The sequence below is a fragment of the Petaurus breviceps genome, unplaced genomic scaffold (assembly GCF_028583685.1).
Source record: "Petaurus breviceps papuanus isolate PSGF00001 unplaced genomic scaffold, PetGlider_PUasm1.0 558, whole genome shotgun sequence".
NCBI classification, from domain to species: domain Eukaryota; kingdom Metazoa; phylum Chordata; class Mammalia; order Diprotodontia; family Petauridae; genus Petaurus; species Petaurus breviceps.
Window position 1 is genome coordinate 863,448 of NW_027186376.1, and position 133,564 is coordinate 997,011.

The 133,564-nt window shown below is 43.9% G+C and overlaps 1 protein-coding gene across 1 annotated transcript; it reads right to left on the bottom strand.

Moving 5' to 3' along the window:
* Nucleotides 1-6,468: 6,468 nt before the first annotated feature.
* Nucleotides 6,469-108,647, bottom strand: ENTHD1 (ENTH domain containing 1). Its single transcript, XM_069102822.1, has 6 exons — nt 108,299-108,647; nt 83,926-84,165; nt 71,086-71,204; nt 49,852-49,972; nt 19,912-20,403; nt 6,469-7,094 (listed from the first exon to the last, which is right to left on the bottom strand). Exons 1-6 carry the CDS (start codon nt 108,645-108,647, stop codon nt 6,469-6,471), a joined length of 1,947 nt encoding a protein of 648 aa, XP_068958923.1.
* Between the last annotated feature and the right edge of the window lie 24,917 nt (nt 108,648-133,564).

The following is a 133,564-nucleotide window of genomic DNA, read 5'->3' on the forward strand; positions in this document are numbered from 1 at the left end:
CTCTTCTCTCCATCTCTGTCTCTGTCTCTCCCTCTGTCTCTCTCTCTCTCCTCCCTCTCTGCCCCCCTTTCCTTCCCTCTCCTCTCCATCTTGGTCTCTCCTCTCTATCTCCTATGTGTCTCCTTCCCCCCAGGAGTGCCTGGAATGCACTCCCTCCTCATGCCTCGAGGGCAGCATCCTTTGTTTGCTATGTCCCTCTGGTAGTTCCCTTGAAGGCAGGTATCTCCAGTGCCAGCACAGTGCCTCATACATATTAGGTGTTAATAAAATGCTTGATGACTCTGTTGATTTGAATATAGTGCCATCTGGAGAATTTTGATATAAAAAAGATGCTGACGGGGTTTGCGGCAATTAGCAGCTTGAGATTCCGAGAACAGTGCAGTTTCCCATGCAGAGGATTTCATGTGATTTTTTTTTGGCAGAAGTGTGGATATTAGCTATGCAATTTGGAAGGGAACGCAATTCGATATAATTGCATTCAAACCTGAATTCCTTCTTTACTTTCCCACTGTATGCTGCATGCTTTTTTCTCTATATATATCCCCAATTCTTATCTTTGGCTGGGGGGGAAAAGGTACAGCACATTCTGGAGGTGAGGGGACTTCAGGAGTAAATGGGTGTTGCCTAAATAAAAATGACCCACTCACAAACTGTTCCATGCCGAATACCACGGTGTGACGGCAATAGCACAGGGCCTGACATGGGAATGGGTAACAGGAACTGGAATGGTCACCCTCACCACAGAATCCACCCTTAGACAGAGGCATCATCATTCCGTGAGAATGGGTGCTCCCTGAAGGCAGCACTGCTTGGGCCCTGAACACAGTGCCCAGCACTGTGAATTATGAATTATGAATTCTGCAAAGCAGGGGTCAGGCCCCTTGATGTCTAATCACTCTCAGTGACCTTGGGCAAGTCCCTTCCTCTGTGAAAAACCAAGGGAGGGGGAGATCCCCAAGGTTCCTTCCACCTCTGATATTTTATGATTCTGGGCTCAAAGAAGGAAAAGTAATATGAAGAAAGGACAGCTCCCCCTTACTCCCCACTTCAGAGTCCTTCCAGGGCAGTCTGTGTCTACAGCTTCTCTAACGGCTCTCTAACCACTGGACAACCCTGCTTGGGGAGGTAATGATAAATAAATGTCACAGCCCCTTCCCTCAAGGAGCTTAGAGGTGGACACAACAGCTATGGAAGGGAATGGGGGGGTGCAGACAAAATGTTATGAGGAAATAAAGATTTTCTGTTTGGGGGATCAGAAAAGGCTTCAGGGAGAAGTTGGTCTCTGAGCTAGGCCTTGAAGAAAAAGGCCCTTGATAGGCAAAGGTGATTAGGATGCGGGAACACTGGACACAAGGAACCCTGCATTGTAATCCCAGGTTTGCCTCACACCTGCTGTGTGAACTTAAACAAGTCACTTGTTTAAGGTCTGGGGCCTTCTCTATGCCATCAGCTCTCTAATGGGAATTATTCATTCTGCAAGCATTATTAGGTTCCTATTATCTGCCAGGGACTCTGCGTGGGGCTGACCCCTTGTAGGCTCAGACTGGGAAAGGAGGTATCCAAAGATGCTGAGATAGAGGCCGTGACCTCAAGGAGCTTACCCTCTAATAGGGAGAGTACCGTGAAACAATTGTGTCCAACTCTTTGTGACCCCATTTGGGGTTTTCTTGAAAAAGATCCTGGAGTGGTTTGCCATTTCCTTCTCCAGCTCATTTGTCATACGAGGAAACTGAGGCAAACAGGGTGAAGTGACTTGGCCAGGGTCACCCAGCTAATAAGTGTCTGAGGCTAGATTTGAATTCAGGAAGGTGAATCTTCCTGGCTTCGAGCCCCTGCGTTCCATCTGCCGCACTACCTAGCTGCTCCGAGATGTCGTTGGGTGATATAAAAAGATTTAAGGTTATAACTGAACCCCAAGCTTAAGGCGAGTTGGTCCAAGGAAGGCCAACAGTTTAAAAAGTGAGTGTGACGTCAGGGTTCATTGATAGAAGCACAGTGTCCAATGGTAATGCCTTCCCCACTCCTCCTCCCCCAAGATGCTAGAGAGGAGACTTTCCCCGGATTTCTGGTCCCAACAGCGGGATTAGTATGGCGGCAGTTTGTCTTTTTCTTTTAAATTTATTAGCAAACCTTTCTCTAATCATTAAGTAAATTTGGGTTGTAGGAGGAGGGTGTGTGTCTTTCTTTTTTTTAAGGAAAAGATTTTCTGTCTGACCCACGTTTTCAGGTTCTAGGTACAAGCTCCAGCCTATTCAGATCACATCTAGAGGAAGTACCCGAGTCCGTTCTGGGTGCCGTATTTCAGGGAGGAGGTTGACAGACGAATGTATTCCAAGATGATGTGGACAGGATGGGCAGAAATGCAGCTATGCCATACAATGATTCATGGAAGTGACTGTAAGTGTTTACATATGCTAATGGATGTAAAAAGCTTTGCCGATCCCGAATCCCTCTATTCATGTCACTTATTACAATAATACATATTCATACGGCACTTGAAGGCTTCCATATCACTCCTTCAGAGAGAAGGGAGGAGGCCTCAGGGAACGTTCATTCTTAGCAAATTCCGTCATATGCTGCAGGAAGGTCAGGAAGGATGAGGACCGAGAAAAAAATCACTGGCTTTGGCCATTCGGAGCTCCCTGGAGACCTCGAAGAGAGCATTCCTCAGACACTTGCACATAGTAGGTGTTTAACAAATGGAGAACAAACGGCGGCTGTTTTGACTCTTCCTCTTTGCCTCCCCCAAGGTCACCCAGTTGGAATGTGATCTGTGGAAATTTAGGTCTAGTAAAGTCCCATTTGTATCTGCTTACACAAATACGCTCTCCCTATACACAGATGTAGTTACAGGTATCAGCAGAGGCACAGGTAGACATATACCCCTGCTAAAACCAATGTCCATGAAGATTCTGCAAATCAGAAAACTCACTACATTCCCACCTCCTGTTTGGAGTATTTAACTGATCAGTGATATCTTTAGAGACTGTGAGCATCTCAAAACGTTACTTGTTTAGCCTGCCAGGCTGATGAATTGTTACAGTCCCCTTCTGCTAGTGATGTTCTCACACTCTTGGGTGTGCTAAGATCTCTTAATAAGTGCAAAGCTTGTTAAGTCTCAGAAGCTGGACCCTGTGGCAGTAGAAAAGGCCCCTCCATGCCTGGAGCAGACAAGCGAATCCCTGCCATTCCCCGGGGCCTGGGCTCTCCATCAGCGACAATACAATACATTAGAGAGATACAATAGGGCTTCAGGGAACCAGAGCTGACCTGCAGTATAACCAGCTCCACACCCCATATTGCCGTGCTTCAGATGGGGGCTTTTTTCCTCTATTCGAATAGCTATGACTGCCTGCAGCCACCATTCTACAATAATTACCATATCACTGAAAACTTTTGGCACCCTGAGTGAGAAAACAGAATTCAAAATAACCAAACAAAATCATCTTGAAAATGCAGAGCCTCCTGAGCCAATTTGCTCTTTTCCTAAGTCTGCCTGCTGATAAAAGATGGGGAATATTTTCTGGTATAGCAATGATGTGTTCGGCCTCCTCAGATCACTTAGAGCCTGGAAGAAAGTAAAGCTTCCCTTCCCGTACTGAAAGTCTTTCGTCACATTTCAGAATGCTGCTATTAAAAATTAGGTAAGACCTGGCAGAAAAGTTACAGTCAAACCAAGCCACAGTTTATTTTATTAATCCAGCAGTCTGTTCTCAATATTCTTTTGATAAAATGAAGACACACAGAAGTATTACAGCTAAAAGAAAAAGCCCAGCCAGGGGCAGCCCAGTCAAATTGAAAGCAGTTGGGGGGAAGCTAAGTCACCAAAGCCTCCAGCGGTCTGTTTTTTCAAATCTATTTGACCAATTTCTTAGCTGAGTGGATTGTGGGAAACCTGGAATCCTACTAATCTACCCTGCTTCGTTTTCAAAACAATCACTTTATCTGGTGCAAGGCCTCTTTTTTGGCCAGCTATTGATACCTCAGAATTCTGAGGTCTTCTACCATCGCCTGAAGGCTGAAAACGAAACTGCACATTTCTGATCTATCTGTTTCCTGGAATCTTTGGTGATGACATGCTCTGTAAGAGCAAGGAAACCAGGTGAGAGAAAACTCATTTCCAAAAACAGGCCTATCGAGAAGCAGGCAGCCCTTCGTGCCAATGAGAAATACAACTATTCTCCTGAAGAAATACCGTCTAATGAAGTTTTTTTCTTTCACAAAAAGACCTCAGATTGAATCAGGATACAGTCCCCTGTTCAGCTCATCAAGCCAGGCTTTCTTTCTCCTTTTTTATAGAGGTGGCTAAATGGAAACCCAAAGAAAGAGTATTTGTTAATTATGTTAATTAACCAATCGAAGTATACGGGCTATGGAAAACCTACTTGGAACTGGAAGTAATATGTCGGGGGCAATTTCCCAGAGGGCCTGATTTTTGCCTACTTGGTCACAAGCTCGTGGCTACCTGGTATTTTGTTTCCAGGAATTGGAAGATGATGTTTGGGACGGGTGGAGGGTGGGAGGAGGGACCAGGAAAGTGAATGACTTAAAAGGACATCCTTCCCTCTCCCCATTCTTTCCAAGAAGTATCCACAGTTTTTTAAAAAGAGGCTTTTAATGGTACCATGCTAGGACAGTCTCCTGTCCCCTAAATTATCTGTGTGTTTGAAGGTCCCTTCCCCAGGCTCATTAAGAAATTCTGCAGAATCCCACCCCATTCAAAACCCCTCTTCTTTGTTCCTGTGGAAACAAAGGGGGTGGGGAGTGGAGCAGTGTGTCCTCAGTGGTCTTGGTTTAAATAACCTAGAATTCATTGTATTACACTGGCTATTTTACAATCAGAACCACAGATATGGATGCTTACTTCCCTCCCTCCCTCATTCACTCATTTATTCATTCATTCAACAGCTATTCTTTTGAGAGCCTGCTATGTGCTTAGCACTGTACCTGAGGGATTAAAAAAAGGAGAATTAATTATAAGGAGCCACCAAAGGCAATCTATCTGTGCCTATTCCACAGTGGATGGGCAACATGGGCAAGGCAGAGAGAAGGCTGGCCTCGGAGTTAGGAGGGCCTGTGTTTGAGGCCTCTGACACATGTGTGACTGTGGCCAAATGAGCTCATCTCATACCATTTGAGTTATTGAGACAATAAGTTATGGAAGACTTGTCAATCTGCAACAGAACAGGGAGTTTCCACACTGGGATGAAATCACAGGTCCCTACTGATAATAATTGTTAATCTGATTCATCCTGCAATGAGAGACTTGCCTAAAAATCAAAAATGTTCAAGTCTAATGAACTTAAATAAGGAGACTTGAAATAATTTGAAATAGCCACCAATGTAAGGCTAGTAAATCAGATTAATAATAGAGAATGGGGATTTCATTTATTGCACCTTCCTGGACTGGTTCATTAAATAAATTGTGACAAGCTGTTGGAAAGTTATTTTTTTTTATTTATAGGCATCTCTTGACTATTAGAACTAAATGTGACAAAGATAACGCAGATACATGAAATTTAAATGCTATTGAAAAACCTGATTCAGTCCTCAGTTTAAACTTCTTAACTATCCAAGCTCTTAGGGAGCTTCCATTCCCAGATCTTTACTCTTAAACCTAGTGGCCAGGCTTAGAAAGTAGCAAAAGCCCAGAAGACTAGCAGGGGGCCAGGATAATCACCAAACTGTCATTTTGCCTTCGAATCTCGAACCTCCAGTCTTGTCTGTGTTTGAAAGGCCAGCCCAGACTACCAAGAAAAGACAAAAAAAGATCAAGACAACCCATTTATTTCCCCTAACAAAAGAAGAAAAGAGCCAGCAAATCTTTGCAGTTATATTTTAATTTAAATGAACAATAAAAAGCTGTAATTGACAGCTACTTGGGGACCTATAGGGGCATATTGGGGCCTCATTTCTATTTCATTCCTAGCTGACCACGACACCACAGAGAGGGAGCGGTAAGCCCTGGTTTGTAGTTTGCAGACTCAAAGACAGAAATGGATTTTACAGTCCAGGTAGACCGAACTCCTCCTACTTCAAGGCTAAGGTATATTAACAAGGGGGCTTTATAGAACTGAATACAAATGGGCTCGTGCTGCCCTTGCATATGAACTGGAGAATCGAGATTCCATTTGGGAGAGGGCTTTTACTACAGCTTCATTCGTTCTAATAGCACATCAAAGATAAAATTCCCTTGGGTTTACAATGTGCTTGTACCTAGAACCTGAAAACGTGGGTCAGACAGAAAATCTTTTCTTTTCCTTAAAAAAAAAGAAAGACACGCACCCTCCTCCTGCAACCCAAATTTACTTAATGATTAGAGAAATATTTGCTAATAAATTTAAAAGAAAAAGACAAACTGCCACCATGCTAATCCTGCTGTTGGGACCAGAAATCCGGGGAAAGTCACCTCTCTAGCATCTTGGGGGAGGAGGAGTGGGGAAGGCACTACCATGGTCTTCTGGGAGGTCAGAACTGACTCGGGCCGTCTGTGGGAGCGGGAGTGGGAGCTCGGGGCAGGAGAGGCTTGCTGACCCGCTCGGTGACTTGCTCACTGTTCCCAGCCTCCATGCTCACCAGGTGACTGTTGACAACGCGGAGCTCTTGGACCACGGCAGTCAGATCTCCATGCAATCTCCTAATAGCGTTTTTGATCTCTACTAATTCTCCCATGAGGGATGTGTTGGTAGCAGTCACCTCTGGAAGCTGTTTGCTTGCTAGGGAAGTGGGGTCCGACACCGAGGTCAGACACTGCATATCCTGAAGGGGGCGAGTGATCCAGTTGCCCCTCATAGCATTAAGAGTTCTATCATCTGCAGAGTTGGAATTATTGGGGAGGATGTCTAACAGGTTGATGGTGTCATTTTCATCTTCTTCTGAAGAGGTTGGGCAAGGTGCAAAGGGGTGCTTAACCCTGACCTGCACCTCTTTGAAGAGTACAGAGGAGGAGGAAGGTCCATGGGATGAAGGCCTAAGGGAAGGTCCCCGGGAAGGCAGACCTAATGGACAAAGATTGTTTTCTGGAATGGCTAAGTCAACAGATGAGATAGAAAGGGCAGAAAAAGATGAGGATGTTCCTTCAGAGATGGTGGAATCTAAAATGGAAAGAGAAAGGTCATGTAATGTCCAAATGAGATTAACAGGTCAAATCATTTTCACAAGGATCTTAACAAGTGAACCATATTAAACTTAAGGTTTTAAACGTGCACAATTAGCCTAAATCCACCTAAAGCAGGACCAGAGAACACCTGGAGCTGCATGAAACATCTATAAAAACCAGAGAATGACACTGGGATGTCAGGACAGAACCTCAGTGCTGCGGCGGCCTTCCTCCGCCATCTTGAGCTGACCTGGAGCTCCATCCAAGGGCCGGGAGGCTGCCCCTCCACTCTGGGACAGTCCAGATGGTACAGACGTCTTTCCTTTCAGCAAGCCACAACCGCCCACTGACTTTAGCTCTCCCCTCAAGGGTCAAGCAGAAAAATCCAAATTCCTCTTCCACAGAACAGCCCTTAAAATACTTGAATCCACCCTACATACTGTCACGTCCCCCTAAATTTCTCTTCCCCAGGCCGAAGAGCCTCAGTCCTTTCAAAAGGTCCTCTCATGGCCTGGCCTCCATCCTGGTCGAACAGAATGTTTTGTTTTGCTCTCTGAAGCCTAGCCTACAGCACAAAATATTCCTTTTTGCCTTGTGTACTCCTTTACTGTACTCATATAGCTGTTCATTCAAAAAATGCATGGGCAGCAATTAGGTGCAGAGGAAGACTGGCATAGCAGCCAGAGTGGGCCTCCTACCTGTCCTGGCCATCACAACCTCTCCAGAGTCCCCAGGGAGCTCCCTAAGGTGGTAAGTTGCAGAGAAAGGGACGTCCCATAACGTGGAGGGAGCTCCTTCGAACAAAGAAATCTGAGGTGCAGTCCCTTCAATGTGCTGATGCACTTCCACTGTCATGACTTGTCGTGCCCTGCCTTTGTATGACTGGAGGGGGGTTCCCTGCCTTTGTATGACTGGGGGGTGGGGGGCAGGGAGGAGTTTGGCCAGGGGAGGGGGGGATCTGATGCATCTAGAGATGGGATAAGGGAAGGCCACAGTGGCCTTGGAGCTGGGCATAAGGGTTTTCAGGATGAAGAAGGTAATGGAGGGAGTGGGCCATTCTAAGTAGAGGCAAAGTATGAGAAAAAAGGCAAACAAAGGCTGGAAAGTGTAGGCTTTACACTGGAGGAAGGGAATGGTACAGGCTAAGGCTGGAAAGGTAGGGCGGTGGCAGAATTACAGGACTAGAAGGAACCTTCGAGGTGGTACAAGTCACTCCCCTCATTTTACAGATAAGGAAGCCAAGGTGAAGAGAGGCGAGTGGCTTGTCCAGAGTGTCACAGCTAAGGACAGACTGGGATGGGATGTAGTCAGGTCTTCCTGACTCCGAGTCCAGCCCTCTCTCTGTGCTTGGTCACATTGCCCCTTTAGTCCCCAAAGTCACACAGCTCATTAGTGTGTGGGAAGACCATGAGTGGTCCAGGTTGGTTTCGGTAAAAAGTACGTGGATGGAAATGGTCCATGTGCAGGGCTGTCACATGAAGCAGGCTAAGAAGTCTGGACTCACTCAGCAATGTGAAAAACAGAAAAGTGAATGAATGAGGAACTCGAGGTTTATCCACTCTGAAAGCCGTAACTATTGTAAGCTAGTATTTAATGTAAGAAAACTCACGAATATAAAACAGAGAACCCAGCTTTGTCCAAAGACCACCATGTGAAAAATTAGCCACTCACTAATAATGAGAAATGTACATTTTTCCCCAAGGAGCAAATGCAGTGTGGCTCCTAGCACACTAAGACTGCCGGCCAACATGTTTGATCCCATATGTGCACTTATTTCTGGGAGACGCCAGGAACAGTACAAGAAAAACTGACACCACCAAAATAACATGTAATTAAGTCTATGGAAGGGCCCCAAAGGCCCCACTCCAATACCTCATCTTGGCTCAGAGGTGTCCCCAGGGCCCCCAGGAACCCTGCCCAGGGAGCCCAAGCTCCAGGAGGGGCTTTCAGCTGAAAAGATTTTGAGCCTGGTCCCATCACAGACGGTGCCTGGTGCCCAAAGATTAGCCTGGATCCAGAAAAGGATGCTCATTGCCAGGGGCCTGGTCACCAGGAGATAATGAATTCTTTGGCTATGATGAGCCATGAAGCTCTCAGACCCATGTAGCCCTATTCTGCCTCTGCACTCATGACATCAGAATGGTGAAAAGGAAGCTAAAGAGCCCGGGTTTTCAGGCTGACGCCACATTAGCTGCGGGTGGCACTCTAAATGTGAGATCCCGGCCCAATGGCCAAGGGGCTGGCATCCCACAGGAGTAACAGAGACATATTAGTATTGACCTTCTTGCCATAAACAAGGAAGATGTAGTTACATGGAAGGATAGCTGTCAGATTCTCTTTGGAGAAGCAAATGATGAAGCTAGCAAAGCTGGTTTTCTCCAGTGCTTTAACTAGCATTACAGTTACTTACCCACATCCTCTGACTGCAAACCCCTTGAGGGCAGGCTGTGCTATTTTTCATCCTTGTATCCTTAGTGCTTCATGCAATACCTCCCATGTAGCAGATGATTTATACATTTTTTTTTTTGGTTTGTGTTGAATTTCAAGCATTGAGGGAGAAAAATCCAAAGTGGGAATAATAAAAGAAGGAGAGGGAAGATGTGAGGTTTTAGTAATAAAAACGTCTAATGAGGACATTGGTTCCAAATCAATTTAATAAAGAACAGATGGGTGGACGGCCTTGAAGGTTAATGTTTGAGTTAAATACGGATAATAATCAGTGGGTATTTTTAGAAGCGAGATGGTCACAACAGTGGGCTAACATGCTTCAAGGAGAAGTTCTGGTATTTACTAGAGATGAGATTCACTAGAAAGAGAAAAGTTAGTAGAGAATAGGTTGCAACGTTCCAAACACTGAAGTGATAAAAACATGGATCAGAACTGGGGGAGGATATCGGTGTTAGAGAATCACACATTTAGAACTGGAAGAAGCCAGAAGAATCTCTAGTCCAACCCCCTTCATTGTACAGGAAACTGAGACCCAAAGAGGTTGGGGTGACGTTCCCAAGGTCACACAGGCAGTGAGTGGCAAAGTCAGGATTTGAACTCAGACTCCAGGTCCAGCATTGTTCCCTCTATACTGTCAGAGACACAAGTCCTGGCAATATGATAGACACAGAGAGGCTATCAGGCAAAGGTAACTTTGGTACCTGCTTCCATCTGTCTTCTCTGTGCCCTCCCAGAGGGCAGGGCCTGTCTTCCTCTCATTTGGATCTCCAGAGCTCAGCACAGAGCCTGGCACATAAACACTTACAGGCTGGCTAAGTGGCCTGGCAGCCAAGGAGACGTTCCAGTCTCACCCCTGACACACGCTGACTGTGACGTGGGCAACTTCCCAGACTCCTCAGTATTCTGAGCCACTCTCTATGGCTGCAAGTCCCCGAGAAGGGGCTGACCCAAATTGATAAAGGGAGTTTCCTGAACCAGTGGAATCATGGGTCCAGTCTCTATCCCTACTGCAGAAGCCATAGAATGTGTTTCTTTTTGGCCAGATTGATATCATGCCAGTTAGGCTGAAAGAAGACTACCAGAGTCAACTCCATAAATACATATCATTGGCTGCTGCAGTTGTTTTATCCATGGATGTTCACTGTATGACCTAAAGACCAGCATTTATTTGTCTTTCAATACCTCAAACTTCCAACAACCATACCCACTGGCTTGTGGCAGAACTGGGCTTGGAAAGTGGTCCTTGTTCACTTTCTGCATCTTTACCCTCCCTCCATTGGCTGCTGGAGCCAAACGTTGCACAACTGTGCCGGTTACTTCATGCTGCCCTTCAGTGGGTCCTTCCCCATCCAACTTCTTCCCCTTGTCAGCTCCGACATCTGCTGCCGTCCAATATCCCTCCAGCGCTCTGCCTAGCCCGGCTCTTGTGAGGCCTGCATCACAATATCCGGACTGTGGGGATGGCTGTATTTTCATATTTCAGCAGGGGGATGGACCTCTGACCATTTGGAGTTAGGAAACATTTGTAAGGATGCTGATAAAACTGTCCTGGAGGGCCAATGTGTCATCTCTGACATGTCCAAGTCTCACTGTCAGAAAGGTTGGGTAAGTTAAGCATCATGCTACAATTGTTCATTTAAAATCCCAGTACTGTGCTGCAAAAATGTAACTGTGACTGACTTTCCAGAAATGGGAATTGACTCCAAATTTATGTTTGAAACTCCCACTAGTTCTAAATTCAATTCATGATTTATCTGAAGGCAGAAGGTCTCTTCATCAGCTGAACACCTTCAGAATTCTTCACTGTACAAAGCAGGGACAGCTCTCCATTCTTCAATCCATCTATCTATTCAGTCTTTCCGCTGACACACAATAACTGATGTGTCAGGAAGTTATACACATAGGATTTAAATCTCCCGATCTTTGCTACGGATGGAAAATCTCCCATCTGGAAACCTAAATTTGTCTGCCCACTTGTCATTCTAGTGTTGAGCACACGGTATCGGAAAGAAATAAGATACACACTACCCCTTCACTCATTTGTTTTTGGTCAGTACTGAGGAAATCTGATAATTGATGCTAGGAGATGTATCAAAATCATTTCCAGGCAGGGAGGTAGAATGGGAGGAACCCTGGATTCAGCATCAAAGCGTTGGGAGTTCAAATCCTGGTTTTGCTTCTATGTGACTTTGGGCAAATGACTTCCTCTCTCCGGGCCTCGGTTTCCTACTCTAAGGTCACTTCCAGATCCAAATTCTACGATCCTACAAACCTGCCTATAAAATGTGATTTAGGGCTTGCTGGATTTGAAAATTCCCACTAGCTTGTGCTTGAAGAGACCAGGCAGGAACTCTGCAATCAAACAGCTGCTGGCAACATCTCTGGGGTGAGCCCAACCTGTGGGGCTTCCCTGGGGAACACAATGGATGGCTCCCCACAGGTCTTCTAAACCAGACTGACCGGGAGGCACTCAGTAAGCTGGATTATTGTTGGCTCAACTATTTTCTGTCATTTCTTCACATTCCCTTTAGGGGAATTGTTCATTGTTCCAACTCTGGTGACTTTTGTATAAAAAAGGAGCAATGGCATGATTAATAGCTCCTTTCTGTGTCTCCTTCAGTTCCTTTCACAAGCCAAAGGTGAGGGGAAGAATGGATTTAAAGAACGGCCATCGCTGGCAGCTAAAACATCCCCAGCACAAAATGAGGCCGAGGAGACAGGAACAAAGGGAAGGGTCAAGGAGAATTTTTGCCAGGATCCATCAAGAACAGCATAAATACTAATGGATTTTTTTCCCTCAGAGCTGATTAGAGAACAAATTCCCAGGACAGTTTAATCGACTTTAAATGTAACTTTATCTTGCAAGAACATTACTCAAGTCCTCAAGGCAGCTTCTAAGAGTCCACTAACTCTTTTGTCTTCTTCCTTTTCAATATGAGGTTGAGTTATCATAGGCCTGAAAGCAGTATGCGGCACCAATAAAGAACTGGAAATCAAAACTTCAGAGAAGGAGGGGACTACTTCCTGAATAGAGTTATTAAATACCTACAGGTCAAACAGGATTACTGCAACCAAGCTGAGGTCCTCTCATTCAGGAAAAATACCAAGAAATTTAATGAGATACACAAAGGAGCTATTAATCATGCCATTTCCCCTCTTTTATACAAAAGACACCAGAGATTGAGCAATGAACAATTCCCCTAGAGGAGCTGCCCTGGATGACCACTTTCTAATTGGAGACCCGCCAAATAGGGGTGAAACTCTGCATTGGCAGAGTTCACAGTGCCACACACAGAACTTCTGTACAGCGAACGCTGAATGCAGCTGAAAACAGGAATTGGAATCAAATAATGGAGGCAGAAAACGGAGAGCTGGAGAGATGGGGAAAACAGGACAGGTAGAAGAAGGGAAAGTAAGCAAAGCCCAATGTGCTAAACAGGGCAAAAAGTCTGTCTTTCCTATTCCAAGTCAAATGAGAATTCAGAAGAAGGGAGGGGAGAGATAATGACCAAATATTTTTAGAATGTCTCATGGTAATCAATCCAGGGATGTTTTGAATCTCAATTTCCTTCTCTCTCTGTTCTCCTTGTGGGGGCAAAAGGGTACAGATATTTTAAAATTTGTTATGATTTCTCACCAGCTGGAGTCTCTAGGCTTTTACATGTGCTTTTGAAGAAGTGGTCAAAAAGACATTATCAAGGATATGCATGAGTGAGAAAGGAGATGAGCTGGGCTAGTCACAGTGTGAAAAGGAGAGAACAGATGCTTGGCCAGCAGCATGTGGGTATCCCCCAAACATGAAAAGAACCATTGGGAGGTCCTCTATGGAGAGGTAATAGGCGAGAATGGCATGGGATCAGAGAGCTCCCTAGGGTGGCAATCTGCACTGGCAGAGGGAGTGGTTCCCATACTGATGAACTCACCAACTTGTCCGAGCTCTTTCTTTATAGTTATGTAACTGGAGGGGAGATGAGGTTGGTGTGTGTACAGATATCATCAGCTCTCTAAGATGGGACCTCCATGTAGAGGGTGAAAGGGAGATGCTTCAGAGAGAGTCATGATGTCCTGGAAGAGACTGGCGCAGGCTAGCTAGAGTAGATCACAGTGTAGCTACTTCTGTTGGCTAACCGGACCCTGAAGGTGACAAAGCTTTGGTGTCACAGCCCATTTGTGCAGTCCGGAGAAGTCTACAGATAGCTTCTCAGAAGACTATTTTTAAATACATAAAATACTTAGGATTACAATGGAAACCAAAGGACATGAAAGTAAGGATGTCGTTTTCCCTCATCCAAGTTCATGGACCCTCTCAAACTCCCTGCTCTAGAAGTCTAAATTCCAATCAAGAGCTAAAAGACCAAGCTCATGAGTCCAACCCTCTAACTTTATAGGTGAGGAAACAAAGGCCCAGGGAGGTGAAATGACTAAGCCAAGGCCACTCAAGTAAGCATCAGATTTGAAGCCAAGGCCTCTGACTCCAGAAGCAAAGCTCTTTGTCCCATTGCTCCCCTAGTCAAACCCCCCTATGGCATAGCATCTTCTAAAGCAAGCTTCCATGGTTAATGCTGTCATTGCAGCAGAGAAGAAGAAGGCAGAGGAGGAAGGGGGCAGCACATTTGAGATGCATTTTCCAGGGAAGGTCCCATCCTAGCAGGGTTTCCCTAAAACAGTGACTGTACAACACCTGACAGTTCTGGTCTGGCACTTCCCCCAGTGTTGCAAAGGATGCAGATGGGGGAAAGGCTACCACAGCTCTCAAATCTAACCAGCCGATACTCGATGATGGGAATCAGTGTGTGAGTGCAAGCTAGAAACTATTTGGAGCAAACCAGAAACACAGAGTCCAGCAAGCTCAGTATGGCTGTTCTCTGGGACATGATGACCCTGACTTTGTTAGTCTAAGGCTCCCTGACTTCAAAAGTATTCCGCCAAATGGTCCTGATTTGGAGTCTCTTGACAAGTCCAGGATAGATGACCAACAAGCATTTATTAGACGTTTACTCTGTGTTAGGTACTGTGCTAGACACTGAGGATATAAATAAAAACAAAAACCAGTCCCTGCCCTCAGGAAGTTTACATTCTAATAGACACAATATTTTCATCAGCCCTTAAGGAACTGTAATCTCCTTTGGCCTCTGCAAAGCGGCGGATCATTGGCAAAGTTGTTTGCCTAGAGTTCGTCGGTGCTGATGGCATGCTTACGTGGGTTCTGGATAATGGATGATGCTCTCACACTTTCCCAGGCACCAGAGGAGAGAGGCAGGGCCATCTGCTTGCTCTCATGCTTTTTAGTGTGATGTTTTCAGCCCTACTGTCAGACATCTTCAACAATGAAGAACACAGCATCAAGGCCAGCTACCTCACTGGTGGTAAATTATTTAACTGGAAAAGGCTACAAGCCAAGACTAAAGTGGAGGGATGGTGGGTGTGTGATTTTTTGTTTGCAGATGATTGTGTACTCAATGTGACTTCTGAGGCTGAGATGCAACAGAGTATGGATCAATTCTATGCTGCTTGTGCTAATATTGGCCTGACAATGAACACTAAGAAAACAAAGGTTCTGGGGCGGCTAGGTGGCACAGCGAATAGAGCACCAGCCCTGGAGTCAGGAGGACCTGAGTTCAAATCTGGCCTCACACACTTAACACTTACTAACTGTGTGACCTTGGGCAAGTCACTTAACCCCAACTGCCCTGCCTTCCCCCCTCCAAAAAGCAAAAAACCCCAAAACAAAAAGAAAACAGAGGTTCTCTACCAACCAGCACTACCCCATCCATCCATAGAGCCTTCAATTAATAGCAAACGGAGTTTTAAATCCTGTGGGTAAGTTCACTTCCTTTGGCAGTACACTTTCCAGAGATGTATGCATAGATCATGAAGCTGATATACACATTGCCAGAGCTTGCTCAGCACCTGGGAGGCTCTGAAGGAAAGTGTGGGAGATAGGAGGTATTAGGCTGCCTACCAAACTGGAAGTCTACAGAGCCGTTGTGCTGACCTCAGTGTTTTATGGCTGTGAAACCTGGACAGTCTGCTGGCGCTGTGCCCAGAAGCCAAACTGTTTTGATCTGAATTGTCTTAGAAAGATTCTGAAGATCACCTGGCAAGATATAGTACCAATTATGAGGTTCTTTCTCAAGCTGAGCTGCCAGGCATTCAAACTCTCCTGCAGAGAGGGGCTGGCCACGTTGTCTGAATGCCAAACACACATTTGCCTAAAAGACTACTTTACAGAGAATTCCCACAAGGCAAGTGCTCACACAGAGCTCAGAAGGAGTGATACAAGGACACTCTCAAGGTCTCTCTGAAGAACTCTGGAACTGAGGGTGAAGCATGGGGGACCCTGGGGCAGGACGGCCCAGAATGGAGTACGTGCATCAAAACAGGTGCTGTGCTCAAGGGGCAGCAGACATGCCATAGCTTAAAAGAAACGTGAGGCGTGCAAACTCAGAGGCAGTTCCACTCCGAACATTCATAATGACTGCATACGGCCAACCTGAGATTGTACTGGTCTGATCGGCCACAGCTGGACACATCGTACCTTCACCCCAATGCAGTGACGTCACTCTGGTCTTCTTTGAGCATGAAGGACAACAGCCAACCATTTTTTTTTTCCTTTTTGGAGGGCAATTGGGGTTAAGTGACTTGCCCAAGGTCATACAGCTAGTAAGTGTGTCAAGTCTGAGGTCGGATTTGAACTCAGGTCCTCCTGACTCCAGGGCCAGTGCACCACCTAGCCGCCCCAACCAACCATTTTTCTGACCCTAAATGTATCCCTTCCTCTCTGTCCCCTGAGCAGAACAAGCACTTCCATCACAACTTTCAGGCAATCTAGAAAAGGTAGCTGTGGAACTCTAACTTAACTGCTTCCTTCAATCTTTCTCCCAGGCCCCTCTCCTCTGGTCCCCAAGGGCCCCAGCTGCTGAAGCCCATGAACACACTCTAGCCATGGCCCAGCACCCTACAGCGATCTTTATTATATACTTCAAAAGAAAAGCAAGCCATACATAATAGAGACTAACAGTTTCAGGGGCACAACCTCTTTTCCTGTTCTACTATCTATAGGCAAATACCCATTCTCGTTGGTATTAAGCTCAGAATAGAAATGAAAATTAATATTGATAAAAAGGAAACTCCATCTTCCCAAATTCTACAGGGCTGCTTACATGTGGTCTGGGACTCTGTCCCCTAGAAAAGCTACTTCTCCCTTCCATCCCTGATTCCCCCAGCTGCAGGCACCTTCCCCTCCCAGGGGCTCCTTATCTCTTTGTCTATTTTGATACACAGACCTGCTTCCCCTGGGAGAATGGCAGGGCCTGGAGAGCCTAGCTCCTAAAGGCAGGGAAAGGAATGGTTGTTGATTAACTGCTTGATTGACATAACACTGACTGATAATGAGGTTCCAGAGAAGAGTCAGCTTTCTGCCCGCCCAGCCCAGAGGGTTCTACAGATCAGGCAGTGGGCTGACCACAAAGGGCTGGCAGAGGAGTAAAGAGGCCCACAGAAAGCCAAGGAGAGTGGATAAATCAGAAGCAGCTTCCTGCACAGAGAGAGGCGGGAAACAGGTAATGAGTGTGCCAGGAAGCCCATGGCCAGAGAGGCTGCGGGTTAGAGTGACAATGGGAGCAGGACCAGAGGCCTCAGCTCAACCATCACTTCCCACATTTAAGAGCTGGATAACCTTGGGCAATGCCCTTAATGACTCTAGTCCTCAGTCTCTCCAGTGGTAAATGGGCATGAGAGTACATGGCATGACCTCATGGGATTATGAGGATCTCGTGATAGAATCTACATGTGCAAACTTTAAAGCGCTGAACTAATGAGCTACTGTTATTGTCCTTATGATCCCAGCAGAAAACAAATGGGACAATTCAGCGAAAGGAGCTGTTTGAACAGAAACGAGAAGCCACGGTCATTAATCATGGCGTACTAGGGGATGAGTTCTCACGTCAAGAAGCAGTAGATGTGGCTGGCTGGCTGGATGTCACCCGGGGACATCTGGAATCTGAAAAACCCACAGGAAATGTCAGATGTTCAAAATCCATGCCAGGGCAGGGTTTTCTATCTAATCTAACCCTAATAAGCATAAGAATATCGGGATGGTTTTTAGAACTTAGAAATAATCAAGGAAAAAAATCAAACTAAAGCTACCAGCTCCTAATCACCCAGAGCAGAATTCTTCCTTTCACCAACTTCCAGACCATCTTTTCCCCAGCACTAAGTCCTACAGTGCTAGCATGAGTGGGCCATCGCAGTCTGTGCCATCCAAGTGATCCCCTGTCTGATTAAAGGACATTCTTAATTCCCTAAAATACCTCTAGCAACAACAGTCTCTCCTTCAAAGTTTTGTTATATAGGACGCCATATAGAAAGTTTTCTAAAAAGATAAGAATTGGAAAAGAAACACAACAGCTACATATTTTTAGCTCCTGGCTGTTCGATTCTCCATTTCTCTGACCCCAGAACAGCCCATGACGCCCCAAGCGCCTCTTCACCCCCACCCACCAAGGGACTGTCTTTTCCCACTGGAAAGGCCTCTTCAGCTTCTTCAGACCGGTGAGTCCTTCTGAAACCTCAGGCCTGCCATGTTCTCTTCAAACCTAGACCCTCCTCCCCTGACCCTTTCTGCTCCCTGTGATGTCCTGTCTTCTACTAGAATGAAATCTTCCTAAGGATAGGGCCCCCTTCTATTTGCTTGATAGCACAGTGCCTGAAATAGAGTAAACGCTTAATAAATCCTTTCCCTCTCCCTCTCTTCCACCCTCTGTCACCCCCAACTAGAGTTTCTTAACATGGGCTCCTAACTCTAATCCCACAGGGATTTATGGATAGATTTTAGAGGGACCATGAACTAGGATGGGAAAAAATTTGCATCTTTATTGCAATATAATTGGTTTCCTCTAGAATCCTGTGCATTTTACTGTGTGCTTTTCAAAACCGATTCTGAGCGGAGTCCCTAGGCTCCCCCAGACTGCCAAAGGGGTGTATGACACAAGATAGGTTAAGAAACCCTACCTTACCCACAGTAAGCACAAGGGCTTCCCTACACAGCATTCCACCTCCTACCGACATGCCTTTGCTCAAGCTGTGCCCCATGCCCAGTATGCCCTTCCTCCTCCCTCCATAGCACTTCCTGAAGTCTTTCTCTGTGCCATTCATTGCTAACACTCTCGCCATGAACATTACTTTGCATGTGCTTTATATTTAATATTCTGTGTTCTTGTGAACAAATTCCTTAAGCAGAGGGACGTTTAGGATTTTAGCTTCATTTCCTCAGGACTAGCACAGTATTCGCCACATTCAGTCATAGGCCCTTAAAAATCCTTGTTGAATGAATCCAGTAACAGAAATATTGATTCAAATTTGTTTTAAAGAGCCCTTTCCTCCTATATTTCTAGAGTCAAATATACACCAAGCTCACAGCCACCCCCAAATTTATCTTCCTTTGCTTTTAAATGATCTCTATGAAACAAATCCAGGCCCGCTGCCAGAATCCCCAGGCCAAGCCTGCCTGGGAGCTCCACAGGCAGCCCTCGCATCTCCACAGCAGCAGAAAAGCTAAACTGTCCACAAAACTCACCCCCATTTCACCATTATTCTGGCTCAATGCCAGTCATCCCAGAAAGGGTGATGGGGTCCAGGCTTTCCTATTGACTGGCCTTGCCATGTCTGGTCTGTGGATTTCTTCATCCTCATGTAGCAACGTTCAGTACTTTGATTTACTTTATGTTCGTGTTCAAGCCACTTACAAGCTTTATATTAATATCATTTGGTAAACATTATTACACCTGACTTATACCTAAAAATCAACAAGACTGCTACTGAGACAGCCACAGGAGTAAACAAACTGTACTGATGCTAATTAAATTATAGGAATAAAATATAATGAAAAGTGCAAACAGTGTCGGCTGAGGGCCTGGGATCTGGCTCTGGCCTGCTCTCATCTAGTCTGCCCCTGCTGCTGCCACCTTCTAGGCTTTTTAGAAAGGAGAGAGGTTCTCATGCTATCTGTACATAGCAATTCTTTTAAAAAAATACACAAAGATACCAAGTCTTTCTTCCATAGCCAGCAGCATCTAAGCAAAATGTCCCGCAGAAAGTTCTTGATACTGATTTCTCCCTAATTTGTTCCACACTGCTCTGCCTCACTCCCTGTGGTGAGGCCCACAGCCCACAATAAACGTGTCTTAGTACCTGAGAGCAAAGGGCCAATTTCTTAGATGAAAATAACTCCACAGCAGGAATATACTAAGAGAAAAGGAGGAAGAAGGAAGAAAGAAAGCTGATGTGGGCTACAGAGAAAGACGAAAGTAAAGGACAAAGACTAAGCAGAGGGATGCGTTTGTGTCTGCGCTCATTAGACTTACCATGTCTTGCGAAAGGGTTGAGGCCCATACTATCCATCTCAACGCTGCTGGAGCTAAGATTTGGCATCGGTGTTACATTAGGCTCAGAAGATTGTTTGGAGTGGCTCTGCGTTGGTTCTGGGTACTCCTTGCTAATTAGACTCTCCTTCAAAGGTTCAAAGGTTTTGAAGGAGGGAGACACATAGAGGGTCTCTACCGAAGCCTGAGATCTATGGAAAAAAGCCTGAGACCTACGGAAGAAGGGATCGGACTTTGACACCCCCACGTTGGTGCTGACAGCCTCTTCTCTCCCTGACGGCCAGAGGTCCTGCTCAGTTCCCAAGGTTTCACAGTTCTTCTGAGGGGAATGACACTGTAGAGGCTGTTGTGTGGTGTTTTCCGGTAAGAGGTTGGATAAGTCGAGTCGGTCGATGCCGAAGCTGTCTAGCCTTTTGTCCAAGCTCAGGCTCGTATGCAGAGATGGACTTTTTTCCAGAGGAGCAGGCACAGCATCTGAAAAACACCAGAGAGGAATTATGATTTGCAGATGAGAGCCGCTCTGCTCTATTTCCTATCATAACAAGGATAATTCTATTGCCCTAAATGAAGCATTCTGTCCCCTTTAGTGACAGATCGTTATAGAAATGGTTATTACTGCCTTTCGCTTCTGCCTCCTGTCACTTCATTTCTCAAGTTATTCTTGAACACACAGAGCCCTGCAACGTCACAAGAAGGAATACTGAAACCCCGAAAAAGGAACCCAGAGGGGCCAGCCTGGGGTCCAAACCAGCGGAAGGCAGGAGGTTCTGAAGAGGAAGACAGTCAGAGCAGGATCTGGAGGGGAGAGGAGAAAATGAGATCTTTATTCTAACCAGATACACACCTGGGAGAGGACTGAAATTCAAGGTGAACCTGGCCTAGCAATGTCTATTTGTACACGAATCACTTGCCTTTGTCATCACTTCTCAAGCCAATCCTTCCATGTTCTATCTAAATGCCAGGGCGTCCAAATAATTCCATATAACTGTGATGAGAAAAGAGATGGGTTTCTGAGAGGTGGAGTTAGAGAAACTAGGAACCATAACTAGGGGACCCCGAAAGATGAGAATGGTGGACGCTCTGAAGGGTGAGACTCAAGAGTCAAGTGGGCAGGCTTACCCACTGAAAGCCAGGTCATCCCACCATTGTGTGTGCGCTGTCCATCATTCCATGCTGATCCCACGAGAATTCCCTTATTGTAAACGTCTGGCACTCTGTGAATGCTGCACAAGGGATTTCTGTTGATGGTGGTCACTTCCTCATTCTGAATTATGGGGGGAAAGTGAGGCTTCTCCAGATATGGCCAAGCCCCCAAATGGAAGAAGAAGAAGAACGTGGGCAGGGTCGTTTGGGGGGGACCTTCCACAACCTTACATTTGTGCCCACTGACAAGTCGGTCAATACCAACACTCTCCCGGCAATGCTGCTGGATGTGGCGGCCTAGCATAGATAATCGCTATCAATGATAGCCAACGTCAATACAGCGCTTACTATGTTCCCGGCACTGTGCCAAGCACTTTACAATTCTTATCTCATTTGTTCCTCACAATAGCCCTGGGAAATAAGTGCTACCATCACCCCCATTTTACAGATGAGGAAACTAAGGCAAAGAGAGATCAATTTGCTCAGGGTCACAGATTTGAACTCAGGTCATTGGGACTCCAGGCCCAGCACTCTATCTACTGTGGCCAAAATCTCAACAAAAAGATGCTCGGTAACTATGCACCGTCTGTAGAACACTGTGTGACAGGAGTGGACTGGACGCTGTTGCTAAGGGGCCAGCCAGGCCAGGGCTGGGCAAAGACAGCAGGTGCATAGGCTGAGTGTTTCATCAGTATCCCCAAAAGACTGAAAGACCTTGAGAAAATCCTCCGATGAATATTTGAGGTCAGACAGTCTCTGTCCAGGCTCCTCCTCAGAGCCTTCCTGGCTTAAGGACCTGCTGGAGTGTGGGCTCCATTCACAGCCTTCTGGAATGAGAAAGAATGATGGATTTGGAGCTAGAAACCATGGGTTCAAATCCCAGCTTCACTAATCAGAGCCCTGAAAGCTGTTCACAGCAGCAGTCCTCTGGAAAGCTGCTCATGCTTGGCTTTACCCTGCATCACTTTGGGCCTCAGCTCCTGCATCTGTAAAAGAAAGAGGCTGGCTGGCTGGACGGGTGGCCCCTGAGGCTGTGATGCTATGGGCCATCCTCAGGCTGAGAACTCAGGGGCAATTTCTCAGCACAACCAGACACCAGAAGAGGATTGTAAAGGATGCAGGTGCTAACCTTGAGAAACTTAGAGTTCAGCCTTGGAGATCGGAATAACATGATTCCACGATCGAGGACAAATCAGATACACAAGCACTATGGAAATAAGGATCATTATAGGGTGGAATTTATTAGAGAAGACTTTCTGAAGGAACTGAGTTATTGAAAACTTATTAGTGGATGAACATGACTTGGAAATCAAGGAGACAGCCTGCCAAGAAGGGCATTTCAGGTGAGGAAGGAGAATGAGTGAAGGCAGAGACTGGCTGGGCTGGGCAGAAGCTGAGTGAAGAGGGAGATCAGATCAGTTTGGAGAGGAACATGGATCCAGCTGGCAGAGGCTCTTGGCTAGAAGCTGAGGAGTTTGGATTTATGAGGAGAGGCAAGAAAGAGCCATCGGAGAGCAGGGAGGGGGGCTTAAGCAGAGGAGTGACATGATAATGCAGTTTGTGAGGAAGACTATTCCTGTAGTCTTTTTTAAAAGGAAGAACTGAAGCAGGAAGATCTGAGAATTGAGGAAACCCAAAGGCTATTGCTATAACTGAGGTTTAATATTTCCTCTCCTATTGCCTTACTGAATAGTGTCCAGACTCCTCTTTCCTGACATTCAGGGCTCTCTACAATCTGACATCATCTCACCTTTCCACCCTAGCCCCACAGTGCAGACATGTCTGGCAATTTCCTAACGTCATGCCTTTACACAGGCTAGAGTCCATGCCTCGAATTTCCTCCTCCATGGACTCCCCCTTCTCAGCAGCTGCCTTCCCTCTGGGAGCTCACACAGCATTAGGATGTACAACTTGCTAAAGTACTTACTGGTAGAATGGAAGCCCCTTGAGGGCAGGGACTGTTTCATTTCTGTCTTTCTATTCCCTGTGCTTAGCGCAGTGCCTGGCACAGAACCATACCACTTAATGAATATTTGTTGTATATTATAGTTGTATGAGTTTCTTATCTACACCCACAGGCACTAAGTCCTATGAGTAGAGAGGGTTGATGTCTTTGTCACAACTTCGTCCCTCACCCAGTGCCTGACACAGGGCTCAGCACACAGTAGGTTTGTTAAATGGTGGATAATGAATGGATTTAAGTAAAAGGGGTACAGCACCGCTAGGAAAGTATTGTTTGGAATCATGTGCCTGGGCCTTCTTTTTTATCTCCCTCCTCTCCTCAGCTCCCACAGGTTCAGTCACCATCTTTAAGCCAATGACTTTCTTCTGAGCGCCCCTCTTGCATCATCAGCTGCTGACTGGACATTTCAAATCAGGCTTCTCATCATCTCAGACTCCCCACGTCTCCCTTTCCAGTCCCTGCCTGGCTCCATCTCCCACCTCCCAGCCACTGTCCATTCACAGACACTCTCCCTCTTCACCTCCACATCCTGCATGCAGTCCTTGTTTTCTTTCCAGACTAAGTCCAAGAACCGCTATCTGTGCGATGGTCTTCTTGGTCTCCTCACTGGCTAATGTTGGCCCCCCTAGGATAACCTTGGATCTGCTTTGTATTTAATCTTGTCTATACCTTTAGCAATCACTGAACAAACAAGCATTAAATGCTTAGTGTGAGCCAGGCACTGTATGAAGGGTTAAGATTCAAAGAAAGTCAAAACAATCCCTGCCCTCAAGAAGTGCACATTCTTATGAGGAAAACAACATTTAAATGAAAGGATTTGCACAAGAGACATTAGAACCAACTTCCCTGAGAGCAGAGACTTTTTGTTTTTGTCTTTTTTAGCCTCAATACCTACCACAATGTATAGCAGTGTACATAGTAGGTGCTGAATAAATGCTGGTTGGTTGGATTTTAAAATGGAAGGCACCTTAGGGAATATGTAATCCTATCTCCTGATTTTACAGATGCTCGATTAAGGAACATGATGAAGGTAGTTGGGAAAGCAGCTCGGTTTTGAATTTGATTAAAGAAACGTGCTTACAAGGTATGAAAATAATATGGTGGTGCCTTTTTCATTTCTGTAATGTTTCCACTGCCTTGTTCCAGGTACTATAATCAGGGTGTGCTATTTTACCTGCCATCATATTGTGAATCTAATAATAGGTGTTACATTCCCTCAGAGCTCTTGCTGTGACCAATTCTTCTATGAGTAAGACAAATAGTATCCTATTACAGATTACAAAGCACAGAGCTGGCAAGCAGGACAAGAGATAAAAGCTGAAATGTATCGTTCATTGCCTTAAAGACGCCTCTGAGAGACAGCCTGCCTACCTCGTGACTATGGCAGTCAAAGACACCAGTGCCTGCTCTCTGGTCACACTTTCTCAGCCTCCTCCTTCCTTTCAAGAATCTGTCTTCATTCCCCCATGGTTTCAATTCTTTCCCCATTGAGGTCACTCTCAATCCTATGGATCTCCAGACCCGAATTCTTTCCAGAGTTCTGGTATCAGCAGACCGGACGTCCAGGCAGCTTGACCCATTCTCTAACATGGGACTGATGGCATAACTTTCCTACCTAACAATCTCTGGTGGCTGCCTCTTGACTCCAGAACAAAATACAAACTCATTTGGCTTCTATGTTCTATTCTTTAATAACTAATATTACTCCGGGCATCCTTTTGCTCATTGTGCCAGAGCCCACTTCCGAAGGGCAGGTCATCCCTAAAGGGCTGGATCAGTGCTGTGATCACCCCCAGCCCACAGGTTATCTCCTCTTGGCCCAGCCCAGCTGGGCCCTAGTTTCTGTCTGGGTCTCACAGAGCAATCGGCATTCCTGAAGTGTCAGCGCAGGCAAAATCAGCCACATCTGAAGGCCATCACACTTTCCCCAGCTGCAGACCAATCCTGTCCTCATTAGTCCTGCCCACCCCCAATGATGAAGTGATAGGAAGGAGGTGAGAACTCTTAAACCCACGTCCTCAAGAAAATGCCTCCCGATTGGGATTGCCAGGAGAGGTCTCTATAATGTCCAGTCAGGCCGATCAGAAGGAAGACACACCTAGGCTTAAAAGGCCCTGTCGGCCCTCACTCCCTGTCTTTGGTCATCAAGAGAAGCCATTGACCAGATTTATTGGCTACTGCTAACCTAACGAATAAATTGATTGTGCTCGGAACTCTGTCTTTCAGTTTCTGTGGGGACAAGGACCTGCACCATCTGGCACCAGCCGCTCCACTTCCCTCTTCTCCTTCACAGCTCAGCTCCAGGGGCCCCTCCTGCAAGGGCCCCTATCCCATCCCGCGCCTCCTCCATCCCTCTTGCCTCCAGAAATTCCTCTGGCTGGGGTTTGGGCTTCCTTGTCGAGCCTGTCTTATTTCTCCTTGAGGGCAGAGGCTGCTCGGACCTTCGGTTCTCTATTCCCAGCACTATGAGGCACTTTTATGTTTTCTGAATGAACGAAGGACTGTCCACAACTGAATAAAGAACCTTCTTCCTCAAACGTTCTTCTCCCTATTGCTGTGTCCCACTCACCCAGCCTCGAACCCGTACAGGAATCTCTGACTCACCCTTCTTGTTCTATCAAGTTCCATCAAAACTTAGCACTGGAATCCACTCCTTCCTCTCTCCTCTCTCTTCCTACTGCCCTCAGGTCCCAATAGCTTAATCGCTCTTTACGTTCCTGTCTGCCAGATTGAAAGGTCGGACTTTAAAATATCTTTTCCATTTGAATCAAATATGCTTGTCAGTCCACGATTGTAAACTAGTAACATAATTAATTGCATGGTTCGATGCTGGCGGGCTCAGAAGCCTCAGGCCTATAGACCAGGAACTTCTAATTTTAGAAAGTAAGAAGGCCCTGGGCAAGCACCAAATAGCATGACAAAAAAAAAAAGTGGAGCTGTAAATTCTGACAGGTAATGGCTAGTAGCTGATGTGGTAGGAATTTCCAAATCATCTGTCTGTGTACAAGCAGACAATCAAGCTGTTCGAGCAAAATCAATATCAATTAGGAAAAAGGACAAAAATAAAAAGCTGTGTCAGGCAGCTGAAACAACTCCAATCTGGCCAGTATAAACAAGCTACTGATGCCTCCCCTTCCTCCAAAAGGGGGAGGAGAATGAATAAAAGAACAGTTTAAACAATTTAAAACAATTGCTAGTGAGGAGACCGAGAGAACCCAGAAACCACCTCAGCCAGCAAATGCTTGATCTTGCCAAGTGGGGAGATACAGCAGCCAAGGGCAATGCTAATTTGGAATGTAAACTCATTTGTAAAATTTTACAGTGTAGGAAAGGGAAAGATTATGCATGGCATCGCCTCACAAAACAGAAAGAAACAGTAGAAGGAAAAAGTGGAGAAAAAGCTTGTCAACAGACCCAGTTAAGCCCAAGAGTGTTTAAGGATGGAAACAGGACAACAAGCAAGTAAAAAATGGAAAAGATCTGTCATGGTTTCCATTAAGAACTCCCCTTCTTCCTCAGTGACACTATTCACCAAATTTGGCCTCTTACATCACATACTCTGTAATGCAGAAAGAAGGAGAAATAGCCCCCAACACAGCAAAGACGGAAGATCGAGGGCACACAGAACAGGTTCTTGCTGGAGGTAGAGAAAGACAGGGAAGAGATGGAAGGCGTTCGTTACAGTTAGTATAAATAACAAACCGGAGGAAATTGTCTCGTTATTCAAATTTTCATTGCATATTTCCATAGGATGAGGACCAATGACCATCTTTACATACAACTTGGAAGAGAGCAAGTTCAAATAATGCAACCAATCCCTGGGGATTCATTACTTAAAATAATCAAGACCTGGCTGTAACGTATATATTTCATGCATTAATTTAAAACAGACGTTAACCATTTCTGCTAAATGATACCAGCCAATCAGCAAGCATTTATTAAGTATTTATTATGGGCTAGACACCATGCGAAGGCCTAGGGATATGAAGAAATGGCTTTTCTGTAAAGAAATCCCCAATATAAAGAAAAAGCGAAAATAGACTGTGTCCTGTTGGAGCTTTATTGTGACAGGTAGCCAACACATACATAAATTAGTACAGATAAGCCAGAGTAGATGGAAGGGAAAGAATATACTTACAACAAACCTTTTAAGTTATTTTTTGGTTACAAGTATAACAGAAAAGAAAAAACACTATAATAAGGGAGACCAATTTTTGGGATAGATTTCCTGTGCATATTTTGGGAAGACAGGGAGGGTGGCTTAGTGGCTAGTGAGCTGGTCTTGGAATTTACTCTCTGAGCCCAGGTGCTGAACTACATTGGTGGGAAACCTTGCTCACAGGAGCCCTCTGTTCTGATGAAATCCCGGCTCCACTGGAATTTGAGAAACTTTCATTTGGACGTACAATTCAATGTTAATTATAGCACATAGTTTCCCCTCCCCTCTGATGCTTTATCGTGACCTTGGAGGGCCCCTGGGTTCTGCAACATCTAGCAAAGTGCCTGGTACACCGTGGGTGCTTAATAAATGCTCACTGATTGCCTGACTCAGCAGAGTGCAAGCTCCAACAGGTTGTACCAACCTGGAAAGGCTGTGGGCCTGCCATCCGTGGACCAACCTGGGTAAAGATTGCTGAAAACTATGTAACTCATTTCCATACCAATAATTCTTTCTTTCTGCTAGAATTTAAACCCAATCTGATAGACACCAGACTGTCTAGGCATATGGCCAATCACTGCACCCTGGGAAAGCAGTGAGATGATCAGGTGCCCAATGGCCAAAGTAGTTGTGACAATTGGGGCCATCACTGGAACTTGAAGTGATGATGGAGGCGTCTGAGCGACCCCAGAAATACACTGGCCTGTGGTTGAAACAACCTGGAGAACAGAGATAGAAGATAATTTCCCTTATCAAACTAAGCTAGAGGCAAGGGCAGGATTCAGCGGCCACCTGTCATGGCAGGAGTCCATGGACTTTGCAGTCTCCAAGGCCATCCAAGGGATGCCCCAAGAAGGTAGAGGCAGCCCTGAGGTCCCAGGATGGAGGCTGGCCTTCGGCCAGGCCAGGGCACCAAAGGGCTTCTTCTTGGCTTACGGGGGCAGTGCTGTTTCTAGCCTTGGCATGCTTCTCCATGAAAGGAGCCCAAATGCTTGAGCTTTCTGTTGAGAGGACTGCATGATATCAAGTAAAAAACTGGGTTCCTGAAAAGCTAGGATTCCCTGGATCCCCAAATCTGCTGCTCTATGAATGGCGGCACCATCTGTCTGGGATCCCAAGCTGTACTTAGAATCAGTCTTGGCCTCTCCACTGTCTCCAGGCCTAGTCAGGTGCCAAGTCCTGCCATTCTTTCTTCCAAAATCTCTCTCCCCTGGGCCCCCTCCTTTCCCTCTTCCTCTGGCAATCTCTCCCATACACTTGTCATCATCTCCAGATCTTCCTGCCTCCCTTGTGTAAGCACTCCATCCTACACATCGCGGCCCACGTAATCTTCCTGCTATGCCACGATGACCACTTCAATTTCATTCAACTCTGTTCAGTCAGCATTCATTAAGTGCCCGTGCAATAGAGGGCATGGGGATGGTTGTCAAGGATAGAAATATATGTAGGAAATAGGCCGCGTCCTAAGGCGCTGACTTTTCACTGGAGGGAGGGTACAAGTGCACAGAGAAATAAATCCAAAGGCTAGACAAAGTAATTTCAGGAGAAGGTGCTCTTTTAGATCTGGAAGCAACCTCAGAGGCCGGTGAGTTCGATTCCCTCGTTTTAGAGATAACGAAACCGAGTCACAGGGAAGTTAAATGACTTGCCCAGGCTCACACAGCTAGAAGGTGACTGAGAGAATCTGAACTCAGGTCTTCAGTCAGGCACAAGCTGGTAAATGTTTAATCGCTAGGTCTATGAAAAAAACCTGCATACCACACATTTAAGTTTCTCCTGCTCTGTTAAGATTTTGCCTTTAGCTTTCCCAAATCTAGACAATCAGCAAATAACTCAAGCCCCAGTTTAGAGCACGGGCCAATTTCTGAGGTGAAAATTAAGCTATCAGTTACCACCATGGCGCTGGTTCCAGCATACCCTGGCAGTGCCCATCAGGCTTCCTCCTTTCCTTCTTCACCTTGTGGGGGAGAAAGGCAGGAGGCTAAGAGAGAGAAATCAAGATGGGCCCCTCCCATAGTGCCAGCTGAATCCTGAAGGATGATGGGGAGAGGTGAGGGGGAGCACATTCCAAGACGGGGATTGTAGGGAGAGAAGAAATCAGGACTCTCCTTTATCTTGCCGAAGCCCAAGTCTACTTCCCCAGCAATCTCCTCCACTGACTTTTAGTTTTTATTCTGAACTTACATACCAAATAGAATGGACATTGGGACTGCATACAATCTGTATGTCTCTCTTGTGGACAGATTGCTTTTCTTTGAAAATATCTAATAAAAATCCACCAGAAGCTTATTAAGCTGCCTTCCTTCTGTCTCCCCAGCCTCTATCTCTGAGCCCTGCTATGCACATAGCTCCCTCATTATCTCTTAGAATGTAAGCTCCTTGAGGGCAAGGACTGTTTTGGGCTTAGCAGTGCGTGGCACATAGTCAGTCCACAACAAATGCTTTTCAGTCATTCATTCATTCATGTGTGGAGATCAGCAAGTAGACCAGTCCTCTATTCACAACCTTCAGTGACTCCCCACTGCCTACGAATAAAGCTGAAATTCCAGATTCTGGCATGTGAGGCCCCCTCCGATGTGGCTCCTAAGACACCTGCTGCAAACAAACTGGACCTCTCTCCAGCTTCCTTTCTCCCACTCCGTTCTCCTTCCTCTGTGGCTTTGCCTACACAGTTCCCCATCCTTGGAACAGTTCTCCCTCCCTCTCCATCTGTTGAAAGCTCTCTCCTTTCCTTCAAGGCCCTACTTAAGATGCCTCCTCTCCCAGGAAGCCTTCCCTAGCCCATCCCTACCCTAGATGAAAGTGGGCTCACCCTGCCCACATTTCTCCTAGTGCTTGGTCTCCTTTGCCCACATCACAAACACATTGAATGCCATATTGTCTTTGTATACAGGCTATAATTCAGTCAGTCGCCTCCACCATGAGACTCCAAGTGCCTCTTGGGCAGGATCTATATCTTTTTCCCCCTTCTCTCTCCAAGCACACTGCCTTGCACAGAAGAGATGTTTAATAGATGTTTCCTGGATTGCATTATTAATTGTTGTTCAAGACCATCACCAGGACAGGATGAAGTGAAAGTATCTGGCATCTATCTATCCATGAGGCCCTGTTCTAAACTGATACAGGGCATTTTTTAATTTAATCTTTATTTGCTCCAAACATTCAAGCATGGTGGTGAGCCGGGACAGAGCTGTTAAAGTAAGAGGCCTGTAGTTCCCGTGACCCTTGGCATCCTTCCTCTTAAGGCCCATGTTCCATGTTGATCCAACAGCTGCCAAACAGACACTCCCACAGGGTAACTGAGAGCTGGGACTGGTTTTGTAAAAAGAAAAAAGAAAGCTGCAAAATCACTAGCCAGGAGGAAAGTGAATGTTATGGGAAGAAGCAACTTGCCCCAAAGCAGGTCAAATGTCACCCTGTCTGTCTTGGCCCATTTTCTCTGTCCACAATCTGCTGGGTGGAAGGTGACAATCTGCAGAGCTAGTCAAGCGGCCCCATGAGCATTTTGTTAGCAGTCTGCCTCCAGAAACATCTCCGGCTCTAATGGGCAGCAAAGGAATGAAAGGAGATGCGGCTCTCTCCCCAGAACGGCTGCCCCTGGAGGGGGCAAGTTGGGGGATGCCCCATAGTCAAGGTTTGGTAGCTTGGGCTTTGGCTGTTTCCCCTTCTGATCATGGGGCCGCTCAAGCCTCTGCAACAGTCCCCACAGACAAGCACTAACCAGGACAGGCAGCTCAGAGAAAGCAATTCGGTTTCTTTTTGTAAAAAATTACAGAAATGGGAGGACCGTATCCCAGTCATTTAAAGAACACTTTGTTTGTAGTGATCACTTCCTTCCCTTCATGAGTAAGCCACAGACTTCCCCATCCAGTCTTGGTCCTCCTCCTTCCCCATTCCACCCCCAGCCTTACTTTTTGGGCCCTTCAGCTGTGGTTTCGCTGGTGTTTCTGCATCTGAGATCTCACACACTATTTGGAGTCGTTTTCTGCTTATAAAAGAGAGCTGTGCTCACCTCATCCTTCTCACACTTAGAAAGGAAGCCTGGTTCCTGGAGCAGCGTGTTGATGTCAGCATTCCTTTTTTTCCCTTAAAAAGTTTTCGTGAAGGGGTGGCCAGGTGGTGCAGTGAGTAAGAGCGCCAGCCCCAGACTCGGGAGACCTACGATTGGTTCCAGCCTCAGATACTCGGCACCCACACAAAAATAACTGCACAGGGGCTCATTCCCTGAAGTCCGGTTTATTATCTGGGAGCAGGGGTGAAGGACAGGCAAGGGTCCCAGGGGGAGGCACTGATTCCAAGGGTTTTGTCCTATGCTTCCAGCCTTCTGGATCCCTGTGAACACTGTCCAGGGATGGATCCTTCACATAAAATGTTGGCACACAAATCAGACGTTCAGGGACAGGTAAAATGCCTAGGATTCTCTCTTCTACTGCCTCCCCACCAGCTCCTATTCTTTCTGTGAAGATCTTCCCATTTCTCTTACTTCCCCCATCACTTTAACCCTTTGGTAGATCATTTTGGCTTCTTCTCTTCATCTCAAGACCACATACAGCAGGACCCACTGAATTTACCACCAAGGTATTGCTTTTGTACCCTTGGGGCACTCCAACCTATAGAACCTCACTTGTAATAAGTAATCCTTGATCCCTTGGCCCCTAGGCCAACACCAAATCTCTACAGGAAGGTCAGGTTGGCAGGAATGGATTTCTGACGTCTAGAACCACACAGAGGAGTCAGGATACCTCATGAGCTATGTGCCGCTCAATGACCATTTAGGGGGAGGTAAACCTTTGAGACTAGTGATTGTAGCCACCTTTGGAGGATATGACCTGTGCCCATGGGTGCCTCCTAAAGGATAGGCTTCAAGAAAGAGGGGAAAGAGAAGGAAGAATTGCAATAGGCCTGGCCTCTGCCTGCCACCCTTAGTTGCCAGAAGATATTTGGACTGTGCAGGTCTGATGGGAAGAAAGGTTGTGCGTCTCATCTCCTGCAGCCCTGGCCAAGGTTGTTTTCTTCTGGATAGAGGCTAAGCCTCTCAGTATTGCATCATAAAGCTGGATCCCTGTGTGGCTTCTGGCCTCTGAAATGGGTTCTCAGCACAATATAGAAGGGGATGGTCTGGTGGACTGTCTGGTAACCTCAAAGTGTTTTCCTCCAGGGGTGTCCAAAGCACAGGGTAACTAGAAGGCTGCATGACTGTATGGCTCTGTGGAGTAAGAAAAGCACTCCCTGGAATATTTCTTATTGGGTGGTTGCCTCCTTACCAGCCTCATTTGTTGACTTTCTGAGGCAGGGGGGGAGGTGTTGCTGTGAGTATGTAGGATTTTAGGACCTTGGAGGAAAAGGCTTCTATTCACCAGAGAGAAAAATTGTATTCATTGTTTCTGGGCTAGTGTGAGGCCCTTACATGTTTCTGTGCGGTGGAATAAATGCTGTCTGTGCCCCACACACGCATTGTTACTTTGAGTGTTTTATGGGCGCTAGGGGCCCTTTCACCCACATCTGTGGATCACACTGGGACTGTTATGTTCTGAGGTTTCTCAGACACAGCTCAGGGTGGAGGGGTTCTGGCCAAAAAGTGGTTTTGGGGGGGCATGGCTGGCAGGCCCCAGACTGATGCCTGGCATGGAAAAACCAGCAGTGGAGGGGGCGGGGAGGGGCTGCTGAGTCTCAGGACCCACCCAGAGAAAACCAGAGCAGAAGTTATTTTTTCCCTCCTTTACCTATTCCAAAAGAAATATGTTGGATTCAGACATCTTGAATCAAAATGAAGGAAGAAGCTTTTCCTGAACACCCTCTCTCCGTGTGACTTTGGACATCTGAGGGAATTCACCTCAGTGTCATTCTGCTGGCTTTGCCCCTACTGCCAGCCCAGGCTACCCCCTAGTAAAGGAGGCCTGAGCTGCTAACAAACTGTACCCCTAACAGGGGGAGGTGGAACCTCACAGCTCCTGCCGATCTCCCTCAAAAGCCACGAGGAAACCTCCTCTGAAACCTGATTTTCAAAGACTTTGCAGGCCATCGCTAGGCAGCTCAGGTTTTTCCAAGAGCACATAATGAACTCTTATGTAATAGAAACCAATGGAGAAAAATATAATTAAACAAGTACATTATGAAAAATAATTACATCTAATCCAGTCACTCCTACTTTTAAATAGTGCTTGGTTTGGGGTTTTGTTTTTACAAGTGAGCACCCTACAGCTTAAATCCCTGTTTGTCTTTTAACTCCCACTTGAAATTAGATATGCAGACACATATTTAAAGGTCACAGATAAAGTCAGCTTGGACCCTGGCACAGGAGGATGCAGCCAGTGTTACAAAGCACATTATTATGGTTTGGACGGAACTGGAGTTTCCTCACTTGAAAAATCAGCATGATTATGTGATGTGGTTTTATGGCAAAAACACTCATCAGTAATATGGAAAGGGCTTGGGCTTGGTTCCTTGACCTGAAATTCATAAATAATTCAGAAGTCAATATACCTCTAGATTTCTTTGGGGCATGATAGTAATATAAACAACTTAGGCTTGAGGAACAAATACAAATGGGCAGCATCTTAAAAACATAGCTGCGGCTGTTAATAAATGCCTTTTGAACTGACCTGTACACTATCTTTTATTCTTTCATTGGTTTTTACTGCAGCTGTCTGAGGCTTTGGACAATTATATTCACAATTATAGAAAAGGGGAGACTCTAAAAAATGTCCCCAGTGGGTTTATAAGTCACATTTATGGCTTAGGTTTTGTAGACAAGTAATATTTTCAAAGAAAAAAGGGAAGGTAAATGAGCCTGGAGAAGCAGGTCTGGAGCCCAGTGGTCTGACGCCTTCTAAGGGCAGTTTGCCAAAGGTCATGGGTTTGCTTTTATGAATCAGCTCTTTGGGGGTAGGAAATCTGGTATGCAGATAGTGTTTTCTGTTTCTCCTGCCACTCTAGCATTTAAAGTAGGCTATTTAATGTTCCGTCAAATGATGTGAAGACTCTCTAAAAGCATCTGCTCTCAAACATGGGAGTTAGCATCACTAATGCTCTCAGCCAGCTGCACAACATGTGGAATGGGGTCCAATTATTTGGAGAATATCGTGTGTGCCTGGCGGCTGCCAAGGCATTCTAAATTTTTGAAAACAGGAAGTACAATATGCACATAAAGCATTATGATGTAATTTCCCATTTACTAAATCATGTTCTGCTATCCCCCTCTCCCCAGACTTTTAGGAGAAAAGGTGCCCTCTTTTCCTTTCCCACATTATTTCCAAATTATGTCTTTATTTGATGAGCCACGTCAGCAGGAAGTAGCATGAAGCATTCTGAGGACTGGGCAGGAGTACTTTAAGAAAGTAAATAGAATGGGATTTAAAGAGGATTCCCTCTTTAAACTTCCCAGGATGTCCTCTTCACTCCCCATCCCTCCCCCCATGGACATACACACTAGCCCTCTATGTTAGCAGGAAAGGATCTGCTGCCAAGGAGGACCTAGTGGAGGAAAGAGCTTATATAATCATGCCAAGTGAGTGCCTGTCCCCACTGCATTCAAGATAGAAAATGTCAAGCAGGAAAAAGCGAATCCACTTTGTTTATACCTAGAAAATAGAAATCCAAACTACTGGGTGACCAGAGCTACAAGCTTAGGAAGGTGGCCCCTGCCCTCAAGGTACTTCTAGTTCCTAAGGTTAGAAAAATGTGTCTGAAAAGCAGGGAGTTGTTATCTTGAGAATCAGCCTCCATCAAAGACTTCTTACAACTAGACTTGCCCAACCATAGATGCCGCCATTTCTGGAACTGCTCAGACAGAGCCTGGATGACCCCCCACACACACACACACACAAGGATGCTACAGAAAGAAGGCTGGCCTGGAATTTAGATTCTACATGACCCCCAACATCAAATGGTTGCATTCACTTTGCCCAGCAAGGGTCATTGTCAGCAGCTCAATGCAACAGAAGTGCACATTCAAGGATAACTATTTGCAAAGTCACAAAGCGATCTTTCCAACGAATGCCAGTGAGGGTTTCCTGGAACTGGATTCATATAAATAAACAATGAATGAAGAAAACAAGGGAAAGCAATCTGGAATTGCTCACAATATCTTTACAAGCTTCCCACCAGTCAGACTGTAAAACAGATGTTGAGTTATGAACCACATCTTCCAAAAATGAAAAATGGACAAAAATTGGTTTAAATCAGACAGCAACACTTCCCCTGAAGTCCTATTTTCACATGGTTCACATGGTCTTTAGAATGTGAAAATGTCATAAGCCAGGGTGATTACCGTGTGTAGAATTGGGTGTAGCTGAAATACCAGTGGTTCTAGGTTTTTTGATTTGTGGTTGCCAATGAGCTGTAGAATCTGTTACTGCCCATGGCCTCCCCTCTTCTACTTCAACCTAAGGTCAAAATTAGGCCCCTCCTGGCATCAGGCTGGCCTTTACTTAGGCTCTCTCATCTGAAATTGTGCTTCAATGCCCATGTAAAGTCTTCATATCAGCATCCACTGGGAGCCCATTGTGTGCCAGGGACCCTGCTAAGCCTTAGGGAGTTTGTATCCTCCAAGAACACAAAATGTGACTCAATTTGGAGGGTGGAGGATGAAGGGCAGAGAGCTCTTCCCACACCCTCCGCTTAAGGAGGGCACCAGGCTGCAATCCTCTGGATGTCATCTCCCACCCTCATTCTACCCCTTCTGCTCGGCTTCCTTTTGTGTGTTAGACTGTGAGTTCCTTGAGGGTTTGTATCCCCAGTGCTTAGCACAGCCTGGCACACATTAGAGGCTTAATAAATGTTTACTGACTGACTGACTAAATAAGTAAACACAAGATAACTTAAGGAAGAGAAGAGCACCAAGACCCAGGGACTCAGGAGGAATCTCTCTTCTGGCCTTGATTCTTAGATATATCTCTGTTCTTAGATAATATCTCTCATGATGCCCTGGACAAAAGCCCCGCTGCAGGCAGGTTACACTAATTGAGTGTCCAGCCTGGGAAATGTCGATTAATGGATCACTGATAAGTCTCCCCTCCGGGGGGGAGGGGTCTCCAGGAGCAGAGCAGGCTGTTCTTACAAATTCTTATAAGCTGGGGGCAGAGTCCAGCTGGCAGAGTAAAAACAGGAACTTGGCTGAGCTCCCGCTCCAACCATCTCCAATACCTGTAAAAAATGGCTCTAAACAAACTTCAGAGCTACAGAACCCACAAAGTGACAGAGAGAAACAAATCTCCCACTGAAGGCAGCCTGGAAGGCAGACAGGAAGGGGCCATCACAGCAGGCTGGGAGACCAGTGCAGACTCACGTGAGCCACAGTCCCAGACCTGGGGCGGCCTCAGTGGCACAGAGCCACCAGAGCAGACTTCAGGAGAGTGAATCACTAGCAGTCCTGGCAGTTTCCAGACTTCTCAACTCATAAACGCCAAAGAGAAAATAAAAGGTCAGCGGGGAACTCTGCTGGAACCAGATGATGGAAGAGTGTGGTCTAGCACCCGCCCCCAGGGCAAGAGGTGGGGAAGGCACAGCATACAATGCCGATGGCTGCTTCCAGAGCTCCTGGTCTGCACATTGTAGGGGGACCAAGCAACCATTCAGAGGATCATCACTCTTGCTTTGACCTGCTTGGACCTGGGTCGCAGTCTTGAGTGGTGGTCCTGGGGTGTGTGGCCAGTGTGCCAGAGCTTGGGGTGGCTGTAGAGAAGGCGCCCTCCTAAGACCTCTGGCAACATTTGTGAAAACCCCAGTGATTTGGGACGCAGCTCTCTCCATTCTGGAAGCAGAGTTCTCCCGTGGCAAAGAGCTCAAAAGTCAGGTCATTGGCTGGCAAGATGAGCAAGCTGAGGAAGCACGATCAAATTCTTATAAGTCACTTGGGTGAAAACATAAATGAACGATATGGTTACCAACAGTGCAGATGATGTCAAGTTGAACAGGATAGCTAATTTTTTGGATGGCAGAATTAGGATCCAAAACATTTTCTACAAGCTGGGCCAAAGCTAATGAGATGAAACTTAAAACATATGAATGTAAAGTTCTCTACTGAGCTCTCAAAAATAAAAAGCACCGGCAATACAGCAGGAGGGAGACAGGGTAGGTTATGACTGTCCTGTAGACATCTCAGCCTTGAACTGGAAGGCCAGCTCGAACTCAGCACAGCCAAAACCGAACTCATTTCCTTGCCCCCCAAACTCAATCCTTGTCTGAACATCCCTGTTTGTGGTGAGGACACCATCATCCCTCTAACCACCCAAGGAAGTAAGGGCTGGGCTGGGGCAGGAATAGAGGTTAAGTCCGGAGAAAGAGGGGTGGCTGCTCAGGCCCAAAATGATTTTCCTAAAGCACAGCTCTGACCATGTCACTTTCCTATGTAATAAATTCCCATGGCTCCTTAATGCCTCCAGGATAAAGTGAAAGTCTTTTTTTTTTTTTTGCTTTTTGAAGGGGGAAAGTTATTTGGGGTTAAGTGACTTGCCCAAGGTCACACGGCTGGTTTTCTCTGTGTGTGTGTGTGTGTGTGTGTGTGTAATATACCCACTCAGCCTATGTTGGTCAGACCCCCCTGAACTAATGTGTTCAGCACAATCACTGCCTTTGAGAGCGATAACAACAAGCCAGGGCACCTCCAAAGGAGGGCAATCAGGTCAGGGAAGGGCGAGTCTTCAAAATCAAACATGGAAGGGGCGGTCAAAGGAGTCGGGGGACATTAGCTGGAGAAGAGACAGCCTGGGAGGAACTTGATGACCCCAGCCTCCACTCTTCTCCTCCCCTCCATTCGTCCCAGCACCAGTGGGGCCTCTTCCTTCTCCACAGACTGCGGGTTGCAACAAAAGTCTCACTCCCCCCTGGGTGGCCGAGTCCCTGGGCTTGTGAAGGAGGTGCTCAGGTAGGGGCCTGGAAAGGAAAGGCTTCAAGCACTTCCAGCATATACTGACCAAGCAGGAGCCTGAACAGTGAAAGCCATTTCCCCACAAGCTAGACAACAGATGAGGAATTCTTTGGCCATGGCAACCCAGAAAAAAAATCACAAGCAACAAAATGGTCTTGGGCCCCACACAGAGCCCTGGTGGCACAGGGGCGGCAGAGGAGACAAACGGTACTAAAAAGGACACCACTGTTAATACATTGATTTAACTGCTGGCATTTTGAATGTCAAGTCAACATTACTGGAGGAATTGGCTCATATCAATATTGACTTTCTCACTATAAAGGAGGCCAGAAGAATCTGAGGAGAGTGCAGCTAAATGGAAGGAGAGCTCACAGATCCTCCTGGGGAGACAGCTAAAGACACAGCAGAGCTGGCAAAGGCAACAGGAATCACCATCCCCCGGGGCAAGCACTCATCAGGCTACCTATCGGTGCTCACAACAAATACCGGCAGAGACGCCCCCAACGAAGATTAAAAAGTGCAGCTTCTGTATCAGCCTCTATTGCAGAAGAGAAAGGAGCAAAGGAAGTCCGTGAAAGCCTTGAGACCTGCACATCCTCAAAAGACCTGCTTCTGGGCCCTGGGGGGGAGGACGGCCCCCTCACACTCTCCGTCTCCCTCACGCCCGGACCCCATCAGTTTCCAAGTCTTGTTGTTCAGCCTCCTCTACGTCTCGGTCTCTGTCCCCTGCTCTCCACCTTCTCTAGCTCCCAGGGCCTCCCACAGCCACCACCCTTGCTCAGGCGTTCAGTGCCTCCTGCCAGGACTGTTGCAGCAGCTTCCTCATTGGCCGCAATGTCTCCTGTCTCTACTATTACCAAAGGGATATTCCTAAAGCATAGATGTGACTGTTCAGAAGTTCTGGTGGCTCCCAATTGCCCTCAGAATGCCCTTCACAATCTGGCTCCAAACCTTCCCCAGTTCCCACCCTCGTCCTAACTCTTCATTCTGGCCAAGCAGGCCTAATCCATGACACTCCACCTCTCATCTCCATGCCTTTGCAATGCCCGCCTTCCCCCCATGCCTGGAATGGACCCCCTTCTCACCTCTGCCTCTTGGAAGCCCTAGCTTCCCCCATCAGCTCCAGTCGATCTTTTCCAGTGTGGGGTCCATCTAACTTGCCCCAGGACAAAAACCTCAGAGCTGGGCTTGCCCCTAGGGTCGTCTCCCTGTGGCCCATTCTACACAAGACCCATCCAATCAGCCCTCAGCTTCAGGCTTCACCATTCTCCCTACCCCAGGGCCTTCTCTAGCTCTAAGTCCACCTTGTCATCTCCTGTCTCCAGAACAGGCTCCCAGGCTCCCCAAGGCCATCCCTCCACCTGCATCTCAGGGTCTCCTAGGACACAACAGCACCACCTGCTACACTGTGGGGTGCTGTCTCCCTTAGTGGATCTCTCTCCACCTACTGATGTTCTGTCTGCACTCACCCCTCAGGGATCAGCATACGTACAGCCACTTAAGCAGTTCTGACCTCCTGGCAGCCTTCTTCCCCTTTCCCAGATGTCTGCTCCTTTACTGTCCCACTATAAATCTGTCTGCTCTTTCCCTGGTGCCTTGCAGAATGCCTGTTCCATTACTAACAAGCTTCCTTTCATCTTACACCTCACCTTTCTCCCTCTCTTTCATCTGCTGGTGCTCACTGAGACCTGACTCCCTCCAATAAGACGACTTCTCTCCCCACTCTTCTATCATTAGCTAAGGTTTCTTTCATATTCTGACTCCCTGGTTATGATGATCTAAGTGGAATGCTTATGGCTCCCATGGTTACTTCCAGATTCTCTCAGACCTCTATCAGTCAGCAACCTCTCCTCCTCTGCTATCCTCTTTATTAATTTATTTTTAGCATTTTTTTAAACTTTTGTGTCCCAAATTCTCTCTCTCCCTCTGGCCCCTCGAGGCAAGCAATATGATATTAATTATACATGTGAAATCATGCAAAAACATTTCCATATTAGCCAAGTCCTTAAAAAGGCAAGAAAAACAAGGAAAGTGAAAAAAATTATACTTCAATTTGCACTTAGAGTCCAGAAGTTCTCTCTTTTGGGAGATGGAGAGCACTTCTCATCAGGAGTCCTTCCAAATCATCTTAGAGTGTTGTATTGATCAGAAAAGCAAAATCTTTCGCAGGTGATCATCATTATAATGTTGCTGTTACTGTGTATAGTAATCTCCTGGTTCTGTTCACTTTACGTTGCATTAGATTCATATAAGTCTTCCCAGGTGTTTTCTGAGGGCATCCTGCCCAGCATTTCTTATAGCACTTAACTTGTTCAGCCATTCTTCATTTGATGGATATCCACTCAACTTCCAATCTTTTGCCACCAAAAAAACAAGCTATCGATACTTTTGTACATGTAGGTCCTTTTCCTTTTTCTCTGATCTCTTTGGGATACAGACCAAGTAGGGGTATTGCTGGATCAGTTTTATAACCCATTGGGCATAGCTCCAGATTGTTTTCCAAAATGGTTGGACCAGTTCACAACTCTACCAATAGTGTATGCCCTTCACCATTTATCATTTTCCCTTTTCTGTCATGTTTCTAATAGGTATGAGGTAGTGAGTCAGAGTTCTTTTAATTTGCATTTCTCTAATCTATCTTTTCATGTGACTATACATAGCTTTGATTTCTTCTGAAAAGTACCTGTTCATATCCTTTGACAATTTATTTATTAATTGGGAAATGGGTTTGATTTTTATAAATTTGGCTCACTTACATATATATTTGAAAAGTGAGGCCTTTATCAGAGAAACTTACTATAAAATTCCACCCCTCCCCAGTTTCTTGCTTTCCTTCTAATTTTGCTTGCATTGGTTTTGCTTGTACAACCCCTTTTTATTTCATGTAATCAAAATTATCCATTAAACTTCCTGTGATCCTCTCTGTCTCTTGTTTGGTCATAAACTTCTCCCTTACCCATAGATCTGACAGGTAAACTTTTCTATGTTTCACTACTTTGCTTATGATATCATCCTTTCTGTCTAAATCATGGACCCATTTTGACTTTATCTTGGTATTCCATGTGAGATGTAGGTTTATACCTAGTTTCTGCCAAATTGCTTTCCAGTTTTTCCAGCTATTTTTGTCAGCTGCTGAGCTCTTGCCCCAGAAGCTAGTTTTTGGGTTTATAAAAGACTAGATTACTGTGATCATGCAATATTGTGCATTGTATATCAAGTCTAGTCCACTGATCAACCACTCTCTTTCTTAGCAAGTGCTATTGTTTTGGTGATTTTGATGATTGAGTTGATGTTTGATGATTATCACTTTGTAATATAATTTGAAATCTGGCACTACTGGGCTGCCTTCCTTCATATTTTTTTTCATTGATTTTCTTTATATTCTTGACCTTTTTTTGTTCTTCCAGGTGAATTTTGTTATTATTTTTTCTACCCCCATAAAATAATACTTTAGTACATTGATTGGTATGACCCTGAATAAGTAAACTAATTCAGGTAGAGTTGTTATTTTATTATACTGACTCAGCCTACCAATGAGCAATGCATATTTCTCTAGTTGTTTAGATCTGTCTTTACGTGAAAAGAATTTTGTAATTGTGTTCATATAGCTCCTGGGTTTGTCTTGGCAGGTAGACTCCCAAGTATTTTATATTCTCTGCAATTCTTTTAAATGGAATTTCTCTTTCTGTCTCCTCCTGCTTTGTTATGTTGGTAATATACAGAAATGCTGATGATTTTGGTAGGTTTATTTTATATACTGCAACTTTGCTAAAGCTTTTAGTCGTTTAGTTGATTTTCTAGGGCTCTCTAAGCATATCTCATATCATCCACAAAGAGTTTTAATCTTCAGCAGGTTAGGGCTTGCTATGCAAGCTACACCAGCCTACTATCGGCATCCCCCACAAAGGAGATCTTGGCCTTTGTGGACCAGCTCCAGAGAGAGGCCAGACCTCCTCCTGGTGACACTTAATGAGCAGCAGTGTCTGGACACTCTCTCCAGAACTTAAGATCAGACAACCAGAGATTCGGAGATGGAAGGGACCTCAGAGGCCATCTAAATTGACAAAATGGAAAAAGTCTCCCAGATACATGGAATTAGACTCCAACTCCACATTCTGAATTTTGTTACAAGATTTCATAGAAACGACTGATGAATGCTTTACTTAATATACAAAAGTACTGGCATTCCATTGCATTCTAATAGCAGTCAGAGAAAACACCACCCACTTTGATGTGAGCAATATTTTTATCGATTATGTTTTGATTTATTTTAACTTATCAAGTCATAACTGTCTTTCTTGACCACAAATGCCATGACTCACTGAAGAGATCCCAGCAAAAGGTTATGGGATCCCTTCCTAGGGGATATGAAAAGGCTTTTCTATTAAAGGCCAGCGATTCATCCCTAGGATGCTGAAGTTAACTGTATATTTCCTTGCCTTAGTGTATAAAGTTACAGGGAATACTCACTAACATTTGTGGGAGAAGAAAACAGTGCCACTTAAAAAAATAAACCCATAGAAATAACTGAATAAAAGATTTTTATATTACTGGAAAGGATTAGATACAATCCTGTCTTGAGGTAGTATAATGGATTGCACTACACATCTCTGCAAGTTACTTCAGTCTCCTCAAAGTGATCCCTCTCCCCCAACACACACAGACACATGCACACACACATGCACGTGTACACGCACATGCACACACATACATGCACACACGCACACATATACGTGCATGCACACACAGACACGCACACACATGCAGTGTACACGCACATGCACACACATATACGTTCATGCATGCACAGACATGCACAGACACACGCACACATACATGCACGTGTACACGCACATGCACACACATATACGTGCATGCACGCACAGACATGCACACACACAGACACACGCGCACACACACATGCCATGAAACGTCAGGGTCATTTATTCTGCATCCTTCCCATAGACAAATTCCCACAGTCTCCTTTCACTGTTGCAGTCTGCAGGTACCCATATACTCAGAGGCAGGTTACATACTCTTTCTATATTCAAACTATTATAAGCCTCTTTTCTGACTCTTAAGTTTCAACCCATTGTGGCTCGGGAGTCTGTAATCTTTTGTACTGGTTTCTGGGCATCATTCCATTTTGATTGGGGTGCAACACAAGCTGCGTACATTTCCAACAGAGAAAGTCCCTGACCACACAAAAACTCTGAATGCAGAGCGTGACCAGGGACAAGCGGATAAACTTCCAGGCCTGCTGGATGATCCATCAAAAAAAGGTTATCGGCCATATTGAAAGAAAAAAATATTTATTGGAATGGAAACCAGAGATAAGAAGTTATTAAAGGATAATGGAAGTGAAGCAGGGAAGAAAAAAGTGTAATTATTCTATCCTGAAGTTAAACTTTCGATGCTTATCCCAATCAAACTAAGCCTTCTGAGAAATCCTCTTCTGCAGCAACCTCTTCTGTCAATATTACCATGGCTACAGCTAACATTGCCATAATTCTTTAGGAAAACATTTCCTCACAACAAATGAAGGAAAAATAAAGGATATTGTTAGAAACCATTTTACCCAACTATATGACAACAAAACTAATAACTTAAATGAGATAGATGACTATTTTTTTAAAAATACAAAATATCTACATTAAAAGAACAAGAAATGGAGAACTTAAGAATCCAATTGCACAGTTTTAAAAATTGAATAGTTATATATTAACTTGCAATGGGAAAAAAAACAGAATCAGATGGGTTTATAAGCAAATTGTACCAAGCATTCAAAGAAAAATGAACTCTAATCTTATAGACACTATTTCCAAAAATAGAAAAAGAAGGGATCCTGCTGAATATATATATATAAGCAATCGAGGTTAAGTAAGTTGCTCGAGGTTACACGGCCAGGTGTTTCTGGGTGGGTGCTAAGTGTCGGAGCCCAGATTCAATCCCCAGATCATCCCGACACTGGAGCCAGTGCTCTTACTTGCTGTGCTACCTGGCCTCCCCTACTGAATATTTTCTATGATTCAAATATTATCTTGATATCTAAATCAGGGGGAGTCAAAACAGAGAAAGAAAACTAAAGACCAATGATCCTGATGAATATGCATGCAAAATTTTAAATAAAACACAAAAAGGCTACATCAACATAACACAAAGATCATATACTATGACCAAGATAGATTTATACCAAAAATACAGGTTTGGTTCAATATTAGAAAAACTACAAACATAATTAAGTGTTATGCAAATTATATGAACAACAAAAATCATATCATTATATTCATTAATAAAGAAAAGGCTTTTGAGGAAATGCAATAAACATTTCTGTTTTTAAAAAGTAGAAAACATATGAGTGAAATGGACTTTTCTCTACCATGGTAAGTAGTAAATAAATACATGTGTATGTATGTACACATACACACACACACACACACACACACACCAAGAGTCATCATCATATAAAATGAGAATGAATTAAGAGTCTTTTCCAGTAAGATTAAGGGCAAAGCAAGGATGTCCACAGTCACTATTACTATTTGAGATAGTGCTGGAAATGTGAACTAAGAAAAAGAAATTGAAAGAATAAGCACAGGCAAAGAAGAAATAAATGATCATTTTTGCAGATGATATGATGGTTTACTTAGAGAATCCTACAGAGTTGGATAAAAATTAAGAAATAATAAATTCAGGAAAACTGCGCAATATAAAATTAATCCACATAAGTCATCAGCATTTATGTATATTACTAACAAAATCTAGGAGAAAGAGATACAGTAATTCCACTTAAAATAACTACAGAATATATAAAATACTTTGGAGTCTACCTACCTTCATAAACATAGGAATTATCCAACTACAACTACAAAACACTACAGAAATAAAGACAGATCTAAATAAATGAAGTAACATTAATTGCTCATGGGTAGACTGAAGCATATAATAAAAATTACAATACTACTTAAAATAATTTACTTAGTGACACAACAATCAAACTACCAAAGTATTATTTTATAGAACTAGAGAAAATAATAATAAAATTCATCTAGAAAAACAGAAGATAAAAATCTAAAGGAAAATAATTTTAAAAGTGGAAATTGAGCCTATCAGACTTAACGGCAGACCTGAAACTATGGTACAAAGTAGTAGCCATCAAAACAATTTGATACTGTTTAAAAAAGAGAGGTCTACCAGAGGGACAGATCAGGTATACAAAATACAGAAGCAAATTAATCTAATGGTCTAATGTTCAATAAACCCAAAGATCCCACCGATTGAGGTAGGGATTCACTGCTTGATAAAAACTGCTGGTAAAACTGGTCAGTATTCTGTCAGAAATTAGGTTTGGACAGCACTTTATACCACATACCAGATAAGGCCCAAATGGATACATAATCTAGTTATAAAAAGTGACCTCATAAGCAAATTAGAGGAATAAGGAAGAAATTATCTTAAGACATATGGATAAGGAAAGAGTTCACAACTTTAAAAAAAAAAGATAAAAGGGATGAAAGAAAATAAAACAGACAATTTTGGTGACATGAAATTAAAGTCTTTGCACAAATTCAAAGCCACTAAGATTAGAAAGGAAATAGTTAACTAGGAAAAAATCTTTGCAGCAAGTTTCTCTGATAAAAGTCTCATTTCTAAGATACATGAGAATTTTATATATAAGAATTTTATGAGAATAAGATCCATTCCCCAAATGATAAATGCTCAGAGGATATGACCAGATTTATTAAGGGAAGAAATCCAAGCTATATACAGCCATACCAAAAAAAAAAATGCGCCAAGTCACTAATAATTAGAGAAATACAAATTAAACCAACTCTCAAACCCATCAGAGGGGCAAATTTGATTTTTTTTTTAAAAGGAAAATCATGAGGGTTATAAGGACTTCTTTAAAAACAGGCATATTGAAACACAGTTTGAAGAGATATTAATTGTCCAGTCACTTTGGAAAGCAATTTAGAACTCTACACAAAAAGTAACCAAATTGTGCATCTTCCTTGAACCATTGATAATACTACTATACCTCTATCCCAAAGAAATAAAAAATATGCAATATATAAAGAATATATATAAGAATATTAATAGCATCTCTTTTTCTGGTGACAAAGAACTAGAAATTAAAAGGGTACCCATTAATTGGGGAATGGATGGACAAATTGTGGTATATGAAAGTGACAGTACAATGTAAGAAAGGGAGAAAGAGAAGGTTCAGAGGAACCTGGCCAGACTTGTATGATCCAAAGCAGAGTGAAGTGAAGAGAACTAGGAAGACAATTTATATCAGAATGCCAAGAGGATAAGAAATATGACCATCTAAATGGTCAACTGTGATTGCAGAGATGATAAACGACAACGAAGATCACTTCCTGAGACAGACGTGATCAATTCAATATGCAGGATGAAACGCATATTTTTGGCATTGCCAATAGGAGAATTTGTTTTGCTTGGCTATGCATACTTATTACAAGATTTTTTTTTTCTTTTTGGGGAGAGGTAGGAGTAAGAGGCTGGGTAAATGAAAAAAAAATTAACTTAAAAAAATAAGAAAGACAGATATTTTCCAAACGGTTTTGTTGACTGGGCACTTAAGGGATTGAAAGGTCGCTACAAAATCCATAATCCCAGGATACAGAATTGTCCCCAAGATAAAGGGGGCAAGGTGAGTGAGTGGTTACGTGTTTAATACAGACATAATTTCACATTTAATCTTTTAGAGAGTGCAAGCACTGAAATGCTCTCGCGCAACCCTTATAAACACACACACAGTGGAAAACACTGCTCTAAATTGCAGAGTTCTTTTTGGATTTTTGAATTCTTACAATTCTAACATTCCAGAGGAGTGATTCAAAGTGATATCAGGAAAACCTGACCAACTCAGTCATATATCTTTAAACACATCCATAGTTAAGCCACTTTTATCTTTGTTCTCTAAACACATGAGGCTCATCCCTGTGCCAAAGGGGGTGTTTTTAGACTGTGTCCATGTCCGAAATACATGCCTCCCCCCTTCCACCTATGGTACAAAAGAAAAAATGCCCCAGATTTGGAGTCCAACGTCCTGGATTCAATTCTAAGCTTTTTTATTTAGCAGCACAGTGTTGGTGCCTATCTGGTCCTCGTTTCCTGATCTGTAAAATAAAGTGGACTAAGCAATCTTTACTATTCTTTCCAGTGCTAAAAAAATCACTGGTGTCTAGTCTATAATCTGAAAAATAAGCTACCAAAGTAGGTGATATCCCTCCCCTGGGAGCACTGAACAGTCCAGGGAGGGCAGTAGTAGCCTCAGGTGCAATTGGGGGCCACTGACTAAAAATAAGGGGTTAATGAAAGCATAAGGAAAGAAGAGAAGAGAAGAAAAATTTGAAAAAAACATTCATACACGTTTCATCTGTTGTGTAACAGAGTTAAAGTTATAGTGATTACAAAAATGCAAGTTATAACTGATCAATGCTCAAGTCCACTGACAGGTCTTAACAAGCAAGTATTGTCAGGTGAGTGTGTCATGCTTTGTTGGAAAGGTCAGTATACACTGACAAGAATATATGTGTGTGTGATGACTTGTTTACAGTATGATACTATATGGTTACATGATGCAATATTGCATCATCAAAATTTCAATGCAGGAAAAACCCACAAATTTACAATAAATTACTTAATTTAAGATTTGTCATTAAAAATTTTTTTAATGATGCAATTTTTTTTAAAAAACCAAACATTAAAAGGTTAAAGAAAGTAGATTTCCATGGGGGTGCAGAGTAATTTTTTTAAAGGGTGTGGTAGGCCAAGTAAGTTTGGGAACCTCTCAAAATGTACTCATCCTCCAAGGCCCCACCTAACTCCTGCTCCAGATTTCTTAAGCCTAGAATGATTTATTCCTTCCCTGAGTTCTTATACTTAGAGCCAATTGCACACAGTTAAGCACTTAATTGTTCTCTAATGTTTTCAAGGGTATTAGTGCTTTGCAAATCTGAAAGTAGTATATAAATGTCAGTTATTCCTATTACTGTTATTTGCATAACACCATAGAATGCAAAAAAGCAGAAACGATGATCCTTGCCCAATGAGATGAACACTCATTACCAAGTTAAAGAACAGCACAGGGAAGACATTACTGTGGTTCAGCACACTGTGTAGGATCTTCGTGAAAGCTTTCCATCACTGTCTAGAAGGCCTGCCTCTGGGTATCTGTCAGACTCCTAGGGCCCAATGTTGCCTCGGCTTCCATGTAAACAAATGAGAGCTCACCAGTATGTTGCTTTCTCTAAAGTTAGGCCAAAGATCCACAATCAGAGAACGCTTCCTTGCAAATGAACACAATTCCACAGAAAATGAGAACATCCGCTGTCACACAGGGCTCTTATGTGACTTCCTAGATAGTCACTTATCTTTTTTGTATCAAGTCTGTTAAGGTTGCATAGACTCTACCCAAAAAAGGTCCTTCTCTTTCTGTAAATGTTCTACCAAAGAAAATCCTGTCTGCTAACTGAGGGAAAGAAAAGTTTTAACTGGACCCAAAATGCTAGAAACTCCACAGTCTAGGCCTATTGCAATGTATTGAACCAAATGAAATAAAACAAGTCTTGATTAAATATAATCTTTCCCATGGAAGAGTTTATTTTCTAAGAAAATGTTTCCCTTATTACAACTATAGACATTCTTTGATTCACCAGCATCCAGTTGAAAAGGGGTTAAGTGAGTGTATTCAAAGCAGTGGGGACAGGGTGGACAAAGGTATGGAGGTAGAAATGTCCAAGGTATTTTCTGGGTTTGTGTAGGAAAGAACTGAGAGATGAGGTTGGATAGGTAGACCTGAACCAGACTGTAAGGCATGCAGAATGCCAGACTAAGGAATTTGGACCTCTAGGTAATCAGATTTTTGAGCAAAAGAGTCTTAGAAAGGTTGGTGAAGCGATAGATGGGAGGAAAGACTATTGTAATAATCAAGGTGTGAAGTGCCAGCAGCCTGGACTAGGGAGAGGCTATGGAATAAGAAAGAAGAGGTTATTGAGAGATGTCAAAGAAATACTCAATAGGATTTGTTGACTGACTTTGGAGAGTAAATGAGAATAGATCAAAGAAGTTAGAGCAGGAAACTCAAGATCAGAGCCATCAGTAGAATTGAGGGAACAAAAGGGGTGGCTTCCTGGAGGACCAAGCCTACTCCAGAAAGAATTCTAGGTGGGCCAGTGGCAGGAAGATGATGATGCCAGCTTCTGGGAGCAGGGGGATTTGGGGTAAGAAGCTAGAGGGGTAAGTGATATAAAGGTTTGAAAAGGGTACTGGGGAATTAACAAAATCAAAATCAAAGAATTGCTGAGCAGGGTCTCACCGAGATGACCATGAACTTGCCAGGAGCCATCTCTGTGATTTCATACTATGACTTTAACTATAGATTGAATATTGATTATTCATGGATTGAAAACTAGTTGAAGAGGAGTTCCTCAATGTTTTCTCAAAACCTTGCCTTTGGGCCACTTCACTATTTTGTCTGGAGCTCCATGAAAAGGTGGTGAAATAAAGAAAGAGAAGGAGGAAGTAGAAGCAGTCTTCGGGTTTCTTTCCTAGTACTAGCAAAAGTCTTTTTCAATAGCGAGAATTTTGAAGCCAGTGGCTTCCGCGTGGTCTTCATTCATCCACACTATCCCTGTTTCTTGTTATTACAGATAATTAGGAGTCACCTATAACTCCCTTTCACAAAGTAAATATTCAAAATGCAAGGAGCTCAGGCTGATGCTTCTGTTTGGGGTTGGGCCTCCTACTGATAGGTCACATTACCTGAATCCCAAAGGCTATATCCTTCTTCACACTCCTCTGTCACCAACGAAGTCTGAGGGATGATGCGAGGTTCTGGTAGCAAACGCTGTTTGGGTTCTTCATCATAAAATACCATCAGGTCCTTACAGAAAACAAGAGAGCACCTTAGTTAAGCATCAAAGAGTCAGATCTGGCCTCTTAAGATGGAGAAGGACATTTTAGTGTTTTAGTAAATGTTATAATTTTATTGTCCACCCAAGTAAAATAGGGAGAAAAATGGTGAAAATATTTCAAGGGGTGAAAATAGATCGAGTGAAGCCCCCAAATCGGATTGTTCCAAATTTTGTGGTGTTGTCAGATGTGGTTTGTACATGCTTTCCTATTGTCTTCCTAGCCCTAGCTGCATTCTTAGCCCACACTGGAGCTTGACTTGTGAATCATTCAGTATTCAGGTCCCTAACCTTGGTTGCTCTTAAGATTCCTTCAGGCAAACCAGTTTAGAAAGAGTTCTTTGTTGCAATTTCAATTCAAGTCAATTTAAGTATTTAGACTTTTGGGTCACATGAGCCACAAGATGGAAGACTAGACAATTTTTCTGATCCCCACGACCTCTCAAACTTCCAAACCAAACCAGAATTTGTGCACCAAAGATAAAGCAACTTTGGCTATCTCCATGGTCCAAGACACCCTGAATCCAAAAGAAGACTGAAAAAAAAACCATGAACTGAACCTGTTATGGGCAGGGAGGCTGCACTGATAGACTCAAGGACCTGACCCACAGCTTAAGGCTTGCCACAAAACCTAACCTACACCCTCTTCCCATCCTGCCTCTTTCCTTTGCCGTGGAGAGTCCTGATTCCAGGCTGTAGAATTGTGCTTGGTCAGAGATAGACAGATGGAACAACAGAGTCCCTTCAGGAGCAAAAACATCTGCTGAGGGTCACAACCCTGTAGTACTAGTGTGGCAAAGCCCTGCATTGCCTGTGGTTGAGACAGACAACCCATTAGCCCTGTAGCACCAGGAGAAGCCATGCGTTATTCCACTAAGCCTCAGGGGAAGAGCATATTATCTAACTGGGGTCAGTTCTGATCACCCAAAAGTCACTTGAGGTAAAGATTTAGGCTGGTGAACTGCGAACTACCCAGTATGAGAAGAGGCTGAGATACTTTGAGATTCAGCCCCCAAGAAAACCACCATCAGAAGGGATAGAGTCAGAAAGTGAATAAAGGAAAATGGGTGGGGGGGAGACTGAAATTACCAAACATGTTAGGGAGAAAATAATTCCTTGGACACAAACAGATAAATCAACAGGAAAAACATTAACAACAGCTATAGGGAATGAGTTCAGGCATCTATGAATAAACACTGTAAAATAAAGGAAAATGATCTAATAGTGAGACAGAAAACCCTGTGGAAGGTAAGAAGATCATGGAAACACAACACACTGTTCCTGAGTGCTTTAAAAGAGAAATGAGAATTATGAGATCAGAGTTTATGAGCATGTACAACAAAAATAATGAGCAGAACAGAAAAACTAGAATCTGTTACGGCAAGTTGTACCAAAGAAACAAAAGAGAGTGATAGTTTGGGGATGCAAATATACAGAACTGGAGGACAAACTAGAAGAAGAGAAGCAAAAATCAAGAACATTAAAAGGAAATGTGCTCACTGTGCAAGCAAAACCTATTTATTTCAAAGGCAGGAAGCATAGAGACAACCTAAGGATCCTAGGTCTCCCAGAGTGTGACAGGACAAAAAATCTTAACACCATATGCTAGAAATAAAAGAAAAGAATGTCCAGGACCTCTGAACATAGAAAATGAAATATCAACTAAAAGAATTCACAAATCACCTCCCCAAAAAACCCAAGGCTGCAAACTCCATGACATATTATAGTTAAATTTAACAATTCAATTCTGAAACAAGTTCCCTAAGTGATCAGGAGAAAGACCTTCAAATACAAAGGAAAGTAAATTTGAATAATGCAAGACTAGCACCCACCAGAAAATGCAGGAGGGAATGAAATAATGTGTTCCAAAGAGCAATGGAGTTCAGGATGCAGCCCAGGGTGACCAGTCCTGCAAATCTGAGCTGGAACATAAATGAGGACATATGAGTGTTCGATAATAAAGAGGCATTTGGAATATTTTTGGAAAAAAAATCAGAACTGAAGGGGTTATTTGCTTCTCAAATATCTGAAATGACAAAAATGAAGGAGCAGCCAAGGACAACAGCAGCAGAGCGATAGCAGAGAGACCAGTAGGAGACTTCTTTCTAAATGCACACAAAGACACGGAGTGAAGGCAGAAGACCTATGTAGGGAACAGTGAAGACGCAGGCCTGGGGCATTATGGACAGAACCTGGTGACACCCTGTGTTTAGGCAAGTCATTATTTTCTTTGCGGGACTACCTTACAACATGGGAGGGTATATGAGAGAAGGGGAAGGGAGCAGGGAAATAGAGGAATATGTGATGTGCCAGGGTCAAACCTCGAGCTATCAACAAGGGGGAAGGTGAACCCTATGGTGTCAGAAAGAGGGGGACAGGTAAGGAGGAGGGAGGAAGGAGGCCTTGCTTTGGTGGTAGGAGAGCATTCCACTAAGGAATGCTTCTATGTGTGAAGAGAGATTTGCCTGTGCTGGGTATGGCCTGAGAGATTTGTTGCTTTAAGACTATTTGTCTTACCTTGGGAGGGGAAGCTGGAATTCCTTGGGGCAACGGGCAGGTGGGCGAGTAAAAAAGCATGGAACTAGGGAGGAGGCAAATGGAATGGGGGGGGGGGATAAGCAGGGAATGGTATAGATCAGTGATGAGCTGCATACTCAGAAACATAATTGGCCAAGGACTCTGCCATGGGACAATGTTCTCTCTGACACTAGCAATAACTGACCTTCTGGGAATGAGGCACAGTGGAGAATGGGAATCTACAGGGCAAGCTCTACAAGGTCGTGGCACAAACTGTCTAGAGGGGAGAGTCTAGAATTGATGGATACCCTACAAGTTTTTATTGCATGAGGATACAGAGAATATAGAGAAACTAGATAATCACAGAGGTCATGAATCAGAGCATGATGGTCTAGAATAGACAGAAAGAAAGTATATATAATGGAATGAGTAAGAGAAATCCTTTTTTCAAAGTGGAGCAAGAAAAATAAAATTTTTAAAAATTAATGAATAGGAGTAGTTTAAGTGGAGGAGAGGAAGGAGGAAATCTATCTAATTGAGAGGGAAAGAGGGGAGAAGAAATATCTAACCAGATAAAAGCAGAAGAAAAACAGAAACAAATAAACAAAACCTTAAAGGAAAATTAATAGAAGGGATCATGGGTGAGGGGAAGAGAGCTAGGGGAACAAGTCTACCTCAAAAAAGATTAAAGAAAGTAACTGGAAGAACATAACACTGTGTTCACAGAACAAGAGGTGAAAATCATCACTTGGGGTTTTCCCAACAATTTTATAGACAGATGGAGAAAAATATAAACCTAACATAACTTTAAATGTGAATGGATTAAACAATCCAATAAAATGAAAAAAGAGTGACTGATCGGATAAGAAAACAATACTGTACTATTTGTTACTTATACATACTTACATATTAAAAAAACAAAGGCATACCTAAAATAAAACTTAGGAGATGGAAAAAATCTACTACACATCAAGGAAATTAAAAAAAAAACTATGAGTTGCAATCGTGCTGAAAAAGCAAAATAAACATTCAAAAAAGAAAAAAGGAGAAATAAGGAAACTATATCATGCTGAAAGGAACCATAGACAACAAACCAGTATCAGTAATAAACTGATAAGATTATATGTTCCAAGGGCCTTAGCATCCAAATTCATAAAGGAAACATGTGAGCTACAAAAAGAGATAGACAGTAGCACAATAGTGACAAGATACTTCAATATCCTTCTCTCAGTTTAAGATAAGTCTAACAGAAAGATAAAAAATAAAGGAGAGGGGTAAGATATGGAACTGAACAAATTGTTGGAGAAACGAATTAAAAGACTTACAGAATCTTCTAAATAGCACAGCAAAAAAAACCATATTTCTCAGCACCACATGGTACTTTCACAAAAACTAACACAGAGATATTGCAAACAATTGCAAAAAGGTAGCTAATATACCCTTAACAGAACATAATGGAATAAAAATAATAATTGGTTTAGAAATCACAAACAAAAGATATAGACTCAAATGGAGACTTAACAGTGAGATCCCAAATAATGAGTGTGTCAAAGAACAAATCATAAAAACAATTAATAACTATGTAGAAGGAAACAATAATGATGAAAAAGGTTCAAAAATTTCTGGGATGCAGCTAAAGTAGTCCTCAGGGGGAAAATCATATCCTTACAAACATACATAAACAAGACAAGAGAATTAATGAACTGAATATGCATTTTTTTTTAAATAGAAAATATAAAAAATCAAAAATTAAACAAACCTAAAATAGCACAAAAGAGGAGACATTAAAAATTGTAGAGGAAATAGATAAAAAGGAAATAAAAACCATAGAAATAAAACTAGAAACTGGTTCTTTGAAAAGGCCTATAAAATTGATAAACTTTTTGCTAATCTGTTCTAAGTAAGAGAGGAAAAAAAAACTCAAGTCAGTAAAAGAGCAAATAAATCGAGTGAAATCACAGCAAAGCCAAAAGAAATAAAAAGAACAATCATAACATATCATGCACACTTATAGGCTAATAAAATTGAGAACACACAAAAAATAGAATACCCTAAAAAATATAAAATACCCAAATGATCAGAAGACTGGTTAGAGATATTAAAAAAACCCCAATCTCAGAAAAGGAAAGAGATAACTGCTAATGAACTACCAAAGGAAAAAAATCCAGGTCCTGATGGATTCCCAGGAGAATTCTATCAAACTTTTAGAGAATAGTTACTACCCATACTTCACAAATTATTCTCAAAAATTTAGAAAGAAAGCATCCCATCAGAACCCTTTCATGAGACAAATACAATCCTAATACCTAAACCAGGGAATTATAAAACAGAGAAAGAAAACTACAGACTAATACATTAATGAATATTGACTCAAAAATTTTAAACAAAATCCTGTCAAACAGACCTCTTTTGACTATCATAAAAAGAATCTATATAAAACTAAAAGTATAACCAAAATCAAATCAGAACTGAAACCAAAATCATATAAAATGGGAATACACTAGAACTTTTTTTTAATGAATATGGGAAGGAAACTTTTATTATGATAATATGTGATTCATTACAGGGATGCAAAGATGGTTCAACATTAGTAAAATAATCAACATAATTACAGATTTTAAAAAGCAAAACATCCAAAGCCATACAATCATCTCAACAGGTGCAGAAAAAGTACAATACCTTTTTTATGCTAAAAACCCTACAAAGTATAGGCATAGAAGGACCTATTTAATATCATAAAAAGCATCTATATAAAACCAAAAGCAAGCATTAAATACAATGGGAATATACTAGAAGTTTTTCCAATAAATATGGAAATGAAACAAGTATGTTCACTCTCCCCACTATTATTTTATATAGTGCTGGAAATGCTAGCAATAGCAATAAGATATTAGAAAGAAGAAAGAAATTAAAGCTATAAAGATAAGTAAAGAGGAGAAAAAGCTATTCCCATTTGCTGATGATATGATGGTTAATTAGAAAATCCTTGGGAATCAGCAAAAATACTGGACAATTGCTGTCCAGTAGCAAAATTGTACCAAACTTGAAAGCTACAAAATAAACCTTCAAAAATCAACACCATTTCTATATAATAATAACACACACACACACACACACAAATAGAGAAATCCCATACCAAATTACTACAAAAATGTATAAAATATCTGGGGATCAACCTACCCAAGCACACAAAAGACTTTTTACAAGCGCTGTCCTTTAAAACAACTTAAATGCTTGGAAGGAATATTCAGTGGGCTATGCCAATATAATTAAAATGACAATTACTACAAAAATTAATTTACAGTTTTAACACTAAACCAAAGAAATTACCAACGGGATACTTTACAGAACTTAATAAAACAATGACAAAATTTATTTGTAAAAACAAGAAATCTAGAATTATCGAGGAAAATGGTAAAAAGAAATAGAGATGAAAGGGGAATAGCACAAAAAAAATAGAACAAATTAGACAAGGGAGATCCAGAAACAACAGAACTCAATAACCTACTTTGATAAAGAAGAAAACATAAATTTCCTAGACAATGAAAAACTCCTTATTTGACAAAAACTTCTGAGAAAACTGGAAAGCATTCTGCTGGAAATTAGACTTAGATCAACACCTTACACCATATTCAACAATATATTTTAATATATTAAATGGATACATGACCTTAATATTAAAGTCATAATATAAAAAAATTAGAAGAGAAACAGATCATATAAATCACACAGCTTTAGGTGGGATATGCATTCTTAACCAAAGAATGCAGAATATAATATAATAAATAAAAATAAATAATATAATATAATTATTATTATATTATACAATAAATATAACCAAAGAAGCAGAAGCAATTAAAAAAGATAAAGTTGATAACTTTGATTACTTGAAACTGATAAACTACTGCACAACAAAATTAATACACCTAGGATAAGAAGAGATGGTCAAATGGGGGGGGGGGGTGAATGTTAGTATCAAATTTCTCTGATAAGGGTCTGTTATCCAAGATATATATGGTGAGATTACAGATAGATAGATATAGATAGATAGATACATACATACATACATACATAGAGAGATACACAAACCTTTGTATGTAAACACACACACACACACACATATATATATATATATTTCCCAAACAATAAATGCTCAAATGATATGAGACATCAAGAAACAATAAAACAAAGTCAAAGAATGAAAAAAAAAGAAAATGTGAAATATCTCATTGGGAAAACAACTGACCTAAAAAATAGATCAAGGAGAGATCATTTTTAAATCATTGCATTACTTGCAAGCCATGTTTAAGAAAGAGCCTAGACATCATATTGCAATAAATCATCAAGAAAAAATGCCTAGATCCCTTAGATCTAGAGTGTAAAATATAAATAGAAAGAATCCACCCATCACCTCCTGAAAGAGAATTCAAAATGAAAACTCTCAGGAATATTATAGACAAGCTCCAGAGCTCCCAAGTCAAGGAAAAATTACTTCAAGCAGCCATAAAGAAACAATTCAAATATTGTGGGGCAACATTCAGGATCACATAAGACTTAGCAGCTTCTGTGTGAAAGAAATGGATGGCTTGGCATATGATAATCCAGAAGGCAAAGGAGCTAGGGTTACAACCAAAAAATCATCTATGGAGCAAAACTGAGTATCATCTTTAAGGAAGAAAAATGAACATATAATGAAAAAGAGGTAATTTTCAAGCATTCCTGATAAAAAGACCAGAACTGAATAGAAAATTTGAGAGTACCAGCCCTGGAGTCAGGAGGACCTGAGTTCAAATCTGGTCTCAGACACTTAACACTTACTAACCATGTGACCTTGGGCAAGTCACTTAACCCCAATTGCCCTGCTTTCTCTCCTCCAAAAAGAAAAAAAAATGATGAGGGGGTGGTTTCAGAAAAAAATGGCAATATCTATATAAATTGATGTAAAGTGACATGATAAGAACTGGGACATCATTCTGCACAGTAGCCACATAGTTGTAATGATGATCAACTGTGAAAGACTTGGCTTTTCTGATCAATACAATGATCCAAGACAATCCCAAGGGCCCCATGGTGAAATAATGCTCCCCACCTCCGGAGAGAGAACTTATGAACCCTGAGTGCAAACTGAAGTATAATTTTCTCACTTTGTTTTTCCGACTTTTTTGCAACATGGCTGATATGAAAGGGTTTTGCATGATTTCACATGTATAACTGATATCATATTGTTTGCCTTCTCAGTGGGTGGACTGGGGACTGGATAGATGAAGTTACAGATGGTATGGAGGGGAGTGGAGGGAGCTAAACAGGAACAGCCATGATTTTCTCAGTAAAGTATGAAGAATGCCTATCTGCTAAGAGATGGGGGCTCTTGCATGCTGGTAAGACCGACTTGAAGAGAATGAAAATGATTCAAAAGAGTTATTGGGGATGTTTTTTGAGACTGGATCTCCTCTCTCTCCATTGCCTCCACTTCCTTGCCCCTCTCTCAACTTTTCTGCCTCTTACCAGAGAAGAAGGGGCATCTCCCCCACCATTCTATGGAAACAAGTCTCTCAAAGGTTACCAATGATCTCTTTAAGAGCTAAACTTGGTGGCCTTTTCTCTGTCCTCATCCTCCTGGTCACTCTCCAAATTCTGGCATGGTTGACCACTCCCTCCTCCTAGACACATTTTCCCTGGGCTTCAATGGTACTGTTTTCTCCCTGATTCCTGTCCTGCCTCCTTCCTTTTCTCTGACTCCTCAGCCTCCTCTGCAGGATCATTATCCACATCCCATTTCCTCAGCCTGGAAATGCAGTGGGCAGTCACAAACCTGATCCCAATACTGCCTGGCACAGAAGCCACTCTTTTTCCAACCTGGACATATCTGCCCCTCCCGAGACAACCCAGTGACCCTCCAAGCCTGGGGACTCACCATCTTGGTATCAGATTTAGTGAAGACACCAGCAGCTCAGAGAGAAGGGATTAGAGATTTGTGCCACCATACCCAGCCATTGGAGAGATCTTAATAGAGTTCATCATAAAAGGACAAAAGTATTGTCATGCAATCGTGAAGACAGCAGAGAGATTATATAACATAAACTCATGCTGTATCCAGCCAGATTGTGTGTGTATGTGTATATGTTCATGTATATATGCATGTGCATACACACATGTGCATATATATCATACACTTTCTGTGTGCACATGTATTTATGCATATAGACACATATTTTATACACATGTATTAATATCATCTGTTTATACACACATATAACCCAGAGTTGCTGAGGAAGTCTCAAGTGTACTAGGGGAGTGAAGTCCAAAGGTAGAAGACAAATGCATAATTGAACTGGTTAACTATAGGGTCAAGACTGTGAAAAGGCGAGGAAAAATTGAGTCCGAGGTAAGGTAATGGACTTGAAGAACAGGAAAGGGGGAGGGATGGGGGTTGTAGAGAGAATAAATAGGTTTGGGGAAAGTAAAGCTGAGGAAGAGATGATAAACAAATTATAATTGAAAAATTGTGATAGTTCCAGATCCTGCAGTAAAAGTTTGAGGTTATGGGAAGGCCTCAGGGGCCACTCCTGAAAGTCGATGAAGCAGGCGAACAGAACAGGGTGTTAGGAAGAACGTCCATGTGAAGAGCCAGGTCCCCAAGAGCTGCAGTGGAGAAGGCTGTCTGCCTGGTACCAAACTCCTTAAGGGCCAGAGCTGGGATGATCTCAACAAAGACCGTGCTAAGTACAGGGAGTAGTTTGAAACTACGTAAGCTATCAAAGGGCAAAACTTCACAAAGACTTTTAAGACATCTTTTACAAATGGAGTGAAATTCAAGAGAGACAAGGAAGCTGAGTGATGGGAGGCCAAGGAGAGTCCAGAAATGGAAAGAAGAGTGAGAAGCATCAGGGGGCATGATGTGGTCTAAACTTAATTTCAAATCCAAACTCATGTCCAGGGTCAAACTGTCCTTGCCTGAGTCCTTGGGTCCTCATCAAGATAAGCAGTGACCACACGCTGGGAACTAACCTTCCTGGCTCCCCTCCCTAAGCATCCCCTCAGGGCCCACCATCCCAGTGGCCTCTCATTCTGCTTTAGTAGTTGGTATGGGACTGTCTGTGGAGGCCTCCCACTCAAAGAAATTTCCAGGAACACCAAAGGAAGTTACAAACTTGAAAAAGAAATGCAGAAAGCAGACGGAGAAATAATTAACTGTCAGAAAATGCAGTGCCCCCTTGTAAAAAAATTTTGTCTGGTGTGTTCTAAGTGATTCATAAATAGAATACCTAGTTTAATAATGCCTTAAATATACAACACTCATCATTTAGGCAAACTAGTAAATAAGTCAGTGAGCACTGAAATAACTCCTTGAGATCACACAGACAGACACGCACACAAGAGAAATCATTTTCCATTTCTTTGCTCTCGCTTAGTAACTCATAGGCAGACTAAAGGTTTTGGTGAGCTCTAATTTTATGTGAACCAATTCACATCATCTCTATCTGTTGCCATAGAAATGACTGTGGCCCAAAAAATCAACATTACAACCTCATTCTCCAATCAAGTCAAAGAGGAGAAAATGGGTTTCAAGGGGGGAAATGTGATCATCTGAATATAAATAGGTTTGTTCATCAGCAAATATTGTAATAAAAATGACTAACAATGTGCAGAAAGAAAACGGATTCGTGTCTAAGGGGCACAAATGAAAAACCTTTCTTTTGAAATTAAAGCATCACTCAGCCAAGTAGAATCATGGGTCCTCCGAAGGCTCTGTGCCGTTAGGAGCATTAGATGCTGCTTTGGTAGGTAATTTTCCTCTTCATATATGGAACAGGAACAAGTTAACAGTTTCTATTTCAAATTGTTTCTTTAAAAAGATGTATCTGTGTGTTGCCTGTGCCCATTGGACCACAGAAATGATCCCCATTTCGATTCCTAGTCTGCAAGAAGACCATGGCGTGCCTCCCGGACTCATGGCACCCCCCAGCCCTTCTATGGCACACGCATCACTAATTAGACTGACTGCTTACATACGCCAGGTTTCATCAGCTGCTACCAAAGCAGATGAGTGAAGAAAGGGCATGCCGGCTTTCCTCAAATGCCACTGACATTAACCAGAGATGATCGTGGGCGCGGTAACAGAATAGCGCTGTGATGCCAGGAGGTGCAGAAAAGGGGGCAGTCAGACTTGTAAACCTCTTTGCAACACAAGAAGGCACCATTTTTGGAAAATGATTTAGGACATAGGGTGGACCAATCAATTCAAATGGGTTCCTGCATAGTCAGAGAAATGAGGAGGACAAAGAAAAAGCAGGCTCTGTTTTCTTTTTTTCTGTATTTATTCAAAAAGGATTTATTATGACCTTAAAATGGTACAGGTGCTATATTAGGTACTAGGGATACAAAGATAGAAAGGGAAACTGTGCTTGCCTTCAAGAAGCTTACATTTTATTGAGGGAAAACAAGAGGTATTTAGAAAATGAAATACAAAATAATTTTTGTGAGACAGGTTATTAGTAGTAACTAGGATCATGGAGTTAAAGCCAGAAAGAACCCTGGAGACCCTTAAGACCAACACCCTCAATTGAATATAGAAATCTATCTTATCCTACAGAAAAGTAGGAGGGGAAGGGGAAAAGAGAAAGGGGGGATAGGATAGGATATAGAAGGGAGAGCAGATTGGGGGAGGAAATGATCAGAAGCAAAACATTTTTGAGAAAGGACAGGGTAAAACGATAAATGGGGGGATAAAATGGAGGGAAATAGTTAGCAATAGTAACTAAAAATTCTTGAAACAAGTTTCTCTGATAAGGGCCACATTTCTCAAACATAGAGAACTGAGTCAGTTATAAAAATAAGAGCCATTCCTCAACTATAAAGGATCAAAAGATATGAAGTTTCCAGATGAAGTACTCAAAGCTGGCTCTAACTATATGAAGAAAATTATCGAACTCACTATTGATTGGAGAAATGCAAATTCAAACAAGTCTGAGGTACTACCTTGTACTTATTAAACTGGTTAAGAGGACAGAAAAGGAAAATGTCGGGAATGTGGGATTCGTTGTTGGCGGAGCTGTGAACTGATTCAGTTCAAAGGGCTATAAAACCCTTTGACCTAGCAATATCACTTACTAGGTCTGTATCCCAAAAAAAGATTTTTAAAAAGGACCTCTATGTACAAAAATATTTATAGCTGATCTTTTCTGGTGGCAAAGAATTGGAAATTTGGGAGATGCCCATCAATTGGGGAATGACTGAACAAATCGTGGTATGTGATTATGATGGAACACTATTGGGCTATGAGAAATGATGAGCAAGATGCTGTCGGAAAAACCTGGGAAGACTTACATGAACTGATGCAAAGTGACAGCAATACTGTGAGATGATCAGCTGTGAATGACTTAGCTACTCTTAACAATACAATGATCCAGGACAACTCTGAAGGACTCATGATGAAAAATGCTATCCACCCCTGAGAAAGAACTAATGGGGTCTGAATACAGGTAGAAGCAATACTTTTTTACGATCTTTATTTTTCTTGAGGGTTTTTTTTTGGTCTGTGTTATCTTTAACAACATGATTAATATGGAAATGTTTTGCATGACCACATATATAACCTATAGCAAATTACTTGCCTTCTCAATGAGGGAGATAGTGAGGGAGGGAAAAATAAAATACTAAATAATTTTTTTTAAGACAACACCCTCATTTTACAGGTGAAAAAACTGAGGCACAGAGAGGTTACATAATATACAGCTAGTTCTTGAAGTGGGGTTTGAACCCAGGTTTTCCTGATGCTAAGTTCTGCCTTCCATCCTGAGCTAAGCCTTGAAAAAAAATACAGGGATTCTAGGAAGCAGAGGTGAGGAGCGAGTGTACCCCAGGCACGGGACGCTGGAGGCAGCCTGTACAAAACCATGGAAACCCATGGTACCACACCTGCGGAGAGGCCCAAAGGCCAGTGTGGGTGGAACAGGCTGGGAGCAAGGAACAGAAAGCCTAGTGAGACAAGACAAGCCAGACTGTGAAAGACTTTAAAAACTGGAGGAGTCTGGGGCATCTAGGTGGCACAGTGAGTAGAGTGCTGGCCCTGGAGTCAGGAGGACCTGAGTTCGGATCCAGCCTCAGACACTTAACACACACATACAAAAAAACCTAGCCGTGTGACCTTGGACAAGTTACTTAACCCCAATTGCCCTCCAAAATTAAAAAAATAAATAAATTTTTTTTAAAATACTGGAGGAGTCTGGATTCATCCCAGAGGGACAAGGAGAAACTGTGGTTTCATGAGCAAGTGAGGGCTCAGTGTGAACTGTGATTCATTTGGTGATGTCCATTTGGCAGTTGTGTGGAGACAGGTGGGAGAAGGGAGGGCCTGGTTGCCAGAGGACCAACAGCCCAGGCTAGAGGGAAGGAGAGCCTGAATCAGAGGGCTGGCTGTGAAAGACAATTCCACATTAACAGAACTGTTGGAGTATACTCCCACCTTCATCTACATCAAATAAATTATGTACCATGAATGAATAAGTTAAAAAAAAAAAGAATTCTGTCTAATTACATCTTAAACCTGTATTTCATCAATGCATAAACTATTCAAAAATAAGATCAGGCTGATAAAATCTGAACTTACTTATTCCTAGAATCGACACATCCAAGAATTAGAAAGGACCTTCAAAATGAACTGCCTGACTTGCCAAAACTCTCTAAAACATCCCCAACAAAAGGTGATCAGACCTGAGCTTGGCAGGGAACTCACGAATCCCCCAAGGAAGTTCTTCAAACTGTTCAATGGCTCTAATTGTTCATGTCATTCCTTCTATTGACTTTTTATTCTGTGGTCCTAGCTCTTCCCTCCGGAGACAGACAGAATTCAGTTCAACTAATCCCTCTACAACACCCACTGTGAAGGTGCTACAAATACAAAGATAAAGCTCGATCTCAGGAAACTTAGCACTTATGGGGGGAAGGGAGGAATGAAGCATGAAGCATGCTCACAAATAATTACAGTACAAGTTAAAATATGATATAACTTGAGAGGAAGACCTTTATCTCTCCTGGATGGACAGGGGTTCAGTCTTGTGAAACTTCTTCATAATAAATACTTTCCATAGTTCACTTGGCTTTCACCCTGCAAGTCACGTTGAGGACCTTTAATTTGGCTCCCTTCTAGGGTATCAGAATTAGCAAAATTCTGTCACCAGGTCCTTCTCCCCGCTGAGAATGGAATGTGAGTAGCTGAGAACAGGACCGACTGCCTTCTCCCCACCTCCTGCCCTTAAATGTTCATGCTAATGCTCCCTCCCTTCTCATTTTTCAGCCTCCTTAGGTCCCACTACTATTTCTTAACTCTACCTTGGCCATACAAAAGGATGGCACACTCTGGATTTCACCATTACTTCCATGATCAAAAATTCAAACATCTTATCATTCCACCTCCTTCTATTTTAACCCCTCCTAAAAAAACATCTTCCTCCTCATCATGGCCTCCAATATCCACAACCCTCAATACCTTCCCAAGCCATTACCCCTGCTCTGACTTCATATTTCTCCAACAACCCTCTACTTTACCAATTCAATTCCACATTGAGCTCTACTCCAGAATCCCTTTTCCCTTTCTAGCACCAATCACCCCTTGCCAAAACCCAGTCCTAAGCAGCATAAGACATGCAATTGCCTTGTGTGGAGGCCCAGTTGAGGTCACGTAGCATCAGTTTGTGGTCAACCCAGTATAGCTATAACTTCCTGTAGCCTGGGCAACTGGTTCCCTATCTCCCTCCCCACAGAAGCTATTCCAAAACTTTTCTTCTCTCAAGCCTCCCACACCCTTACTTCACTGACATAATTAAGGCTGTTCAACATGAGCTCTCTTTTCTCTCCTCTCCATTTCAGAATGGCCTGACATCTTCCCCTCTCTCTTCCTTCTCTCTAGCCTCTGCTAACAAAATGACCCTTCTTCACACCAAAGCCACCTCTCCATATGCTCCTGTGGCCATCACTTCTCATAGTCACCAACATATGACTTCCTCCATCACACCCTTCTCCAGTCCCCATCCTCTCCCAGTCTCCTGGTTTCTTTTTTATTGCTTTCAAGCATGCAAAAGTTTCCCACATCCTGAATAACACTAGTCCGTCCCCTCATCCTCCGTTTCTCCGCCAGACTTCTAGAAAACGCTGCTTATCCTCATGGCTTGCACATGCTGAGCCCTCTGAAGTCTGGCTTCTGCTCTCATCATTCCACTAAACAGCTGTCCTCCACCTCACCGATGATCCCTAGTTGCAGATCTCGTGGTCTTGTCTCATTCTCCATCTCTCTGCAGCCTTTGACACGGCTAATGATCCTCTCGTCAGGAATGCTGTCTTTTCTCTGGCTTTTCATGGCGCCGCTCTCTCCTGCTTCTCCTTCTCCTCATTCTCATTCTCCATTGCTGATTCACCTCATGTGCTACGTACCCTAACTGTGGCTGTGCCCCAAGGGCTGCCCTCCTTGCTATGTATTCCTTAAGTATGAATACAAGGAATGTATGAGAGAGAGAGATCTAGATGTGTATGTATGTATATTGTATGTTGTTTACACACCGCCATACATACATATACATACATACATACACACAACATCTCCCCTGAGTTTCTTTCTCACATCACCAACTCCTCTTGGACATGTCAAACTGGATGTCCCAGAGATCCATCAAATACAACGTGTCTGAAATAAAACCCATCATCTTTTCCCCCAAACTCACTTCTCTTCCAAAGCTCCCTCTTCCTGTTGAAGGCGCCATCATCCTGCCAGTCTCCTGGGCTTGTAACTCTGCAGTATGCTCAGATCCTCCTTCTCCCTCACTCCACAATTCCTTTGCTGTGGTTATTATTCAGTCATTTTTAGTTGTGTCCAACTCTTTGTGACCCCATTTGGGGTGTTCTTGGCAAAGATTCTGGTGTGGCTTGTCATGACTTCTCCAGCTCATTTTACAGATGAGGAAACTTAGCAGAGAGCGTTAAATGACTTACCCAGGGTCACAGAATTAGTAGGTGTCTGAGGTCAGATCTGAGCTCAGAAAGATGAGTCTTCCTGACTCCAGGCCCAGCACTCTATCCACCCGGCCACCAAGCTGCCCCTATCACCTGCTAAATCTTGCCATTTCTACTCCCCACCCAATACATCTGGAATCTGGAGCCTTCTCTCCCACAGGGTAGTCACCACTTTAGAAACTCATCACCTCTTGCCAAAACTGCTGCCTCAGAGTCTCCCCCTCCCCACTCCATCCTCCACACAGCCGTCAAAGGAATCTTTCCATAAGGGCATCTCTGACCATGTCACTCTCCTACTCAGTAACCTCTGGCAGCTCCTTACCATCTCTAAGTTATTACATAAAGGCCTCTTTTAAAAGCCCTTCACAGTCTGAAATGGAGGATGAGAAAAAGAGTCTACTCCAGGCATCTGGGATGGCTTGAGCAAAGACACAGAGATAGAAGAGGCCAGGACAAGGCAAGAAACAGAATAGAGCACTCTTGCTAGAAAACAGGGTATGTGAAAAGGAACGGGAAGATAAGATTGGACAGTTTGGAACCAGATTGCTAAAGGCCTCTCACCGCCCAGATCAGGAACTTCTACTTTATCTTGCAGACAACAGGGCCATGACATGACCGGTGCAGTGTGTTAGGAAGCTGAGTTGGGCAGGTCAAGAAGGATGAACTGGAGGAGATGTAAACCAGATGCAGGAAGATGGGCTATAGGAAAGGTGAACGACAGGAAAACCAAGAGCAGGAAGGAGATGGCAGGGGTGACGCCACTGAGGAGAGCTCAGAGAAGTGATGAGCCGGGCAGAGATGCCCAGGAGGAGCTGCCCAGTGGGCAGGACAGAGCCTCGGCACTGGCAGGATCTCCTCCTCAGCTTCTTCCGTCCTGGAGCCTAGGTATCCATGTAGCACAAGTCATTCTCATGCAATCATGTCGTCCTCAAGCGGGAAAAGTATGTTCTCATCTCAGCCATTAATAAAAATACGGATCTGAATAGGGAAGGGACAGACTCCCGTGCTGCACCATTAAAGACTCCATTTCTTCAGACTGACATGGATCCATTAGCTGGTCATCCTAACAGTACTAAACTGCCAACTGTAACATCATGTAGCCCACATATTTCCATCTTGTTCACAAGCACAGAATGAGAGACCTAGTCAAATGACTTGCTAAAATTAAAATATATTATATCTATTGCATCCCTTTCTTCCAATTATCCAGTTTAAAAGAGTATGACTTGTTCTTCATGAACCCATAATGACTCCTGGTGATCACCAAACCTCTTTCTAAGCACTTGCAAATCAGAATTTTAACAACACATTCTAGAATCTTTCCTAGAATCAAGCTTACCGGTCTACAATATGGACAATTTACCTTCTTCTCCTTCTATCCTGAACTGCTAGTCTATCATTTAAACTAAATAACATGTTTAGGGGATAATTACATCGTGAAAGCAACATAAAATAATCATACAAAGGATGAAATCTACACTGTTACAGGGAATGAGACTCACTAACTCCATTGTCAGAAGATCTTCATAAAACCACATTTTTCAGTTCACGTTCATCTTTGTTCTGTGACCCCCACTAGTTACTTTGAAATACGTTAGCATTGTAAAATGAACAGCATTCACCTCAATCAGAAGGTGAAGAAAGCATCTTGAGATTCTAATTCCAATTACCTAAGTTCCTTAAATAGAAAGTTTTTCAGAAGTTAGAATAATATAGAAGCCCTTTATGCTGTGAAGGAAAAATTAAAAGTGTCAAATGCACAATTTCACACTGTAGAAAATACATTTTTTTTTGGCCTGGACTTGTGATTTAGCTCTTTGAGGAACACCCAGTGTGTTTTGGAACATTGCCTTTTAACTGAGGCAGGCCAACCATTTTTCTATAACTTAGAGGGACACCTCAGCCATGGAAAGGCTAAGTCATTTGCTGAGGGTCAGAGAGTTGGTATGTACTAAAAGCAGATCTTGAGCCCAGGTCTTTCCAATTCCAAGGTTAGCTCCCTATTTCCTAGTCCAGCCTGGGTCTCCAAATTCCTAGAGCCTGTTTATGTTTCAATTTATTCCACTGCTGCTCACAAGCCCTTGTTTGCCTGTGAACCTCCCCTAAACCACTAGAATTAACTGCAAGACATCACACCAATGCAAAGGGATATTTACTTAAAATAGAATACAAGGTATAGAGTAGGAAATATAAATTACCCAAACTTCTAGAGAATGTAGGTGGTGAGTCTTTGGCTTCCCATACTGGCTTATTAGCCCTGCATTGGAATCCGGAAGAACAGAAAAAATATGTTTGTAAATCCCTTCTCTCTGTGTCTGTATCCACCCATCCCCCAGGTGCTCTATCAGAACGTGGAAGCAACCCCAGAAAGTAGGGGGGGGGGAGAGAAGGGATGTCAGCAATCCACCCAGTGACCAAACCCAGGGAGGAAGGGAATAAGCATTTATAGAATGCAAACACTGGGCTATCATACACACACACACACACACATATTTTATATATATATATATGTACATAGTTGTTTACATTGTATTATATATATATATATATATATATATATATTACAAATAATAATCTCATTTGGTGGAGCTTCAAGGTTTGAAAGACATTCATTCCACCACAGCATTAGCTCTCTGAAGCACTGACTGCCAACAGCTTCTCAGGACAGGAATCACAGCCAGAAGAATGCCTGAAGCCAGAGCTTCCCAGCAAGAAAAGAAGAAAGCCTCTTCTGGGGGAATTACATGAGCTGCAGGGCAGCTTTCAGGCTCTGTCCCCCTCTTTTTCCTATTGCTGTTACCCTTCTTGAACCTTCCAAGGTACGTCCCTTCCCCAAGTGCTGTCACTCGGCTTCTGGCCAAGCACTCTACAATTGCCCCCATGCCACCAGAGTCTGGGCTGGGGGAGCGCCATCACCTGCAGAACTTTGCGCAGGCTTGTGGGGGATGTCATTCCCAATGAGAATGCATTACCCCTGCAATAAGAAAACTGAACCACGTTTCACCAGAAAGGAATTGAACACTGACGCTGCCAAGGTCTGAGATTTCAGGATCATGAATCTGCCTTCTGCACCAAGATGCAGATCTAATATTCACTGGAGTGTGGCAGTGACCCTGGATTCTCCAGAGCCACCCCCACAGAACACGAGCTCTAGTGGCCTGGACACTTCTGGGAAGTCTCTGCTTCGAGAGCTCAGGAGAAGGAGAACTCGCTGCCCCCAAGGCCACCCACCACTCTTCGGAATGCCGCTAAGGGGGACAGAGGCATCTTCCTTATTATCCACATCGAAATTTGCCTTTTGCAGCTTTTTCATGCTGTTCCCCATTCTGCCAAGAATAACTTCAAATCCTTCTTCCTTGTGGTAACCTTTCTAACTCCCTAAAACACTGAGCAATGAGACCCTAATTTTTTCTCTCCTCTGAGCTAAACAAACTGGATTCTTCCCAACTGATCTCATGTGGCCAAACCTCCAGGGTTTCACCATCTCCATTACCCTTCTCTGGATGCTCTCTCACATACTGAGGTCCTTCCTTAAATGTGACAAAGAAAACGGAATACAGTCCCCCAGATTTGGCCTGTTCAGGGCAATGTATAGCAGGCTTCTCAGCTCCCTAGGCCTGGACTCTAGGCCTCCCTTATACCACCAGAATATGAGGGCATTAGATTTTGTGATTTCCAAACTACATGACACATTCACATTGAGCTTGAAGGCCACTAAAACCCCCAGATCTTTTTCAGATGTAGTCATATATATCATACCACCATTGTCTTTGGTGTAGGCAAACACCAAAGGGCTTTTGTAAGGTTGATTTTTAATCCAAATATAATACTCAGGATTTATCCCTATAAAAATTCATACTACTGGACTCCCCTTGGTCAAGGAGCCTGTCTCCATCTTTTTTGGATCCTGCCAGGCTTTTACTTTGTTAATGCTCCCTCCAAGCTTTGTGTTGGCTTCAAATTTAATAAGCATGTTATCAACACTTTTATCCAAGTTGTTGATAAGAACATTGAAGGTTACAAGACTAAGGACAAATTCCTGGAGTACTCCACCTCGAAACCTCCTTCCAAAGCTGACACCCAGCCATCCAGTCAGTCCCAAACCCACCTACCTGTGCCATTGCCTAGCCTGCATGTCTCCATGTCTTCCACAACAACAGCATGAAAGACTTTGTCATGAAAATCTCTGTGAACTACATCTAGAATCCTCTTCTCATCTACCAGTCTAGGAACCCTACACAAAAAGGAAATGAGGTTTGTGGGGTATGGGCAGTTCTTGAAGAAGCCATGCAGACTCTCAGATCACCATTTCCTCCTCCACCATCTGTCCCTTTAAAAGGGATATTAAATGGCTTGCCCAGGATTCAGAAGGGATTCCAGAAGTTTTCTTGGAACTGAAGTCAAGTTCACCCGTCTAGAGTTGGCAGATTCCACCCTCTTCCCTTGTTTGAAAACAGGACCATAGGTCCCATGTCTCTTCCCCATGATCTTCCAGAGACAGGGGTTCAGCAATCACACCCACCACTTTCTTTAGCACCCTGGGCTCTAGTTCACCTAAGCCTGGGTAGCTTGGTCCTCTCTTAACATTTCCCTACTTACACTGAGTAGTATAAGTAGGAACTCCCTATGAGCCATGCTGGTTCTGTCCTATTTAGTCCAAGGACCCCTCTCCTTGACAGAGAAAAAAAGACATATATAAGAGTTTGGAGCAGTGCCTTCTCTTTACTTCCATTATGCCTCTCCCAAGAAGCTGCCCCAGACCTTCCTTGATCCACTCGACCTGAACCCCTGCTTTTCCCTTCTAGAGATTAAAGCAAATAACTCTTTGGCTACAGCTAGCAGCCCCACCAGACTCACTCCTGCTGGGCTCCAGAGATACCTGCACTGTGTCTGCATGACCAGAACTATCCTTCCCCTTTGAACTCATTCTCCATTACAAGTTCTTGCTTCCTTCTTCTGCCCAGACCTTTTTAAAATCTAAATTGGTCAGTGAGTTTCCTGCACATCTACAACGACCTCTTCAGAGAGCTCCTTTTTTCTCAGTAGAATTGTTTCTGTCTTCAGATTTCAAATTGCTTTGAAGAGTCATATTTTCTAGGGATTTCTGCATAGACATGGCAAATGAGAGGCCAATCTCCTTTGGAGATCAAAGGAAGAGACGACTAAACTCCCTCTATAGTTAAATTATATAATATAAATTTCAGTTTCTGGGAAAAAATCAACCATTCCAAGCACCATTTCCTTTTTTTTTTTTTGAAAATGGAATTCCCAAAGGTGCCTTGCTTACACTTTGTTATTCAGCACTCCACTAATAGGTTAAAATAAGTGAAGTCAGAAGTGGAAAAGATCTAGACAATTACAGTTGGATGACCCTGGGTAAGTCCCATGGCCCCTCCATATCTCGGATGCACAATGAAGGGGATGCACTCAATGGCCTGCAAGGTTCTTCCCACTCTAACCCTATGATCCCACATGAAGATGGAAAAGTATTCATTTTCCAGCAACTATCTGGTTTATTCCTCAGCAGCCAGACAGTTCTCTATGGGTTTGTCTCAAGACTTACTTCTGCTGATTTCCAAGTGTTTATTTTGAGTGGTAGTGTTTCCTGGGACACTGCACTTCTGCTCGGCATATGGATACAATTGCTCTGTTCTGGCCTCAATTCTGTCTTGGAAGTACTTTCTGTCAATGAAAGACACCTAATTATTTTGGTGAAAAGAAAGGATGATTTAACACAAATGTTGTATTTCTTAATCACACTGAAAAATGCTTCTGAAACCTCATTGGGTCCACTGACGCTATCACCACTGGCCAATGGCTACCAGTGAATACTAATAGTTTAATAGCTCTTGGTGATCATTGGCAAACTCAAACAGATTTTAAAAATTCACCCCATCCTTCTGTTCTTACCTGTAGTTCCCATCAACACTTCTATAGCCTCAGAATTTGAAACATCTCATCCTTTTAAAACAAAATAGGATATATGGAAATATAAGAAAATAGAATTTGAAAATTATTCAAATGGATTTCTGGCCAATAAGGGATGACATTAGTCCCCCTTCCCCCATAATTATATCTACTTGTATTTGTAATAAACTGTATTATAACATTATGAGTTCTGTAAACCATAAAGGGAAAAAACGGGAATTTTTAGACCATTTGGTAAGAAAACAGCAACTAGTGAGATACGCTGAAGGAGAAATGGAATACAAGATGTCATCAAGAAATTATATGAAAAACAGAAATTCTATGGCAGGAAGAGGATATGGGCTGGTGATGTGATGAGGACAAAGAATGACAGGACAGCCAAAGTCCTTCACTGATACTTATCAATTTTCAGAAGAAAGTGAAGGTGGCCTTCACACTTAGCATGGTCCCTCCGAGGCAAAATTATAGGACCGCCCAGATAAAAGCATCAGGGGATCATGGGAAGATAGACGTTGAGTGGGCCGTTAGAGGCCACTGAGTACCTCGATGGACTTGCTGGTCCCTCAATACCCTAATTTTCCAGATGAGGAAATGGAGGCCCAGAGAAATGCAGTGATTTCCACAGCGGCATCCAGTTAGTGAGGGTCATCCTGACTCCTAGTTCAGGACTTCATCCATCTCACCACACTAGGGGGGATATGTGAATGGGTTGCGATCTATGGGGTTGGAGGAAATTTCCAAATCAATGAGACCACGCATCTGTGTGATCATCTGAAAAAGGAGAAAAATAAAATACACTCCTTCTCTGATGGGAAATGAACAAAATATGAAGATGAGATTCTTTTGGAATTCTTATAGAGACTGAAGATCTCTAAGTTCTTACACAAGCACATCATTCTTCCTATAATGTCAATTGTCAATCACATATTCTATGCCTGGCACTCTGTGGGGTGCATTGGGGAGACTGAAGGAAGTGTCAGACTTGGACCTTATCTCCAAGGCACTACAGTCTGGACACAGAGACAAAATTACCTCAAATCAACAATTAGAGAAGACGTAGGTGCAAAACTGCATGGTTATAAAGGATGGCAGAAAAAGGCAGCACCATCTGAAAAGGCTATTGCATAAGGTGGTATTTTTGCAGACCCCTGAAACAGCTATAAAACATGGAGAAAGCCAAGGCAAGGGGGGAGGAGAAACACTCTCAGAGGCAGGCCATTGAAAACGATTAAACAGTAGGGAAAATAAAAGCCACCATAGGTAGCTACTACTGTAACAGAGAAGATCAGGGTTCAAATTCAGAAGAAGACAAAAAAGCTTCCTGTAAAACTTCAAAGAAAAATGTGAAATGGTCATATGTCCAAAAAGTGTTCATTGAAGTGCTTAAAAAGACTTTAAAACCCAAATAACAGAGGTTGAGGGGAAATTGGGAAAAGAAATAAGCAATGCAAGCAAAACAAGAAAATTGTGAAAAGAAAGTCAAAAGATCCAAAAACTTACTGAAGAAAATAATGCCGGGGCGGCCAGGTAGCACAGCGAGTAAGAGCACTGGCTCCAGTGTTGAGAAGACCTGGAGATCGAATCCCAGGCTCAGACACTTAGCACCCACCCAGAAACACCTGGCCGTGTAACCTTGAGTAAGTTACTTAACCCCAATTGCTTAGGGGCTGCCAGGTGGCTCAGCGAGGAAGAGCACTGGCTCCAGAGTCGGGATGGATCAAATCTGGGCTCAGATACTCAGCACCACATCCAGAAATAACTGGCCATGTAACCTTGAGCAAGTTACTTAACCCCGATTGCTTAAAAAAAAAATAATGCCTTAAAACTTAGAATTGGGCTAGGGGAAGCTAATGACTTCATTAGGCATGAAGAAACAATAGAACAAAATCAAAAGAATGAAAAAATTGAAAAGAATGTAAAACATCTCATTAGAAAAACAACTGACCTAGAAAACAGAATGAGAAGGGACAATATAAGAATTGTCAGACTACCTGAAAGTTATGACCAAAAAGAGTCTAGACACTATGCTTTAAGAAATTGTTAATGAAAATTGCCCTGAAGTTCTAGAACTAGAGAGTAAAATAGAAATAAAAAAAATCCACTGATCACTACCTGAAAGAAATCCCAAAATAAAACTCAGAAGAGTGTTATAGATTTGGTTCAAAGCATCCAGGTCAAGGAGAAACTACTATGAACAACTAGAAAGAAGCAAGTTAAATATGTGAAGTTCCAGTCAGGACAACATAAGATTGAGCAGCTTCTACATTAAAAGACCAAAAGGTGTGGAATATAATATTCCAAAGAGCAAAAGAACTGGGTTTGCAACCAAGAATAACCTACCCAGAAAAGCTGAGTTTAATCCTGTAATAGGAAAAAAATGGACATTTAATGAACTAAAGGATTTTTCAGATATTCTTGAAGAAAAGGCCAGAACTGAACAGAAAACTTGACTTATGAGAATCAAGAGAAACATAAGAAGGCAAACATGAAAGGCTACTTATTAGGGATTTAATAAGGCTAAACCGCTTACTTCTTATAAGGGAAAATTATATTTGCAACTCTTAAGATTATTATTACTAGGGAAGTTTGAAAGAATATGCATAACTAGCAGGCTTGGGGTTGAGTTGATTAAGATCCCAAAAAATAAAATTGAGTAGGGAAATGTAAAATGGATCCAATGATCTCATTCAAAAAGCATGAATGGAAGAATTGTCACAGTTCAGGGGAGGATGGGGTAGAAGGCAGGTAATGTGGAAACCGTCTTCTCATAGACACTGGATTAAAGGAGGAAGAATAAATACATTTAGTGGGATATGAAAGTTTTCTTAACTTACAGAGAAATAGGAGGGCAAAGAGATAAGAGAAGGGAGGGACTTTTAGAAGGGTGTGTAGATTAGGGAGGTAGTAAATTAGATTTCTGAGGAGGGACAGGGTAAAAAGAGTTTCCCTTCTCTAGTGCAGGGTTGGAAGAGAGGGAGGGAAACAGCTTAGAACTCAAATTTAAGCAAAAAAAAATTTTTAAACAAAAAGTAAAAAAAAAAGAATAGACAAGATCACTGAAGGGCAGCCACTCTCCCTGAAGAGCAAAAATACCCAATGTGCTAGGAAGAATGAAGAGACCTAGGGAAAATGTTTATCCTTTAGGTTAACAAAATGTGTCAATAAATGTGGATTTTACATAAAAAATAAGTAAGACAAGCGTGAATTTCCCATAGACTTGGAGATCTGAAAATTAGCAATAGTGAGCAGGAACATTCCCTTAGAAGCTGAGGATTTAAAGTCTGGCCTATTTGATCTACTTAAAGCTGATCTCAGCAGTGACTATGTCTTACATACAATTCATTATCTTACATACACATGAAACACCTCCAGCATTCAAAAAATGAAATGATTTTTAAATGATGGGAATTTCTTATATTCTTATGGAATCTCAGGTCTAGAATACATCAGTGAAGGACAGTTTAAAGTGCCTGGAAAAGCCAGGAGGGGAACAAGAACGGAGGAAGCAGACACCTGTAGGACACTGTAGGACCCTAGGGCACAGCCGCCAGTCTGTGCATATCTGACATTGGCATAAAGCTCCAAAGTTTGTAAAGAATTCTCTTCATTTGGCCCTCATCACCCTGGGAAGTAGTTACTCTTGGTCTTATTGTGTCTCCATTTTCAGAGGAGGAAACTGAGGCTCAGGGGTTATCACAGATTTAGAGCAGGAAGGAATTCTGCTTCGACTAGTCCCATCTCCTCCTTTTTTATGGATGAGGAAGCTGAGGTCCAGGGAAGCTGGTGACTTCTCCACAGTCATGCAGCTAGAGAGAATCTGTGACAGACACTGAAGCCAGACCTTTTCATGATTAGAGCTAGGAACGGACGTGAATAGTAAGTCCGGACTCGAGGAACAGAGACTGAGGGGCAGCTCGGTGTCAGACAACAGAGCACTGGAAGTGTGCAAAGTCTAATGACGTATTAGACAGAGGCACACCGACAAGGAGAACTGACATTTGGCTCTTTCAGGAAACAGTCTTCTTGCTATGGTAAACTGTTTTTTTATCAGTGTGGGCTGTGCAGGCAATGATGCTAATGATTCATCAGAAGATAAGTGCTTACATATTAGGGTGGTAGTTTCTATATAAAAACATTTCTAGTGAGATTTAAATGTCTGTGAGTCTGTACCGCTAAGATAATAACACCACAATACCACAGAACAGAACTCGACAACGGTGTGACATTTGTCAGATGGGACAGGAAACTGACATCCTAACTTGGGTTCCTCCAGGATGCCAGGCGCTATCTTGGAAACGAAGGTGTCCCTCTGCTCTCTGGTCCTGGACGAAGTCCCAAAGCGTTCCCTTTATGACTTAGCATCTGAACATCGTGGCTGTGGGTTGACAGGCTTTCGTGCCATCCCAATCGCAGCAAAGACTCGGCGCCTGCTCGGTAGACTGAAGGCTAAATAGGACAGATGAAATCAGCAATAAAACTGGGGTGGGGGCACTAAGTTTCTCAGATGCTGAAGAGTTGTTTGCCTTTTTTCTTTTCACATAATCATCAGCTTGGAAAGGATGTCAGGCCAGTGTTATTGTCCTCAGACCACGGTGTACCAGAACTGAGCATCTTGAATTAATTGTCATTTGTCAGTTTAAAAAAATATATAGGGGAGTGTTCCAAAAACCTACATTTCTTTCTCTTCTGCTCTCCTTTGACTGTTTTCCTCTAGGAAGTTCTTCCAGAGAAAGGATAGCACTTCATCCATAAAAAGGAGGGGATTGGACTAGATGAGGCAGAAACATCCAATTTGGCAAAGAAATTTGAAAGACTTCAGTCAGCTTGGTAGATAAGCACGAATAAGGTGTTCATTGATATATATATATATATATATATATATATATATATATATAGGGCTGGTATGAGAGAAATAATGAAGACGGTAAGGGGGAAAGAGAATAAAAGAAAGGGGATTTCAAATAGAAAAAAGGGAGAGAAGTGATACAAATTAGAGGAGAGGAGAAGAACAAGTTCAAAGAACCCTTGCTTTAGCATGGTTTTAGATCAAAGGTCATCTAGTTGAACCCCCTCACCTTATAGATGAGGGAGAAAATGTGCCTCAAGTCACATAGCTTGTGAGTGATGAGTCAGGATTTGAATCCAGGGCCTGTGACAAGTTCCAATGCTTCTGCGTCTGCCAAACAGAGGATTTTAGACTGGAAGTAATAGGGAGTCACTGGATTTTATGGGATGGGGGCAGGAAGTGACATGGTCAAGAAAATCTGTTTGACAACTAAGTGGAGAATGGGCCAGAGTGTCCAGAGACTTGGGGAATGAAGACCAACAGGTGCCCATGGGTGGTGGTAGAGTCCAGTGGCAAAGACAAAAAGATTTTGTGAAGAATAGAAGCATCAGGACCAGGCAGTCAATTTGATAAAGGAGGCAATGATGACCCAGGTCGTGAGCCTGAACAATGGTGAGGATGGGGGATGGGGTGCTCCCAACAGTAATCAGGAGGTGAGGAGGAGGGGAGGGCTTGGGAGGAAAGAGAATGACTTCCATTTGGGACACATTGCATATAAGATCTCTGCAGGACGTGCAGTTCAAGACATCTAAGTGACCAGATGAGTTGGAGGACCTGGCTTCAGATCCTGGCTACTGTGCACACCTGTGTGACTAGGGGCAAGCACTTCTGTGGGCCTCGGTTTCCTCACCTGTTAAAGAAGGAGGCTGGACCAGATGATCTATAAAGCCCTTTAAATCCATGATCTGACATTACAATCTCTGTTCACAAAAGCTTCTGACCTGATGTTGGGCTGGGCTACAAGACAAGTACATAGACTGGCAGAACAAAAATTCAGCAGCTGGACAGGAGAGGTCCCGCCAGAGTGAGAGGAGACACCGAGAAGGGGCGTTTATGAGTTGAGGAATCAGAGAAGGAAAGGGCACTGATTTGGGCCTTCAGAGAAAGGAAAGGGAAGATTTCTAAAAGGACTTGGAAGAAGGCTGCCCCAGGCATCAGGGATGACAGCATGTGCAGACAGGACAGAGTTAAGACAGGCAGGAGGAGAATGGGGGTCAACATGCATTCTGGTTTTGCTGAAATAAAGAGTATGATGGGAGAGTAAGTGTATGATAAGGCTGAGTGCACTGAAGCCAGGCTCTGGAGGGCTTTGAATGCAAGGATAAGGAGTCTGTGTTTTCTCTGGTAATCAATAAGTAACTAGTGAGGTTCTCTGAGCAGAATACAATGGACTCCAAACACTCTAGCAGTGGTTTCCATGGGTCCTTGGCTTCCTCGACCCTCCACTGCAGGCTCCCCACACCTCCTTTGTAGTCTCTCCCCCATTCGGTTCATGACACTCTTCCCTCCTATTTCCCCCGACCTCTCTCTTTCACTGGCTTCTCTCCCTTCTCCTGCCTCGTAAGTATAGACCCTTCCCATGTCCCTATTTCTGATGGCTTCACTATCTCCATTTTACAGATGAGGAAACTGAGACAAACAAATTAAGTGACTTGCCTAGGGTCACATAGCTAGTAAATATCTATGGTCACATTTGAACTCAGATCTTCTTGACCTTGAATTGGACTAGGGAATATCAGGGCTGGCTCCAGGCAACAGACTTCTAGGACAGGCTTGACCTTTCCTTCCTCCCCCCATGTAAGATAAATGGTAAAGTCGTTTTGAATCTCTACCCTGCAGTTGTGTCCTTCTGGGCCTACTGAGGGGCCTCCTAACTGTCCTGCTGTTTCCAGGCCCTTGCCCCTTGAGTCCATCCCCAAATACCCTTCCTAAAGCCCGGGTCTGCCCAGAGGTCATGGCCTGCTCAAAATCCTGCAGTGGCCCTTCCATGGGCTCTGTAATAACATACAAGCACCTGAGCCTGGCCTTCCAGGCCCTCTTTATCCATCTCTCTAGGCTCTCTTCCCAGCCCTCCCCTTCACACACTCTGCACTCCTCCCCATACCCCAATTCCATCCTTTCTTTTCCCACTTCCATAAGTATCTGTGGGATACCAAGCGAAAATGGATAGATCTCCAGCAGAACGACTGACACCCTTCTTTTGGTCTAGTTTTCGGCACACAGGGCTCTCCTGTGTCCCTATTTACATTATGTGCTTCCAAGGCCAAGGGATCCCCTGCTCTGCTTCCTTTGTGTACCCCACCCCGTCCCCACTCAGTACAGACTGTATTAACAGTGGTGCTTTTGACTCTTTAATGTTAAAGGGGATTTCTAAAGCAGGATTAGTTTGTGGTGATATTAAATGTTCGCATTTGTAAAAATTTACACACTTAACTGTTTTGTGAAATTATCCATTCATGAGTGAATTCCTTTAGCATTGCTGAGACCCGGATAACACATAAGAGCGGCTAAAACCAGGAGGCAAGCTTCTGAGAGGGTTCTCCCAGTCCAGCAGCTTGCCTGGTTTCTTTCTTTCAGGACACAAAGCCACATTTGTTTGCTTCACACTAATACATGTGTCAGATGTAGCAAAGCACAACAGCTGGTTATTAAGTGCCCTACTAAGAGCTGGAGAGACATAAAAAGGCAAAAGACTGCCCCGCCCTCGAGGAGCTCACGATGTACATTGCTGTTCAATCTCCAGATTACCCTTTGTTCCTTATCTTCAGTGTATGACCATGGCTTGAGCTGGAGGAGCTAGGACAAGATGGCATCAAGAAATGTTCTAAGCCCCTCCAGTTCAGACATGCCCTGCTCTAGACCCTCTCCCAGGCCTGACATCCCCTCTTCTAACACTCCCCCAGCTCTGGCATTCCCTAGTCCTGTTCAGAGTCAGGAAGGCCTGAATGCAAATCTGATCCTAGACACTTACTAGCTATGTGACCCTGGGCAAGTCACTTAATCTCTGTTTGCCTCAGTTTCCACATCTGTAAAACGGAGATAACTATAGCATGGAACTTCCAGAGTTGCTCATGGTGCTTCTCAAACTGTCTCTGCCCCAGGCTTATCGCTCCTGACGGGTCATTGAACAGAACAAGACAGGGCAGATGCTCTGTGAGGATGTTCCCGATGCCATCGTACACAATTCCTATTCTTTGCCATTGAGTGTGAGGAAGTTGTCTTTCTTTCATTCCCTTCTCTGAGAGTGCAGAGGCAGGATGCATCATCCTGGGCCAGTCATTGTACTCCTCCGAGATGCCCCAGGCGACTGTAAGCCACGGAGCAGGTGCTGACCAGGACACCCGACACTGGGGCCATCAAAGGCTTTAAAAATCGTCGTGGGACCCCGCCTGAGGTCCCTGTGCATGCTGCCCCCTTGCAGTTTGTGGATTAAGCAAAGTACAAGTATCAGCAATGTCCGATTTCTCCCGATACTGAGCCCAAGCTTAAGCCTCACTCCCAGTCACCTCCACTCTGACCCTCAGGGCCCTCCTCTTTAAGAGGGGACGGGCATTAGGCACAACCTACCTCAAAGGAGGGTTGTGAGGACAGTTTGTCCACCTTACGCTACAGAAAAGCTTGCTTAACAAAACCAAGAATAGGAAGTTTAGAAGCAGGCTGGGCGGCTGTGGACGGACTCCATCAGCAGGTCTGCACTGCTTGGGCTTTCTTTTCTTTTGTCCGGCACATTCCAGCTTCCCCAGCATGTCCTGCTCCCGTTTTGGCCTCTTTAGCCGACGTGTCGTGGCTTCGGTTTGTCCCCCCTCGGCATTGCTTTGGCAGCATCACCACACCTCCGAGGAAGCTCCCCATGGGAAGTTTTCCCTTTCCATTCTTCATTCTGAAGGCCGGTGCTATTCTCTCTTCTCTCTCGGTTCTATTCCGCTGTCACTTTATTTCCCCCATTCTTCCTACCAGGCTCCATTTTCTTCCTCCCACACTGTGCACACCAGGCCTAGGAAGATGGGCTCTTAAAAGCCAGATAGGTTAAAATCTGCGATGGGGAAAACAATGTTTTTAAGGGGCTTCCACAGTGTTCTTTTTAAGTGTTCTAAGATTTCAGTTTCCATTTCTATAAAACATGACAGAGTAGAGATGTTAATTGCCTATACACATAGGAGACATGAATTCCACTGCTAGGATGCTGGTGGTGGTGAAACCTGAGATCCATCATGCTGCCTCTTGCCTTGCTCTGGTTCCCTGCAGCCAGAGCATGACAATGACCAGCTCCAATCAACACTGACCCCCCCATGGCCTTTTGGGCCCTTGTCCTCCCACCCCCTCTTAGGATCACCAATTTAGAGCCCGCAGGGGTTGTGGAGGCCAGCGAGGCAGCTCATTGGACTAGCGGCTGTTCACTGGCCTTCCTTGTCTGGAGTTGTCCAAGGTCATAGACACAGCCCTCACTATAGATTCATGGCATCCAACCTCAGGAGAAAGTGTCATGGTGTGGATACCTACAGTGGGCCTCTGAGCCAGGAAAACCTGGGTTCAAGACCTGCCTGACACAGCAGGGCTGTGTGACCCCTATCAGAGACCGCACAGCTCTACAAGCAGCAGAGTAGATGTTCATCTGCACCGGGTAAAGGGAGTTTTCTCAAGGGGAGCTCCCTGCACCAATGGTGTGATAATGTGGCTGGTCCAAAAAGGCCTTCTTCCTCCCTGATTGACTCCCTACCACACCCTCCAAAAACTGTGGCAAACTCCTTTGTTTCCTTTTAGTCTAAGTCCCCTCCCCAAGCCACCGTCCTCACCTCTCCCTCCCTTCCTCCCCCTTCCCCAGCCACCGTCCTCACCTCTTTCTCACTTCCTCCCCCTTCCCCAGCCACCGTCCTCACCTCTCCCTCCCTTCCTTCCCCCTCCCTGGCCCTGTTCTCATGCCCAGCACTCCACCATGATGGATACTGCTTTCTCCCGGTCCTTCTCCCATCTGCCCCTTGGTCCTTTTCAGTCTCCCATGCATCCTAAGCTCAGGTGTCTCCAACTTTGGTCCTCTGCTCTCTTCTCTTATTCTTGTAGATTCAGTGACCAGCCTCATTCGGATGCCTCTCGAATCTATCCATCCAGCCCTAATCTCTCCACCAAATGCCAGCCCAGCCCAGTCTAGTGGCTGGATGGCCCCACCTAAGCATCTCACCAGCATTTCAAACTGGGCATAGCCAAGGCAGAATTTGTAATTTGCCCCCTCTACCATACATATTTCTCAGCATCCTCATGCTCCTAGCCAGCCAGGTGTGGAATTCAGAGTTAAGTTAGACTCTTCCCTCTGCCTCTGGCCCCCTATCCACCGGGCAGCCAGCAGCCTCCCTCCTTCTCTTTACCCAGCACAGCCCCAGCTCAGGCCTCATTCTCTCTCCCCTGGACTACCCTTAGGAGCCTCCTAACTCATCTCCCTGCAGCTAATCTTTCCCCTTCCTAATCCATCCTCCACAAAGCTGCCAAAACAAACTTCCTAAATAAAATACAAATTTCTTGGCACATCATTTAAAGCCTCTCAAACCTGATTTTCACATAATTTTGCAAATAAAGGAGTGGGCCCTCCACATCAGATCAATCAAACTTGCCCCCAATTATGCTGCACATACCTGAACTAGAGAAGCCATTGCTGAGGCCTTCGGCCTTTCCCACATGCCACAGTGCTAGGCTCTGCACCCCTCGGATGTTTCCCATGCACTCCCTGCTCAGCACCACCTCTCCAAAGATGCTTTTCTTCCTTGAAGGATCCCTCCATGGAGGCTTCTCACACCTCCCCCTGACTTCAGGACTGACAGCTGTCTACCTCGTCCATTCACTTTGTATTTGCTTATACAGGACCACATTGGAGGACCCAGGACCTCTTCCTGTCCCTCCCCGCCCCCAGCTGTGAGAACAGTTTTGCCAAGCCTAGCACAGAGACTTGAGCATGACTGGTGCTTAATGAATGCTTGTTGAATTAAACTGACTGCAACACAGTGGAAAGAACCCTGGCTCCAGAACCAGAGGGTCTGGATTCAAATCCATACCCCTGATGTTCTACTTCTATGACCTCAGACAAGTCATTTAACATCCTTGTCCTTTCCTTTTTCACCCATTTGTAAAATGAGGGTCTCTATGGGATGGCTAGGTGGTGCAGTGAGTAAGAGCACCGGCCTGAGGGATCGGTTCCAGCCTCAGATACTTAACACCCACACAAAAAAAATTGGCCGTGTAACCTTGATCAAGTTACTTATCCCCAATGCTTTAATGATGGTCTCTGAGATGGACTCTGAGGTCCCTTCCAGCACCTCTTAGGATAATCCTATGAATCATTGTATACCTAACTAGGAATGGGGTAGTGACTTTTCCTCGCAACATGCCCCAAACTGTATTTTTGAGGCTTTGTTCCTCATCCTCCCATCTTCCCAACATTTGAGCTAATGAATTGGTCTGTCCCCACATCCTCAACAGGACCCTCCTTCTTTGCCTCATCAAACACCCAGCACTATTTCAATAAAAGCAACAGCCCCAACAAAAACCCCATGTTCTTGCACTAATGCTTGCAGAGCTGCCCTCATTTAGCAGAATAACATATTCCAACAAAGTCGGCAGTTAAGTGAATACTATTTTCTTACTGGATTCCATTATAACCTGTAAACTATTCAAACACTGGTTACAAGAAATACCATACTTTGCTTTAAATAAACTAATTTACAGAACTATCACTCTGAAAATTTTATGAAGCAGATTATTAATTCACTTTATTGTGTTTATTGAGCACATTTCTTTTATTGAGTTTATCAACACATCATTTGTTAGACAGCAACACTTGTTGCCAAAATATGATATGGCCACCTAGCTCCATTAGACCCCATGAATATCCAGAAAAAAAACCATGCTCAAAGGCGAGAGAATTTACTTTTATTCTCCTTTTATATAAAGCCAGCCCATATGGGAACACATGGGAACGACTGACTTAGCTAACAAAACCACACCTGAAATCAAAAAGAGGGTGGACGTCAACATGCACCCACCTCCATCGTAGAACCGAGAGCCAAAGGATGCTTAAAAGTGACCTAGTCCAATACCCTCATCTTCCAGATGAGGAAACTGAGACCCACAGATGCTTGGCCATTTGCACAGTGTCATACCAGCATTGAATGATCAGACTCTCTAGACTCCAAAGCTAAGGTTCTTCCCACTGGCCCACGGTGCCCAGCGACATCACACTCTTTTCACACTAGATATCGACAGACTTTCCTTTTCCAGGCTCGCGTACACTTGCAAACCACCATGAGGCCAAGGTGTTTCATTATGGATTAATTCGGCAGCTTCTAACCTTAAGGAAATTGTGCTTGAAGCATATCTTTGCATTCAGGAGTAGTTTAATAAAAGAACAAATATCCCTCTGTGTATCCTCTTCATTTCTGCCCTTTATAACTGAAGCTAAGGTTTTAATCTTTAAACATGCCTTTACACATATAGAGGTACGTGTGCATGTATGTATGTGTACACGTATGTATGTACACATACACATATGTACACATGTGTGCACACACATTTGTAGTTCTTTAACACGCCTCCCCTCCCTCCCCCCCACGCCAGTGCAGTCTTACTACCTCTCCAGATACGCACTTGTGAGGTGCAGCCTGGACACCTTGAGCAGTTTGCGCTTGTTCTCTGCAGCAGAGGTGTCTGGAGCCAGGGCAGGGCTCGCAGTCGGCGAGTGGTCGGCACCAGGCAGTCTTTTGGGGAACATCATCGAGTAGGATGTCCGCTTTCTGGTCCGACACGCCACCTCCCTCTCTTTGTGAAGCAGCTGCTCATCCATCAGCAAAGTGATGATTTGCTTAGATTTTTCTCGGACATAGTGACCTGATAAACATAGTGGATTGCTTAGAAAAGGAAATGTCAATGATTTTATACTAGTTTTCATATTAGAGACAAGAAAACCAAGACTATAATTACTTAAATGATCACAGTCACCGGCCCCCAGAGTAAACATAAAGTAACACAAACCTGCCTGCTGTTTATACCCATCTGCCCTATCAAGGGGGAAAACCCAACGTCTGTACTCTCAACCTGATGGAATCTGCATTACTTTGTTGTATTACAGCAAGCAATATTTTGGAAGTCAATTTTTACCCATCTATAATGAAGAAGTATTGTCATACGTTGTTGGCATAACATTCTGTTCAACTTTCTGCCAAGAGAGTGAGTTGTAACTTTCAAGACTCACATCCCAGGGGAGAATACCTCCCCTCAAAACAGGGCACCTTAAAGGAACAGAAGAAGTCCCTAAGGACATACTATACTTGTCTGAGATGCTCCAAAAGTAATGAGAGTGTTCAAGGCTGCCAGCTAAAGAGAAAGTAATTCTTTCCCAAGGGCAATCGTGGCATAAAAGGTTGTCTTCCTCTCCTAAAACTGGGCATATTTGTTTCCAAGCATCAACAGGGGATCAACCAGATTGCTCCTCAAAGGCTATAACCCAGAGGTGTATGTCAGGATGCATGGGCAGATTCCCTCATCCAGTTACACTGAAGCAATAACCCAAAACTTGGCAGAGCAAGTCGGGGTATGAACAAGATTATCAAATTATATTGAAGCCCAGAATTTGAAGCAGCTGTGAAATAAGAGGTCTTGATACCAAGTATAAATAGGAAAAGTGAACAGAGGGAAAAAAGCAGTCTTAGATTAAAAGCAAATTACCATTGTGGTGTAGGAAACCAGGTGCTGGACTTAAGAGTATGGATGACTGAGTCAATCCAGACTCAGACACTGGTATACTGTGAGACCCTTCCTCATCTATAAAAGAAGGAGCTGAAGGCCATGGCCCCTAACATTCCTTCCAGCTCAAGATCTCTGATCTTTTGAGCTGGGATCCTGACTGAGTCCAACACAATCTCATAAGCAGGAGAACATCATCTTGACCCAAAGGGCCCAATCCCAACCTTGAAAATAACAAGAGGGTATATGAATAAATAAAACTAGAGCCCACTGGGCTTCCCATCTCTGAGGCAGAAAAGGCATAAGCAGAAGAAAAGGAAAGCTACCCAAGAATTGGATTATGCGACAAAAGGGTTAAGAAACAACAATGTAATACATAGGCACACCCCCAAGAAAAGCATAAAAGATGGGAATTAAAAGAAAACCTTGAGATTCTTAACTCTGGGTATTGACACACCACAGAAAGAACACATTCATATCAATATCAACATTCTCTTTATGGATGAAAACACAAGACCTAAGGAACATAAACAGGAGGGTAGCTTACAGAATCTTCTCAGAGATGCAAAGAAAGGGCGGCTGGAAGTATTTCCCACATAATGGGTCATTTTACCTTACAGTGCTCCTAATGAGCAAAAGCTCATCACAAACTACATAGATAACAGCTGCTTGTTCTGCCAACATCTGTGGCAGGAAATAAAGACATAGAAAAATTCTCTGAAGAACTTGCCAAGATCCTCCAAACATATCCGTCGTGTACATTGATGGTTTGATACAAAGTCCGGCACAGAAAAGGATGGCAAAAAATATTGGAAAATATGGTTCAGGATGATGAGATGAAAGAGGACAAAGAATGACAGGCTGCTGGGAGTCTAACACTCATGAAGACTTTCTCCAGAAAGAGTAGGAAGGTATTTGACATGGCAGGCAACAAACACCACCACAAAAAAATGAGACTGACTGGAGATGACTCACCACAGACACCAGGGCCACCAGTAAAAGCAAAGGTCAGAATTAACACTGAACTAGAAGAAAGGGTAAAGATGAGAAGATACTGCTTTCTAGAAGGTTCTGGGGAGGGGGGAGGGAGTGTTGAGTAGAACGAAACTTCAAGAAAGTCAGTCAAGGGATGTGGCAGCCAAAAAGGCCAACCTGATGCTGGGCTTCCTCAGTAAGGGCAGAGCTTCTAGGAGACAAAAGTGATCATGACATCATGCCATTGCTCTCTTCCCCGGTCAAAACTCGCCTGGAGGGAGGTGTTCAGTTCTGGGTGCTGCTGTTAAAGAATGGACACCTGGGGGGGGGGGGGTAAGGATTGTAGTTCATGACTACAGTTGATGGCCCAGGACAAGGTTAGCCTGGAGGGGGAACGTGAAAGCTGTCTTCAAGTATCCAGAGGGCTGTCATGTACAAGAGGGACTGGCCTTAGAAGGCGGAGCCAGAAGCAATGACCAGAAATAGCAAAGAGGTCAATTTGGGCTTGATTCAGAAAACAACTTCCCAAGTTGTCTAAAAGTGTGAGAGCTTGTCTCTAGGGAACATCTCTTCTTCTACCTTGAAGGTCTTCAGGCAGAGGCTCAATAACCACCTATCAGATGTCAGGTAAGGCTTTTATGGATGGGTTGGGCTAGATGGCCACTGAGGTCCCTTCCAGCTCTCAAGTTCCATGACTCCATTCAATGATAACAGCGCTGGCCTTCCGTTCAAACAAGCTATTGATGCTGACAAATAGGAAGCGGACAAGGGAAAGAACCTGATTCCAATCCATGGAGATTTGGAGATTAAGGATGAAAATTTGAATTCTAACTCTGCCTCTGACTACCTATGATCTCCAAAAAGTCACAGCCTCCATGGGCTTCACTTTCCTCATCTGCAAGAGGAGAGCACTGGACAAGATGAGCTCCGAGATTTCTGCCAGCTTCCGAACTCTGATCACATGATGATTATTTCCTATGGAAATTTAACTTCTGTAAAGCAACTGCCACAACAAAGTGGCCAAAGAATTCCAGACAACAAATAGTTAATCTCCTGGGCAAGCAGAAAAAACATGGAAACCAAGGGTAACATCAGCTTAGAATATAAGCTCTAAATTTCAAAATGGTCCAGGGAGATGGTGGAAGACTACAAGCACTATCATCCCATGAAACAAGAATGGCAGCACATGGGAAACAAATCTGTAGGAACCTTGAAGTGAAACTTGACTAAAGCAAGTCATGCTAGGACCATTTATATGTGAAACTGGGAGGACACTAGTCAAACAATGGAATAAAGCTGCCAGCATTTCAAGAATAATCTATTTTCATCATAATGAAAGTAGAGTCAACCTATCAAGAAGCTAGTACCTCAGGCCTTGACATATATGGAAAGTGCAAACAGCACTAAAGAATGTGAAATCAGAGATCAATGCTGAACCAGACCAAGTATACACAGAAGAAATCTGCACCAAAGGTGACAATCTCTAAAGTACTGATTTTCGAGATATTTAAAAGTTAGGAAGAAATTAAATATTTAGGGGAAAACCACAAACATTATAACAAAAAAAGTGATTGAGAAAATATCTGTAACTATTGATCAATATGCCCACTTTCTCACCTCTATAATTTTTTTAATAATCTAAAAATATCAGAAGGAAACAGGCAGACTTTTTCTGTATCTTTTCATTCTTATCTATAATTTTTGTTCATATATCACCATCAGAATAAGTGTCTAAGAGCCCCAGGGCGGGCCTGACCAGGCTCTGCCTGGAGGGACTCCAGATCACCAGCAGCTGTGGCCGTTCCCAGAATTATCAACACATAGATGCGAAGGACAGAGTGAGAGGTCAGTGCAGTATGGACTTTGGGACCCAGTAATTGGGAGTGCCTCAGCTTTTGCCCCCGGGGCAAGAAGCCTGCTGAGGGCTGCTGTGCAGCCTCCACCACCACATGGCAGCTTTGGGTCCTGGCCTACAGATTGTAGGGGGTCCAAGCAACTAGTCTAAGGGGTAATTGCTCTTGCTTTAATCTGCTTGGATCTGGATCCCAGTCTAGGGTGGAGGTCCTGGGGTGTGTGTCCAGCTTGCCAGAGCATGTGGAAGCTTCAGCAAGGGCTCCCAACTAATACCTCTGGCAGCTGGGAAAACCCCAGCATTTGGGATGGAAGCTCCCCTGTCTGGTAGCAGTCCTACTGTGGCAAAAAGCCAAAAAGTTAAGTAATTGAGTGGCAACATGCTCAGGCAAAGGAAACATAGCAAACACAAGAACCCAACATTAGACTCCTATTTTGGGGACAAAAAGGATCAAAGCATGGAACAGGAGGAAGACAGTGAAGTCAGAACTCCTGCACCAAAAACATCAAAGGAAAATACAAGCTGGTTACAGGCCATAGAGGACCGTAAGAAGCAAATAAGAGAAGTGGAGGAAAAAATTGGGAAGAGAAATGAGAACAATGCAAGAAAATTATGAAATGAGAGTCAATAGCCTGAGTGAGGAAAATAACACCTTAAAAAAACAGACTAACTCAAATGGCAAAAGAGGCTCAAAAAGGCAATGAGGAGAAGAATGCCTTAAAAAGCCGAATTTGCCAGATGGAAAAAGAATCTCAAAAGCTCAATGAGGAGAATCATTGCTTCAGAATTAGATTTGAGCAAATGGAAGCTAATGACATTATGAGAAATCAAAATGCTATTAAACAGATCCAAAGAAATGAAAGAATAGAAGGCAATGTGAAATATCTCATGGGAAAAACCACTGACCTGGAAAATAGATGCAGGAGAGATCATTTAAAAATTATTGGACTACCTGAAAGCCATGATCAAAGAAAGAACCTAGAAATCATCTTTCAAGAAATTCTCAATGAAAACTGCCCTTATGTTTTAGAACCAGAGGGCAAAATAGAGGTTGAAAGAATCCACCCATCACCTCCTGAAAAAGATCCCAAAAAGAAAACTCCTAGGAATATTACAGCCAGGTTCCAAAATTCCCAGATCAAGGAGAGAATGTTACAAGTAGCCAGGAAGAAACAATTTGAATATTGTAGAAACACAATCAGGATAACCCAGCATCTGGCAGCTTCTACACTGAGGGATCGAAGGGCTTGGAATATGATATTCCAGAGGGCAAAGGAGTTGGGATTAAAACCAAGAATCACCTACCCAGCAAAACTGAGTATCATGTTTCAGGGGGAAATTTGGTCATTCAGTGGAATAGAGGACTTTCAAGCATTCTTGATGAAAAAACTGGAGTTGAATAGAAAGTTTGACATTCAAGCATGAGAAGGTAAACAGGGAAAATAAACCATAAGGAACTTATCAAATTTGAACTATTAACATTCCTACATGGAAAAATGATAATTGTAACTCATGAAACTTTTCTCATTATGAAAATAATTGAAGGGAATATATATGTCTATATCGGAGGGTATATGGGCATATGAATACATATGTGAATGTGTGTATATATGTTTACAGGTATACATAGATAGAGGACACAGGACCAATTTAATAGGAAGGGATGATACTTAAAAGGTGAAATCAAGAGGTGAGAGAGGAATATAATGAGAGGAGATGGGGACAGACAGAATGGGGTAAACTATCTCATATAGAAGAGGCAAGGGAAAATGGTTACAATGGAGGGCAAGAACAGGAAAGCAAAAGGGAATGGGTCAAACTTATTCTCATTGAATTTGGCTTGGGGGGAGGGAGTGAAATACACACTAAATAGGGTATCTCACCCTACAGGAGAGTAGGGGGAAAGGGGATGAGAGGGGAGATGATGGAATGGAGGGCAGGCTGGGGGGGAGGGAAGTTGGAAGCACCCACTTTTGAAAAGAGATGGGATCAAAGTAGAGAATAGAACTAGTGGGAGGTGGGATAGGAAGGAGGGAAATATAGTCAGTCTTTTACAATATATCAACTATGTTAATGTTTCGTATAAGCTACACATGTACAACCTATACTGAACTGCTTATCTTTCCAGTAACGGCGGGTGACAAGGGAGGAAGGGAATGAATCTGGAATTCAAAGTTTTAATATCAAATGTTTAAATATATATATACATATATATACTATTAATAATACTATTTTATATATAATTGGGAAATAAGATATACAGGCACTGGGGCATAGAGATCCACCGTGCCCTACTGGAAAAGTCAAAGGCGGTATGAGAGAAGATATGGGAGGAGGGGGTATACTGTGGGACTATTATTTTGGGGCAGTGGGTAGGGGAAAAACAGAGAAAATGTGTAACTCAAAATCTGGCAGAAATGAATGATGTAAATTAGAAGTTAATAAAGCATTTGAAAAATGAAAAAAAGAATGTGTGTAAAATTAACTATAATCCTCAAAATGTTAATAAAAATTGTTTTAGAAGTTTTTTAATCATATCTGACTCTTTGTGACCCCATTTGGGGTTTTCCTGGCAAAGATATTGGAATGATTTGCCATTTCCTTCTCCAGCTCATTTTACAAATACAGAAACTGAGGCAAAGTTAAGTGACTTACTCAGGGTCACAGAACTAGTTAGTATTTGAGGTCATAATTGAATTCAAGAAGATGAGTCTTCCTGATTCCAGGTCTAGTACTCTTTCAAATGCACCACTTAGGCAGACATAGGGCCTAACTGTCAATGCAATACACACCCCTCTTCTCCTTCTATTCTAGGCCCAAATCACTGTCCAGCTGCACTGTGGGTCCCAGTTTTATGGCCAACATATCCACCTGCATGGCGGAGGCTAGGTGGGCCATACATCATCTCGATCTTCATCTTCACTTATTGAATGGAATGTCCTGTGTCGGTAAGTGAGCTGAGCTCTTTTGAATGAGTCTGGATCTCATTTGGGAGTTTCTGCAATATCCCCAGCACAGTGTCATGTGCTAACAGGAGCTTCTAGAGGACAGGGAATGCTTTTGTGACCTGGATTTTTGCTGGTCATGCTTTATGACAATAGTGAAACACCTCCTAAAAGCCTAAAGCAAAACTGATTTTAATAATCAGAAGATCAAACACCATTTATCTCTGTTGTTGCATGTATCATGATCTTAACATGTACAGAGGAGAGCTCTCTCCCATAGAAGAGAGCGGTTCAGGGGGCATTTGGTTTTACTGATTCAAATGATTTTTTTTTTACTGTGGGAGCTTATATTCTCTGTACCTTTCAGACAATTGTGGAGCTGAGGAAATAGGGTCTGCTGTAGAATATAGCTCACTGATGCTTCTCTGTTCTCTTTTCATATATTGATTCATATTGATCAAGGATGCCCTCATATGTGTGCAAATAATTCTGATAAAGATGGCAAAGTAGACAGATAAGGGGGATGGAGCCAAGATGGCAGAGCAGAAGCAGGAAATTTCATGAGCTCCCACCACAACCATCTCCAATACCTGTAAAATATGATTCTAAACAAATTTTAGAACTAAGTGACAGAGAGAAACAAATCTCCTTCTGAAGCCAGTCTGGCAGGCTGCCAGGAAGGGTCTATCACACCAGACTGGAAGCCCAGTGCAGTCCCACGTGAGCCACACTGAGCCTGGAGTGGCCCCCATCAGTGGCACACACTGGCCAAAGCAGACTTCAGAAAAGTGAATCACGAGCAGCTGTGGTGGTTTCCAGACTTCTCAACCCATAAATGCCAAAGAGAAAGTAAAAGGTCAGTGGGGAACTCTGTTAGAACTGGGTGATGAAAGAGTGCAGTCCAGCCCCTGCCCCTGGGATGAGAGGTGGCAGAGGTCAATGGCTGCAGCTGCTGCCATGTGGCTACCTCCGGAGCTCCTGGCCTGCAGACTGTAGGGGGAACCAAGCGACCATTCATAGGGTAATCGTTCTTGCTTTGACCTGCTTGGATCTGGGTCACTGTCTTGGGTGGTGGTCCTGGGGTAAGAAATGCCAATGTGCCAGAGTTGTGGTAGCTGTAGAGAGGGAGCCCTCATCAGACCTCTGGCAACATGTGTGAAAACCCCAGTGATTTGGGACACAGCTCTCTCTACTCTGGAAGCAGAGTTCTACCATGGCAAAGAGCTCAAAAGTCAAGTCATTGGCTGGCAAGATGAGCAAGCAGAGGAAGCACAATCAGACCATAGAATCCTTTTTTGAGGACAAAAAGGATCAAAACATGGAACCAGAAGAAGTCAATAAAGTAAGATCTCCTGCATCAAAAACTTCCAAGAAAAATATGAATTGGTTACAGGCCATGGAGGACTCAAGAAGGATTCCAAAAATCAAATAAGAGAAGTGGAGGAAAAATTGGGAAGAGAAATGAGAATGATTCAAGAAAATCATGAAAAGAGAGTCAACAGCCTGCTAAAGGAGACCCAAAAAATGCTGAAGAAAATAACACCTTAAAAACAGACTAACTCAAATAGCAAAAGAGGCCCCAAAAGCCAATGAGGAGAAGAATGCTTTAAAAAGCCAAATTGCCCAGATGGAAAAGGAATTTCAAAAGCTCACTGAAGAGAATAATTCCTTCAAAATTAGACTGAAGCAAATGGAAGCTAATGACTTTTTGAGAAATCAAGGTACTATAAAACAGATCCAAACAAATGAAAAAATAGAAGGCAGTGTGAAATATTTCATTGGAAAAACCACTGACCTGGAAAATAGATCCAGGAGAGATCATTTAAAAATTATTGAACTACCTGAAAGCCATGGTCAAAAAAATAACCTAGAAATCATCCTTCTAGAAATTCTCAAGGAAAATTGCGCTGATATTCTAGAGCCAGAGAGCAAAATAGAAATTGAAAGAATTCACTGATCCCTCTTGAAAAAAGATCCCCAAAAGAAAACTCCTAGGAATATCATAGCCAAATTCCAGAGTTTCTAGGTCAAGGAGAAAATATTACAAGCTGCCAGGAAGAAACAATTTGAGTAATGTGGAAACACAATGAGGATAATACAAGGTCTAGCAGCTTCTACATTAAGGGATTGAAGGACTTGGAATATGATATTCCAGAGGTCAAAGGAGCTAGGATTAAAACCAAGAATCATCTACCCAGCAAAACTGAGTATGATGCTTCAGGGGAAAATATGGTCATTCCATAAAATGGAGGATTTTTCAAGCATTCTTGATGAAAAAAAATACAGAGCTGAACAGAAAATTTGACTTTCAAATACAAGAAGCAAGAAAAGCATGAGAAGGTAAACAGGAAAAAGAAATCATAAGGAATTATTAAAGTTGAACTATTTACATTCCTACATGGAAAAACGATAATTGTAACTCATGAGACTTTCCTTAGTATGAGGATAGTTGAATGGAATATATGTGTGTGTGTATACATACATATATGTTTATATAGGAGGGTGTATTGTGTATAATACATATGTGAGTGTGTTTATATATGTGTACATGTATACATAGACAGAGGGCACAGGATCAGTTGAATAGGAAGGGATGATATCTAAAAAATAAAATTAAGAGGTAAGAGAGGAATATAATGAGAGAAGGAGATAGGGAAAGATAGAATAGGGTAAATTATCTCATATAAAAGAGGCAAGGGGCAGCCAGATAGCACAGCGAGTAACAGCACTGGCTCCAGTGTTGGGATAACCTGGAGATTGAATCCCAGGCTCAGACACTTAGCACCCACCCAGAAACACCTGGCCATGTAACCTTGAGCAAGTTACTTAACCCCAATTGCTTAGGGGCAGCCAGGTGGCTCAGCGAGTGAGAGTACCGGCTCCAGTGTCGGGATGACCTGGATCAAATCCAGGCTCAGATACTCAGCACCACACCCAGAAATAACTAGCCGTGTAACCTTGAGCAAGTTACTTAACCCCGATTGCTTTAAAAAAAAAATAAAAGAGGCAAGAGAAAACTGTTACAATGGAGGAGAAGAACAGGGAAGGTCAACCTTACTCTCATTGAATTTGGCTTAAGGAGGGAGTAACATACACATTCAATTGGGTATCTTACCCTATAGGAAAGTAAGGGGGAAGCGGATAAGAGGGGGTATGATAGAAGGGAGGGCAGATTGGGGGAGAGGATACTTAGAAGCCCTTTTGAAAAGGGACAGGGTCAAAGTAGAAAATAGAATAAGTGGGGGGGGTGAGATAGGATGGAGGGAAATATAGTTAGTCTTTCACAATATATCTATTATGGAAATGTTTTGCGTAACTACACATGTACAACCTATATTGAATTGCTTATCTTCCCAGTGGGAGTGGATGAGGAGGGAAGAAGGAAAAGAATCTGGAAATCGAAGTTTTAAAAACAAATGTTTAAAAAAATTTTTTTTTACATGCAACATACAGGCACTGGGGTATAGAAATCCATCTTGCCCTACTAGAAAGTCAGAGGGGGTATGGGGGAGGACATAAGAGAGAGCAGATTGGGGGAAGGGGTATTCAGTAGACACGCTATTTTGGGGAGGAAGTACGGGAAAGACGGGGAGATAACTCAAAATCTTGTGGAAATGAATGTTGAAAACAAAAAATTTTAAAAAGTAGCCAGATAAGTCAGTAGGTATTAATAGCTTCTCAGTCACCCTTTTTTGGTGGCAATGCAAGTCATGGTTTTTTTTCGTATAGTTCGATATCTTCTTTCATATATCTCAAAAATTAATTCATCAGTGCTTGCTTACAAAAAATATGTTGCCTCCAGCAAAGACCTCTCGTTTACTTGAGCTGATCCAGCTGAGTCTCCCATCTTTCTTGCCTTGGTGCCACTTCCACTGCTCATACACATAGACATACTATAGGATTAGAAAATGTGGGAATGTGATCGCCTTTACCATGCCCTTGATCTTATTCCCCCTGGCCAAGTAGTCATCTCCAAACTTTAGCAATTGAGTTTAAATCTCAAGCCATCCTGTGCCTTTAATTTTCTGTGCTAAATAATTCCTTCGCTTTGGTGGTTTTTGCATTTTTTTCTGTCTTTCAAACACACTTGTCTCTTTTCAGAAATTATTGAACTTCAAAGTTCATTTCAATCTCTTCAAAAAGGAGATAAAGAACATGTAGTCAGAGACTGAAATAGTCAGGACTGGATTAGCAACCTCATTACCACATCTCCTGGGGTGTATGGTTCTCTGGCAACTGTCTAACTATGAGAGGTAAATTAGTCAGTTTCCCCTCTGTTTACTCTTCTGTTACCAACTTAATGAATTGTTAACAGCTAATGCTGTCACTAGGGGCACTCAACACATAAAAAATGTCATGTTCCATTCTTGTGGACACATTGACCAATAAGAAAGTGCTAGCTAGCTTCATGGGCACCAGTCACGCTGTCACGAAAGATAGGGTAAACTGAAAGGGCAATTCAACCAGTGGAAAAAGAAAAAGAAATTGAAATAAGTTCTCCTTGCATGCCAACCAAACCCTTCCCAATCAGAAGAATGTTGTACTTTGGAACACGTTACATTAGCTCAACTGAATCCTCACTGCAGCAAAGAAAGCCTTTCACACCTCCTTAGTCAATTCATTATCCACTCATCACAGTGGCTTTTCCAAACTTTTTCATCCACTCTCAAATCTCCTATGGCTCCCCTTCTTCCCACCCTCTAAGCTGAGAACCTAGCTTCATATTTCACTGAAAAATTTAAGACCATTCACAAAGAGCTCCCTCTTCATGTCATGTCATTCACTTTCGGCCACCATCTTCTCTGTCTCTTGCCTCCCATGAAGAGGTGGCCCTTCTCTTTGCAAAGCCTAATCCTTCGACATGCCCAAATGATTGCATCCATCTCATCTTCTCCAGCAGATTGCCTGCCCCCTATATCATCCCCACTCAATCATTTATTTTCAATTTCTCCCCATCTACAGGTTGCTTCTTTAATGCCAACAAACATGTCCATGGCTCCCCCATCCACAAAAAACCTGCACTTTATCCATCCATCTCCACTGGCTATTGTAACCTACATCCCCTCCCTTTTGTGACTAAATTCCTTGAGAAGGTCACCCATATATAATAGGTGCTTCCACTCCCTTTCCTGTCCATCTCTCCTTAACACTCTACGGTCTGGCTTTCAGTTGCATCATTCAACACAAACTGCTCTCCCCAAAGCTACCAAAGATGTTAACTGCCAAATCCAGTGCTCTCTTCCTAGTTCTCACCCTCCTGGACTGGTCTACACACTATGATGTTGTCAATTACCCTGTTCTCCTTGAGACTCCCTTCTCCCTAGGTTTTTGCCCCACTGCTCTCTCCAGCTGCCTCTCCTTTTCAGTCTCCCTCACTGGACCTTCATCCAGGTCAAGCCTGCATTTTGTGGGTATTTCCCAAGGCTCCATCCTGAGTCCTCTTCCCTTCTCCCTCCATACATCACATCAGCTCCATGCATTCAATGGTCATTTCTATGCAGATGATTCTAACATCTACTTATCCAGAATTAACCTCTCTCCCAAACTTCAATCTCACATCTCCAACTGCCTATCCGACGTCTAGAACTATTTTCCCATAGACATCTTAAACTCAGCATGTCCAAAACCGAATTCATTATCATCCTCTCCTCTTCCTAACTTCTCTGCTACTCTGGAGGGGGCCACCATTCTCTTATTCAGACAAGCTCACAGACACCCTCAACTCCTCACTCTCTCACCCACCCTCCATCCAATCTTTTGCCAAGTCCTGTCATTTCCATCCTTCACAAAAGCTCTAGACACCCCTCTCTTTCCTCTGACACAGCCCCTTGTACGGCCCCTCATCACCTCACACCTGGGCTATTGCAAGGCCTGATGCTTGGTCTCACTGGTCACTCCAATCCATTCTCCACTCAGCTATCAAACTGACCATGTCACCCCACCAGTCACTAAACTCATGGCTCCCTATTATCTCCAGGATCAAATAGAAATCTACTTGATTTTTAAAAGCTTTCATAAGCTAGCCCCTTGCTACCTTCCCAGTCTTTTTGTAGTTCACTCACTTAAACATACTCTGTGATCCTGTGACACTGGCCTCCTTCAAGAGGTCACCCAGCCTCCTGACTTGAGGCACTTTCACTGGCTGACCCCCCAGGTCAAGAACTTTCTCCCTCCTCCTCCCTACCACTTGGCTTCAGGTCACAGGCAGCATCTTCTGCAGGAAGCCTTTCCCAATCCTCCTTACTCCTGGCGTCTTCCCTCTGAGACGATCTCCAGTCTATCCCACCTAGATTTTGTTTGCATGTTGTCTCTGCTGCTATACTATGAGCTCCTTGATGGCAGGGACTGTTTTTTTTTCTTTCTCTGTATATCCCCACTGCTTAGTACTGGGCCTGGCACATAGTAGGTGTGCTTAATGCTGGTTGGTTTTACTTGAGTGGGAAATCCTGAGTTGTATTCCAAGTCCTCCAGATCTAGCAGCATGCAAGTCCCTTCATCTTCATAAGCCTTGATTTCCTCATCTACAAAATGAAGATAATTATTCTTATACTGTCCACCTGACACCCTGACTCCACGCTCTATCCATGGTACCACCTACCTGACTGAAAAAAAGAAAGCACTTTGGTAAATCACAAAGTGATCAATTCTGTGAGCTATTATGATTATTTACAATGAACATAACCATTATCTCTGCTGTATTTCTCATGGAAAGTGTTACTATCATGAGACTTTTATCTTCTCTGCCAGCAACCGCTGGCTTTCTCCAGACTGAGCTCAGTCAGGTTTCCAACATCTGACCCAGTCTCTTCTCATATGGCCCTTGGAGCCTTTCCAGCTTGGTAGAGTCTGACAGAACCTAAGCTCCGCTGACGGTCATCTCTAGCCTACAATGCGACTCATTTGATTCAAAAGCATTTAAAAAAAACTGTCTGCTAGGTGCAAGGTGCTGAAAAAAGAAATGAAAAAGTCTCTGCCCTGCTCGAGCTTACATTCTGTGAGATGCACAGAAATGAAGAGAAAAGAAATATAAAAGAACTGAGGAGAGAGAGAGAGAGAGAGGAAGGAAGAGAAGAAAAGGGAAAGAGAGAGAGAGAGAGAGAGAGAGAGAGAGAGAGAGAACACATTAGGATACAGGAAGGCTCAAAGAGTTTCCTATAGGTCTCAGTACATGACCTGAGCCTTAAAGGAAGCTGGGAGTTCTAAGAAGATGGCAGGAAGGAGCACATTTCTAGGCACAGTGGACAGACTGAAGAAAGACAAAGAGGTGAAACAGAAGACTGGTTTTAAGGCATAGAAAGTAAGCCAGTTTGGCTAGTACATAGACTGTATGAAAGGGAATGTTAAGTAAGTTTAGAAAGTTAGGCTGAAGTCAGATTGTGAAGGACTTTAGAGACCAACCTGAGTTTGTATTATATCCTGGGGAATTATTGAAGATTCTTGAGAAGGCAAAGAGTGTGATCAGACCTGTGCTTCAGGAAGATGGTTTTGGCAGCAGGGGGCCTCCAGTGCTTTGGGCAGAACTGCTATGGTACATTTATGAGAAGTTCACGATTACTGCATGATGAAAAGGCATGGATGAATTGCAGTCTGTCTAGTGGATAACCGATCCGTTAAATAATTAAAATATCATGAATGCATAATTTAACTTATGAATCGATTAAGTTGGGGGTTCCTTAATTCAACAAATATGTGTTTGGTGCCCACTCAACTCGTATGCTGCTATAGTAGTCGGTATAAGAACCTCCCACGTTCCAGACACTGTACCAAGTGCTAGGTATCCAAAGAAAGGAACAAGCCAGCTCCTGCCCTCACAGAGCTCATGGGCCACCTGCCAACAACTATGTGAACGCAAGGATAAGGTAGGAATCATCGGCAAAGGGAAGGCACTAGAATTAAGGGAGGTCAGGGAAGCCAGAAGGTGGGACTTTAGCTGCGACTTGAAGGAAGCCACAGAACACGGGAGGTAGAAACAAGGGAAGAAAGGGTTCTAGGCATTGGGGGGGGGAACAGCCAGCAAAGAGATGGACAGTTTTATTCTGGTGTCACTAGATCAAAGAGTATGTGGAAGGAAGGAGGATGGTATAAGACATAAGAAGACTGGAAGGGTGGGGAGATTATGAAAGATTTTGAACACCAAAAAGACCATTTTAATCTATTTGATCCTAGAGGTGACAGGGAGCTACTGAAGTTTACTGAGAAGGGAGGTGACATGGTTGGACCTACACTTTAGGAAGATCGTTTTGATGGCCAAGTGGAAGAGGGACTAGAGTGGGGGGGGAAACTGGAGCCAGGCACCGCTTCCCCCCCCCAGCAGGCTACTGCAATAGCTGAGGTACAAGGGATGTGGACCCATGCCAGGGTGGTGGCAGTGTTAGATTAGAGAGAGGGTAGATGTAAGATATGTCACAAAGGTAAAATCAACAAGACTTGGCAACAGATCAAATGTGGGATCTGAGAGCAAGGAGTAAAGGATGACACCCAGGACTGAGTGTGTCCTCCACCTAATAGAGAAGTTAGGAGGATGGGAGGCTTTGGAGGGGAAAGATAATGAGTCTGGTTTTGAACATTTCAAGTTTAAGATCTCTGTGGGACATCAAGTTTGAGATGTTTAACAGGCAGTTGGGATATGAGACTGGAAGTCAGTAGGGAGATTTAGGCTGGATAGGTAGATCTGAGAATCATCTGCATAGAAATGATAATTGAATCCATGGGAACTGAGAAGATCACCAAGGGAAACAATGTAGGGAGAACAGAAGAGGGCCCAGGACGAGCCCTGTGGGACCCCCACAGTTAGTGGGCGTGACCTGGATGAAGATCCAGCCGAGGAGACAGAGAAGGAAGGGCACATGAAGGATACAAAGCGAATAGACACATGGTCTCTTCTTTCACAGAGACTGCATTCTAGTAGTCAAGAAAAGGCTCATTACATATTCCCAAATGGATTTGTTTGTCATCTCATAGATACTGATGTTCCCTCCACTGCCTTCCCATGCCTCCTCATCCCATGCAATTCTCATGCCCACCCTCCAGTTAGCCACAGGAGGCTCATCCAGTAGCTAGAGGCCCATCTTTGGCTTCTCCTAAAATCACAAGGACGCCAGTTGGGCACTCAGGCTGTCTGTCTGTTATCCTTGAGTCTCACCATGTGATCAGCTCACCTACTATTTCCTCAATGATATCCTTCTCTCCTGATCTTCAGAATGACTCTTTTGTTATTTTTCTGCCTGTTCAGACTCATCATACACCTCTCCATGGCTCTGTGTGGCACCCAATTTTAATTTCTCAGACATAGTTGTATTCTGGAGTCAGAAGATCTGGATTCAAATCCCACATCTGCTACCTGCATTTACTACCTGTGTGACCTTGGGTAGATCACTTCACCTTTCTGGGTGGGCCTTGGTTTCCTCATCTCTAAAATGAAAGAGCTATACTAGATGACCTCCAATATCCCTTCCAGTTGAGGTCTATGAGCCTAAAAATGCTGTACGATGCTGGTACTAAATCTATGGAACAGGCTAGAGGCCATTAAGTTTTACAACTTCCTTCTTCCCTCTGGTTTCAGTTATAGAGAGAATGTCCAGATTAATAGGAGTCAGTTCTTCTAATAAGATATCTAATAATAAGAGGAAACTGAGCCGTGCACCTTAAAAGCTCTTCTTGTCCAACAAGGTCACTCCCATCCATCCACAAAAACGATCCAATATTCCTCGAAATATAGAACAGAAACCATCATATTCACCAACCCCTCTGACCATAACCAACAGGCAGACACAGGCTCTCCAGTGGTGTCCCCTTCAGTGACAGAGGAGACCCAGCACAGAGTTCATGTTGGACAATGATTGGCTATTTGGGAAGACAAGGTCTCCCAAGCACTCCCATGCATCCATGACCTCATGTCTGTTCCAGAAAGCCCTGGAATGTTACACAACCTCCTGCAAAAGATTTGTGAGCACTCAGAAGAGCTTGGCCTGACCATCCACAGTGGAAAAACTAAGTGGATCAAAAAACACCTAATGCCCAGGTAGGAGGTCAGAGGACAACACGCATTAGAGTTTGCTTGGCAGGTGGGTGTACACATCTCTACATGGATGCGTGTGTATAAATATACAATGTATGGATGCTATTCATTTTCCGTTGCATTCAATGCTTTGTGACTCCATTTGGGATTTTCTCAGCAAAGATACTGGAGTGGTTGGCCATTTCCTTCTCCAGCTCATTTTACAGATAAGGAAACTGAGATAAATAGGGCTAAATGACTTGCCCAGAGTCACACAGCTAGTAAGTGTCTGGGGCCGGATTTGAAGTCAGGAAGATGAGTCTTCCTGACTCCAGGCCTGGCGCTCTGTGCACTGCACCATCTAACTAGACATCTACATGTGTATCCATATATACCTGCATAGACACACAGCATAAATGGGCAGAGCTGAGCCTCAAAATTAAAGGAACAGGGCTGGATTGCTTTCAGGAAATGGCAAAGGTCCTCTAATAATAAAACAAGAACATAAGATAATATGTGATAAGTGCTATGTAAGAGGTGCAAATAATATACTAAGAGAACATAGGAAGGAGAAATAATTTTTTAAATAGAGTAATTAGGAAAGGTTTCATGGAGGAGATCACTTTTCATGTAGGCTTTGAAAGCTGCATAGAATTTTGAAAGGCATGACCAGGTAGGAAAAACATTCCTGGGTGGGTGGTAGGCATGGCATTCTATTATTAAATGATTTTCTGCTTGCTGGAAATCTGTGGGGTTTTGTCACAAATTGGTGGTCTTTCTTTATTGGTAAAGACAAGTATATTGAAGGGGAGCAGGAAGACCTTTCTTGAGCCCTTTAAATTGCAAAAGATAAGTAGTCACCAACTGTGACTGGCCCTGGATACAAATATAAACTGACTTTCTTGGTCATCTCATTTTCCGCATGAAGAATGATCATCATCATAATTTTCCTTTATGTAGTGTCTTTAAATTTACAAAGCACTCTCTGAGAAAAATACTAGTCATAATATTCAGTATCCTCACAATAATACTTAAAGTATTATTAGGAGCAAGATATGCTGAATTCAAAATGTGTCACAAAATAAAGATGCTGAGAGTAAAAACATTTACAAGGGGAGAAAATCTGAAGGCCTGTGGAAGGAGGTAGCCCCAAGCCCTTCCCAGTCTGACCATATGGAGCAAATTCTCAAAGTCAAGATACCAGTAATGTCTGGGGTGGCTAGGTGGCAGAGTGAATAGAGCACTGGCCCTGGAGTCAAGAGGACCTGAGTTCAAATCCGGCCTCAGACACTTAACACAAAAACTAGCCGTGTGACCTTGGGCCAGTCACTTAACCCCAATTGCCCTCTGAAAAAGAAAAAAGATACCAGTAATGTCACCCACCAAGATCCACATTCTATTTAGGAAGCATTTTGAGTTCTAACTTAAAGTTATATTTAAATATTGGTTTCTGGAAATATGCTTTTTTTCCTACTTCCCTTTCAATAAACCCATATTATTACTAAAAATGATAATGACAATAATCCATTTCAGCAAAATTAACCATAATTTTATGAATTAATTCATTGAGAATAAACTTTATATCTAAAGCCATAATCTACGATTCATTTCTTAGAATTTTAATTGAATCAATGAAAATACTATATACTATGCAAATAGCCCTAGTTCTCATTAAGAATGGGATCATTTTGGTGACATAAATGGGGTTTCAGGCTTAACAGGTATTTTTAGACAATTTTAATTAAATTCATTCTAATATTACAATGAAATGCTCTTAAAACGTTTTGAAAGGATCAATTATTTAAATCTTCCTAAGAAAGAAAATTTCTTTGCAGGAAAATGGGAAAAAAAATTATTCAACTATCAATTCTGACATCTAAATGGTTCATCATTTCGTTAAAGGCAAGGCTATTGCTATGAATCTGCTAAAAATATAAAAGCACAAAACTATTTCTATTAATTGCATCAAATATGCATATACATACATATACATATATATATAAATAACACAGCGTACTATAAAAATTATTCCTCTCCCTTTTTTTCTCATCTTCTTTCCCTCTTAGTCACAAACTCCCACCAGGTTTTCCCCATCCATCCCTCCAGTCCTGTCCAATCCCCTTCTTTTTCTGACTCTAGGCTCTGATCAGGGACCTGGAACTGGCAGGAATCTCAGAGACCATCTAGTCCAGGCCCTTCATTTTACAGATTAGCAGATTGGGAAACTGAGTTCCAGAGAGGTCCAGTTCACTTGCCAGTGGTCATATCACTGGTAGGTGGCAGAGCTGTGGGGTCAAATCCAGGTCCTCTGACCCCAAATCTAACATTCTTTCCACTATACTGTGCTCATCCCTGTTTTCTGCCACCCCCAGATTTAACGTATTTTGTAATGATTCTCTAGTTTCACAAACACGAAGGGCGTATTTCCTTTGCAATTTCTCCACCCCTGCCCTGGCCTCTCTTCTGCAGCTGTAGGAATATAAAGCTGTGATACATGGGAGGGACATCAGAACAATGCCAACGACTCCACAAGCCATTTGTTTATCTGCTGGTCTTTGGGGATCTGGGGATCTGATGTGTTAAGCGAAAACCAACCAGCTCTTTGGGGGATGCCTCATGTGTAAGGCACCCTGGGGCTAGAGGGGTGAAGTGTATAAAAGACAATGAAGAAAAGGAGCAGAGGAGAAGTCAAGGCTTCCATCCAACACGCGGTGACTGAGCACTAGCCCCTGTGGGGCCTGTGGTAGGCACAGGGTCTGTGCTGGGTGGACACTCCCTAAGGCAGGAGTGGGGAGCCTGTGGCCTTCAGGCTCTGTAGGTTCCTCGGGTGCGGCCTTTTGACTGAGTCCAAGTTTTACAAAACAAATCCTTTTAAGAAGGAGATTTGTTCAGTGAAGTTTGGGTTCAGTCACAGGGCTGCACTTGAGGACCTAGAGGGCCGCAGGTTCCCCAGCCCTGCCCTAAGGCAACTGAAGGAAGGTCACTGTTACTGAGTAGGTCAGTCAAACAAGACTCCCAGAATCACAGGAGCTAAGAGCTGGTGAGATGTCAGCACCCCTCATATCCCAGTCACCGACAAAAGCAATATCCACCTTCCCATGACCGAGGAGTGGCCTTCCAGCCTCTACCCAAAAGCCTCCAAGGAGAAGGAACCCACCACCTCCTGGGGCAGCCAGTTCCACTTTTAGACATCCTGAAACCAACACTGGCCTTGCTGCCCCTTCCCCGTTGTTCCTGCTTCTGCCCTCTGGGGTAAAACAGAACAGCTCCAGTCTCCCCTCATGGATAATTCTCTAAACACCTGAAGGCAGCTGTTACGGCCTCCTCTGCAGGGTCTTCAGCCATGAGACCCAGAACTGAGGACAATGCTCTGCAGGAAGTCTAACAAGGGCAGAGGACAGCAGGGTCATCTCCTCTCTCCTTCTCTCTTCAGCTCTCCCTATGTCCCTTTTAGCGAAGGCCAAGATCGACAGTAGCTCTTCTGGTGGCCACAGCGAGCCGTTTCATTGCCTATAAATCCATTCTGTTTGCAATGATCTTTGTCCATGTGAAAACTCAGGTCATAACTGACCCAGGTAATTACAACTGTCTTCCCCTCTGGTCCTCACCTTCTGCCACTTTTCTTCTGAAATAGCACCCACATCAAGCACCATTTTTCTCACATGCATTCCCCTCCTCAAATCTCCATCAATGACTTTATAAAAAACAGAATGTCAACCCTAGGCTCTCCATGGCCCTCACCAGCTGGCTTCTTGGCGTCTTTGCTCCTGGCTCCCCTGTACCTAACTTCTGCTCTAGCTAAGCAATATTCCCTCGGTCTCCCCTTCTGCTCAGCCTTCTCATGTGTGTAAGGGCACACAAAGTCAGCTCACATGCTTGGAAGACATTCCAACTCTCCTCCCCTAAAGCATACATCTCTTCCTTCCTCTGAAACAGAACAACAAATTGCACCACCTCCCAGATTTCCTTGACACAAGTAAGTATAATCCACACTCATCACTTTTCTATCTTCCCATATGTTTCAACGATGGGTATCAGGGTCCATTGATAGCAAAGTGTTGATCAATGATCTGTAAAGGAAAGGTCTGTTCATGGATTCACATTTCAGTTCACAGGATCATGGGTCACAGCATCGTAGATTTGGTGAAGGAAAGGATATCAGTGATCATCTAGGTCAGCCCACCCATTCTAGAGATGAGGAAACTGAGGCCCAGAGATAAGAAGTCTCTGGTCACACATGTAGAAAGTAGCTAAGCCAGAATTTGAACCTGTATCTTCAGATTTCAAACCCATGTTCTTTCTCTGGCACCACATTGCTTAGCCCATTCATTTATAGCTGTGGATGTTAATATATTAAAATATTTACAGAGGCTAATGAAGTGATAGCAGGTTTGTTTTTATGTCCCCCAAAGCTAGAAGTTTTCACATCCTTTTGAAGGAGTCTTAAACATTTGCACATACACTGTACAGGTGTACCTGTATTAGATAAACATGTGTTTGCATGTTTGATGATACAAGTATGGACACACATGTGTATATATGCACAGAAGTACATACACATGGAAACCCACCCTCTTTCTCATCCGGAAGCTCCCTATAACTATGACATCACAGGCCCGGTCATCAGTTCCAGTCCTGCCTCCCAGAGGGGGCTGTGTCTTCTCCCTGTTTGGTCAGTTCTTTGTAGGGCTTCATAGGACATTCAACAGAACGATATAAAAAGGATGCTGGGGGAGCAGCGAGGATGTCTGAGGTACCCGTGTATAGAATTCCTATTCTTTCTTTTCACCTAAGTCTTCCCCACATAGGGCAGGAAAATTGCATTGTTTGACTCATTTATCTTGAGGTCACCAAGGCAGTCCCTGTAGACACTGCCACCTTGTCATTTTCTGGCTTACAAAGCACAGTGCAAGTGTCAGCAATGAAGGCTTTCTTCCGCCTGCCTATCACAAACCTCCCTCCGGATCTACAAGAAACTCAGAACAGAAGGGAGTGTGTGGTCGCCAAGGCTTTCTTCAGTCCTTAGCTTCTGAGTTCCACTGACAAGAGGATACCAGTCAACAGCCCAGCTTTGCCTGTCTCCTACTGGACAAGTGTTCATAGTACCTCAGAAAAACAGAAACCCTACGTTTCCTTCTTCGAGGAACAATGGAGCCCACACTCAACTGGACCTCAGTCATAACCAGTCTGTGCCAGAATGAAAACGGTGAGCCAGAAGGAAATGTGTCTCAACAAAACCCCACACATTTGCCAACCTCACCAAGCTTGGTCCCCAATGCCACTTTTTTTGTGACTCCGGGGATGGAGGAATATAGAGAAAGAGCTGGAAAAGTTTTGTTGTAGCTATTTGGAGTACTGGACCATACTCCAGGCATTACAATCTCTTCCCTGTAGTTTGCATTGTGTGCACTATTATCGGACAGCCCAATCATTAGTTCCTTTGTAGTCAACTCCTAGGTGTTGCTTAGATCCAGACAAGACATTATTGGTTAGTTTGTTTTTTCTTGAAACTATAAAATAATTTATTTGCAAATGACTTGTTATTGTACCGAAAAATAATTTTTTCAGATCTTGCTCTAGTGTGACATTCAATCAAGATTGCCTTTAAGTTGTGATAATTACCTACTTATGTGAAACTTGCTTATACTGTTTTACAAGAAAGTGAAAAATGAAAACTTGTTATTCATAAAAACCGTAACTGCAACACCAGCAGCTTTGGGGGCTCTAAGCTAACACTGTTGAATTTTGGAGCAAATATCAGTAATGATGAAAACAAGTTTCGCTGTATTTCTAGACTATCCAGAACATATAGCAGTACGTAACTATTCTGTATGGCCAGAAAATAGGGTGTGCAGGTTTACACAATCCTAGCTAATACTGACTTTGTATATAAGCCATATACAGATTATAAATTACCAAATAATTGGGACTTAAAAAAAATGATCAGCACCAGCATTATAGTCCGGGCTCTGGTCCTGGCTTTGACACTTACTAGTTGTGTGACCCTGGGCAAATCACTTAAGCTCTCTGAGATTCCATTTCTGTATCTGTTAAATGGGGATGATATTCATTCCCGTGGTTGCTGTAAGAAAAGAGCCTGCTTTGTGCACTGTAATGCACCATATAAACACATGTTCTTATTCTACCAGCCACGAAGTAACCTTCCTCTCATAATTCCAAAGAGATGGCTCGGCGCCATCGTTACAGACACCAATTATCTCTGGCCTTTTGGTCACACTCTCGTCCCTGTATGCATCAGGCTCTTTCAGTGCACTGTGGGGCCATCTCCACATCCTGCCGACTGCTACTGCCCATTTGGGGATGCTCTTCCCAGACCTCCCCCATTTGTCATTCCTATTATTCTAACCTGGCATTCACAGTCATACACAGAGCTCCTTCTTTCATCTGGAAACTCTCCAGAGTCCATGGAAACATCACCTTCCTTTTGTTACCAAATTAGCTTTCTGATATAGCAAAAGCGAAAAGTTCCCAAACTGTTGAGAGCTATTTTATTGTGCCAAAAAAAATCTGTGTGCTACTAATGAGTCTTTGGGGTGCTGGGACCCCAAGAATGTCAAGGCAGAGGAGCCTGGAATGAATTCACACACTCAAGCCTTCCCTTAGTCAAGTGGGAATAGATTTATTGTAATGCTTTAGCAAAAGCAGGCAAAGGCTCATGGAACCCACAAGACAGTTAGGATGGTGCTGGGGCTTATATGGAAAAGGGGCATGGGAGAGGAATGCCAGGGGTGCTATTAGGTAAGCTAAAGGGGTCCAGGGGTCTTTGGGAGCCATGGATGGGAAAGAGCAGGGAGTGTACCAGACATTGAGGGAGCTGTCAGAGGCATGGACCTTGGGGGATCTGGTGCCAAGAGAGTCCTTGGGCCAGCCAGGGACAAAAATCCTTGGGCCAGGCACCCCTCTGTCCTGATGAGAGAATGTGCTCTGCAACAAGAGCAGATTTTCTCATAGGACAGGGGCCTACTAAGAAATTGAGAGTGGGCCGCTAGATGGTGCAGTGAATAGAGCACCAGCCTTGGAATCAGGAGGACCTGAGTTCAAATCCAGCCTCAAACACTTAACACAAAAAGTAGCCATGTGATCTTGGGCAAGTCACTTAGCCTCAATTGCCCTACCTTCCTCCCTCCAAAAAAAGCAAAGAGAAAAATCTAAAAAAAAAAAAAAAGGAATTGGGAGGCTTCCAGAGACATGATCTTAGGGCTGGGGCCCGAGCATCCTGTCACTACCTACTCCTTCCTCATTATTGTTCCTGCTCCAGTCATTTTCTTTAGACTGTGGATAAACGTCAGAAATCTAATTCCTTCATCCTGTTTCTTCATTTGAAGAAAAGTTATTGATCTGTTAAGGACTGGGCACAAATAATTAAAGTGCTAACTCTGTCTCTCATAAAAGAAAGCTATCATAAGCAACCACTCTCCATCAGTTCCTAGTTCAACTTATCCCGCCATATATAAATTGTTGGTAGGTCATATCAACTTTAACTGTTACCTTGGTCTTTTCCAGCTTCATCTATGTGATGAAAATCCTTTAATGTCTGAATGTTAAAGAAGCCCTCTCGGCAAAGCTGAATGACTTTTTTGGATCCATTCTTGATAAGATAATCCATGAGTGTGAGGGACTTGTACACATGGCGCCAATTCTTCCCATGGTCATTTAGTCTCTGCCACAGCATGTTCATAATTTCTGAGAGAGACACTGTATTGAAGGTCAGGTCACTGATATCTAACATCAGAGAGCTCGAAGGACCCCAAGGGTCATTAGAAGTTGCTTCCCGGACTTTGACTTCTGCCTCTGAGTAATTTTTCACAAAGTTTTTCACTTGCCTCCTGAGTGCCATGGATGAGACCCAATTGGAAGGAAAAGGGGAGGGGGGAGGAAGAAAATAGAAGGGGAGCAGAGTTGCTGTTCTGCAGGGACTCTGACAGCTAATGGGTTTCCTGATTTGCTACCCCCAAAAGCAACATATCAGTTTCCATCTTGCTGAGTTATCAAGTTCCTGCAAAGAGAAGAATAGAAAATGTTATTTATACATTTGTTAAATGTACTTGTAGAAGATCCAGCCAGCATGAGAAATCCCAGTTTAGTTTCTAATCTAGTCACTTAGCTGCCTTCGTCAGAATGAGGATGGGGACAGGGTATCTGTATGCTAGTTAACAGAATACAGGAAGTCTCTCTGGTCCTGAGTGCATCCACAGCAGGCCAACCAACCTCCATGGATGGAAGAAGGGTGACGGTACCCAAAGTTAGAGGAGCATTAAATATTAGGTCAAGTGGATAAATTGTCAGAGCTGACAATTAATGCTGAAGACATTTTGCCAGTATAGAAATAGCTAGAACAATTAAGATGGTTTAAAAAAAAAAAAGAGGGCTGACCTGGGCTAGGTGACCTGTGTTTGCATATCTGTATACCACATGACATTCAAATCAGATCAAATGGCTCTCATTTATTTTTTATTATTATTGATAGCATGTGTTTTTACATTCTCTTCATTTACAAATATATCCTCCCACCCTTCCCCAGACTGCATTCCTCTTAATAAAAAATAAGAGAGGAAGGTGGTAACCAAGGCATCACCCAGGACTACTAGCATGCACAATGTTCCACACCCACAGACCCCCGCCTCTCTAAAGAGGGAGGGAAGCTCACTTTGCTGTCTCCTAATGGGGACCAAGCTCGGTCATTCACATTGCACATTATTCAATTTCAGCTTTGTTTGTTTTTTTAAATCTCCACTTACATGATTTTGGTCACCAGCTCTCGGTTTCCTCTGGGAAGGAGGAAACCTTTGTGGAAGTACACAGCTGCCCCTCACAGCCTTGTGTTCTTTCTCAACCCAAAGGAGATCTGACACATTCCAATGGAGAACCTAATTCTGTTTTCCTCAACTGCAGGAAAAGGAGAAGAGGGAGCCAGTAGGGAATAGAAGAATCTCCCTAATAAACTGAAACCACAGTAGCATCTCTGAAGTGAGAAGTCTGTGCCTGTCGGGTTTCACGGTATGCCCACACGACAGCAGGCACATTTAGGTTCAGACATCAAAGGGTAGAGACCTTCCCAAACTTTAAATGATGCCTGTGAATTGTCAGTTCGCAGCTTTATGAAGTTCCCCCCCCCTTTCCTATTTTTCATTAGTTTGCATTAGGATGGGTCAGTCAGCTTGCAATTTCCCTAGTGAGTCACTGCTGAAGGACGCCAAGATAGTGTATCAAATTGATTTCAAGCCCTGACAAGCACCCAGACCCAGCAAAGCTGAAACAATCTACAAACAGGCTTTAAAAGTAAAACTGCAGGAAGAATATTAGGATTTAGAGCAAATGTGTTTGTGCTGTCCATTCAGTTTCTTTTTGTTGTCTTTCTGACCCTGTCTTGGGCTTGACTGATTAATATGAACGTTCAGAAAGGCTTGAACGTGAAGCAAAACCCCCAAACCGTTACCTCTTCGTGAGAGACAGAGAAAACAGAGAGATCTGTATGTAACCTTTCTTATCAGAGTAAGCACACCCTCAAATAAGCCGGACAGAAAAGGTATTGGTTTAATTAAGATCTCTCAGGGAAACTGTGACCACCCCTAGGAAAGTGCAGAGAAAGGGGTCTTGAGGAAGGCCTGGCTCTTTATTTTTACAGGTCTGCTTTTCTCTCATTTGCACTTCAGAAAGAGGCAGGTTTTATCTGTCTCATTCCTGCAGTGAAAACCCTGATTTCTAATGTGTTTCAATAAGCTATTAAAATTTTCAATCATGAAGGTTTTCTTTTTCCACTGTCTTTTTTTCTCTCTTCCGAATCTCACTTGATGCAGAGATGCACCGTGACATTGGAGATAGCAGTCAATATTGATCTGTTTCTTCACAAGTCTATTAAAAAACGCTGTTTGACTCATAGGCCGCTGAAGGGCAGCAGCTGGCATCAAAACGGTCTGCTTTCTTGTTTGGATAACCACCGATCTGCATTTCTGGGGGACAAGCCTGGCTTTTGGAGCTTTTTCCTGCATCCTACAATACATTCTGAGACGGGCTTTCTTAAAAATGCACATCCTCTCACAAAAAAACACTTCAACCAGCAATGCCAGGACTCTAGGCTTAATTGTCTCAATGTATCTGACACAAGGTATTAGCTACCACACAGAAAAAACTCAACGCAATCCCAAACCAGGGGGAGAACAAGCAAGTCTGACAAAGGAAAACCATGTTCCCTGCTCATCAGGGGCAGCTTAAACAAAGAAGGACATTTTCCATTTTTCCTCATCCATTCAATCACTGGTCTTTTCTCGGGCCCCTAATAAGCGTTCATCTGATCAGTGCAAGTTGATTATGTATCACGGGAATCTTTCCCCCGAGAGCCGCTCAGTTGACAATCTCACTGAACAGCCTCGACATTGTAATGGGTTGACATTTGAGACAAGATTAACAGCCCAGGGTGGGATTTTTTTCCATCCTCAGACCTCAGTTCTCAAGCTGCTGTATTCCTATGATGTCCATAGATTTACTAGTCCATAAAATAGTGTTTTGTGGCACTAAACTGACTGCTCAACAGGCCAATTTTGGACCAGAAGATCGTAGATTTGAAGTGGGAAAGGACGTTAGGACGCGCTTGGCCCAGACAGGCGGGACACTAGCTTAGAGGTCTGGCTTCAAATCCTGCGAGCGCCTGCTAACGCCACGAGAAAGAAAGGCCCCATATGAGAACGGGAGCCGGCCTGTCAGGCGGCGGAGTCCCTGCGGAATCAGCCGCGCAGGCGCACCACAGGGGCATCTGGCAGCGCAAGAGTCAGACTCGAAAGTGACGAGGAAATTAACATGGGAGGACGCCGCCGGGCACAGCAACAAAGTAACAAAGTAACCGCTGCGCGACCTCAACAAGGCCCGGATGGAGAAGGGTGATGATGCGTGCCGAGGGCGGCTCAGCAGGGGGCCAGGCCCTGCAAGCTCTGGGGATTGGGGACAACGGGGCCTCCTAAAGCAGCACGAAGGGGCAGAAAGCCAGCGGAGGCAGGTTGGCAGGAGCCCGGCCAAGTGATAACAGAGCGCGGGCCGAGGCCGTGGGTTCGAGTTCTGCCACCGGTGCCTCCTGCGGGGTGGCCCTGTGCCAGTCCCTTCGCTGCCTCAGTTTCTCCCTCTGTGACGTACCGGGTTGGACTAGAGGCCCCCGCACTGGAGGACTTACGGGAGAAGGGTGAGGGAACACAGACCAAAGTTTCGCAGTCACCGAGGGCACTGACGTCAGCCCTGCTTGCGGTTACACTAACCGAGAGCTAACGCGGAGGGAGACAAAGGTGGGGAAAGCAGCCCCTCCCCTGGCGCCAGCGGACGGTGCTCAGCCCAGGGCCTGGCATACCCGAGGTGCCTAATTAATGCTTGGGGGAGGGGCATTTATTAGGCGCCTCCTGTGTGCAGACATGGACTCAGGGCCAAGGACAGGCCCTGCCCTTAGAGATCCCCGGTCTAACGGTGGCGACAAAGTGAAATGAGCCGCCTCGAGTGCCGGGGGGCTCACTCCCTGGAGGGGCCTCTTTGGGACGCACAGGTCTGGGAGCCCCCGCCTGCCCTTTTACAGGAGGGGCAACTGAGGCCCACAGTGCCCCCCGGCTCCACTGCGGCCAGTGGCTGGGGCAGGCCCCTCCCTCACACCCCGGGACCCCCGGGTGCCCCCCCAGACCAGGCGGCCTAGTTACCTGACCAAGAGCCGGAGCCGCAGCCGTTGGCAGCCCATTCCCTCCTAAATTCAAACAGTTGCCGCTCACGCCCAGGCACCTCGCCATCCTCCAATCAGAACAGAGCATGGCAGCTGAGGCCCGCCCACCTCTCCCTCCGGGAGCACGTGCTGCCCAGACCCCTGGCCTCAGCTTAGGGAGCAGAGGGAGGTCCCCCCGCCCACGGGCGCTGTAGCCAATCAACAAGCACTGATGAGGCCCTTCTTCCCTCCTGCACCTGCTGCCACAAGAACCCGGGTTTTAGCCGGAGGGCAAGGTTCCCCCAGCTTTGGCTCCCCCAAAGTAACCGCAGAGTATCCTTGGAGCCTCGAGGCCTCTTAGCAGCTGGAAGAACCGAAGAGGCCTCCGCAGCAGGCGGTGGGGAAGCGGGCGACCTCCGGACTCCATAAAAAGGGGGAGGGGGGCTGGGTGACCCCCCCACAATATTCCTAAGACGCCCACCCGAGTTATCTCACGTGGCAGAACCAGTGGACAGCAAGACAGAGAGATGGAGTTACCGGGAAGGGTCTGAGACCTTTCAAAGGGAGGTGCCAGGGTCTAGGAGATTAGCTTTGCTCACTTGGCCCCAAAGCTGGTCGAGGCGGATTTCATGTAGAGGCCAGGAAAAACTCACCAGCCTGAGAACGGTCCCAAAGTGCCTGCGGAGGCGCTGAGATCCCCCGCACTGAGCTCCGCTTGCCATGTACGCTGTAGGAGGACGTGTCCTCTGCCACCAAGGGCTCGCCTAGCTGGCCACTTGGGTCCCCTCCAACTCCGAGATTCTGGGACTCCAGGGAGAATTGCTCCGAGGTTAAATAGAAGAGAGATTTTTTTTTTTTTACAACTTCACACTCCTCCGCAATTTACAAGCGGCCTACATCAGCCCCTGACCTTGGTGCTGACCGAACCTCAAGGCAAAGGTAGGTCCTGCCAAGGGAGGAGGGAGAGAGAAGTCTGCAGCAGCGAAGGCCATTTGGAGACATCTCTTCCCCTTGGTCTCTGTTACTATTCTTATATTAGCATCTGCCAGCTGTTCAGTGACAACCCCAGAATGCCCTTGCATATTGGTTTTCTAATTTCACAGGCATCTAGATAATGATTGGAGCTACCTGGGCACTGTTCCCAGTGTGGCCCAGAGATAGGACTGAAGTCGCCTTCTCCTGGGTCAGAAAAGAAGGGCCCCAGAGCTGGGCTGGGGGCTTGGGCTGTCACATGGAACAGCTGGTAAGAGAAGCTGTTCCCCTCTTCTTCATCACTAGTCAGGGGAGCTTGGAACTTGCATCCAGAAGCTTCCTTGGCCCCAGGATTGTGTGAAGGCTGTCTGCTCTGTGTCTGCCCTCTTGCCCTCCATTAATGGCCAGCATTTTATCATTTATTTTAGATGGGAGGAGTATTTTAATTGACTTATTCAATCGGCCCTACCCTTAGCCCTATGTCTCTACTCTCCCTCAGCCACACAGGGCGATGATCACACTCCTGACCTCACTGTCAGCCAAAAATCACTTGTCCTCCATTTGCTTTGCATATATTTTGTGTTAACAGATCTGTGTACACAATATTTCTCCAAAATATAATCCGTTCTTTGAAGAGAAGAGCTCCTTCATTTCTGTCAGTGTGTCCTCAATGCCTGGAACATCACAGGTGCTTAATAAATGCTTGATCAGTGAAAGGATATACTGTATGATCAAGACCTTTGGAATCCGTTCTATGACCACAATCACCCATAATTCCCTCCTAAGCCTCTTCTGGTCTTTTTGTAGTCTGTCACTCATGACCTTCCATTTCCCACCTTGGCACAGGCTGCCCCAATGTCAGGAAGGTCCGCCCTCCTCTCCCCTCTTAGGATCCCTAACTTCCTCCAAAACTCTCCTTAAACACCTCGGTAATACAGGAACCCTCTACTGATTCCACCACCTTCACATACCACAGAGCTTGGTAGTGCTTCCTGTCAGTCCTGTCTGACTCTCTGTGACCCCATTGTGGCTCTTCTTGGCAGAGATCCTGGAGTGCTTGCCATTTCCTTCTCTAGTTCATTTTACAGATGAGGAAACAGAGGCCAACAGGGTGAAGTGACTCGTCCGAGGTCACATAGCTAGTAAGGTTCTGGTGAATTAGTCTTCCTGTTTCCAGACCCTGTGCTCTATCCACTACACCTCCTAGCTTCCGCTCACACAGAGCACCTTCCCCCAAAATAGATACATGTTGTCTTTCCTGATTGAATGTAAGCCCCCTGAGGACAGGAGCTATTTCATTTTTTTTTACTCTATATCCCTAGTGCCCAAGCACAAGGTTGGCATATGCTAAGTGTTGACTAAATGACTGATTGGTTGATCTCCAACTACCCCACCCTACCTCTGCTCGGGTCTCACTTTCCTCTCTTTACAGCTCTGACCATCTAGCTGACCAGTGTCCACATACTCGCCAGGGACACCTTTGCCCAACCCCCAACCCACATTCACTCCTCCCCTCCAAATTTTCCATTCTCTCTTGCATAATGTTGAACGAAACTGGAGGAAGTCCTTAGGTCCCCTACGGATTTGTTATATAATCTCCTCTAGGCCTCTCCTGCTTTACAGAAATCCTTTTCTTTTGCCCTGATTGACCCTCCTGCTCCCCACAGTGATTACTCCAGATTTTCTCTTCTCCTGTCAAGCCTCCCTCACTCCCTTTACTCTCTTTCCTACTTTAAAAAAACTTTGCCTCAGGGGTGGCCAGGTGGCTCAGCGACTAAGAGCACTGGCCCCAGTGTTGGGATGACCTGGGGATCAAATCTGGGCTCAGATACTTAGCACCACACCCAGAAATAACTGGCCGTGTAACCTTGAGCAAGTTACTTAACCCCAATTGCTTAAAAAAAAAAAAAACTTTGCCTCCTGTTTGACCAATCAAGGCCATCTCTCGAGGTCATTTTTCTCCCTACTCCCAACCTTAAAATACCTCTCCAGGCTCTCTTGTTGTTTGTTACTCTGAGGGTGAGGTGACCTTTCACCTAGCCAGGGTCAATTCTTCACCTTATGCCCTCATTCCCACCTTCTCCTGTCTCTTCTGAGAACAAGGCTTCTCAAACTTTTTTGTGTCCTGGGTCCCTTGGGCAGTTTGGTGACCCTTCTCAAAATAGCAATTTTCAATATGTAAAGTAAAATACGTAAGATTATTTTTTAAATATATTGAATTATTTAAATTTGAATTATCAAAATATTAGTTGGATTGAAACAAATACATTTGAATTGAATTATCAAAATATTTTTTAAAACAACACAAATTCATGTATCCCTTGAAATCTGTCCCTGGACTCTCCTGTGGACCCATGTCTTAGACTTTATTCCTTCAAAGAAAGGGTCCCTAAGGTTCCTTCTGCTAGAAACCTCTGATGCTATGATCCCTCTCTCATTCACCTTCAATCTCTCCTTAACTACCAGCTTGTTTCTCACTGCCTGAAAACATACACAGGTTCCATTCAACCTTAAATCTTCCTGTGACCTTGGAGGGCACACAAGCTGTCATCCTCTATCTTTCCTCCATCTCACAGACAGATTTCTAGAGAAGTTTTCAGCACTCGTGACATTCTCTCCTGGGCACCCCTCTCACTTCTCAGCCCCTCTAGTCTGCCTTCGGCCCCTGCCCCATAACTCTTTCCAGGGTAATTAGTGATCTCTAAGTTGCTATATCCAGGGGTCCCCATTTTCCTTGACCTTTCTTCCCCTCTTCACACTTATAACTGCTCCCTTCCCCCCACCCAAGAACTCAGAGAGTCCTCAGCTTCCCGGAATTGCTCTCTCTCTGTTCTCCTCCACCCTTCTCTGCTTCCTTCCCCCCTCCCCCACCTCTCAACCTCTTTCTCAGGAACTGTGAAGGGTCTGGCAGTCTACTGATTATAGTTCCACTGAGAACCTGTGCCTAGGCCAAGACTCCCTTTTCTGGACAACACTCCTTTTCCATCCATCCATCCAGGTCATCCCCATCTGGTGTTCCTATCCCACTCCACCCTTCCCTTCCCTGTGCCTCTAAAACCTTGTTCTCTTATAAACAAACTACCCTTAAATCCACACTGACACCCTGGATGTTATTTTGTATTTGGTGCTCTTCCTATGTGACCCATAGCAATTTTCCTGATGATTGTAAATTCCCCAAGGGCAGGGATTGTTGTATAAAGTGGTTGTTCTGACCTTACTCTCTCAGGTCTGTTACATCTTATTTCCCTTCCCACAGGGTTCTCTGGAACCCTGAGGAGTTTGGGAAGTCTAGCTATCTGCCCTTGGCTCAACCCAATTGAGTTCCCCCAATTTTAGGGACCAAGGACCAGCACCCCGGTTTCATTTAACCCCTCTATATCAGGTTAGCTTTTATGAGCAGATATATACAGAAACATATACCAAGAACAAACATACAAGCACTTCCCCCAATACCGCAGAGGCACAATCCCCTCCCCCTATGCCACCTATCTGGGGAAGGGTTGGTGGGTGCAGATAAGGGCTCAAGATTTAGCTCGGTTCCTATCTGATAACATCAGTCCTACCAAGTTCAAATCCAAAGCCCAGCCAGGGTAGCACCCCCAGACCCATGCTTCTTAGGGTTTTGCTGTTGGGCTGCCTACAACACCCAGCCTGGCCTTCTGGATTCCCAGATGCTCAAGATCCTGGGCCAGAACTGAGACTCCTCCATTCCTTGAACCTAGAATAGAAGAGAAAGATCCAAAAGCTCTATCCTGGGGCCACCTGGCCTGAGATGGGGAGGAACTGTCTCTTTTGCTGTTTCTATCTCACTCTATTGCCATGAGTGTTCCCCCACCCCAGGCTCTGTCCTGGGCCCTTTTCTCTCCTCTTTCTAAAGGCTCTCTCTTGGTGATCTTGGCAGCTCCTGTGGCCTTAGTTATCACCATTGTCCAGATGGGCTTGGAGTCTAAAGGCCAAGGTTCAAATCCCATGTTTGCCACTTACTCCGTGTGAGTATTCCACGCAAGTATTTAACTTCTCTGAGTCTCAGTTTCCTCGTCTTTAAAATGAAGGGGTTGAACGTGACGGCTTCCAGCTCTCCATCTATGATCCCATGATTCACAGCTCTATATACTCAACTCTCGGCATTCCTAACCTCCAACCCTGCCTCCCCAACTGCCCATTAGATCTCTACATATGTATGTCCTACAGATACCTCAAGCTCCCACGTCTGAAACGGACCTCATCCTTTCCTCCCTTCTTCCCAACATCCTTATTTCTATCCAGGGCACCATTATCTTTCCAGGCACCCCCATGGACAGCGTCTGAATCTCCCCTGCTTCTTCTGTCTCTCGTACTCTGCCCCACATCAAATCAAATGTCAAGTGTGGTCAAGTATTTCTCCCCAACATCTCTCCCATCTGTCTCCTCTTTGCCACAAACACTGTCGACGTGCTGGTTTCTGGATCTGGTCTCCATCACTTATCACTCATGCCATCACAATCATTTTCCTGCTTCCTTTATTTCCCCTGTCTAATCTATCCTCAACACATTTATCAAAAAGAAGCTTCTGAAGGCACATCCGATCATGATGCCACTTCCCTACTCCAAAGCCTTACACACAACTCCCTGATGCCTTTAGCATAAAATGGAGTCTTTTCATCCTACCATTGAGATCTGCCTCTAGCCTGTCCTTCCCAGTGAATTCCCATTCCTCCCCTGTACACACTCTCCATCAGAGCTGTGTTGGCCCCCTCACGGTTTTTCAGACCAGGCGCTCTGTGTCTTCTCTGACATCTCCTCACCTGTGCTTCTTAGAATCCCGAGGTCCCTGCAAACTCAACTTAGGGGCCCTTCCCTCCAGGAAGCCTCCCTTTATCCCCTTACTTGTTAAATGCTTCCTGCTTCCTCAGATTATCTTGTCCTTGCTTGTTTAATCTTTCGTTATGGCAATAACAATAATAATAGCTAACATTTTCCTAGCACTTTAGCCATATTATTCCATCTGGTCCTCACAATAACCCTGTGAGGTATGGGCTATCTTTATTTTTACAATATTATAATAATATTGTTGCTATTTTATAGATGAGGACATTGAGAAGTGATGTGACTTGCCTAGGGTGACTTGGACAGCTATGGAGTACCTGAGACAGGATTTGAACTCAGGTATTCCTGCATCCAACATGCTCTCCCCTATGCCCTCCAGCTGTCTCTAGGTAAGTTCCTGAAGGCCAAGGACTATATTTAATTTTCATCTTCATATCCTCAGTACTTAACAAAGAACCTTGTAGATAGTAAGGACTTACTATAGATTTCTTTGAAAAATAAACCTGGATTTATTGAAAAAAATAAAGAAGGAGGTTGGGGTACACTGACCACATAGACGGGATTGTGTCAAACATCTCTCAGTTGAAGCTGCTTGTTTGTTTGGGCTACATCTAAGGCCTTCCACTAAAAAGCTCCTCTTTTCTGGAATCTCCCGTGTTCCGTCCCCTTTTCACTACGGCCTTGATGACCCGTCTCCACTGCCTCCTGCTCGTCACACCAGAAAGGAGACCTATCAGGTGCACCTGTGTGAGAATGTCCCCCTCCCCCCTTGTTGGACTCCATGAGCTGCCCCACTGTTGGCATGTTGGGAACCCATCTCTACCCCATATGGATAGGATGAGTGAGGGAGAACTGGGGATATGAAGTCTGAGGGCATTGGGGGACTTGGAATCTGCATACTTGGATTCAAATACTTGCTCAACAACTTGTTTTCTGTGCAATGTTGGACAAAGAATCCCCCCCTTCCCGTGGGCTTCTCTAAAATAAGGAGGTTAGACTCAATGCATCTGCGGCCCCTTCCAGTTCCGAGTTTCTGAGCCCATGTTCTGTCCTTTTGTGCTCACCCTCTGGCCTAAAAGCCATCAAACCCAAGGTTCTGGCTGCCTCCCTGGTGGGATCCTTGATTGGCCCTGCTCCTGGCCCGGCTGTCTCATGTTAGGCCTTGGGCCTTCCTTGTGTGAGTTAAAACATGCTGTAATAGAGTTCTGCTGCTTTGTGCCTGGCTGGCCTGCCTGACCTGCTTTGTGACAGCTTCTTTTAAGTCCCCCAACTGCAGTGGCAGCCGGAGACAGAGAGGAAGGCTCTGAAAGAGCGAGCTGCATTGGCGTTACAAAGTCTTGGAGGCAAGTATGAAGGCTGGTGAATAGGCTGTGTGATGAATGAGCCTGGTGAGCCCTTGCAAAGCCTTCAGATCACAGAATGTCAGCACCGGAAGGAGGCCACTGGGAGGAAGAGGGGAAATCTCTGGCTCTGAATTAGGAGACACGATTCAGATCCCAGCTCTTGTCTTTAACGAGATGTGGGGCCTTGGGGAAGTGACTCTATCTCTTTGGGATTCAGCCTTGCTTCTCTAAAAAGAGAAGAGTGGATTATTAGGTGGCTCCCAGAATCCTTTCTGGCCCTAAACTTTGTAATCCTTTGAGAGCCCCCCTTGTTAAGCAAGGGGAGGCCACAACTTTGGCCTTCTGATCTTTTCACAGCATCCTGATATCTTTTGTAAGAAGAGCCATGTGGGGTCTAGGAAATGGGAGGAGAAAACATTTCCCACAGGTTAATTTTTTCAAGGACTACCTTTTCTTCTCCAGGCCAATGCCCCCGCATATCTCTCGTTGTCCATCATGTGGCACAGTCTCTGGCCTCCCTCACCAACCTGGCTGCCCTCCTCTGGACTCTTCCCAACTAGACAATCTCCTTCCTAAAGTCTGTCCCCAGGCCCTGAGCGTGACACTCCAAATGGTTCTGAGCAGGGCAGAGAACAGAAAGACTGCCCTCCTAAACCTTGTACAGCTCTTCCTCCTTGCCTTCCTCAGCCTAGACTCTCACGGGGTTTTCAGCCGCCATATTTAGCATTCATTTTCATGAGCACTCTTGCCTAGCCTTGTGCTACAAATGAAGTGGATTTTTTTGAACCCAGGTAGTATTCTTTAAATCTCCGTTAAATTTTGTCTTCTTCAGTTTATCCTGTTGAGATTTTTTTTTGGGGGGGGAGGGATCCTAATTTTTCATTTAGACACATGAATATTCTTCCCAACTTTGGGTGACCATCTATTGAATAAACATAATTATTATGGGAACCTTCATTTTCAAGGGAAACTCTGTAAAGACTTAACCCAGCAGAAAAAGGGGGGCTGGGGGTTCATTTGAACCAAGTTACAGTTCAACACTGGCAACAAGCAAACCAAACCACATAAAGTGAGCTGTACACCCCACTCCCTGAAGCATCGAGCCGACGAGTTCCTGTGTGGTTAACATGCGATTGCCTGGCTAACAGACGGCACTCCCGAGGAGGGGGGATGTGTGCACACGTGTGTTAGGGAGGGTGGGGTGAGTCCAGGACCCGCCGTTCTCGTCAATGGGGGTGCACTAATGCTCAGCTCCAGGAGAGAGCGAGGTGGCATGGAGTCCTGAAAGAGAGAGAATTATAGCGTTGGCTGCCATCATCTTCCTCTTTGCAAAGGTGGACTACGGGAAGCCAGGAAGCAGAGCCAGCCTCAGCTGCCCAGAAAAGGTATGTCATACACATTAGCAAGTTGTGTCACTGTTATTTCATCGGGCTATACTTATTCCCTCTGCTTAGACTCAGAGAACAGGACCAAGAACAGTGAGTGAAAGTTACAGGAAGTCTCAGTGTCAGAGGGAAACTCTTCTAACAATCAGAATTGTCCAAAAATGGAACGTGGTACCTTGGGAGGTAGTGAGTTTCCTGTCCTTTCAGGTCCGCAAGCCAAGGGTGCGTGACTACTTGTCAGCGCGTAAAATTTGAGATTTCTCTGGGGAGACAGATCACAGCAGATAGCCACAGTGGTCCCTTCTAACTCTGAAATTTGGTGATTCTAGGACTGGATCATCTGACAGCATTCAATAATTTTGTAACTCACTTGCCTCACATACAAGTCACTCCTCATTGAAACAAACCCCAAGTGTGGTTTAAACTCTTCTGTCTTACCAAACTCCAGTTCCACCCATCTTATTCCTTCAGCTTGGCAGGTCAGGGGGCTCTGCAGAGACTTATGTTCACTGGCATGATGTTTATTGATATATGGTTTCTAAGGAAGGTCCCCTCAAAGAAGGCTCATTTGTCCAAAATGAACGCTGAGCAAAGATTCCTTATGAGCACAATCACGGAACAGGGAGTCCCCAGAATTGTATCCACAAATTCTGGGATTTTAGTTGTGTTTGCTGTGGACCCATTGCTTCACATTTGTTTTCTCATCTATAAAATGGAATAAATGAAGATTCTACCACCTATCTCACAGGATTATTGTAAAAATGCATCATGAACAAAATGTCATTTCAATGTCAGTTATTAATATCTAGTGGGATACACATCCATGCTCCAAAATACCATTGAAACTAGGTATGTCTGACTGTATGAGGAGCAGCCTCATTTTCCTGTCTCTGGGAACCCCAGTACATAGGCTACAACTCTGGCTGTCAAGTCAGGAGACCCAGCTTCAAATCGCCTCTTTGTGTGACCCTGGGCAAGGCATTTCATCTCACTGGGCCCATTAAATGTAGTAGATTAGATGGTCTCAAGGTTCCTTCTAGCTCTAGAATTATGTATGACCCCATAGTAGTGGTCACACATGCTTTCTAGGTCTCAGTTTCCCCACTTGTAAAATGAGGAAGTTGGACTAGATGTCTTTTCAAATTCTCTATGTAGGAGCCTGCGACTTGGGGGAAACATGGAAAGCTCATTCCTGTTGCCCCCAGGGCAGAATTTAAGCCAACAGTGGAAAGGCAGAGGATCTTTGCATCCCCAGGGCCTAACCCAGTGCCTGGCTTAGAATAGGCATTTAATAAGTGCCTATTGGCCTAGATTAAATTGAATTCAAGTACTTGGGAAAATAGATACAAGAGAGATTCGATTTATGTTTGATTTCTTCTGCTTGGTCCCATGGATCAGAACCCTGAGCAGTGGGAGTAAAGAGGAGGAAGTTACAAAAAGGTCAGTCTAGGTCCGATGACAGGAGAGATTCCCTGACAAATGGAGCTGTCCAAATGCAGGGCTGGCTGCCTTAGGAAGTTGTCATTAGAGGGTTTGAAGCACAAGACCAATGGAGCCTCCCAATCTCAAAATTCAGCCAGCCTGTGATCTAGGTTTGGATCCTGGCTCTGCTTCTACTACCCATGTGACCAAGTCACACCAGTCACTTTATCTTTTAATTTCCTTATCTATAAAATAGCAGAGTTGGGCCAGATGCCCCCCAATGCTCTCCCTGGCTCTGGTTCTATCAACATAAGTTGCTGTCTTGTCATGATCTTGTTTAGACTTCTGTTACTTGTTTCATTGGTGTTGTGTCCCCCTCGCTCCCCAGTAGAAAGTAAGTTCCCTGAAGTCCCCGAAAAATTATTTTCCTTTTTTGTGGTTGTCCTGTATCGACAATGCCTAGCACAGGCCCTCAAAAATAGTAAGTGCTTAATAAATAAATAAATGCTTGTTGAAATGGATCAAAAAGGATCCCTGTTTTTCCTCCTTGCTGCTAGGTGAAAGGGTTACACAAGGAAATCTCAAAGCTTCTTTCCGTCTCTGATAGCTATGACTGAAACATTTCAGCTGAAATCAAATAATGCTCATGTTCAGCAGACCCTAGGAGCAAGGTTATCAGCCCAGATCCCACCTTAGGATGGATGACCCTAGCGGCTTGGGATCTGGCAGGGCCCTCAGAGGGCTGTCACCTCCAACCCCTTCTTTTTACTTCTGAGGAAAGCTGAGGTCCAAGAAGGTGGAGGAACTTAGCCAAGGTTACCCAGGAAATAAGTCTCAGAGGGGGCTTTTAAACAAAGGACCCCTCCGTCCTCTTGCCTTTTATATTTTCTCTGTGTCAGTATGCAAACCTGTGCTAAAGTTATACCATTTCTCCAGTCCAGCTTATCTTGGGAAAACAAGCCGAGGAACTGAGCATTCTTCCTTCTCCTTGTTCCTTCTCTTCCTGATAACTGGCTTTAAATAAATGTCCTGAAAACATCGTTGACTTAAAACAAAATTCTGCTTCCACACTAGACATTAGGCTCTTTATGACCAGATCATGCAAGTAAATGTATATGAAGGAATGTAGACACATAAAGTAAAATCGGCACAGTATAATGGAAAGCAGCCTGGATTTGGAGGGTAAAGACCTAGGTTCAAATGCCCTCTCTGCCACTTATGCATGTGACCTTAGCTGAATTACTTAGCCTCATGAGACCTAGTGTCTTCATCTCCCAATCTCTAAATGGAGGGGAGTTAGATGAGATGGCCTCTGTGGTCTCTTCCTGATCTCAATCTGTGATACTATAGTCATAAGTTAATTTATCTCTCTAAGCCTTAGTTTCCCCATCTGTAAAATGATTAGGAAACTGAGATGGTCTCTGGGATAATTTCCAGCTCCAAATCTATGATGATAAGTTGCATTCTAAGCCTACACATGGGGAAGACCAAGGAGTATATAGGCAGGCTGTGACAAAAAGCCCTAAAAGCCCCTATCAGCCCCCTACTGTTTGGGTTCAAATATGCTTAGTGTGATGCGGTCCCTCTGGGCCTCAGTTTCCTCCTCTGTTGCACCACATGACCTCTAACCTTCCAGCTCCAAGTCCATAATGCCATCTGCCACACCATCATCACTGTCACCCCGTGTGACCTTGGTCAAGTTGCTTGACCTCTCTGTGCATCAGTTTCCTCCTCTGTAAAACAAAGGGGCAGGCTGCCTTCCAGATCTGAGCTGAAGGGATGAGGACTCTCTGGAGACAGCAGAGAAGGCCAGGCTCCCCCAGGGGAGCAGCCCCTGGACCCAGTAAAGTCCTTTAACCCTTTCCATTTCCCGTGACTTCCTCATATGTAGCTCATGGTTCTCTGGTTAGTATCTTCCTCAGACACCATGACAGGGCAGGAAGGCACATACATTTCTCAGAAGTACACCTCCATTTTACACAACCCCAATATGGCATGCAGGCAAACCCTTGCTTTTTATCAACAAGGGAAGAGGATAAGTATTTACTGTGTGCTGGGCACGGTGCTAAGCTATTATCATTCCCATTTCACAGTTGAGAAAACTGAGATTAAGTAGTAACTTGCCCAAGTCACAAATTCGTATGTGAAGCCAGACTTGAACTCTGGTCTTCCTGATTCCAGGCTCAGAGCTCTATCCACCAAGCCACCAGGTACCTCAGAGGAAAACTGAGGCCCAGAAAGGTTACATAACTTACTCAAAGTCACAGGGAGTATCAGAGATAGGTTCTGAACTCAGGTCCTGTGCCTCCTGAATATGGAACAATGGATTTCCCAAATGTATACATGAGATGGGGAGACTCCCCTTCATATAGAAAATTAATCGGTCAATCAGCAAGCACTGATTAAGAATCTTCTGTGTGTCAAGTGCTAGGAACTGATTGTTCAAAGACAAAATGGAATACGGCCTGCCCTTGAGAAGCTTTCGTTCAGCTGCTGGCAGAGGGGAGATAAGTAAGCACCAATTAAATACAAGCCCAATCAATAAGCATTTATCTTAAATACCTACCAAGGGCCAGGCACTGTGCGAAGAACACAAAGACAAAAAAGAGAAAGCCCCTGCCCTCAGGGAGCTTACCAGGGAGACAACTTACACTTAGGCACTTATCTAAGTATGTAAATATGTGTAAAGTGTGGTGTCAGGGAAAGAGGATTGGACTTGGCTTTGGGAGATAGCTCCATGACCCAATTGCAACACCCTGGCTGTGTGACATTGGCCTCGGTCCTTAACCGTCAGCCTACAAAGGGAGAGGGTGCTGCTTGTTTCATAGGGTTGCTGGCGGTAGAGAATGTTCTAATTGCTACAGAAATGGGAGCCATGATGAGCATGATGGAGGAGGGGAAGGGCAGAAAAGGAATAACCCTTTATATTGTACTTACCACGTGTCAGACCTGGGTAGCTGGGTGGCACAGTGGATAGAGTCACAGGCCTGGAGTCAGGAAGACTCGTCTTCACGAGCTCAAATCCTAGCTATGTGACCCTGGGCAAGTCACTTCGCCCTGTTTGCCTCAGTGTCCTCATCTGTAAAATGAGTCAGAGAAGGAAATGGAAAACCACTTCAGCATCTCTGCCAAGAAAACCCCAAGTGGGGTCGTGAAGAGTCGGCGTGACTGAAAAGTGACTGATTGTGTCAGACCCTGCACTAAGGGCTCTACAAACATCGTCTCCTTTACACTCACGTTACTGTTGTTGGATTGAGTTCTTAGCCGCCCCCAGGACAGAAAGTGGAAAGATGAGATGGAAAAGGCTCTGGTGAGAAGAACCTTTTTATCTCCTTTCCTTTTGGTGACAACCTGCAAATTTATCGATGAAGAAAGCTTCCCTTTGAGGAAATGCCCTCCACCAGTGCAGATCACAACCTCTCTGCAGCTTAGAGGCGTGAATTTGCTTCAATCAGGATGACCTGGGTTCAAATCCTGCTTCTGAACCACTGCTCCAGTGACCCTAGGCTAGTCACTCGGTCCCTCGGGGTGGCCCAGACAAAGCTCTCAGTCTGCATTGTCTTTATTTTACCCAGCTTGTATCTTTCTCCATCTTTCCCCAAACTATAATTATCCAACACATCTGTGACCTCACAAAGGAGGTTCCTCCTTCCAGCAGGAGCCTCGGCATGTTGCTCTGGATAAGGAAGCAGAAGACATGGGTTCGAATTCTAGCTGGAGTTCTTACTACTGGTGTGACCTTGGGCAAGTAGTTACCCTCTTCTGTAAAATGAAGGGCTTGTACTCAGTGGCCACTGATGGCCTTTCTTGCTCTAGACCGATGAACTAGATAGTGTCTCTGGGCAAGTTATTCCACTGTTCTGGGCCTCAGTTTCCTCATCTGTAAAATGAGAACATTGAATATTCAATAGCCTCCGAGAGCCCTTCCAGGACCAGATCAAGGTCTAGATACTTTCTGTCCACCCCATTCAAGAGTCTTGTCTATGCCCTCCCATAAGTTTGCCATAGATGGGTCACCCACCACCCACAGTGTAAGAAAACAAAAGGTGCCTGATGGCTGTCCATCCATCATCCATCACTTACAATGCGACCTCTCCCACATCTCCCTAGTAAGAGGACCAAGGAGTTCTATCTGCTTTAAAATGTTGTCAGCCAAGAGAAAGGAAGCAGCAGATGGGCCCTGAGTCTCTGCTGCTAGAACAATAACCTTTGAATATCATCAACACTTTCAGTTTTAATGAAAATCCTTTTTTCTGCCTTAATTACTCCGAGTCTACCTGGCTGATATATTGGGAGAATAAATGAGTTTACCGATGTGAAGAGAAGCAGCCCAGGACAAAAATACATCATGAGCCTGCAGCGTCATGTCCTTGTTAATCCATGTTCATTCATTTTCTCTGCCACCTAACCATGGCTTGTTCCCAGACTCACCAAAATGTACCCCCTTCTCAGCCCCAGGCATCTCTTTGTTCCCTGCCCTTTGCCTCCTTATTCCCAGAGAACATTATTGCCATTGGGATGTAGAATTCATCCTGACCTACGGCAGAGCTCACAAGGCAGGGTAGCCCAGTGGAAAGAACGACCTTCGTCCAAGGGCTGCTACTGACATTCAGACTAGTGAACCTCTCAGCACCCCCATGCAACACTCTGAGACTATAAAAGGTGGCTCAGGCACCAGTCTGCTTTGGGGGAGGGAATTTATTCACTGGGAGTGAAAGTGCCAACGAAAGCCCAAGTTTAGCCGACTTGCACACGTTGATTGATAAATGATAGATCGATCAATAGACAGATGATAGAAAGACGTGTGCATGTATCACTTAGAAATGTCAGAGACTTCCGAGATCATGCAGTCCAATCTCTTATATACCAATAAGGCCCAAGAGAGTGACTTTTCCAAGGTCACCCAGGAATTAATGTCAGAAGTAGGATTTGAACCCAGGTCCTTTATCTCTAAGCCAGCACCCCAGCTACTGTAGATGGGTGATGTGATATCTTCCCCTGGGGGTGAGAGAGCTCCATGAATCTTCACGCTTGGCCTCTGAGAAAGCCTCCCCCTGGGATTTTTCAGTGACCACCAACTGCTCTCGGAAGGTCCCTCTTCGAATTTGCATCTCGTCGCAGCCCCGGCTCAGAAGCCTCTGTGGGAGGGTCAGAAGCCCAGAAATAGAGTATATGACATATATTACTATTGTATGTAACATCTAGAACATGTGTCACATATAATATGCTAAGTAAATCTGTTATATATGTGTCATAATATGCATTTTATTTCTAGTATAGAAATGCAGTATATATTTCCATTGTTTGTATCCTATATGAACACGTGTTATAGAATATATAATGTATTATGTGTGTTATATATAACATACATTTTATATCTTGTATAGGAATACAATCTACAGTAGATGTTTATATTGTGTGTATAGAAGCAGGAAAGTCAAAGGTAGGCAAAGGTAAGTTAGAATCAGGGGTATTTAAAATATGCGATCAGGGGCTTAGAGCTGGAGAAGGGACCTGCACATCACAGTCTCCTCATCTTACGATGGGGGAAACTGAGGCCCAGAGAGGTTGTCATCTCCCTAAAGTCACACAAGGAGTAAGAATTGGAATTTGAACTCGGGCCCTAAGGTCAGAGGTGTAGGACTGGAAAGGACCCTCAGAGACCATCTTGATCTCACCTCCTCATGCTATAAAAAAGGAAACTGAGACCCAGAAAAGCTGAGCAGCTCACCCAAGGTCCTCTAAGCAGTGAACATCAGAGGGAGGACCCTGAGCTCTGAGCTTCTGGCTCCTGGCCTTGTGACCTTTCTACTGACCCACACTGACCTTTGACTCCAAGTCCCCCTTCTTTCCCCTATACTAGGTTGTCTCTCTTTTTGCTCATACTTTTGCAAATACACATATGTATGTGCATATACACATGTGTATGTATACATATATGTATGATACACACATGTGTTTGTGTGAATACTCTATATACATAAATCACAAAAGCAATAGACTCAGAGAATTCTGAAGGTGAGAAGGATTTTAGATATTATCTAGTCTAATCCTCTCGTTTTACAAATGGGGAAACTGAGGCCCAGAGGGGAGGAAAGGACCTGCCCAAGGGCACACCACAGATCAGTGGAAAGCACTAGCAAGTGGGTTCCCCAAGTCACAGTCCTTGTCCTCCTCCCATTAGATGAGTAGATAGATCTACCCTGCTTTAAAAAAGGCAACAAGAAAATAATAATAACAATGATAATATAGCTAGTATAATCTCATTTGATCCTCTCAATCTCCTAGAAGGCAGATGCTATTAATATCTCTTCCATTTAACAGATGGGGAAACTGAGGCAGAAAGAATGAATTGCCTATGGCCACCCAGCTAGTAGGTGTCTGGGGCAGGATCTGAACTCAGGCCCAGGGCTCTGTCTGCTGAACCACCAAGCAACCATTCAAAGGCATGATCGTACTCTTAAATTCCACTCCACCTTTGATCAGAGCATCAGAGGCAACATTTGCTGAATGCCTAGTATGTGTAGGACCATTGGGCTCCCATATTGATGAGTGACCTTGACCTGGGTTGAGACCAGAAATTGGACCAAAAACCTGGACTGGGAAGAGAGCCAGTGGAGAATAAATGGCTGAGGTTCTGGGGAGCTTTGTCCCAGGCCATCTGCCATGGGCTGCCACACTCTGGATCCGAATTCCACATGACTGGGCCTGGTTGGGTGTATTACATGGTGGGATCCAACCTCCCTCCGCAGTCAGTTCTCATCAGCTCTTTTATTAGGTTTACACAGAGTCTGGCCTCTCAGAGAGGAGAACACAGTAGGAGGGAATTTAAACATAATGTTATAAAACGGAAAAATGCAGAAGAATTATAGGACAGGAAAAAGATAACCCAGAATAGCAGATGCCGGAGAGTTACTGGGCCTTCCTCCAAACCTCAGGGCACAAGATGATATTTTGATATGGTGAGGGGGCAAAACCTTTTCAGTTTTCAGTAGCTTTCAGAGGTCACGTAGACTACTGATAACTATCAGCGAGTGGGCCACTGGAGGAAGTGTTGGATGTGGGAATCCTGGCTCAGCCGTTCATGACCTCTGTGACCTTGGGCAGATCCCTTCATTTTCCACCATCCCAGGTCCATCATCTGTAAAGTGCTGAGACTGGACCAGACGTCCAGCTGGGGGCCCTTGCAGCTCAAAGCTGGTCTTCCATGAATTCATAGTCTTCTCCCATGACTTCTCCTATAGTCTCCCATGACATCAATGAATCCATTTCCCTGGGGGGGACAAGTAATGGATCTTTGTTCCCTCTAATAGAGTAGACACCCAATACATTTTGAGCTATGGTTGCATAGATCTCATGCATCAAGCCATGTCCTCTGAAATATTATAAAAGAGACCAAAGGATGTAGTGGTGGGACTGCTGAATTTGGGAACCCTGGGATGCATTTAGCTCTCCTGGGATGAAACCTCTTAGAATGGGGATAATAAAACTTCAATAATAATTCATCTGATGGTCATTATCAAAAAGATAAGAACTCATTAATAGTGGTTATTAATTATGTTAATAATAATAAACAGAAACCAGAATTTCTAGAGTAATTGATTTGTAAAGTGCTTTCCAAACAACACCTCATTTGATTCTCGAAATGACCCTGTGAGGTGGGAGCTATTATTGTACTTGTTTTATAGATGAGGGAACTAAGGCACATAATAGTCAAGTAATTTTCCCAGGGTCACACATTGGCAGGATCTGAACACAGGCCTCTCTGACTCCAGGTCTGCTACTCTACATGATACCTCCCAGGGTTGTGAGGAAAGTCCTTTGTAAAACATTAAGAACTATAAATATATCACCTGTCCTTCACAGGGTTGTGAGGAAAGTCCTTTGTAAAATGTTAAGAACTATAAATATGTCACCTGTCCTTATTGCTGTTGTTAATTGTTATGGCTGGTTCCTATAGTAGGTGCTTTATCTCCCACCTCCAAGCCTTTGCATGCCCCGCCATTCATGTCTGGAACGCACTCCCAACTCACATCTTCCTTGTAGAATCCCATCCTCCCTCTGAAGAAAAGCTCAGTTATTCTGTCTCTTATAAAAGCTCTTCCTGATAGCTCTGATTATTAGCATTTTCTCCCTCTGGTAACTGCTTTGTACAAACCTTTGCATCCTAACTATCTATGATTTTATTATATGTCTTCCTCCTCCCCCCCATGTAAGCCCCTTGAGGACAGGATTTTTTTTTTGGTTTTGTATTCTCGGAATATCACCAGGACCTTGTACATAGTTAGGGCTTAATAAATGATAAGTGAGTTGAATGACCAGAGTGGAGGAAGGTTGAGAAGACTGTTTCCTCTGGGGCCGGCCCAGAGGGCCAGCTTTGTTACTCTCCTGCCCTGCCAAGCACTTGCCCATCTCCTGGTTTAACTAGACAGAGAAATCTCTCGAATGTTGCTCCTCAGGAGAGCTAAAAAATAATGAGGAGGAATGAAACATCCATCCTGTCTTTATTTGTTCCCACGCAGGCCTCCCGGAATCCATTCTGCCTCTTGCTTTCTCCAATGAAAAGCCTGCCCATTGATCAATTGGTCATAACTAATCTTTTCCTTTTATTACATTTTCCCCCAACTCCCTCTCAAGCACTGCTGCATTAATGGGACAATGGAAGGATGCTTTATGGTCTTTCTTTTTATCGTGGACTTTATATGGAAATGTTAGCGATGGAAAGCTGAGCACTCCACAGGCGTTCCGTAAATAATGAGAGGCCTCCCATCCTAATGTGCTTTTTGTAAATAAAAAAAAAGAAAGAAAAGAAATCTTTCAAAGAATAGAAAGGAAAACGCTTGAACAGAAGAGCTGAAGGATAAAAGGTGTTAATTTTGTCATTTGGATTTTCTTGTTGCTTCTACGGCTACGTACCCACCTAGGCCTCTGGGGACGCACAAAGGAGGCGGGATGGCCACAGCTCTGGGGCCCAGCATGAAACCCTTTGGGATAGGGATGTTTTTGTCTGGTACCCTAGTCCCTGACTTACTGCCTGGCATACAGTAGGTGCTTAATGCTTGGATTGAATGTTGATTGAACAGATAAGATTTAATAACCCATGATGCTGCCATTCAGTCAGGTTTTTGTTTTTTCGGTTGTGTCCAGCTCCCTGCAGTTCCATTTGGGATTTTCTTGGTAAAGATACTGGAGGGATTTGCTATTTCCTTCTCCAGCTCATTTTACAGATGAGGACACTGAGTCAAACAGAAGATAAGTGACTTGCCCAGAGTCACACAGCTAATAAATGTCTAAGACTGGATTTGAACTCAGGTCTTCCTGACTATTTACTGTGCCCCCTCAAAGGGACAGCTGGAAGGGCCCTTTGTGTGTTGTTCAGTCCTTCAGGTCATATCTGGCTCTTTGTGAGCCCACTTGGGGTTTTCTTGGCAAAGACAGTGGAGCGGTTTGCCATTTCCTCCTCCAGCTCATTTCGGGCCTTACAGATCATCTTATCTAAGGGTTCTTAACATGGGGGTCCACGAGCTTGGACGGGCAAAATGACATTCTTATTTTGACTAACTTCTAATGGAAATTGAGCGTTTCCTTCAATTATTTACGACTTTGATTCTAAGAAGAGAGTGTTGTAGTGGTTTTATCAGCTTAATTACCATAGGGTCCAGGACACGATAAGAGGTTAAAAACCCCAGATCTGTCCAACCTCTTAATTTTACAAAGAGGGAAGCTGAGGCCCAGAGAGAGTATCATATTCTCAACCCAGAGCTGTGGTGGTTGGGTGCTGTCCTTCGTTCCGGAAGAGGACCAAGATGACATCACCATGCCAGAGCACAGTTATAGTGTGTTTGACTGGGGTCCATCAGATCCACTCGAGCCCGGAATACTCTTCCATGGGTTGGGCACAAATAATCCATGTGAATATCTGGGGAGGAATCCCTAGATTTGTGCCTCCTGTGTTTCCTTTGAGCTGTCTCAATTCTGCTTTGCTCACAGAGCACAGCACCTTTTCCGATGAGGACACGCCATGCTGAGAGGTCTCCCATGTTCAAAGTTCTTAAGAGCTGTCAGAGCCCTCTGAAGCTAACTGGTCCAGTCCTCTCAGGAGGCCTGAGGTTTAACCAGGTTGGGCTTCTAATAAGCTGTGTGACCTTAGACAAGTCACGTCCCCAATGGCCTAGATGGTCTCCTATTGTAGGTCACCTGATGAAAAGTCATCAGGACTGAATCCCCAAGTAATCAGAGAAGTCCATTTAAAGGACTTGGAAAAGTGTCTCTCCCTGGTACCGGTGCCAGGATGCAGTTGGTGTTCCACAAAGCCCAATTTATGTAATAAATCTCAAATCCCAGTTCCCTTCTCAGGACCCTATATATGCCACTCAGATCCTTCCTTCCTTCCTTTCTTTTTTCTTCCTTCTTTCAATCTTTCCCCCTTTCTCTTTCTTTCTTCCTTCTTTCCTCTTTCTCTTTATTTCTCCCTTTCTCTCCTCTTTCTTTTTTCCTTCTTTTCTCTTTCTTTATCTTTTTCTCTTTCCTTTCATCTTTCTCTTTCCTTTTATCTTTATTTCTCTGTTTCTCTCTCTTCTTTCTCTTTCTCTCTCTTCCTTCCTTTCTCTTTTTTCTTTTCAGTGCTGAATGACTTACTCCCCAGCTTTGCCCATCCTCAGCTCTGCCACTGGTAAACACATCCTGGACTTTCAATTTTCCCCCAGATCGTTCTGTGTTTAACATGAAAGTAAATAGTATGATCAACCCTATTTTGGGGACCTAAACAGCTGCCTTCTTTGGCAGAGGTGACTCTCTTTGAAGGACACACAACCTCCCATCTAATTTTTTCATTATTAAAAATCAGCCTCATTAATTTCGTGGAATTGTGCTAGAGACCCTTCTGAGACTGCGCAGCAGGTAGGGTAGAGAAGTTCTGAGAGTTAAGCCATGGGCTGCTCTGGCTTCTTTCATTTCTGTACCATTTGGAGGGACTTAGTTATAGCAGATAAGGCACTGGGCCTGGAGTCAGGAAGATTTGGGTTCAAATCCTGCTTCAGGTGCTTACTAGCTGTGTGACCCTGGGAAAGTCACTCACCCACTGTTGAAAGATCTGTGTCTGCGTGTGTAAAATAAGGCCAAGATGAACTTGTTGGTCTCTGAGTTTCCTTATGACTGA

Excerpts from the sequence above, each read along its gene's own strand:
- ENTHD1 (XM_069102822.1), bottom strand. The coding sequence starts at position 108,647 with ATGGCACTCAGGAGGCAAGTGAAAAACTTTGTGAAAAATTACTCAGAG. Across the intron at positions 84,166-108,298 it reads TGAAGCTGGAAAAGACCAAG|GTCACTATGTCCGAGAAAAA; the intron begins GTAACAGTTAAA and ends TATGTTTATCAG. Across the intron at positions 20,404-49,851 it reads ATATAGCCTTTGGGATTCAG|ATGCTGTGCCTGCTCCTCTG; the intron begins GTAATGTGACCT and ends GGTGTTTTTCAG.